Genomic DNA, 144179 nt, shown 5'->3' on the forward strand with positions numbered 1-144179 from the left:
TCTGTGCAAGGATAATGAGCAGGTTCGCTCAAGTTTGTTGCAAGTAGTTAACTTGCCCCAATAAAAAGACAGTTTGCTGAGTGCGCCAACCCTGACCAAGCATGGTTTTAATGTAAATTTGAATCACAACAAATATGCAGTTGCCAAAGATGGTGTTTTGCATGCACAAGATTTTGAAAATAATGGATCTGTTGTGGGGTGGAGGCTTGTGTGCTTTGCTCTGGAATCAGGATTATAGCAGACCTGCTAAAAATGGTTTGCTGAGAGGAAAGAAATTGAAACCTTGTAAAGTTGACCTGAATAGTGAATTATGGGATGGCTTGGGAACTAGGTGTGTGATGCCTCAGCTGGAGTATGCTCAGGTGAGGGTCAGATGCCTCATAAAGTTTGTAAAGCCCAGAGTATATAACAGGAAGACCGTCCTGGCCGTGCAAACACCACATTTCCAGGTAGGCCAAAAATGAGCCCTTGGCACCCTGACCCGTGGGGTCACGGATTTCGCCAAAAACCCGACGTCTTCCAATTCACTGGAAAATGGTGCCAAACATGTGTAAAATGCCCCCTGAAATGTTTGGTAGTGTAAGCCCCATGTTTATCGGTAGGCCATAAAAGGAGCCTTTGCTCCCTAACCCAGAAGCATTATTTCCTCAAACTGGGGGGTGGTCAGAGCATATCTCTCACGGCTATTGGCCCATAAGAAGGGTTAGGACATTGCAGAACAAGCCCTCTCTTGAGGATTCAAAATATTCCTACTCTGCCCACACATGACAAGCTGGACCCAGACTGCACTGCAGAGGTGTATATGTTGTTGTTGTTTAGTCGTTTAGTCGTGTCCGACTCTTTGTGACCCCATGGACCAGAGCACGCCAGGCACTCCTGTCTTCCACAGCCTCCCACAGTTTGGTCAAACTCATGCTGGTAGCTTCGAGAACACTATCCAACCATCTCGTCCTCTGTCATCCCCTTCTCCTTGTGCCCTCCATCTTTCCCAACATCAGGGTCTTTTCAGGATCTGTCCTTCTAGTGAGCACTTAGGGCTGATTTCCTTAAGAATGGATAGGTTTGATCTTTTTGCACTCCATGGGACTCTCAAGAGTCTCCTCCAGCACCATAATTCAAAAGCATCAATTCTTCGGCAATCAGCCTTCTTTATGGTCCAGCTCTCAGTTCCATACATCACTACTGGGAAAACTATAGCTTTAACTATACGGCAAGGTGATGTCTCTGCTTTTTAAGATGCTGTCTAGGTTTGTCATTGCTTTTCTCCCAAGAAGCAGGCATCTTTTAATTTTGTGACTGCTGTCACCATCTGCAGTGATCATGGAGCCCAAGAAAGTAAAATATCCCACTGCCTCCATTTCTTCCCCTTCTATTTGCCAGGAAGTGATGGGCCCAGTGGCCATGATTTAGAATATACTGGACCCCATTACGTTTGTGTGTTTTTTTTTAAAAAAAGGTCTAAGTAAGGTATCTAACTGTTGGAGATGCAGTAGGGATAATGCTTCTCTAAAACATATGTGTTTTTTCATTGTCCTATATTGAAAGATTTCTGGCAGAAGGTAACTGAAACTGTCAACAGAACTGTATGGAACAACCTTACATTTACAGAGCAAAAATATCCTCTTGAATTATATACCCAGCACATGGAACCTTGCAAAAGGACAGTACGAGTGGACTCTCTGTGCCCTTACCACAGCAAAAAGACTGATGCTGATGAATTGAAAAAATAAAAAGGCGGCTCCCTTTTACGATTAGATTGAAGACTTCAACAAACTCGCAACACAGGAACAACTAGCATATAAACACAGATTTGCCATGCACAAATTCCTTAATATTTGGAATCCATTCTTACAAATACTGCACTAGGTTAAGATCGGGTGAAGTACAATAACAACCTTGTAAAATAATAATAATAAAAAAACAGAATTTGCTCCCGCAAGAGGCAGTGACAGTCATCCACTTCCACTTTAAAATGGGGTAGGCCATTACACGGAGGGGGAGAGGCTATCAATGGGTGCTAACCACAATGGCCATACTCTGTCTCCACTGTTGGAGGCAGGGGACTCAGGTTCTGTTTGTGTTTTTCCCACTGGAGCAGCCTTTCTCAACCTGTGGGTCTCCAGATGTTGTTCAACTACAACTCCCATCACCCCTAGCTAGCAAGGCCAGAGCTCAGGGATGATGGGAGTTGTAGTCCAACAACATCTGGGGACCCACAGGTTGAGAACCCCTGCACTGGAGCATCTAGTTGGCCACAATGAGAACAGAATACTGGACTACATGTGTGTTTGTCTGTAACCAGCTAAGTTTCTCCTATATTCCTGTTGTACATCTTACTACCAGGGAGGACGCAGGTGGCGCTGTGGTCTAAACCACTGAGCCTCTTGGGCTTGCCGATCAGAGGTTTGGCGGTTTGAATCCCCACAACAGGGTGAGCTCCCGTTGCTCTGTCCCAGCTCCTGCCAACCTAGCAGTTCAACAGCATGCCAGTGCAAGTAGATAAATAGGTACCGCTGTGGCAGGAAGGTAAACGGTGTTTCTGTGTGGTCTGGTTTCTGTCATGGTTTTTTGTTGTGCCAGAAGTCGTTTAGTCAGCTCCCTCAGCCTGAAAGCGAGAAGAGCGCCGCAACCCAATAGTCACCTTTGACTGGACTAGGTAAAGGTAAAGGGACCCCTGACCATTAGGTCCAGTCGTGGGCAACTCCGCGGTTGCGGCACTCATCTCGCTTTATTGGCAGAGGGAGCCAGCGTACAGCTTCCGGGTCATGTGGCCAGCATGACTAAGCCGCTTCTGGCAAACCAGAGCAGCACATGGAAACAGCGTTTACCTTCCCGGCGGAGCAGTACCTATTTATCTACTTGCACTTTGACATGCTTTCAAACTGCTAGGTTGGCAGGAGTTACCTTTACCTACTGATGAGTAAATTTATACACTTTCAGGCTGACTCTGTCACACATATGGCCTCTCTGTGTCTTTCTCTCACTCAAACATGCACACCCATCCGCTCCACTTAACTTTGAAAAACTCATCTCCAAGTCCTTCGCACTGGTTATCCCTTCAATGGGCAATTTATGCAGAGAAATGCAGAGTCCTTAAATCTTAACGTGTCTGCAATTTAGCTGGCACTTCTCCTCTCTCTCTCTCTCACTCTCTCTCTGCCATGATAGCAATGGATGTCGGTGTGCATGAATTTCTGATGGGTGTAATTGCACGTACGCACACACACACATACACAGCAAAGCTTATACTGACATTGGGTTACCCACACACACCCCACCGTGCTGTTTTTCTAGAAAAAGTGGTGCAGGAACTCACCATGAATGCTTCCCTTGTTCTTTTATAAAGGTAAAGGGACCCCTGACCATTAGGTCCAGTTGTGGCTGACTTTGGGGTTGCGGCACTCATCTCGCTTTATTAGCCGAGGGAGCCGACGTACAGCTTCCGGGTCATGTGGCCAGCATGACTAAGCCGCTTCTGGCGAACCAGAGCAGCGCACGGAAACGCCGTTTACCTTCCCGCTGGAACGGTACCTATTTATCTACTTGCACTTTGATGTGCTTTCGAACTGCTAGATGGGCAGGAGCAGGGACCAAGCAATGGGAGCTCATCCTGGGGATTCGAACTGCTGACCTTCTGATTCTGAGGTTTAATGACTCTCTCAAGGGAAATCTAAAAATAAAAGTAGTATAAACACTGGCAACTGGGAAACACTGGCCTGCAAGCACTCCAACTGGAGAACAACCTTTACCAAAGGTGTTGTGGGCTTTGAAGACGCTGGAACTCAGGACGCAAGGGAGAAACGTGCTAAGAGGAAGGCACGCTTGGCAAACCCTCACCATGATCAACTCCCGCCTGGAAACCTACGTCCCCACTGTGGAAAGATGTGTGGATCCAGAATTGGGCTCCACAGTCACTTAAGGACTCACTGTTAAAACCGTGCTTTTGGAAAACAATCTTACTCGGCTGCAAGTGATCGCCAAAGAAGAAGGTGTTGGGAAATCTGCAAATAAGCAGGTGTGTGTGTGTGTGTGTGTGTGTGTGTGTGTGTGTGAGAGAGAGAGAGAGAGAGAGAGAGAGAGAGAGAGAGAGAGAGAGAGAGAGAGAGAAATAGGTCATAATTTATTTACAGCTAGGGAATGTTCTTTTCTGTTTCAAAGCTGCTAATAGATTTTTTCTTCTTCTCCCCGCCTGGCTTCTGCAGAAGCAGGTGGCGAAGGGAAGGCAGCACTTGTTTCCTGAGGTCGTGTCTCAAGAAAGCCCTCGCTGTACCTGTGAAATTCCGCAGGTTCCTAAATTTGGAGCCAACCCTGCTAGCGGAGAACGCCCGGCAAAAAGGACAGCTTCTGAACTGCTCAAAAGGCAAGGAAGGGGGAGGGGAGAGAAGACTGTATTGGGAACTGATTATGGCCCCGGTACACAAGACGGTTGTTTTAAGAGCATCAGATGAGTCCCGCAGGATCAGGCCAGTGACCCAACTGGTCCACCACCCTTCAGGGCTTCCCAGTGTGAGGTTGGACAAATTGAGCTTGGAGGCTGAACTGAGCTTGGTGGGCTCTTCCTAGTTCCCTGTGTCATAAGGGACGGGACCTTAGCTTAGTGGTTAGAGCATCTCCTTTGTGTGCAGAAGTCCCCATGTTCAGTCCCTAAGGTAGAGCAGGGATAGAGGCTCCACATCTGAAAAATTGGATGACACCTGCCAATCAGTGTAGACAATCCAGAGCTAGATGGACACAGCTTTCTGTGATCCTATGTTCCCCTATTTTGTCTTCACAACAACCCTTTGAGGTAGGCTAAGCTGAGAGGTGGTGGCTGGGCCTTAGGTTCCCCAGTGAGCGTTATGATTGAGGAGAAAGAGAGAGAGAATAATTAGATATTCTGCTGCTGCTGCTCAGGTATATCTAATTGGTCATAATATAGACATGGAAGCATGGGAATGATTGTGGAATAGGGATATAAAATCTACAGCGTGCTATGGTCTAAGAGAAAATTAAATGAAAATGATATATCGATGGTACCTAATACTGAGTAAACTGGCAAAAATGTATAAAACTAAATCAAATAAGTGTTGTCAGTGTAGAGAGAAAGAAGGTGCTTTTTATCATATGTGGTGGTCTTGTAGTAAGGTTAAGGCATACTGGAAAATGATATATAATGAAATAAAAAGGATGTTTAAAATAACCTTTGTAAAAACCAAAACAAAACAACAACAATCCCCAAACAGAAGCTTTTCTTTTGGGAATTATAGGGGTAGAACTACCCAAACGGTATAGAAACTTATTCATGTATGCTACTACAGTGGCAAGAATGTTACTTGCCCAAAAATGGAAAGAAGCAGAAGTCCCAGCAAAGGAAGAATGGATGCAAAAACATATGGAGTATGCAGAAATGGAAGAATTACCGGAAGAATAGGAAATCAAGATAACAAACTTTTTTATATATAAAAGAGTGGAAATGGTTTATTGAATATTATAAATCATTTCCCAATACTCTCTTACTTTTTTACATGTCCACCACATATGAAAGAATGTTCCTTCCACCTCTTTGCATCTCCAGCACTTCTCTGAATCAGTCTTAATACATCTTAGCAAACCTACTCAGAGTTAAATACCATCTGTAAATCATTTTCAAGTAGTTCTCCTTCAAAGAATAACATGCTGTGAACTTCAAGTCACCATTCCAGAGTTTTCCCTAGAGCTTAAAATCTATATTGTGACCTATAGCTCAGGATTGTCTACACTGATAGGCAGGTGTCATCCAGTTCTTCAAATGGGAACCTCTCTCCCAGCCCTCCCTGGGGATGCCCTTAGGGACTGAACATGGGGACTTCTGCACACAAAACAGATGCTCTAACCACTAAGCTAAGGTCCCCTCCCTTATGACACAAGGAACTAGGAAGAGCCCACCTAGCTGGTTTTAAACATTTGAATTGAATTGAATTGAATTGAAATTGAAATACTTTATTGTCACTTGTACAACTTGTATACAGTGAGATTACAAGAGCACCCCCCACTCAGCTCCCTTAGTCTTAATTCCCCTTGTTTACTGACGCACACCCACCAAACCCGAAAGTCAGTTGCCCTGCCATTCAGCAGCCTAACAGCCCACGGATAGAAACTGTTCTGTTGGTGCGACTAATCATGCTTCTATATCTTCTGCCTGAGGGCAGGAAATCAAGAAAGTGCCGGCCAGGGTGTGAATCATCCCTGAGAATTTTCCTCACCCTCCTGAGGCAACGTTCTTCTGCTATTTCATCCAGCGCATTCATGGGACAGCCCATAATATCTTGTGCTGTATTCACCACCCTCTGTAGGCACTTCCTATCAGATGACATTTCTGGATCAAATCAGAAACTGTGATGGCTTCTGTATATCAGGAACTGTCCCTGGAAAATAGGGGCACTTGGAGGGTCTGCAGTTGGTTTTGGGCCTTAGCCTCATGAATCTTTGGGGGGTGGGCATAAATCTTGCCTGGGTGCAGATCAGGTCCATATATCAGGATTTAACCAAGGGGGCGGGAGAGACTTTCCTAGTTCCACAGCTAAAAATGGCTGGAGTATAAATGAAAGAAAACAATGTAATTTTCTTCCCATTGTTCAACAACAACCGCCCCACTGTTGTTGTTACTGAATGGATGGTGCAATAAATCAAGCTATTTCTTTTGTTTCCCTTTTTTTGCTGCTGGCACATTTTCAAGCCTACGAAAGTAACCGATGCAGGGGGGGGCTGCCCACCCCCCAGTTGCGATGCAGAAACATGGATCAGGTTAAGGACAGGGTTTTTCCAGGAGAATCTTGCTATTGAGTTTATCTGCACGGGTGTGCTTTTGCTGTTGCAATTTCTGTCTCGCTCCTTCATTGTATGCCACCCTATATGTGGAAACAAGGCAAGCTGAGTTTATGATGGGAAAATGAGAAACCCTTATATATTTATTTATGTTCACCTCTTGGCATACTGCTTCATCGCCGGAGTTTCTAAGCTGTGTGCATGAAGATTTCAAAAAGCATAGGTAAAGGTAAAGGGACCCCTGAGCATCAGGTCCAGTCATGGCCAGCTCTGGGGTTGCGGCGCTCATCTCACTTTACTGGCTGAGGGAGGCGACATACAGCTTCTGGGTCATGTGGCCAGCATGACTAAGCCGCTTCTGGCGAACCAGAGCAGTGCACGGAAACACCGTTTACCTTCCCGCCAGAGTGGTACCTATTTATCTACTTGCACTTTGATGTGCTTTCGAACTGCTAGGTTGGCAGGAGCAGGGACCGAGCAATAGGAGCTTACCCCGTCGCGGGGATTCGAACCACCGACCTTCTGATCAGCAAGTCCTAGGCTCTGTGGTTTAACCCATAGCACAACCCGCGTCCCTTCAAAAAGCATACCGTGGATCAAAAAATATTAAAATGAATTGTAAAAAACCCAGAAAACCTCCTTAAAATGCCATTTTGATTGCTGGTTTGTTAACAAGACGGCATTTTAAGGAGGTTTTCCCCCTCCTAAGGGTTTCTCCTAAGGGTTTTTTGTTTGTTTTGTTTTCTCATAATGGATAATTATTATTACAATTTATTATCCACACTTTATCCTAAGGTCCCAGGATGGGCTGCATCAATAAATACACAATATTTAAAACAGTATAAGGCAAGCTGAATTTGCCAAAATGAGATAGGTCTTAAAAACACACATATTAAATAAGGCATTGATCAAATGCCTGAAGTTACTTGAGAAATCTCTAAAGATGGATATCTATTCTGTATTGTTATAACTTTGCACTTGTAAAATCAAATAAAAGTTATTTCCAAAAAAGAAGAAGTTCTGAAGTGGTGGGTGCAATGCAAAATGGATAGATTGATCCTTCCTCATTCCAAAGTTGGGAGCTGGCCTTGAAAACAGAGTCTGAGGTTCAGACCCCAGCACCCCTCCACCCTTCCCAGCATAAATTAAGGCTTGTAATTTTGCCTCCAAATAGAATATTTTCCAACCAGATGTGTACAGCTGTCCCAATCAGCTGGATTATAACAAATGAGGTTTCCAAATGGAACGTTGCTTTTCTGTGAGGGCATAATACATCTTTTCCCTATCTGCTGGAGCCCTTTGATGGATGAGGTTAGGTCTTCTCGCCCCTCCTCTCCTTCCCTCCCATGGTTGCATAGCAAAAGCCAAACAGAGCTGGAAGATGTTCCTGAATTTGAAGCAATAGTCAAGCGTTCCGTCTCAAGCCATCTTTGATCGGCACTTTTTCCAAATCGGTTCTTAGCGGGGGCAATTAGAATAAGATCTACTATTGGATTATTGATATACCCCCCCCCCAAAAAAATGTATTTTCTATAGTTAAGTTTTTGCCTCTGTCTTCAGCACATTTTTTCCCTTTCTTTTTCTTCTTTTTTCTTCTTTTTTCCCATGGCTAGTGGCTGATGCAAATAAAGATTCTTCTTCACTTTTGCCAGATGTGAGCCGAGCGACCCATTTGCCGGCGTTTCCCTCTCAGGATCGCTGCCAAGGTGGCAATTCTTGTCATCTGAAGTCACTAGACCTTCCTTACAAATTGTGTACACCTCTGCTTCAGCACAGCTTTTTAATTAATTAATTAATTAGTCTGCTGCTGCCTGAGGGCTTTCTGTGACATCATGGAATGTTTCAACCAATCAACCAACCAACTCAAATGAGCACGGGGACAAGCAAAGGAGGGCAACTTCGCTGCAGAGTGTGGCTCCCCTTTATCACATCCGCTGCACAACAAGACAATAGCCTATCCACACACCCCACACCCCAACAGCATACAAATTGATATGGCTAATCTGACTCAACAACAACAAACAGACCTATGGTCACGTAAAGCATACTCAATAAACACACAAGACATAACCGGCTGTGTTCTTAGATAAATAAGGTATACTATTCATTGTATCAAATCATAAATTTCAACAGAAGTGACTCATAAAGTTTAACAAATGAACAAAGCAGAAGACCCAATGGATCAGACAAGGCCAATATTCCAGAAATCCTTGTGTTTAGACTTTGCGAAAGGATTCTGTGGAACTGTAACAACCTTTCATGTGGATTGTGTGGACCTTATGAACAGACAGGTGGAATAGACACTATTACACGGATGGACCTTATGCATGAACTGACTAGAGAATGATCTGATTCACTGCTCACATAGGGGGCCTAGGAATGGTGTTTCTATTGGCCAGAGGAAGGACATGAAGCAGGGAAGTGAGTTGGAATGAGGAGATCAGGATCCCAGATGTTGGATGACGAAGAAAGAGGAGCGTCTGGTCTTTCAAATCCTGCAATTGTCTGGCTGCCAACTGCTCTAGCATTTCACTCGTATGGTGGTTGACATTTCGGTGTTGCCAAGGAGCACACGCTCCCATCTGCATCTTTCCAGAGCATCATCAGCCAAAGCAGCCCTCTCGTTGCAAAACAAACAAATAACAATAAGTAAAAATTGAGACTGCTTCTAATTCTATCCAACCCCAGAGGAGGATGAGCCACAAGGAAGCTAAGCTGGGTACAGGGTATTTAACCCCAAACTGCTGTCACCTCCCAAGTCAATCATTTGTTAGAGTTGCCTTATATAAAACCTCTTTTGAATTCTGGTGCTGGAGGAGACTCTTGAGAGTCCCATGGACTGCAGGAAGATCAAACCTCTCCAATCTGAAGGAAATCAGCCCTGAGTGCTCACTGGAAGGACAGATCCTGAAGCTGAGGCTCCAATACTTTGGCCACCTCATGAGAAGAGAAGACTCCCTGGAAAAGACCCTGATGTTGGGAAAGATTGAGGGCACAGATAGAAGAGGACGACAGAGGACGAGATGGTTGGACAGTGTTCTCGAAGCTACCAGCATGAGTTTGACCAACCTGCGGGAGGCAGTGGAAGACAGGAGTGCCTGGCATGCTCTGGTTCATGAGGTCACGAAGAGTCAGCACGACTAAACAACTAAACAACAAAAAATATTATAAATATTATTTTTTATTGTGTGAGCCTCAATTTAAGATCCAGAGTGTTATAGCACCTAAAACAGTTTCTCACTGTGTGGTCGAAACTGAGATCTCCAATTCTTTTTTCCAATCCTCCCTCAATACCTGTATATCAAATTGGTTTGCTAATAATAAAGATTCTGTAATTTAACTATGTGATGTGTGAAGATGGATCCCCCCCCTACATAAACTCACTGAAATGAGTGAGCAGGACTAGCACGTGTCCATTAATTTTATCAGCTATACTCTCAAGTATAACGCTTGGACCAGATTCGGAAGGACTTTCCTTAAGTCACCAAACCTTCAATGTGCGACCAGCCGTTGAAAGTCCAGCAAAACAGGTGGAAACAAATTGGCTCAAAAGGGCTCCAAGACAGGCAAATGTCAAAACCTTTATTTATTTACAACAGTCTCAAAAAAATTAAAAATCAACAACATAGGAATGTCGGGGGAAAATCAGAAGTTAAGAGAGAAAGAATGAACACAAAAGTTAAGAACAGGTACATTACATGAGAAAATTGTGCTATGTAACCTTCTTGGGTGGAGAGGGGATAGGAGACCAACACTATAAAATAAATCCACATGCAAGGAGGAGATTCCCCCCCATTCCTACCCTCCCCCCAGCATCTCACAATAGTCCTCATTTAAGCCAGAGATCTTCAGCTTTTCAGTACCTTCCTGGTGTCTCACCCAATGCCTCCCCCCTTTTACCTTTTTATATTTTTTTGCATAGCTCTATCTTTAGATGCAAGTCAAACCTGGCCCAGAACATTCACATGGAAAAATCTCGACTTACTGCAACATTGAAAACTGCAGCTGAAAACTGGATATTCAGTTATAACCCAAGAAGTACCAACTGGGCCAGCTCACCTAAAGCTGCAGTCCAAAAGAGAGACAGCATGGCCTAGTGGTTAGAGTGTTGGGACTAGGACCTGAGCGACCAGGGTTCAAATCCCCTCCCCCACTTGGTTGTGAAGCTCATGGAGTGCAACCTTGGGCCAGTCACTGCTTCTCAGTCTAACCTGCCTCCCAAGGTTGTTGTGGGGGATAAATGAGTAGTGGGGAAGCCAGGAGTGCCACCTTCAGCTCCTCGGATGGGGAAAAAGATGGGATATAAATGCAACAAAATAGATAAGTAAATCAATCAATACATTCTCCGAGCACAATTCAAAGTGTTGGTGCTGACCTTTAAAGCCCTAAACGGCCTCAGTCCTGTATTCCTGAAGGAGCGTCTCCACCCCCTTCATCCAGCCCATACACTGAGGTCCAGTGCTGAGGGCCTTCTGGTGGTTCCCTCCCTGTGAGAAGTGAGGTTACAGGGAACCAGGCAGAGGGCCTTCTTGGTAGTGGCGCCCGCCCTGTGGAACGCCCTCCCATCAGATGTCAAGGAAATAAGCAGCTGTCTTATTTTTAAAAGACATCTGAAGGCAGCCCTGTTTAGGGAAGTTTTTAATATTTAATGCTGTATTGTTTTTAACACTTGATTGGGAGCTGCCCAGAGTGGCTGGGGAAACTCAGCCAGATGGGCGGGGTATTAATAATAATAATAATAATAAAATAAATAAATAAACCACAAGGATGGAGAACTTTTCTGCCCCACCCCACCACCCTGGGGAAAGCTTCCCAATGGGCAAGGATATCAACCTGTCAATTGCCTGACCCATGTTTGCCTGCACAGCTGATTGCCAGGGTTCGAAAGTGTAAACCCCCTTGCAGCTCAGCCTTGTGGGCCAAACAGGAAGGACTGGTGGGCCAAATTAGGACCGGAGGTTCCCCACCCCTGTCTGAGCAAGTTGTGCTTCTAAAAACACCCTACAAGGGAGCAAACCCCATTGAGCAATACCCGAGCAATAGATTGCACTGCCTAAGTTTCCGGGGGGATGACTGAGAAGAAATATCCAGGCAATTCTGAGTGTGTAAAAGTGATCTGTGACTTCAGGTTTCATCAGGGGTGGCTGGGATAGGTGATGAAAAACTGGACCCGATATTCAAAGCTCTGGTTGTTGAATCATTTGGGGATCTCATCCGTCAGTGAGCAACCATAGGACTTTTTTTGTTTTGTTTTAATGGCAGAGTCTAACTAGCTTACTTGACGGCAGGGGACCATTTCTTTTCATTTTAATGGTGATTTTTATTGATTTCTCATTGTGTTCCAGTGGAACAGATATAACATCAGGAAAGGTTCTTGTTTCTAGAGAGGGAATCGTTGCTTCTGGGACCTATTTTAAAGCAGAAGAACAGCACAGATAAATCACTCTTCCTGCGGCCTCCTCTTTGGTTAGAATATGCTGAAATCTGGGGTTTTAATTTTGCTCCCCAAAGCATCGCAACTATGCTCCTGTAGGAAGGTTTCGTTTGAATAATAATAATGGGGGAAATGGATTGGGGATATATATTTAATCTAAGCGTCAATGTGGATTTAAATACACCACTGGGAATGCAGAAGTCCCACCAATTCCAGTCTCCATGGGAATTCAGTAAGCATTCCTGCCACAGTGGATCCGCAGGACCTCCAAGGAGGCAAATTCCACGAGTCTCCCTTGCTTGAAATGCTCTCTGCAGCAACAATGATTTACAAAAGCAACAAGCAGAGGCCCCTGCCTGCCTCGAGTTTTCCCAGTTTGTCTGTAAATCAGTCCGTGCCATCTCTGCTGGTGGAGACCATCAGAGGATTTATATCAGTCAGCGTGGTAAATAACGGGCACTTTATTACCTTCCCGGGAGAAGCAGCTTCTCTCATAAGGAAAATTCATGGCACACAAATTATGATCAAAAGATTGAGGAAGCTGTGCCTTCCTTCAACCAAGAAAAATGAGAGAGGATTTCAACCAAGGGCTAAATAAAGCTTCAGCCAGGTCCAGACCAGTGCTGAAGCAACAGCCCTAGCCTAGCTCCTTACTGCCTAGGACCACTTGTTCTGCAAGGAACTCTCTGTGGTCCTGACCTTCCACCATCTGATCTGGGCTTCATCATACATTCTTTCAGTACCTCCATGGGTCCAGACCAGTGCTGGAGCAACAGTCTTTGTCTAACTCCCTATTTTCTATTATCTCGCCAGATCCTGAACCTTGTCTCCTGCAGAGAGCTCTCCGTGGTGCTGACCTTCCACTGTCTGATCTGCAGTTTGCCATGCTTTGCTCCAGTAAACTCCATGGGTTCCAGCCAGGGAAAGGAAACTACCTTCAAGAAGACTGCCAAAGAGCCAGCACTTAAGAGGAGCTCAGGGTTGGACCAGGTAGGTTTCCAGAGAACCCCCATACTTCCTTTCTTAGGGCAGAAGAGCATTTCAAAAATCAGACAAACAGTTCCTATCGTTACATAGAGCTGTTTTCCAGCAAAGAACACACGTATCCAAGCATGTAGAACATCACAAAAGATGCCTCATTCTTGGACCAAGAGCCACAATGACCTCTGAGATTTTGCCATGCCCACAAGGGCTAGAAACACCAGTTTAGAATTCAGAATTGAAAAGGGTTAAGACAAATGACTGTCACAGGACTAGGGTGGGTCCTGGAAACAGATATCTCGGGTGGCAAAAGCCAGAGTAAAGAAATCTGATATGCTCCTGGCCTCCCCACGCCCCCTCCCCATGTTCATCCTATTAGTGGGGTGGTAAGACCCACACATCTATCTATCTATGAGAATTTTAGGTCCCTCTTACATTTGGCCTTAAGCTGGTTATTCCTGTCTTCATTCGTACTCCTACCACCTCTCGATGTTTTCATATGGGGAATTTAATCAATGAATCAATTGCATTTATATCCCACTCTTTTCTCCAAGGAGTTGGAAGAGTCGAGAAGGGTCATGCAATTCAACGCTCTGCAATGCCGGAATCACAGCTGCTTGTCATTTCTGTTCCTGCTTTGTTAAATCACTTTGAGACACCTTGGTGTCTCGTTTTGTCAGAAGTCTTTTTTATTTGTTTATTTAAGTATTAATTAGGAAGGTTAAGCTTTTTATTTGGAATTAAATCTGCTTTTTCTTCTTTTTCTGTATTTTCTTCTTTCCTTTTTTCTTAATTGTTTTTTCTTTAATTTTCTACAATGAGATTGAAAATTCTTTGTAAATTCTTTGTGTATAAGTGTAATTTAAATTAATAAATATTATTTTTAGAGAGAGAGAGAGAGAGAGAGAGAGAGAGAGAGAGAGAGAGAGAGAGACCTCGGTGTCAATAAGCAATGAATAAACAAAGCAAGCAATTAAAAAAAAACACAACCTAAACTGTGTGGGACAAAGGCTCTGTATGCCCACACAACCATATCAGAACAGGGTCAGTTCTCAGCCTGCCTAAGCAAAGCTAGAATCCATGTATGGGTGCACTCCCCTGCTGTCTGCATCCCTGTTACCGTAAGTAAAATGTTTTAAGAAGCATTGCAAGGAGTTGGACTGGACGCTCCTTTGGGTCCTCTCAACTCCACAGTTCTGTGATTCTAAGCAGCCCTTAATGAGAAATTCCTCACCTTTTTTTTTTTAGTAAAACAAGCTGCTATGCATACCAAGTCCGCTGCTTAGTTATGCCATCCGTAAGACTGATGGGAATCAGCGATGCTTCAAATGTGCTTGTTAATGGAGTCGGTTTGTGGTTTCATTTGGGGCTTAATGCAAACTGTCTGCTCGGAACAGGCAGCCCGCGGGGGGCTGTAGGGCAGGGCAGAGGGGCGGGAGGGCAGAGGAAAAATCTTTTTGTTTGGCATTTTTAAGGTATCCGACTCTATGTCTCCCAAGATGATATGGGAACTGAAAACGCAGCTGCGCTTTTGAAACCCGCACCCCTCCATCTTCAGCGGGGGGGGGGGGGGAGGAGTTTGGATTTGATATCCCGCTTTATCCGACTACCCGAAGGAGTCTCAAAGCAGCTAACATTCTCCTTTCCCTTCCTTCCCCACAACAAACACTCTGTGAGGTGAGTGAGGCTGAGAGACTTCAGAGAAGTGTGACTGGCCCAAGGTTACCCAGCAGCTGCATGTGGAGGAGCAGGGAATCGAACCCAGTTCACCAGATTACGAGTCCACCGCTCTGAACCACTACACCACACTGGCTCTCTGGGGGTCCTCCTCCAACAACATTAATAGGAGGAAGCGTGTGCAACCTCCCCCACAAATTTGCACACTCTGCCATACAAAGATGCACCCTATTAGGGGAACAAAAATTGCCCGCAAAAATGTCTATGCAGGGAAACACATGCCTTGCACACAAAACCAGTGCATTTTATTATCTTAGTTATTTACTGCACCTATATCCCAGCTGCTTTCTCCAATGACCTGGTACTCCCCACTCCTCCTTTAATTCCCACAACATCCCTGTGAGGTAGGTTTAGCTGAGAGTGCCAGTGACTGGCTGAAGGTCACCAAGCCAGCTTCATGGCCAGGTTGGAATTTGAACCCAGGTCTTCCAGGTCTGAGTCAGACACTCTAACCACTGGGCCACACTGGATCTTAGGAGAACTGAGCATGAAAATAATGACCTTTTTTGGAGAGGGTCTTTAAAAAGAAAGAAGCAAGCTGCTGTGGCAGGTGTGGAGTAGTGGTTAGAGCGTCAAACCTGGGAAACCATGGTTCAAATCCTCACTCGGTCACTGGGTGTGACTTTGGGGCCAGTCACTGCTTCCCGGGCCAAAACTACCTCACAGGGTTGTTGAGGAGGGGGAGAATCAGATACACTGCCTTGAGATCTTTGGAGAAAAAGGTGAGCTATAAATGCAATTCAATTAAAAAGAGCGATCGCTTCCATATGTTTGAAGTGAGCATTCCATGACATCACAGAAGACAAGCCATGTGGTTAAGAGTGTCAGACTAGGACCTGGGAGAGACCAACTCTATGAACCTATGAATTGGGAAATGTATGGGTGACCAAACTGGTGGGATCATCTGCAGGGTACCAGAATACTTCTTCCCACCTTGGCTGGCTCCTGACTGTCTTCCACAGTAAGAGTTTAAAAAGCTTCCCATTCAGGTTGGACAAATATAGCCATCCCTGCGTATGGCTTTCTCTGACTATTCGCTTGATTCTGAGCTCTGTCTCCCACCACCAACCTCCACCCAAAGCAATGGATTCTATCCGCCCAGAAGTCAAAATGTCAAAATGTAAGGGTGTCTGTTCTGCTTTGCACTCAATGCTCGATTGTGCTCCAAGATCCTACCCCTGCCTCCGGTTTGTAATATTTATATATTACATCTGGGACGTGGGTGGCGCTGTGGTCTAACCCACCGAGCCCCTTGGGCTTGCCAATCAGCAAGTCGACGGTTTGAATCCCCGTGATTGGGTGAGCTCTCATTGCTCTGTCCCAGTTCCTGTCAACCGAGCAGTTCAAAAGCACACCAGTGCAAGTAGATAAATAGGTATCGCTGTGGCGGGGAGGTAAACAGCATTTCTGTGCGCTTTGGCTTCTGTCACGGTGTTCTGTTGCACCAGAAGCGGTTTAGTCCTGCTGGTCACATAAACCGGAAAGCTGTCTGTTGACAAACGCCGGCTCCCTCGGCCTGAAAGCAAGATGAGCGCCGCAACCCCATAGTTGTCTTTGACTGGACTTAAGCGTCCAGGGGTCCTTTATCTTTTTGACCTACATTACATTTATACCACCAACCTAGGAGGTTCTCACGTTGGTAATGACTACCTATGGCTTGAATATATCATGAGGACTAGAAACTCTGTGGCGTGAGGGAGGGAATGCACACGTAGATTCCATGTGAGCCGGAGACAGCCAACAGCCAACTGGGGTCCACATTCAACCTCAGCTTCTGTCCCCATAGGCAGAGCCTAGCTTCCAGGTTTTCACATCATGAGGATTTTGTGAAGGGTGTGCATTGGCAGTTGGTGCCCATTGAGACTGGCACCAACAGCAGGCAGAGCCAGAGACTGGCCGAGACAGAGCCAATGAGAGGCAGAACCAATTCATTCCAGGTATGCCCCCATCCTCTGCCCTCTGCTGAGTTCTACAAAGGGCAGCTCTGGGTCTAAAGCTGGCAGGGCCACTCCCTGGACTGGGTGGCAGACAAACCCAGACTGGAAAAGGGCAGGTGGGCAGGGCACAGCTCCTTTTGCCCTAATGGGCCAGCCTCTGCTGTGTGCCTGAGGGGAACCAGAGGCAGCAAAAATAAGAAACTATGCACATCTTCCTTCAACTATGGCCACATTCACACTATGACTCCACTTTAGTCAGTCAGGACTGCTTCCTACAGAAAATCCTGGGAACTGTAGTTTGTTCCGGGTGCTGAGAGTCGTTAGGAGACACCAGTTCTGTCGTTCTTACAGCGGTTTAGCATAAGGTTACCAGATGTCCCCATTTCCCAGTCCCCGGATTTACAAATCAGTCCCCATACAAAATCCACTGAAGTTGAAAAGTGTCCCTGGAATCATTGAAAAAAAATCTTGTAACCTTAGTTTAACAGCTGATCCCTTCTCCCAACGAGCTTTGGGAACTGTAGGTCTGGGAGGGGAATCGTGGGATCTTCCTAACAACTCTGAAACCCCCTTTTTAAAAAAAAAACTACAGCTCCCAGGATTCTTTGGGGGGAAACCATTGCTGTTTATAGATGTGGCCAGCATGGTGTGGATGTGGCCAAGGGCACCCCCAAACTGGCAATTCTCCCACCACCAGACACCGCGTACGACTCTCCCACATCCTTCCCGATAAAATTAAAACACAAGCAGGTTCAGAGCAAAGGTAAGAGCAGGTAAAGCGCAGCTCAAATTTGGGAGCAGGGGGAGAGCAAGGAGAGGAAAGTGGAATCGATTTTCTTCCGGACATACAAAAAAATATTCTTATAAAACTAGACACAGAAATCCAGCAAGTCGGGCTGGAGTACAAAACTGGTTCAGAGCTGGAAAAGGAGACCCCTGCCCCCTAAACCCCACAGGAAAAGGGATCGGCATCATTTCATCCCCTGCCTCTCCGACCCCCATATCCATGGGGGAAGACCTATCCTGCTGGGGTCTGTCACAGGATAGGACTGGCTTGGTGGCCTTCAGATGTTTCAGACTACAAGAGGTGGCTGCTGGGAGTTGCAATTTCATGGCCCTCACTCACCATTTCCTGGGTGTCATTTGTGTACTCAGAGTCCTGCCCTTAGACAGAATCATAGAAGCGTAGTGCCGGAAGGGGTCATGAGGGTCATCTAGCCCAGCCCCCTGTAATGGAGGAATCTTTCACCCAAATGTGGGCTTCGAACCCACAACCCTGGGGTTAAGAGTCCCATGCTTTACTGACTCTGCTATCAAGGTGATGACAGGCAAGACGCAGAGCAGCCTCCTCCAATCTCATACCCTGTGGCTGTTCCTGGACTCCGAATTCCATCAGTTCCAGCGATGGCTTGGTCCAATGGTCGGGGCTGATAGGATTGGGAGTCCCCAAAATCTGGAGGGTGCTAACTTGGGGAAGGTTGAGCCAGCGCTTCAGATCACCTTCCTTTTGTAACTCTGGCAGGTGAGAGGGGAGAGCTGTACCTTACACTCCTAGCCATCCTTCCCCAACCTCAATATGCCATCAGACTTGAGAGTGGTGAAGTGGTTAGAGTGTCGGACTAAGACCTGGGAGACCTGGGTTCAAGTTCCACTCAGCTATACAACACAACCATCCTTTTCAAGGCAACCCTCTTCCCAAGCCTAGCAAACCCAGAATTGGACTTCATAATCAGATAATGCTGATTATCTGAATACAGTGGTACTTCGGGTTAAGAACTTAATTTGTTCTGGAGGTCCGTTCTTAACCTGAGGTATCACTTTAGCTAATGGGGCCTGCTGCTGCTCCTGCGCCACCGCCGCACGATTTCTGTTCTCATCCTGAAGCAAAGTTCTTAACCTGAAGTACTATTTCTGGGTTCTGTAACCTGAAGCGTCTGTAACCCGAGGTGCCACTTTATTTGGAGTTGTTATTTAAACCCTTGTACAACTGTACTCATCCTACGTGTTTGTTTCATAGATTCGCTTTTCGTCCTTTGATTCCCACCTGTTGTTGCAGCTGCTCTCTCTGTTTTATATACATTATAAAATGAAATTTGTGGTCATCCACCCAACTCCTCGGCTATGAAGCTCGCTGGGTGGCCTTGGGCCAGTTGCTCCCTCTTGGCCTAACCTCCCTCCCTCGCAGGGTCACTGTGAAGATTAAATGATTAAATGAAAAGGAGGAGAACTGTGTATGCTGCCCTGAGCTTCTTGGACAAAAGGTGGGGCACAAATGCCACAATTCGAAGCAAACCCCCATCAGCCCTGGCTGTCAGGGAAGCCATCGCTGGTGCTGATGGGAGTCAGAGTCCTGCAGGGTTGGAGAAATTTGAACCCGGGTTCTGCCCGCCATCCCCGCACCCTTAACCCACAGTAAGAGCAAGACTCTTGGGGGCACAAGAGACATCCTGGAAGCGGCAAGTGAGGACTGTAATTGAAAGCATCCCTGGACATCTTCCAGGACTTCTGTGGGAAAATCCAGTTTGGGGGGAGAAGAAGAAGAAACGATATACAAAGAGGCCATTGGGGAAACATGGAACTATAGGACTGTCCCATTGGGCAGGGGGATCTTGAATCCGCTTCTGAGCAGCACCAGGCAAAGGCACAGCCCCACCCCGATGGCCACCAGCACCCCTGACAGGGCCTTCAGGAAGGAAGTCCGGCTGCGGGTGAAAGAGGGAGGCCCCATGATGCTCAACAGGGCGGTGCTCACAGTCAGCGTGTAGACGATGGAGACCCCCGTGTTGAGGGCCACGATCTTGCCGAACTTGGCAAATGGGGCGATGATGCAGAAGAAGAGAGGGACGGTGGCCATGACGGTGGTGATGGCGCTGGAAACGATAGCTACGCCCACGTGGCTGACCGCCTCAATCGTCCTCCACTGGCGGCTGGAGTTGGGGTCCTGAAAGGAGGAAACACAAGGGGGGTGGGGAGAGAAGGGTGTTACAAAAGAAGATAAAAGTGTCAACATTGAGATAAAGCTAAAACAACGGCAGACCAAAGCCAGATTTAAACATGCCATCAAATTGCAACGACGACAATGACAACAATTTATTATTTATACCCCACCCATCTGGCTGGGTTTCCCCAGCCACTCTGGGCAGCTCCCAACAGAATACTAAAAACACGATAAAACATCAAATATTACAAACTTCCCTAAACAGGGCTGCCTTCAGATGTCTTCTAAAAGTCAGATAGTTGTTTGTTTCCTTGACATCTGATGGGAGGACGTTCCACAGCGCAGGCGCCACTACCAAGAAGGCCCTCTGCCTGCTTCCCTGTAACTTGGCTTCTCGCAACGAGGGAACTGCCAGAAGGCCCTCGGAGCTGGACCTCAGCGTCTGGGCAGAACGATGGGGGTGGAGACGCTCCTTCAGGTATTCTGGGCCGAGGCCGTTTAGGGCTTTAAAGATCAGCAACAACAATTCGAATTGTGCTCGGAAATGTACTGGTCTTTCAGGACTGGTGTTATGTGGTCTCGGCAGCCACTCCCAGTCACCATTCTAGCTGCCTCATTCTGTATTAGTTTCTGGGTCACTTTCAAAGGTAGCCCCATGTAGAGCACATTGCAGTAGTCCAAGCTAAACATCTGGATAGGTTTGTCCAAACAATAACTTTTTTTTAGAGCAGGTACCTGCTCGTGTATCAAGGGGTAGGGAGTTCCAAAGTTTAAAACTCCATTTTCTTACAAATGTGGAATAGGCAGTGCTGTTCTTCTAGGAAAAAAAGAGATGCTGGAGCTCACCACGAACCTATCCCTTGTTCTCTTAGAATGGCAATTGTGCCCACCTGAGCTGAGCTCTGGCTGGGGGGAAAAAGCCCTGGGAATAGGTATTACATGGCACCTGCAACAAAGCGGTTGAGTGGGCACTTATGGGGTAAAAAGGTAAAAGTAAAGGACTCCTGTGTCAGAGCTGTGGGCTTCCTCTCTTCACAACAATCACCACGGGGAGCCTCTTGATGTTTTTATAGTCTTTATTTACAGTACAGTGGACACTTGGGTTGTGAATGTGATCCATGCAGGAGGCACGTTCGCAACCAGCAGCATTCGCAACCCACAGCACCGCATCTCTGCATGCGCAGGTTGTGATTCGGCGCTTCTGCGCATGCACAAAGTGCGATTTAGCACTTCTGTGCATGGGCAACCACCGAAACCTGGAAGTTCCCCGTTCCGGTACTTCTGGGTTTCGGCGGGTCCATAACCCAAAAAACTGCAACCTGAAGCATCTGTAACCCGAGGTATGACTGTATCATACCAAAGTGAGATGAGCGCCACAGCCCCAGAGTCGGCCATGACTGGACCTAATGGTCAGGGGTCCCTTTAAATTTACCTTATACTAATAGCCAAACCTTGAATTTGTCCCAGTAGTGAACCAGAGCAAGAGGGTCTCACTCCTTCAGCATTTTGCACCAACTGCAGCTTCTGGACCAAGTGCGAGGGAAGCCCACACAGAGCACGTTGGAGTAACCTATAGTCTTGAGACTTGCGCCATTTGTTGTCATCAAATCAAGAAAAAGTATTTATTTAGGTTTTTTTAAAAAAAGGACAGCTGTCCTACCTCTGCCAGGTGAAGCGGCAGGTTCTCTCCTGCCAGAAGGAACCCTTCCACAAGATGGACGCAATAGTCCACAGAGGAGCCGACGAGGATGGAGAGGGAGATGGCCTCCACTGCGCCCATTTCCCAGCCGGACAAATACATGATGGTCACTACTAAGCATACGACCCCTGCAGGGAGGGGACACACACACACAGAGGTAAGGAAATGAAAGTTCACTATGAACATTAGGAAGGTCTAGCTGGAGAGATGCTTCCAGTCAGAGCAGACAATACTGGGTCAAATGGACAGATAGTCCAATCAGGCAGGTTCCCGCGTTCTCAGGAATCCAAATGTTCAAAATCACAACTAGGTACCTACCTAAAATGGTGAGCAGCACAGAAAGCAGGAGGAGGACGTGCGTGGTAAAGATCGCAACAGCGGCGACACAAATCACGAGGGAGAGGATGAGACCATATAGGGCACTCTGCACACCTGGAAAAGGGGGGAAGAGATTTTATTTATTATGTTTAAAACATGCACACAAACTGTTTGCCCAAAGAATGCAGGGAGGGCTGTAACTCAAGTGGCAGAGCACCTGCTTAATAATAATAATAATAATAATAATAATTTATTATTTATACCCCACCCATCTGGCTGGGTTTAACCAGCCACTTTGGGCGACTTCCAACAAAGTATTAAAATACAGTGGTCTGTTAAACATTAAAAGCTTCCCTAAACAGGGCTGCCTTCAGATGTCTTCTAAAAGTTTGGTAGTTATTTTTCTCTTTGACATCTGGTGGGAGGGCGTCCCACAGGGCGGGCGCCACTACCAAGAAGGCCCTCTGCCTGGTTCCCTGTAACTTGGTTTCTTGCAGCGAGGGAACCACCAGAAGGCCCTCGGCGCTGGACCTCAGTGTCCGGGCAGAACGATGGGGGTGGAGACGCTCCTTCAGGTATACTGGACCAAGGCCGTTTAGGGCTTTAAAGGCCAGCACCAACACTTTGAATTGTGCTCGGAAACGTACTGGGACATGCAAATCACTCTCAATTCACAGTGTCTGCAGTGAATGGATGCTCCCAATTTGCTGCCATTGACCCCATTCACAGCCATCCCTGGTTCTCTGAGTGGTTCCTTGAACAGGAGACGGAGGGGGGGAAAGCCAATTACCTATGATCTCCATGAAGATCTGTTTCCAGTGCTCACAGGTCTGGAAGCCCCGGCGCAGAGCTGAGCCCTCGGGGAACTGCTGGAGCTGATCCTGGAGGAAAGTTTCCCACTTGAGATAGTCAGAGTAGGTTTGAAAGGACGACTTCCCTTTGTAGGTTGTCTGAGAGAGACAGAAAGAGGTTCCCACTTCAGTCCTCAGGGTCCGCCTTCTTAGACTCCAAACTGAGATCGATCCAGCAGAAATCAACATTTCAAATATACTGGACAACGTTTTTAAAGGAGTCACTGTCCAATGATGCTGAGGACACCCCATTGAGGTACATGCTGTGAGCCTGCAATATATTCTTTTTGGTCTGAAGTTGCATCAATTTTGCATCTGTGAACTCCTTCCTAATGGACGCCAGTTTCCTGTGGGGATCTATTTGGACATCTGAAGGGCTTAGATGTTTGGCTTAAGATGCATGCACTGTTGGTGACTGTATCTGCAATAATGATGGAGGGGTTTTTTGTTACATATTTTGTGCTGTTCATATAGTCTTCCTACCTTTTATTTATTCAAGGCACCTGCTGACTATGTCTCCCTTACACAATGAGGGCTAGAAACTTTACTTGTAGAACTCAAAAGATGAAGCGGGTGGGGATAACTTTCTTAGTGCAGAAAGTATTGATCTGATGTGTAGAGCTCTTTCCTATTCGACCTAATTCAAGACGGTTCTGAAAGGTTCCTTATGTTTGGGTTATTTAAAGAGACTGATTACAGCTGGCTTAAACTGATTCTCTTATCTCTTCTGTCAAAGTCATGCTGACTATAAAAGTAAGGCCAGAAGGCGCCTGGGTTTCACTTTCTCTTTCTATCTCTCTTCCTTCTGATGTGGTGTTCTGTACATAGCATACTTAGTGTTAAGGTTTAGACTTCTTATAAGTTATTGTAAGTTTAAGCCTGCTGCAACTGGATTTTTTATGGATAGTGTCAACCCTGAATGTACAATGGTACCTCGGGTTAAATACTTAATTCGTTCCGGAGGTTCGTTCTTAACCTGAAATTGTTCTTAACCTGAAGCACCACTTTAGCTAATGGGGCCTCCCGCTGCTACCGCGCCGTCGGAGCACGATTTCTGTTCTCATCCTGAAGCAAAGTTCTTAACCCGAGGTACTATTTCTGGGAGATGACCTAGTATTGACCTTGCAACAGCCAGACACTAGTACCAAAAGAGTATTAGAACTAATTGAGATATTTGGTCAAGTGGCAGGATTTAAACTGAACAAACAGAAAACGAAAGTGCTGGAGAAAAATCTAACAATGGCTGAAAAAGAGAAGTTTCAGAGTGAAACAGGTTTGGTGATAACGAAAAAAGTGAAGTACCTGGGGGTAAACTTAACATCTAAGAATGTGAACTTAATTAAGGACAATTATGATAAATGTTGGACAGAGGTAAAGAAAGATCTAGAAATATGGTCAAGGTTGAGACTTTCCTTGTTAGGCCGAATTGCTGTTATTAAGATGAATGTGTTGCCTAGAATGTTGTTTTTATTCCAAACATTGCAGATTTTGGACAAGATGGACTGTTTCAAGAAGTGGCAGAAAGATATATCTAAATTTGTCTGGCAGGGCAAAAAGCCCAGAATAAAATTTAAGATTTTAACTGATGCAAAAGATAGAGGGGGGTTTGCCCTGCCGGACTTAAGACTCTACTATGAATCGGCAGCTTTTTGCTGGTTGAAACATTGGCTGCTTCTTGAGAATACAGACATTTTGGATCTGGAAGGGTTCGATAACAGATTTGGTTGGCATGCATATATATGGTATGACAAGGTAAAAGTGCATAAGGGTTTTAAAAACCATATTGTCAGGAAAGCATTATATAATGTTTGGATGCGGTATAAAGATTTGCTAGAAAGTAAAACTCCCAGGTGGTTGTCACCAATGGAAGCTAAAGAGGTGAAAAAACTTAATATGGAGTCTAAATGGCCAAAATACTGTGAAATTTTAGAACAAGATGGTGAAAAAGTTAAATTACAGAGTTATGAGAAATTAAAGTCCAAAGTACGAGACTGGTTGCATTACCATCAGATAAATGAGGCATTTAAACAGGACAGGAAAATAGGCTTCCAGAAGGAGAGGTCAAAACTAGAAACAGAATTGCTAGAACCCAATACTAAGAACCTGTCAAGAATGTATAATTTGCTGTTGAAATGGAATACACAGGATGAAACGGTGAAATCAGCTATGATTAAATGGGCACAAGACATCGGTCATGACATTATGTTTGCTGACTGGGAACAGTTATGGACCACCGGTGTTAAATTTACGGCATGTAATGCCTTAAGAGAAAACATAATGAAAATGATTTATAGGTGGTACATGACCCCAGCCAAGCTTGCAAAAATTTACCATTTGCCCAATAATAAATGTTGGAAGTGTAATGAGACTGAAGGTACTTTCTACCACCTTTGGTGGACCTGCCCGAAGATTAAAGCCTTTTGGGAAATGATCTATAATGAAATTAAGAAAGTCCTTAAGTGGACTTTTCCTAAGAAACCTGAGGCTTTTCTCCTGGGCATGGTTGGCCAATTGGTGCCAAGGAAGGACAGGACGTTTTTCATGTACGCCACCACAGCAGCAAGAATCCTCCTGGCAAAGTATTGGAAGACACAAGAACTACCTACTCTGGAAGAATGGCAGACGAAGATGATCGACTACATGGGACTGGCAGAGATGACGGGCAGAATCCGTGACCAGGGGAAAGAGACAGTGGAAGAAGATTGGAAGAAATTTAAGATATATCTTAAAAATTGTTGTAAAATTGAGGAGTGTTAAGATGCCAGGGAATAAGAAATAGAGAATTGCAGCTGTAATTAATAAGTTAAAGAAAAAGGAATGTAATGAAAGTGAATTAAATAATTAATTAATTGGAGGAGTTGCTAAAGAAATGTAAAACAAGGATGCAGCAAAAGGGAGGTATGGGGAAGTCGGAGAAGTAAGGTGTACGAAAATAAGATTATGAAATTATACATGTTTATATGTTTGTATGTTTTTGTTTTGTCTATTGTTTGTTTTGATTATGTGTTTGGAAAACAAATAAAAATTTATTTTTTAAAAAAAAAGAGGTACTATTTCTGGGTTAGCAGAGTCTGTAACCTGAAGCGTATGTAACCCGAGGTACCACTGTATTGGATTTGTGACCATTATGCTCATTTGCCTTCTGTAGCAGTAAAGCTCTGCTGGGTGAAATACAATTGCCCCTGGTCTATTTTGGGAGAATCCTGCATTGTGTTTAAGTTTTTACTTGGCTAACCATACATTGCAATTCTGGCTCTGGCTCGATATTAAGTAGAATTTCAATGACAACAACACACACAAAGGAGAACACAAAAGAACAGAAGGTTGTCATCAGTGCTTGTCCTGCTCTAGAGTAGACCCAACTGAAGTTTACAGACAGGGTGAATTCAGGTCCATTTATTTCAAGGAGTCTACTCTGAGTATATAGCTCAGCTGGCTCAAAATCCAAAGCAGCTGCAATGGGGGTGACAGAATTCAGGTGGGGAGTCCTCACCGACTCGAAGGCCATGGAGATCCATAGGACTTTGCCTTCCTTCACCCCCACCGCCCCGTGGGAGAGCTGTCCAGGAAGGAGGTTTGGCTCGGGAAGATTCTTGCATTCTGGGTGCAGCATCTGAAGGACAGTGGAGATACTGTATCCTAGAAAGACAGGGGGATAGATAGATGTACGGTTCCTTTTTGTGCAACCCAGAATACATAACCATCATGGTAAGGCTAAAATCCATTAACTTGAGCTCTGAGTCAATGTATAAACAAAAACCCGGCTGTATAGACAAGTGCTCAGAGCCCTCTCCTTTATCAGTTTGTGACAGCAAGGATGGCCTTGACTGTACCAGTAGAACAGGGAAGACACTTCTGTGCCTTATCTCAGTGTTTCCCAACCTTGGGCCTCCAGCTGTTTTTGGACTACAACTCCCATCATCCCTAGCTAGCAAGACCAGTGGTAAGGGATGATGGGAATTGTAGTTCAAAAACAGCTGGAGGCCCAAGGTTGGGAAACACTGCCTTATCTTATATCCTGACCACAAAGACGCACAGACCTAGTCTGGGAACAGCGCCAGAGGGTGTTCTTGGAGATGGTGACCTCTTGCTCCAAGATAAGAGTAGAAACAGGAAGATCCTTTTATGGTCAGAAGTACAGGAAGGAATATCCCTTTATGGTCAGAAGTATAGGAAGGAATACCCTTTTATGATTAAGAGTGCCGGAGCAGGAACATCTGTGATGTCAACCTGTGTGTACAAGCTGACGTGGTTGGATTCCTGGGGAAGGGGGAGAGGGTGCCTGGAGGATATATATACTGCATGAAATTTCTCATTTCTTTGGACTTGCTGTGGACTGACCACGCAGGTGCCTTTCTGCTGTTCCGGAGAGCAGAAATAAAGAACTCTTTCTCTGAACCAACCCTCAGTGTCACTTGACTTCCTTCCTTCCGTCTGGGAGCAACGCAGAGCCCACCAATCGGTAAAGTCTAATAAGTCTACACTAACCCTGTTTGGCTGTGTTCTAACTTGAACACTGGAGGCAGTAAATACCAGTTCCTGGAAACTGCAGGAGTGGAGAGTTGCTCTTGTGTTCGAATCCTGCTTGTGGGTTTCCCACAGGCATCTAGTTGGCCACTGTGAGAACAGGATGCCGGAACTAGATGGATCATTGGCCTGACCCAGAAGGCTTTTCTTTCTTTTTTTATCATTTTAATTAAATTTTCTGTTTTACAATTTAGAACACTCATTTAAACATCCTTAAAATATCGGTGACTTCCCTTTCCATGGTTCATTTTGCATAGCATAAATCCCCCCATATTTTACATAAACTAAACCATTCAGTATTTCATTATTAAATCCATCAAAACTTATTTGCACTGTTGAATTTATCTTAATGCTGCCAACGTTTTCAAGTGTACACAATTTCCCCCCATATATTCAAGAAACATTTTCCAGTCTTCTCTAAATGTGTGTTCTTCTTCTTCTCTTATTCTATATGTTAAGTCTGCAAGCTGCGCATATTCCATCAGCTTAAGTTGCCATTCTTCTTAGGACCTCATTCGTTTTCCATTTTGGGGCTAATAAAACACGGGCCGCAGTAGTGGCATACATAAATAACCTTTTCTGACGCCTGGGAATTTCAGTCTGAATTATCCCCAACAGAAAGGACTCTGGGTTTTTTGGGAAAGTACTTTTAAACATTTTCCCAAGACTCTTTTACCCTTTTACAGGTCCACCACATATGAAAGAACGTTTCCTTAACCTCATTGCATCCAGCAGGCTGTTCTTAGGTTCTTATCTTACCCTCTCCTGAACTCCAGCTTAAGACTGTGACTAAATGAGTATTGTTTGGCTTGTACATTCCTTGGTTTAAAAGTTCTTCTTCACACAAAGCATATTTAAACTATGGAACTCCCTGCCACCAGAGGCGGCAATAGCCACCGACTTGGAAAGCTCTAGAAGAGGAATGTAAAAATTCATGGAGGAGAGGGCTTTTGAAGGCTACGAGTCACGGTGGCTGTTGGAGGCAGCAATGCTTCTTGTGAGAATGTTCAGAGATGCAGGAGAGGATATATTGTTTGACTATATCCTTTTCCAACTTGTGTCAACAAGTTCCACAATTTAGCAGAGTAACATTCCCCCTTTTAAACTTGCAGCGGATGCATTTGCTCAGGCTCACTAAAGCCTCTATAATAACCGTTCTGATATTTTCCCCTTATTCCCTCATAAAGGTAAGACATGACACAGTCTTCTATAAAAGTATAAAAAAGAGTTTACTCACATTCTGTTCACAATCAGATCCCAGAACCTGGAAACTATCTCATAAGGAGACAGTCCCTTTGTCCTCTCTTGGCTGGAAGCCAAGAGAGCATCTTTGGCCAAGCAGATGTTGCTTCTTCAATGCATGTAGTCAATAGTCAGAGAGAGAGAGATGGCTGCCCTGCCCTGTGCTTTTGTCGTTACCTGCACAGGTGAGGCCACGCCCACCTCTAGTCACATGCAGAGGAAGTCTGTCCCAGCCCAGAAGGAAACAGGAAGTTTACCTGCTGGCTGGACAAACATTCCTCCCCATGTGTAAACATGTTCACTCTAGGAATGTTGTACTTGACTGCTCTTGTGTTTCACATCCCACACTTCTGAGTGGTTATCACAGGAGAATCTTGGCATTCAGGTCTTGTATGTGGGCTTTCCATTAATGACACCTGGGTGGGCAATATGAGGACACGATGCCAGACCAGATGGGCCCCCTTCGGCCTGATCCATGTATATATAACCCACATTTCGGCCATCAGAATAGGATCCACTATTTGACTATTCATTCAAAACCCTAAAATGTATTTTACATAATGGACTTTTTATTTCTATTCTTTTTGTATCGTATTTTTGTTTTATTGCTATGGCTGACGGCTGACGCAAAGAAAGATTCATTCATTCATTCATAACCCACATTGTGCGTATCAACTTGGTTGGATTCGCAGGGTGTTTCCGCTTATGAAAACCTATGGATCTGATGGCGCATAGTAAGTGGCGATTGTGCTGTCAAAGCGCACAGGGAGTTGGAAATACTCTGAGATGCCTGGTTCATGGCATGTTAGCAAGGCGCTACTCAGAATTGTGCATGCACTGAGCATTATAAATATCTGTCTATCTATCATCTATCATCTATCTATCATCTATCATCTATCTATCTATCATCTATCTATCAATCATCTATCTATCATCTATATCTATCTATCTATCTATCTATCTATCTATCTATCTATCTATCTATCTATCTATCATCTATCTATCTATCATCTATCATCTATCTATCTATATCTATCTATCTCTTTTATCTATCTATCATCTATCTATCTATCTATCTATCTATCTATCTATCTATCTATCTATCTATATCTATCATCTATCATCTATCTATCTATCTATCATCTATCTATCTATCTATCTATCTATCTATCTATCATCTATCTATCTATCTATCTATCTATCTATCTATCTATCTATCTATCTATCTATCATCTATCTATCTATCATCTATCATCTATCTATCTATCATCTATCTATCTATCTATCATCTATCTATCTATCTATCTATCTATCTATCTATCTATCTATCTATCTATCATCTATCTATCTATCTCTATCTATCGATCTATCATCTATCTATCTATCATCTATCTATCTAGGAATAAACATTTGGAAATAAAAATGATACATATGTGTTAGGTTTCCAAGGGGTTGCTCGAGAGCAAGCAGGCAAATGCCTCCCTGCTCGGCTGTGAAGCCTTCCTTTTGATGCCAAAATAAACTTTATCTGTCCAGAGCGCCACTCTCCCGTGGCAGGCTCATTCATTGGCAGAATCCGTGAGTGGGCGGTCCTTAAAGCTTCCCCGGCAGAGTAGTTTCTTGACGCCCAGTCTGCGCCTCCCCTCTTGGCGCAGAAGGAGGAGCTGCTTCCCACGATCTTTGGGGGCTCTCTGTAATCCATCGGCTTTTCCCCTCTCCCCCCTGAGCCGATGGCAGTTCCCTGACAGTATGCATTATTATTTTCTTTGAAATTCACTGATTTTACAATGGATGTCACAAGCAATTGGGCAAACGATCATAGAATCGTAGAATTGGAAGGGACCACAAGGGTCTAAATTTAGTCCATGAAATGCATGAATTTTTTTGCTCAACGTGGGGCTCAAACCCACAACCCCGAGTTTAAGAGTTTCCTGCTCTACTGACTGAGCTATCCTCACTTGAGACTACCAAGAAGGACAGAAGCATAGGCAAGGTAGCCAGACCCTGGACCCCAGTAGTTTCCACTGGCTCCCTCCCCTTTCCTGTCGGTCCTGCATACCTCTGTGATAACAAAGACCTCCCTACTCCAAATGGTGGACCACAGTACTGGAAGAGGAGTCAACATACCCGAGGGCAGGCACTGGGCTCCTCCCGGCTTGACCAGCTCCACGTTGCCGGCAATAGCTTTGCAGATCCTGCACAGGTTGCCAATCTCTTTGAAGAGGTCGAAGCCGTCATCATAGATGACGCTGCCCTTTCACAAGGAGACACAAACAGAAAGAGACAAACACATGAGGCAATGGGATCAAGTCGGGAAAACAGAGACGCTACTGGAAAGGGCACCCCGGGGGGTGCATGTCATCTAGACTGACCCTCAGCCCTGTACGGGATCTGCAGTGCGGGAAAGGGTACGATGGCAGCATTCCATGCAAAATGGCTGGTGAGCTCAGGGGCAAAGAATCTGGGTATTTTTTTGTAGTGTTTTTTGACAAAGTAATAACCATAAATAAATAATGAAGGAATGGGTTTCCCAAACCCAAAACTGACTGTGCAGGCAGTTTGAAAGTGCACCAAAATCCCTATTTTTCCTTAGCTAAAATCCATTAACTTGAGCTCTGAGTCAATGTATAAACAAAAACCCGGCTGTGCTCAGAGCTCTCTCCTTTATCAGTTTGTGACGGCAGGAATGGCCCTGACTGTACCAGGAGAACAGAGAAAACACACCTGTGCCTTATCTTATGTGCTGACCACAAAAGACACACAGACCTAAATCCGGAACAAGGCCAAAGCGTGTTCTCGGAGATGACGACCTCTTCCTCCAAGATAAGAGTAGGAAGAGGAAGATCCTTTTATGGTCAGAAGTACAGGAAGGAATTTCCTTTTATGGTTAAGAATACCAGAGCAAGAACATATGTGATGTCAACCTGCGTACATAGACTGACATGGTTGGATTTATATGAGAAGGAGGGAGAGGGTACCTGGAGGATATATATACTGCATGGAACTTGTCATTTCTTTGGACTTGCTGTGGACTTGACCACGCAAGTGCCTTCTGCTATCCGGAGAGCAGAATAAACTCTTTCTTTGACTCAACCCCGGTGTCATTTGACTTCCTTCCTCCTGTTCCGGACCCAATCGGTGAACTCCAATAAGGCTACAATAAGAATCAAAATGTGCACCCCACCACCAAGACCATTCTATTGGAACTATCCAACCACCCAAAATGTCGACATCGCTTGCGATGGTTTGACCCCCTTCTTCAAACACCCTCCCTATCTCCTCAAAATCATTCCTCCTGCATATTCCCCATCTTACCTTAATGGCACATGTTAATTTATCATTCATAGCTATATCTCCCACCTCTTTATACGATCCTTCCATTTTATATTCTGTTTGCCCCTTCCATTTCCTGGCTATCATAATTCATGCAGCCGTCAATAAATTTGCGAGCAAGTCCTTCCTAGCCTGCGAATCTTACATCCCATTGTAAATTGATAATAATGTTACCCTCTGGACTTTTGGTCAGTTTTAACCCAGTGATTTCTGTTAAGTCCTTAAACATCCTATGCAAAATAATAATAATAATAATAATAATAATAATAATAATAATAATAATAATTGTACATATTTACACCCCCACCACATGTGAATGTAATTCCCTGTTTCCCGGCACCCCCTCCAACATAACACCGAATATTCCTTGTTTATTTGACTGGCGTTAAATACCACCTCCAAATTAATTTATAATAATTTTCTTTTATTCTTATAGACAACATTTTCAACGTATGTTTCTCCCTTATTTCCCCTCAGTTTTGATCTATTTGCCCTGCTGCCTCCTTTTCCCATATCTCTTTTAACTGATCTTCTTGATCCTCCTTTTCTAATAATATTTTAGAAATTTCACTGGTTTCCCCTTTTATACAGTGGTACCTCAGGTTACATACGCTTCAGGTTACATACACTTCAGGTTACACACTCCACTAACTCAGAAATAGTGCTTCAGGTTAAGAACTTTGCTTCAGGATGAGAACAGAAATCGTGCTCTGGCCGCATGGCGGCAGTGGGAGGCCCCATTAGCTAAAGTGGTGCTTCAGGTTAAGAACAGTTTCAGGTTAAGAACGGACCTCCGGAACGAATTAAGTTCTTAACCTGAGGTACCACTATAACTGTATTTTCTTCTTTAAGAGTATCTGTTCTGCATGCAGAAGTTCCCAGTTTCCATTCCCTGCTGTGTCTCCACACAGCTTCAGATGCTCTGCAGGCATATTAGACTGCGATTCTCACCATCCCTCGCTGTCTTGTTTCGTCTTCTTCTCTGCATTTGCACCCCACTTGTTCTAGCCTGGTCCCTTGCAGCAGCAGAGAACTAATCTGGGGAGAGCAGAGAAGGTATTGCATCCCTCCAAACCGTCCCACCCTGAGCAAGAAGGCAGGTGTACCATGTCTCCGATGACGTGGTTGTCCATGCGCCGGGAGCGGTTTACCCCTAGGATCCCGAACACCACAAAGACCATGGCTCCCGTGTCCACTAGGGGGCGCACCGCCGGTTTCCCACAGCTAGCGTTCCCACAAGGGTTGAATCCAGAAGTGACGGATAACTTGACTTTAGGGGAGGCTGGAGGAGAAGATGTACAGGAGAAAGGATGTGATTAGGATCTTGTTGAGGATCGTTTGCTAGCATCCTCTGGTCTAGCATCCTAATAATAATAATAATAATAATAATAATAATAATAATAATAATAATTTGTTATTTATACCCTGCCCATCTGGCTGGGTTTCCCCAGCCACTCTGGGCAGCTCCTAACAGAATATTAAAAACAAGATAAAATATCAAACATTAAAAACTTCCCTGAACAGGGATGCCTTCAGATGTTTTCTAAAAGTCAGAGAGTTGTTTTATTTCCTTGACATCAGACAGGAGGGCGTTCCACAGGGCGGGTGCCACTACCGAGAAGGCCCTCTGCCTGGTTCCCTGTAACTTTGCTTCTTGCAGTGAAGGAACCGCCAGAAGGTCCTCGGTGCTGGGCTTCAGTGCCTGGGCTGAATGATGGGGGTGGAGACGCTCCTTCATGTATACTTGGCCAAGGCCATTTAGGGCTTTCAAGGTCAGCACCAACACTTTGAATTTTGCTCGGAAACGTACTTGGAGCCAATGTAGGTCTTTCAAGACCGGTGTTATGTGGTCTCGGCAGCCACTCCCAGTCACCAGTCTAGCTGCCGCATTCTGGATTAGTTGCAATTTCTGGGTCACCTTCAAAGCTAGCCTCCCGTAGCCTGTTCTCACAGTTGCCAACCAGATGCCTGTTTGCAGGATCCAAGCACAAGACACCCCCCTCCTGCAGTTTCCAGCAACGAATAAAGTGGTACCTTGGTTTACGAACTTAATCTGTTCCGGAAGTCCGTTCTTAAACCAAAGCATTTTAAAACCAAAACGTGCTTTCCCATAGCAGCGGGGGACTGAAGTTACAAATGGAACACACTCAACAGGAAGCGAAACATGTTCTGCTTCCAAGGCAAAGTTCACCAACCAAAACACCTACTTCTGGGTTTGCAGTGTTCTTAATCCAAGTTGTTCATAAACTAAGCTCAGGTAGGTAGTCGTGTTGGTCTGACACAGTCAAAATAAATAAATAAATAAGAATTATTCAGTGGCACCTTATAGACCAGGGGTCAGCAAGGTTCACCTCACCTGGGCCAGTTCACTCCAGCGGAGATCCCTTCATGGGCTGGATTGCACACGCGTGGCCGTGATTTCTGGCATCTGTGTCTGCGCAGATGCAATTTTCGGCACTGTGGAAGCAAGTCCCTGCGCCGCACTGCATTGGTTTAGCACAGGACGTGGGGACTCACCGAGCAGGTAGCTTGGTTCAGGGTGCCTCAGGGGCCGGTTAAACGACCCCTGTGGGCCGCTTGTGGCCCATGGGCCCTAGGTTGCCTACCCCTGTTATATACCGACTAAGTTTGTTCTGGTATAAGCTTCCGTGTGCATCTGAAGAAGTTTGCATGCACACGAAAGCTTATACCAGAACAAACTTACCGTATTTTTCGCTCTATAGGACGCGCCCGACCATAGGACGCACCTTGTTTTAGAGGGGGAGAACAAGGGGAAAAAATTTCTCCCCCTCTCTGCTCAGCGCCCCTTCAGCGAAGCGGCAGGAGAAACGGAGCCTCTTCCATTTCTCCTCCCGCTTGGCTGAAGGGGCGTTGCGCAGCTCTCCCTCTCTGCTGAAGCTAGGAGAGTCTTGCTCTCCCCGCTTCAGCAAAAGGAACCTGAAGCCTCCGGAGCACAGCGGGACCTCCCGTTGTGTTGCGGAGGCTTCCGGCAGCTGTCCCTGAAGCCTTCGGAGCACACTGACCCCTCTCGCTCTCCAGGCTTCAGCGAAAGCAACGTGAAGCCTCTGGAGCGAGGAGGGAGCGCTCCCTCTGTGCTCCAGAGGCTTTGCATTGCTATCGCTGAAGCCAAGGAGCCTACATTCACTCCATAGGATGCACACACATTTCCCCTTAATTTTTGGAGGGGAAAAAGTGCGTCCTATAGAGCGAAAAATACGTTAGTTGGTCTATAAGGTGCTAATAAACTAAGCTGTTCTTAAACCAAGGTACCACTGTATTCAGAAGCATTTCCTGCCTCCCACAGTGGACAGCCGTCAGGATTCGAAGCCAATGACAGCTTCACTGCAAGGGTTATTTGTCCTGAGTCGAATGAAAACAAACTCTTTATCTGTCTCTCTTTCCAGGGTGCAGTTTCTCCACCATCCTTCGAATGCTGCACAACAGAGATAAGTAGAACTGGTGGTAGTGGAAATCTCAGCCTCCATCCTGGCAGGTGAGATGCTACTGCCAGGGGTTCTCTCACGGAGGGTAGCCAGCGGAAAGCCCCTCAATATGCAGAAGCAGGGTTTTGCTGGGTGCAATGTTTTGAGGCTCCCCTGAGGGGCCCGATCCTCAGCTCCCTCACTTGCAACAGCATGGATCTGATGCAGCAAAAAGAGGAAATAAAATACACCTTCCAACTTCTTTCTGAGGTAGGAGTCAGCAAGACTATGGAGGTGCCAGTGAATCTGAGACTCCACCAATCCCTTGTTAGGTTTGCCCTGGAAGCAAGTGAATCTGCGGGGCCCGTTAAAAAACATCCACAGCAGCAGCGACATGAAGCAGATCCCATGGGAGGGAATTCCACCGGCATGGGGGCCACCCCCAAAAAGACCAGTCTGGTATCTATCAGTCTGATGCTTTTGCAAAACATGATGGGAGGAAAAGGGCACAACTCCCGGGACCAATCTGAAGGTCTACACAGGTTTACAGGAACATAGGTGTTCCTTCGGGTAACCAAGTCCCAAACCACTTAGTGCTTTCGAAAGGTCAGGAGCAACACTTTGAAATGTGGCCTTTGCAGCCGTGAGATTGGGCTTCAGAAAAATAACCAGGTGATGTCTTTTATAAAGAGACAGAGTTAGTTCTTTTTCATTTCTGAGTCAATCCAATGTGGCTCGACACATTTTTTATTTATGATTTTCAGTTTTATACATTTCAATAATTTCCCAATCATTTTAACATTTCAAAATGTGACTTCCTTCCCCCTCTTTCTGCGGTTCCTTAAATTTATTTTTAATATTTTCCCCCTATCCAAATTAACTTAATTTGCTCATTTATCCACCTGCTTTAAATATATACTCTTATGAAACTGCAGGTTATTACGGTAATCTAATGTGGCTCGACTCTGGCAACAAACTGAGGCTGTGTCAATTGCACAAATGTGATTTAAGGCATTGAATTGCCCTTGATGGATCATGGTCCTGCTACTCCTTGCCTGCTCAAGATGGGAAGCAGGAGTCAGGAAAGAGGGAAGGGGAGGTTTTGTAGCTGGTTGAAAAGCCAGAGCTGTGACCAAGAAACATGCTGATGCTTTGAGGGAACTGATGCTACCAGTGTAAAAGGTAAAGAGACCCCCGACCATTAGGTCCAGTCATGGTCGATTCTGGGGTTGCGGTGCTCATCACACTTTATTGGCCGAGGGAGCCGGCGTACAGCTTCCGGGTCATGTGGCCAGCATGACTAAGCCGCTTCTGGCGAACCAGAGCAGCGCACGGAAATGCCATTTAGCTTCCCGTTGGAGTGGTACCTATTTATCTACTTGCACTCTGACGTGCTTTCAAACTGCTAGGTTGGCAGGAGCAAGGACCGAGCAATGGGAGCTCACCCCGTCACAGGGATCGGCAAGTCCTAAGCTCTGTGGTTTAACCCACAGCGCCACCCGCGTCCCCATGCTACCAGTGTAGATGGCATTAAAATAGGATTAATTAAATCTATAGGAAGAGGAGACTATTTTACACATCACTTGGGAAGACAGACAAACTAATGGAATTGGAAGAAGCAAAGTTCCCCAGTGTCGAAGCGATGATTCTTCAACATCAACTTTGTTGGACTGGTCATGTTGTGTGGGTGCCTGATTATCATCTTCCAAAACAACTACTCTGTTCTGAACTTAAAAATGGAAAGCGTAATACTGGTGGTCAACAAAAGAAGTTTAACGACTGTCTCAAGGCAAATCTATATATATATAAAAGTAGTATAAACACTGACAACTGGGAAACACTTGCCTGTGAGCCCTCCAGTTGGAGAACAGCCTTTACCCAAAGTGTCATGGACTTTGAAGACACTCAAACTCAGGACGCAAGGGAGAAATGTGCTAAGAGGAAGGCACGCTTGGCAAACCCTCACCGTGATCAACTCCCACCCAGAAACCTATGTCCCCACTGTGGAAGGACATGTGGGTCCAGAATTGGCCTCCACAGTCACTTACGGACTCACTGTTAAGACCATGTTTAGGGAAGACAATCCCAGTACGCTTCCAAGCACAATTCAAAGTGTTGGTGCTGACCTTTAAAGCCCTAAACGGCCTCAGCCCAGTATACCTGAAGGAGCATCTCCACCCCCATCGTTCTGCCCGGATGCTGAGGTCCAGCGCTGAGGGCCTTCTGGCGGTTCCCTCACTGCAAGAAGCAAAGTTACAGGGAACCAGGCAGAAGGCTTTCTCGGTAGTGGCACCCGCCCTGTGGAACGCCCTCCCATGTCAAAGAGATAAACAACTACCTGACATTTAGAAGACATGTGAAGGCAGCCCTGTTCAGGGAAGTTTTTAATGTGTGACATTTTAATGCATTTTTCATCTTTCTTGGAAGCCGCCCAGAGTGGCTGGGGAAACCAGCCAGATGGGTGGGGTACAAATAATAAATTATTATTATTTTTACTCGGCTACGTGGGACCACCAAAGGAGGAAGAAAAAGAAGCTCTGCCTCCAGGGTCAGAGGGGGAGAGGGCTCATGTGCATGTATTCCGCTTGCAGTTTCCCCACAGACATCTGAGAAGATGCTAGACTAGATGACCCACTGACCTGCTCCAATGGGGCTTTTTCTGACGTTCTTATTGGAGCCACACAAATCCCACTTCATCTCACCTTTCTCGCTCGGCACGTACAAGAAGCCTTTGTTTGGTCCATCGGGGCTGGAGCTGAGGAGGCATCCGGGTGGAGCCAGGCAGACTCGGCCGTGGTAAGGGGGCTTGTGGGACTGGGCAAAGTAGAGCTTCCTAGAAGAAGGAAAGAGGAGAGTAATGAAGCTGGACGATCAATACGAACACTACAGAACATCACACTCATCCCTTGAGGCTTCAGGGACGTGGCAGAACAGTTTCAATGTCTGGATCTCCTCCTCCAATCCACAGAGTTGACCCAGATTTTGCAACTTTGACCGCAAAGGCCAACACGTAAATCGTCTGCCGATAGGGCAACAAAGGATGGTGAATGTCCTGACTTGTCAATATTTTGCCACTCATATAGAAGCTTTTCTATGGGATTATACAGTGGTACCCTGGTTCTCAAATGTCTTGGAACTCAAACAACTTGGAACCCAAACACTGCAAACCCGGAAGTAAGTGTTCCGGTTTCCGAACATTTTCCGGAAGCCGAACGTGCTCCATTTTGAGTGTTATGCTTCCAATTTGAGTGGCACACTTCTGTTTTGAGTGTTACGCTGAGGTCTGTCTGTTTTTGCGGCTTTTTTCTTTTGTTTTTGTGACTGTGTGGAATTCAGTTCACCTACTGATTGATTGATTGTGTGACTGCAGTACGTTGTTTATTCCTTTCATTTTACGGATCAATAGTCTCGTTAAATAGCAAAATTCATGTTAAATTGCTGTTTTAGGGGTTGTTTTTAAAAGTCTGGAATGGATTAATCCATTTTGCATTACTTTCTATGGGAAAGCGCACCTTGGTTTTGGAACGCTTTGGTTTTGGAACAGACTTCCGGAACGCATTAAGTTTGAGAACCAAGATACCACTGTATAGGGATTTTCTATGGGATTATATAGACTGTACCTTCAGGGTCCAGGGCAAGGTACCACTTAAAAAAAAATGCATACACACACCCAACTGGTATTTCTATTACTACTTCTATTATTTCTATTATACTTCTATTATACTTCTATACTTCTATTATTACTTTTACTAGTAAAATATATTTATTACCTGCCATTCACCCTAAGGTCCCAGGGCAGGTTACAGCATTATAACACAATATGGAAACATCATCTTATCGTTTGTGGCATTGCTTTTCTCCCTCTACAAAAGCCATTTATCTGCTCTGCGTTGGTTAATTTTTTTAAGTCATGCGCCACATGATGCCAAACAGGCACGCCACAGTAAGCTTCTGTATCTCTCAAACATTTGCACAGTTATATGTAATAAAATGAAATAATTAAAATCAAGGGGGGGTGAGAGAAGAGTGAGATGTCACTACTTCAGCACCCGATAATAAAAAGAATAATCCTTTGCCCAGGGACTGTGAACAAAACAACCCAAATTATGTCTAATTTTAATTCAGTTGCCCTGTCTTTCTTTATATCTGTGTGCATATGCTTTCTTAAATTAAAGAAACAAACAATTAAGAAGAACTTCCAAACACACACAAAAATACACCGCAGATGTAAAGAAGGACACCTTCAGCATCTGCCAGAAGCTGTGAATTGAAGGCACCTTCTGCACCTCTGTGGGAGAGAGTTCTGCAGATTCGGGGCCACCACAGAAAAGACTCTCGTCCAGGAACGGCCAAGAGAGCCCCCTCTGTCAATCTCAGCACCCAAAAAGGTTGGTGGGGAAGAAGGTAATCTTCCAGGTATATCAGGCCTGAGACATTTAAGGCTTTATGCTCCTTGAACTGGGTTTGGAAATGAACTGCCAGTGCAGTTGCTTTAAAACAGGGGTTATATGAGGTGTAAAGGGGACCCCAGCCAAGAATGCGGCTGCTGTAAAGTAAAGGTAAAGGGACCCCTGACCATTAGGTCCAGTCGTGGCCGACTCTGGGGTTGTGGCTCTCATCTCGCTTTATTGGCCGAGGGAGCTGGAGTACAGCTTCCGGGTCATGTAGCCAGCATGACTAAGCCGCTTCTGGCGAACCAGAGCAGTGCATGGAAACACCATTTACCTTCCCGCTGGAGCGGTACCTATTTATCTACTTGCACTTTGATGTGCTTTTGGCTGCTGTTGTTAAAGTTGCAAAGCAACGAAGCATGGGATGGTGCGATGGAGAAATTTTGAAACAACAATGGGATATCAGCTCTGCCCAAGGCATGATGGAGAACAGCAACAATTGGGGAAAGATAGATATAACATTTTATAAGGACAGGAAGAAACTCAGCGGACAGAATAATTGTCACACACAGGAAGAACAAGGATATAGTTTGAGTGCCTCACTTGTAGTTCTATAAATCACTTAATGTGTCAGCATGAATGGTAGTTATTAATACAGTGGTACCTCTAGTTAGGGGACTCGATCTGTTCCTGGGTGCCATTCGCACCCTGAAAAGTCTGCAAGTAGAGTGCCACTTCTGCGCATGCGCAAGGCGCGCTGAGCACTTCTGCGCATGTGCATGAGGCGAAATCTGGAAGCATACACTTCCAGGTTTGCCGCATTCGTATTCTGAAAAAACACAACCGGAGACTGAAATAAAAAGAGGTACGACTGTATTGCAGTTGTTGTATAAGGGATTATTATTTTGATTAGAAAGCAATTGAAATTAATAAGATTTTGGAACGCAGAAATAAAGAAAAGATCAAACCATCAATTCTAGCATGCGGGGGGGGGGGGCACCTAAATCATATAATTCGGAATTTGGATGATTGGTATTAGCAGTGCTTTTTTTCTAAAATAATGTTTAGGCGTACTCTCGTTTTGACTCAAGAAAATCACCAGTAAATGGACCAGTAAACACAGTAAATGGACAAAAGTACAAAGATTCACAAAATGTTTAGGGGTATCCATCCCCCTACGTCCCCCCCCAGAAAAAAAGCACTGGGTATTAGTAGTTATATTATTATTTGGTATTGTTATAATGAGGTTATTATTGGATTGTAATTGAAAAATTAATAAAAAAAATAGGGGTCAGCAATTTTTTTCAGCAGAAGGCTGGTCCACTGTCCTTCAGACCTTGTGGGGGGCCGGACTATATTTTTTGGGGAAAATATGAACGAATTCCTATGCCCCACAAATAACCCAGAGATGCATTTTAAATAAAAGGACACAATCTACTCATGTAAAAACACACGGATTCCTGGACTGTCCGTGGGCTGGATTTAGAATGGGCTGTATCTGGCCCCCGGGTCTCAGTTTGCCTACCCATGGACTAGATGACACTCCTGGTCTCTTCTAACCCATGTCAGAGTTTAGTCACCGGGCGTTTACCTCGTGCGCTGCTGTTCCTTTGCAGCCACGTAGAAACTGAAGTCGAATTTCCACCCTCTCTTAGCGTCACACGACAAGGTAGTCACCATCCACTTCTTGGGGCCCGTCTGTTGGACATGCCCTACTGTGGACATACAAGCGGTCAGCCTCTTGGTGAAGTTACCGTAAGGAACTCTATACACCTAAGCAATGGATTAATGAAAACAGAAGACTTCACTAACACATGTCTCGGAGCCGAGGAAAATGGGACGTAAAAAAAAGAAGAGAGAGATATTAGCATCGCACACTTTCCCCTGCATGAAGTGGCAACTAGATGATAATAATAAGTAAATAAATAAATAAATAAATAATAACAATAATAATAAAAAATTTATTTATACCCGACCCTCCCCGGCCAGAGCTGGGCTCAGGGCAGCTAACATCATTAAAATTACAGTAATAAAATAATAATAATAATAATAATAATAATAATAATATAAAAACCAATTTAAAATACAGGTTAAAATGCAATTTAAATTGCAGCCTTATTTTTAAAATAGCCCATAGATCAAAATCATAAGGGGAGGGAAACATAAGGGTCAGACTGTCTTGCAGGCCCTGAGGAAAGATGTCAAGTCTTGATCTCTTGAGACAGAGTGTTCCACCAAGTCGGGGCCAGTACTGAAAAGGCCCTGGCCCTAGTTGAGACCAATCTAACCACCTTGCGACTTGGGACCGCCAAGGTGTTGTCATTTGTGGACCTTAAGGTCCTCCGCGGGGCATACCAGGAGATAAGGGCTTTCAGGTTTGCTGTGTACACACACGCACACCAGATTGTGTGCTAAAACTATTGCACAAGCCCAGTTCGCTCTAACCAGTAACCAGTGGATCCAAATGGCAAGGACTAGACATTAGGAATGACTTTCGGATGGCAAGAGCTATTCGACCATGGAACGGACTCCCTCGCAAAGGGATAGACTCCCTTTCCTTTTAAACAGAGGCTGGTCGGGCCATCTGTTGGAGATTCTTTTGCGGAGATTCCTGCATGACAGGGGGTTGGGCTAGATGACCCGCTGGGTCCCTTCCAACTCTACAATTCAAATAATAATAATAATAATAATAATAATAATAATAATAATAATAATAATAAAATATTTATACCCCACCTATCTGGCTGGGTTTCCCCCGCCACTCTGGGCGACTCCCAACAGAATATTAAATATTAAATAATAATAATAATAATAATAATAATAATAATAATAATAATAATAAAACTTCCCTAAACAGGGAAAAAATCACTGCAAATTCCATAAGATAGCAGTGGGTGAGGCCAAGTGTAGTTTAGTGACATTGGGAGGGACAAATGTCCCCCTCTCCTGCGCTTAACATGGAACCTTGAGGGCTATCAGACAATTACTAATAATATACAAATAAAACCAGTTGCACATCTTGCAACAGGACTTGGGGGGAAGAAAATCTCAGGCGTTTACCCTAGAGACGTTCGCCATATCTCGGCTTTCCCTGCCCTGCATGGAGCTGCATTAATGAGAGCATTGCGTCTCAGCCACACAGGTAATTGATAAGTGCTCTAGAAACTCACCAGGAAAGAGGGGATGTCCCCGTCTCCTGCTGACACCGTCTGCCAGGGCGCTGGGACGGTGGAATTGAGAGAGAATCTGTAGACCACTGGCCGCCCTTTGCCTTTGGATTTGAAGATGTAGACTGTTCCTTGGGGGTCTGCTGCAGAACATGGTACAGTCAGCCTGAGGGAGCCCTGAAAAATCCACCCACCAGCCGGACTTCACCCTCAACATCACCCCAAACAATTGGGCTAGACGAGCCTTCCAGACCTTCCCAGACCTGGGGGCCAGCAGAGGACTAAGAGAAAATCATTGTTTTTTGGGGGGTTTAAGGTAAAGGTGAAGGGCCATTAGGTCCAGTTGTGGCTGACTCTGGGGCTGCAGCGCTCATCTCGCTTTACTGGCCGAGGGAGCCGGCCTACATCTTCTGGGTCATGTGGCCAGCATGACTAAGCCGCTTCTGGCGAACCAGAGCAGCACACGGAAACGCCGTTTACCTTCCCGCCGGAGTGGTACCTATTTATCTACTTGCACTTTGACGTGCTTTCAAACTGCAAGGTGGGCAGGAGCAGGGACTGAGCAACGGGAGCTCACCCCGTCGTGGGGATTCGAACTGCTGACCTTCTGATCGGCAAGTCCTAGGCTCTGCGGTTTAACCCAAAGCGCCACCTGCGTCCCTATGTTGGGGGGTTAAAGGTTCTCTAAAGGCAGCATATTCACTTCCATTTCTCTGTATGAGTCACTGCTATTGATCACATTCTGCCACTGGGGGGGGATGGATTGTCAGATCCGTTCCTTTTCCATGTGGAATATCCTAGCCACGCCATGAATCCAAAATGCATTTAAATCACATGGCTTCCCCACTGCCACCCCCAAGAATCCTAGAAACTGTATTTTGTTAAGTTGCAGCTCTGAGGGGTTGACTACAATTCCCATCAGTCTTTGGAGGAAGCATCATGCTTTAAATGTATGTGTGGATGTGACGTGCGACTGAATGGTTCAAATCATTCCACATGCAGAGGTGCGACACCGGCAAGAGAAAGAGGCAGCCTGTCCCATCTCTGTATGAATATTTGTTCTGAGATTGCCTTCACCCAAGCCTAAAACAGTGACACATGCAGAAAAATAGAAGGCTTATACAGTGGTACCTCGGGTTACATACACTGCAGGTTACAGACGCTTCAGGTTACAGACTCCGCAAACCCAGAAATAGTACCTCGGGTTAAGAACTTTGCTTCAGGATGAGAACAGAAATTGTGCTGTGGCGGCAGGGCGGCAGAGGGAGGCCCCATTAGCTAAAGTGGTACCTCAGGTTAAGAACAGTTTCAGGTTGCTTCAGGGAGGCCCCATTAGCTAAAGTGGTACCTCAGGTTAAGAGCAGTTTCAAGTTAAGAACGGACCTTCAGAACGAATTAAGTTCTTAACCCGAGGTACCACTGTACAGTGGTACCTCGGGTTACATACACTTCAGGTTACATATGCTTCAGGTTACAGACTCTGCTACCCCAGAAATAGTACCTTGGATTAAGAACAAAAATCGTGCTCTGGCGGCATGGCGGCAGTGGGAGGCCCCAGTTTCAGGTTAAGAACAGACCTCCAGAACGAATGAAGTACTTAACCCGAGGTACCGCTGTACTACATTTCTCAATCCAAGATGTACCCAGCAAGAGAACAACATGAGATACAGTAATGGTGTCTATGTTTGCATATTTTTCCTCTTCCCTCCTCCCCTCTCTTTCCTTTTGTGTGGTGACTTTTAGATTGCCCTGTTTCTATTAATCTTATGTGAGCTGCTTTGGGCACTTTTGCAGCCGAAGAGCAGGATTAACTCACCTTGTACGATTCCATCCCCTGCAGCACTTCTTCGGCTACCCCACACAAGGCCAGATCCCCGCTTCTTCTTCTCCAGAGAGGTGCGGATGTTATTCTGCAAATTACGGGGTTTTTCCTGAAACAAGCCTGTCGCACAATCTTAGTCAGGGACAAAAGGATCTCCAGCATCAAGAGGAGGACAACTAGGCTGGCCAGCCCTCCCACCATCTTGAACTCCTACCCCAATCCCACCTGGAAGTCACAGGGATCAAACCTGGCGCCATTTGCATGTGTACCTTGTACTCTGCCACTGAGTGACAGCCCTTCCCTTAAGACACAGGAACATCTGAAGCTGCCCTATACTGGCCCATCAGTATTGTCTACTCTGACTGGCAGCAACCCTTTGGGGCTTCAGACAGGGAGCCTTATCCCAATTCTGGAGACACTGGGCTTTAAACTTCTGCATGCAGAGCATATGTTCTAACCACTGAGCTATTTATTTACTTATTATTATTATTTTTAATTTGTATACCGCCTTTCTATCTTACAATACTCAAGGCGGTTTACGAGCTGAAGAAACAAAAAAGGTACATCTCATAACAATCTAATGCAATACAAAAATGTGATAGTAAAACATAACTTTAAAATAGGCAACCTACATCAAAAAAGTAACATTTAACAATCATTAGAATAGTATAAAATAATATCAACGTATAAAAGTTAAACAGAAACCCACTCAACAGTTACAAAAATATCTAAACTGTAATCAATAAAACGGCAAGCCACAGTACATAAAACAATACAATACACATTGAGAAGCAGAGGGTAGCTATGGCCCTTCCCCTTCTTATGTACTGTATTTTTCGCTCTATAAGATGCACTAGACCATAAGACGCACCTAGTTTTTGGAGGAGGAAAACAAGAAGAAAAATAATTCTGAATCTCAGAAGCCAGAACAACAAGAGGGATCACTGTGCAGTGAAAGCAGCAATCCCTCGTGCTGTTCTGGCTTCTGGGATAGCTGCGCAGCCTGCATTCACCCCATAAAACGCACACACATTTCCCCTTACTTTTTAGGAGGGAAAAAGTGAGTCTTAAAGAGCAAAGAATACGGTACTTATTTATTTCTCCAAGGAGCTCAAGGTGGCTCTCCCCAACTTATTTAATCAACCCTGTTGGGCTGAGAGGCGATGACTGGTCCAAGGTCACCCAGGCAGCTTCACGAGTGAGCATGAATTCGAACCTTGGTCTCCCACTCCTTTGCCTGACACTCGAACCCAGTGGGAGTTGTAGTCCAAAAACAGCCAGAGATCCCAGTTTGGGAAACACTGCTCTAACCATTACACCACACTGGGGAGGAGTTTCTTTCACCCTTTGGTCATGATCTTGGGAGAGGCTGATAGGAGCCTAAGTCATAGTGACTTCTCTCACAACCAGCTCCAAAACACAACCTTGCCCCATAAAATCCAGCTTCGGGTGCAAGGCTGTGCTCTCCAACCCATGCAGTCCCCCTTCCCACCCAAGCCCCCTTAAAAACACTGAATGGAATAAAAAATAAACCGAAAATTGAATTTGTATCAAAATGGGAGGCCTTCAGAATATGTCTTAAGCAAAATTATGCCATGTTAAAATCTGTAGCAGCTTTTGAGTGATCCCAGCGCTTTTTACTAATTGCTTATATAAATATAAACATTTATAAATTGTGAAAATATTAATATAAAAAATAGTATTTTGATATGGCAGTAAATTTTTGTAAAAAGAATTAAGGAATAAATGGGAAGTCGGGTATAGAAGATAACGAGATTTTTTATTTTTATTGTAACATGAAATTGTAATCACATTTTTTTGTCATAATTTTGTCTTAATAACAGATTGTGTAAATTTCATTTTCTTTCTTTTTTCCTCCCCTCTTAAGTTGTACCCTCTTCTCAGTATTCTTCCCCTTCTTTTGTATGTAATAAGCATGGAAATAAAAAATGGGAAAACTTATAAATAAAATAAAATAAAAACACTGAATGGAAAAGCAGGGTGGTACTATTTTGAATCAACATGGAAGCAGCCCTCCTGGAATCTCCAGGAAGGATGGCTCTCTGTTGACCAGCAATCTCCAAACACAGCTGGGTCTCTAGCTAAGAGGCCCAACTCACCTGAGCAGGTGACACAGGAGATGCCCTCAGCGCTCAGGTTGTACTTTAGGTCCAGCAGGACCTGGATGTTGGTGTCAGGCCTGAAGAGAAGGGGAGCCCGGCTTGCTGGGCGGAGGCGGCTGGCGAAGAAGACGGACAGAAGGAGAACGGAGAGGAAGAGCCCTGTAGGAAGAAAGGGGGAGAGAATCATAGAATCATAGAGTTGGAAGAGACCACAAGGGCCATCGAGTCCAACCCCCTGCCAAGCAGGAGAGGGTCCAAGATGGACTGTGGAAGCATCTTCTCACTTCACATTCCACTTCTGCACAGGAACAATGTCAGCCTTATAGTTGCTTTTTGTGAATGTGTACTAATGTTTATATGTAGAACACCTGAGCATGGGCTAAATTTATTTCACCTCTGTGGGCCAAGTGGCTTACTTTGCAAAACAAATTTTGTATCTGTGAACTGCTATTCCTTTAGATCTGAAAATAGATTATATTTATGAGTTTACATGTATTAGGTGGGACGCGGGTGGCGCTGTGGGTTAAACCACAGAGCCTAGGGCTTGCCGATCAGAAGGTTGGCGGTTCGAATCCCTGCGATGGGGTGAGCTCCCGTTGCTCAGTCCTTGCTCCTGCCAACCTAGCAGTTCGAAAGCACATCAAATTGCAAGTAGAGGGGGGCGAGTTAAAGGTGGGTTAGTTACTTTAATCTCAACAAGGCTAAGGGCCATATTTAAAAAACTAGACCCACTAGACCATCTGGCCACAGCTGTGCAAGTACAGTGGAGAACCCACAGCTTGCTGCTGATTAACGTATACCTACCCCCACAAAGAGAGAAAAGACTGATAAGAAATACTTGGGCTCAGTTAGAACAGTATCTTGACAAACTATCAAATCAATTTTTCCTGATGCCTCTGTAGTGGTGGCAGGCGACCTAAATGCCAGAACTGGACAATCTGATGAGGCTTTGCATGCCCATTTCCATGAAACAGCCCCCATTATAGAGGAAGCCCACTCAATACCAGCTAGAATCTCAAAGGATAAAGGCTGCAATTATGCCGGCTTATGCCTATTACACTTGGTCAACAAGTTGGACTTGGTTATACTAAATGGCCGTACAGAGGGGGAGAAGGTCGGAGAATTCACATTTATATCTAACAATGGTGCCTCCACAATTGATTATATAATCGTGTCGTATGATCTTCAAAACAAAGTTCTGGAATGCAAAGTGGAGGAGCGCTTAGACAGTGACCATCTGCCATTAAGTGCACTCGTAGCTGCGGGAAAGGATTTATCCTGCGCTGAGAAAATCGAACATTCGAGCCCTACAGCTTTGGAGCTCAGATATTCTCGTATCAGATGGACAGATGAACTGCATAAGGAAATTTCAAGTAGGCTATGCTCAAAGGAATTCCTCACTAAGAGAGAAAACCTTATAACTTCCTCAAGCCATGAATTAAAGATAAATTTATTTCAGGAGTTAATTTCACTCCTTCAAGATTCCCTGAAGGAAAAAAGGAACAGGTCAAGTAGGCAATCCTCAGTATATAAAAACTCCAAACCCTGGTTTGATCAAGAATGTCAGGACATGAAGCTAAACTTACTGAAAAAATACAAGAATTATAGATCTGCCAATTTACCCCAACTCCCCACGGTCTGGTTTGAAGATAAACGAAATTATAAAATCTTGATCAAAAACAAAAAAATCCTGGCACAGAAAAGAGAATGGAAATGCCTAATAGATGCATCCAGAGAGAGAGATTCGGCCACCTTCTGGAGACTGGTAGCAAATGGAGTGCGATCTACCTCCTCAGAAGTGGAGTATACTATACCTGCAGGGACTTGGGAGGCATTTTTCCAATCTTCATATTCAGCTCTGCCTTTGACACAGCCACTAATACAGTGTGCGGCAGGTGATGAGTGGCCTCCGGTGTCGGTTGCGGAGATCAGGAGACTTATTCAGGCACTCAAACACAGAAAAGCCCCGGGAGCAGATAATATCGCTCCTGAGCTTCTCAAAGCCAATATTGACTGGTGGGCCCCAGTCCTTGCCACCCTATTCACCAGCATAGATCAAACAGCAATAATACCAGAGGACTGGGGATTGGCAATCATCGTTCCCATATTCAAGAAAGGCTGTAAACTTGATCCAGCCAATTACAGACCAATCAGTCTCTTAAGCATCATTAGCAAACTTTATGCAACTCACTTACGTGAAAAGTTTGCGGACTGGCTGGAACAGGAGCACATCCTAAAGGAAGCCCAGGCTGGTTTCAGGGCACATAGATCAACTCTAGACCAAGGACTGGTATTGCAACATCTAGTGGAGAAATACACCTCAAAGAAAGGAGGCTCCCTCTATGTAGCCTTTATAGATTTCAAATCAGCTTTCGATTTGATACCCCGGCACAGACTTTGGGAAAAATTAAATGCCACAAACATCGATAGACGTCTTTTGCTTCTTATCCGTAGACTACATGAAAATACTCGGATCCGTGTTAGATGCGACCGTTATGGGAACCTATCAAAGGAAATCCAAAGTTTCCATGGTGTCAAGCAAGGCTGTGTTCTTGCCCCTATTCTATTTAACTTCTATATAAACTCCTTAGTCGGAAAGATGGAGGAAGCAAGTACTCATCCCCCAAACCTAAATAATATACCAATCCCAGTCCTTTTGTACGCAGATGATGCGGCACTTATTTCCTTCTCTTGTGTGGGTCTAAGAAAACTTTTACGAGCTCTTACAGAGTATTGCGAAGCTGAACACCTAATAATAAATTACACTAAATCAAAAATTATGGTGTTCTCCAAGAGAAAACTCCGACATAAATGGAAAATTAATAACCAACCTATTGAGCAAGTAACATCTTTTAGATATCTTGGAATAATTTTTGATGAGAAGGGATCTTGGTGCCATCAGATTAAGAACTCCATTGTAAATGCGCAAAGATCTTCCAGAGCTATCATAAGATTCTTTTACAGAAAAGGAGGTCAATATGTTCCTGCTGCCTCCCAGGTCTTTGTTGCAAAAATACTTCCACAATTGATGTATGGCACCCAGATATTTAATTGTCAAAAACTCAAGTCCCTGGAATCTGTACAAACTAAATTTTACCGCTCCCTACTAGGGTTACCTACCTGTGTCCCCAACACAGCCATCAGGCTGGAGGTAGGTCAACTCCCTATTAATGCCAGGATATGGATCCTGAAGATTCACTTCTGGCTAAAACTCATATTTTTCCCAGTGGGAGTGGCTCCATTGACTCTACTAGACCCGTTCCAGTCTAAATGGAGATTGTCGCTTTATGAAAAATTGAAGGGCCTGGGGCTTTCCCCACAAGAACTTATAGCCTCAGGTTTTGAAAAGGCTAAAAGGATGGTGAGCCAGCGAATAGGAGATGTAGAGCTTCAGGACCATATGAGCAAGATAGATAAATATCCAGCTATCCAAGATTATGGAAAAGGGTTTAATCTAACACCATATTTGCTGGATCTACAAATCGCAAAATACAGGCGGGCGTTTACCCTTACCAGATTTGATGTACTGCCATCTGCCTTACTAAAGGGCAGATACGAGGGCACACCCTATGCTGAACGAGTTTGCCCATGTGGTCTGAAAGAGGTGGAAACGGCTTCACATGTGTTGTTACACTGCGACCTTTACGGGGATATTAGGTCACTGTTTATCTCCCCTATCGTTCAGAAATTTCCAGGTCGATCTGAATCTCAGCGGCTGAAAATCCTACTAGGAGATAAAAACCCAGAAGTAACACTGAAAGTGGCCAAATTTTCTGCGGCTGCGATCAAGCGGAGGGCATTAGCTGTAAAAAAGTAAAAGACTTGACCCCTGGACAAGCCCCCCCCCCATTTTTTTAAGTCTATACATATACTGTAGTGCATATATGTGTGTGTGTGGGTGTGGGTGTGGGTGTGTGTGCATATGTGTATTGCTTTTATGTATAATTTTACAATTTTTAATTGACACCGTTATTCCCTTTGTAAACTATTGTTGCTTTTTATGTTTTTTCTGGTCTATGACCGTAATAAATTCATTCATTCATTCATAAACCACAGAGCCTAGGGCTTGCCGATCAGAAGGTTGGCGGTTCGAATCCCTGCGATGGGGTGAGCTCCCGTTGCTCAGTCCTTGCTCCTGCCAACCTAGCAGTTCGAAAGCACATCAAATTGCAAGTAGATAAATAGGTACCACTCCGGCGGGAAGGTAAACGGCGTTTCCGTGCGCTGCTCTGGTTCGCCAGAAGCGGCTAAGTCATGCTGGCCACATGACCCGGAAGCTGTACGCCGGCTCCCTTGGCCAATAAAGCGAAATGAGCGCCGCAACCCCAGAGTCGGCCACGATTGGACCTAACAGTCAGGGGTCCCTTTACCTTTATCTTACATGTATTACATCTGAGCATGGATTGCTTTACCTCTGTTGTGCTATATGGGTCACTTTAAGAAAGAAATGTTGTGTCTGTGGATTGCCAACACCTGTTACTTAAACCAATATTGTGCTTGTCCGTATAATCCTGCTTTGTAACAGTCGTTTCTTACTGCGACCAATACTATGCTATAAGATCCACTATCCGGTAATATTTCATATGGTATGTACAGTTGTTCATGGTTTTTTATATTAATTTCGCTGTAAAAATGTGAGAGATTACGATATTGTATTTATTTGCATTACCTAGAGCCTGTTCTACTGATGAAGCCTAGGATGGCGAAACAAGGCTAATACTCTGGAAATCCTTGTCTTAGCCTCTGTGAAAGCATTATGTAGAACTGTAACAACCCTTCATGTGGATTATTGGACTCTTTGAACAGACAGGTGGAATAGATACTTATACAGTGGTACCTCGGGTTACATATGCTTCAGGTTACATACGCTTCAGTTTACAGACTCCGCTAACCCAGAAATAGTGCTTCAGGTTAAGAACTTTGCTTCAGGATGAGAACAGAAATTGTGCTCCGGCAGCGTGGTGGCAGCAGGAGGCCCATTAGCTAAAGTGGTGCTTCAGGTTAAGAACAGTTTCAGGTTAGGTACGGATCTTCGGAACGAATTCAGTACTTAACCTGAGGTACCACCCACTGCACATGTATGGACCTTATGCATGAACTGACTAGAGAATGAACTGACCCACTGGGTCTTCTGCTTTCTTCGTTGAACTTTATGAGACTACCGTCGAAATCTATAATTTGATACAATGAATAGTATATCTTATTTATTCAAAAGTACAGCTGGTTACGTCTTGTGTGTTTATTGAGCATTGTGGACCCAGCAGGGAATAAGGAGATGAGGCACAGCAGGTTGGATCCCAACTAACGTGTTAGACATGACTAACTTTGGCCCCATTTATTTTGATGGCTCTGCTCTGCACTGGATCCAACCCCAGCTGCTCAGGTTAATCATGACTCGCTTGATGCAAGGAAGGGAAAGAGTTTCCACCCTGAGGGCAAACCATTCACACCCTGGACAGGCTTCTGGGGGGCCACATGCCAGTGGGGTGGAGATAGCCAGATGGAAGAGCTGGCAGGGAAACAGCTAGGGCTCTCAATTTTGTTCCAATCTTGCAAAACAGAGGAGGTTTCTATGCACACGGGACACACAAGTGAGAGCTTTCCATTCTCCTTCCAAGCAAGGAAGAGGCATTATCACAGTTCACAGTCCTGCCAGAGGGGTGTGGCTGGGTGTGTGTGGCTTAGGGGAGGTGGGTGTGGTCTGGGGTGCATAGGCGTGGCCTAAGGGTGGGGGCGTGGTCTGCGGAGATTCCTGAAGCCAAGTCAGAGAGACCTGCCAGGTCCCATGTGGCCATCAGGTCTGGAGTCCCTCACCTCTGATATTATCCAAGCTTTGAGTAATTAAGTGATTTCTGTTTTGGAAAACCACATAAGCCACTTTTGGCAGGTGGAGGGAGGGCAGCTGGGCCGAATAGCATACCTGAGTCTCTTGTTACAAATTGTAATAACAGAAGTTTACATTTGAACCTTTCAATGGAATTGCTCTTATCTGCAGTCCAATAGATTTGCTTTTTATATTGCTTAAATTTTATTAGCGTTTAATTACTTTTTAATAATTATCTTTTACATGCTTTCAGCTCTTTGTATTTTATCTGTGTAGTTTTAAGCTGCCTCAAGTCCTGGTTTGGGGAAAAGCCAGGATATGAATACACTGATGATGATTAATAATAATATAGTTTATTTTGTGCATTTTGATTATATTAATAATAATATAGTTTCCTTTGTGCATTTTGATTATATTAATAATAATATAGTTTCCTTTGTGCATTTTGATTATATTAATAGCAATATAGTTTCCTTTGTGCATTTTGATCATATTTCATTGGATTTTAAATATAGAAGTCCTTCTTCTAAATTTCAGTGGTTGTGTAACTGGTTTCTACAGTTTGCAAACTGCTTTGGAACCCAATTGGGCATCGAGCAGAATATAAACTAATAGGTAATCATATAGCAATAAATATTGGATCTCCACAAAACAGACCCAGGAATGCTTACCGACAATCACCCATCTGCTCTTCACGGCTGACCACAAAACCCAGACCTGGAGGAGCTCTTGAAGGTGAGCGATGAGATGCCCCTGGCTGTTATTCATGGTGGGGAGTTGGAGACTCTCAGGCAGCACTGAGACCAAGGGAACATCTCCCATTTCCAGAGTCACTAGCAGAGGAGCAAAGAACACTTTTAAGGACAAAGGCTCCTTTCCCTTCCTTTCCACCTGTCCCAAATCTTCCAGCATTCACCTTCACTGGGTTAACCTCTGATAATGAGAGGAAGGAAAGTCCTCCTTCACATAGTGAATAAGTTAGACGGCGGAACTCTCTCCCACAGGAGCCAGTGAGGGCCACCAACCCAGATGGCTTTAAAAGAAGGTTGGGCAAGTTCATTGAGACGGAGAGGTTTGCTGTCAGTGCCGACTAGCCACCAATATTTATCATTCATTCCTTTTCTTCACATCCCACCTGTTCCTCTAAGAAGCTCATGGGGGTGCACAGAGTTCTCCTCTTTCCCTTTTTATTCTCACAACAATCCTGTGAGGTAGGTTGTGCTCACTGCCACTGGCCCACGGTCAGACCCAGTGAGCTTCATGTCTGAGTGGGGAGATTTGAACCCGGGTCTCTGACCACTACACCAAACTGACTCTATCTTTTTGAAGCACCCAGACCCGTACACAAAATGCCCACTGCAGTTGCACCCTAGATTTGCACCAATGGGCCATATCATATCTGCAGCTTTATTTTCAATCTCTCTCTCTCCTACCAATCTTAGGGTTGAAATTTGCAAAGCTTTACGATAATCCTCTTCATCCACCCCCAAAATTCTGAAATGATAACCCCTCCATTTAGCACCTCCCTATTGTTAGTCTTGTTACACCCCCCCCCCCGAAAAAAAAATCCTGAAAGCATGGGTGTAGCCAGGGGGGGTCGGGGGGTCAGCTGCTCCCCCCAAAAACAAGTAAATAAATAAAAAATACTTAGCTAAAAGTAGAAATTGTCAGTATCAATGTCACAACTAAAGGTCCCAACCAAAGAAGAATGGCCACTTAAATTGACAGAATATGTACAACTTGCAGCTTCACATATAGAATAAGAGAACAAGAAGAACATACGTTTTAAAGAAGATTGGAAAGCGTTTGTTGAATATATGGGGAATAATTGTGTACAGCTGAAAATGCTGGCAGCATTAAGATAAATTCAACAGTGTAAATAAGTTTTGATGGATGCAGTAATGGAATACCGAATGGTAGTTTTTGTAAAATATGCAGGGATTTTATGATATGTAAAATGAACCATGGAAAGAGATGAAGGGAAGTCATAGATATCTTAAGGATGTACCATATTTTTCGCTCTATAAGACGCACCAGACCACAAGACGCACCTAGTTTTTGGAGGAGGAAAACAAGAAAAAAAAATATTCTGAATCTCAAAAGCCAGAACAGCAAGAGGGATTGCTGTGCAGTGAAAGCAGCAATCCCTGTTGCTGTTCTGGCTTCTGGGATAGCTGCGCAGCCTGCATTCGCTCCATAAGACGCACACACATTTCCCCTTACTTTTTAGGAGGGAAAAAGTGAGTCTTATAGAGCAAAAAATACGGTAAAATGTTTATCTTAAAATGTAACACAGAAAATTATATATATATGCGCATGGAAATGGTAGAAAAATTCTGACAGATTTTTCTGAGCACTTGGGGTCAAAAGAAGGTAATTAAAACAACTGGCAGAAATGACTGGCAGAATCCGAGACCAGGGAAGAGAGACGGCGGAAGGACACAGGGAATTGTGGTCGGAGAGAAACAATATAAACTGAAAGCTTTTGCAGATGACTTGGTATTAACATTACAGGAGCCAGCCTCTAGTACTAAAAGAGCGTTAGAATTAATTTCTGACTTTGGTCGGGTGGCGGGATTCAAGCTGAATAAACAAAAAACTAAAGTTTTAGCAAAAAACTTGACAACTACTGAAATAGAGGAGTTCAGAAAAGAAACAGAACTAAATGTGGTTAAAAAAGTAAAGTACTTAGGGGTGCACCTGACCTCCAAAAATTTGAATTTGTTTAAGGACAATTATGAGAAATGTTGGTCAGAGATCAAAAGAGACTTGGAAACATGGTCAAGACTGAAACTTTCCTTGTTGGGCAGAATAGCTGCTATAAAGATGAATGTTTTGCCGAAAATGCTATTTTTGTTTCAGGCCCTCCAGATCGTGGATAAGGTGGAATGTTTTGGAAAATGGCAGAGGGATATATCTAAATTTGTCTGGCAGGGCAAAAAGCCCCGAATAAAGTTTAAAATACTAACAGATGCGAAAGAAAGAGGGGGGTTTGCCCTGCCGGACTTGAAGTTATATTATGAATCTGCAGCCCTCTGCTGGTTGAAGGATTGGATTTTGTTGGTGAACACCGATGTCCTCGACCTGGAGGGATTTGATAATGCTTTTGGGTGGCATGCATATTTGTGGTACGACAAGGTTAAAGTTCATAAATCGTTCAAAAACCATATTGTCAGAAGGGCAATTTTTATGGTCTGGTCAAAATATAAAGACTTATTGGAGAGTAAAACTCCGAGGTGGCTCTCACCGATGGAGGCCAAAGCACGTAAAAGACTCAATATGGAGGCCCATTGGCCTAAATATTGGGAAATAATTGAAAAAATTGGAGATAAATGGAGGTTGCAGAGTATGGAAAAGTTAAAAAACAAGGTGCGAGATTGGTTGCATTATGCTCAAATCCAGGAAGTTTTTAAAGCGGACAAAAAAGTGGGTTTCCAGGAGGAAAAATCGAAACTAGAGACAGAGTTGCTTGAGCCAAAATCTAAGTTAATTTCGAGAATGTACAACTTGCTGCTTAAATGGAATACACAGGATGAGATTGTTAAATCCTCCATGATAAAGTGGGCGCAGGACTTGGGGCACAACATTATGTTTGAAGACTGGGAAAGGTTATGGAACACCGGAATGAAATTCACGGCATGTAGTGCCTTGAAGGAAAATATTATGAAAATGACATACCGGTGGTACATGACCCCAGTCAAGCTTGCAAAGATATATCACCTGTCTGATAATAAATGTTGGAAATGTAAAGAGGAGGAAGGGACATTTCTACACCTCTGGTGGACCTGCCCGAAGGTGAAGGCCTTCTGGGAGATGATACATAATGAACTAAAAAAGGTGCTTAGACTCACCTTACCCAAGAAACCGGAGGCCTTCCTCCTGGGCATGGTAGACCAGAGGGTGGCTAAGAAAGATAGAACTTTCTTTATGTACGCTACTACAGCAGCAAGGATCTTGATGGCAAAGCACTGGAAGACACAAAATCTACCCACACTGGAAGAATGGCAGACGCAGCTGATGGATTATATGGAACTGGCTGAAATGACTGGCAGAATTCGAGACTCGGGAGAAGAAGAAACGGAGGAAGTTTGGGAAAAATTTAAGGACTATTTGAAAAAGCATTATAAGTTGTATGAATGTTAAAAAATGCTTCTCTCTAGGAAATTATAGCTTCAGTATCGGTAAATCTTTGAATTGGTAAATAAGGCACAACAAGACAGAAGTGGTGTAATGAAATAATTTTATTGTGTTGAAACTAAAAATTAATGGATTCGGATTGAAATGTTTAGAGACCAGATATCACGATAAAATGGAAGATATATTATTATGTTTAAAATAAGTCAACAAATTGCTGAGGTTTTGGTTTTACAGAGAATGCAGTGTCCGGAAGATGGGGGGAGTCCACTAGATTTATGGAAACATGTATTTGGAATTTGAATTTTGTATATTATAAATCTAATAAAAATTATATATAAAAAAAAAGAGAGACGGCGGAAGAAGATTGGAAGAAATTTAAGGAAATCTTAGGAAATATTGCAAAATTAATGAATGTTAGAATGATGTTGGTTTAGAAATTAAGTGGTTTTCAGCTGTAATGATTAAGTAAAAAGAAAAGAAAGGTTAAAAATTAAATGAAAATTAAGGGAGAGGATTTGCTGAATTAATAATTAGAAATTGGAATACAGAAAGGGGAGGTACGAGGAGGTCTGGGAAGTAAGTTATAAGAAAATAAGGGAACGAAACTTTATTTGTTTTTAAATAGTTTTTAGTTTTGTATTTAGTCTTTTTATATCTGTTATTTTCTGTGTTTGTGTTTTGTTTTTGCTATTTTTTTTCCTTTTTCTGTATAACCTTTAAAACTTCAATAAATATCTTTAAAAAAAACAAACAACTGTTGTGGAGACATTTCATTCAGAATCTGCTAGACAGAGGATGATGAGAGGTGGGTATTCTGGCTCCCCAAAAAACATAAATCCTGGCTATGCCCATGCCTCAAAGTATGGTTCCTCCTCGGTTTAGCATGTTGAAGAGGAACACTCTCTTCCTTCATTATAATGGCAGCCTCATGCATGCATACACTGAACTACCTTCCCTGCCCTGTTGACCTGAGGGGGTCCCCGGAGGAAATTGCCCTCCTGTCTCATATTATTCCAGAAACTGCTGCAAAGAAGCCATTTCCATAAATTACCATGCAGGGCAGGGATGGCATAGCAACGAGGTGAAGCGCCTGACGAAGCAGGAATTTCGAAGCACCCGGGGCTGTTTCCTGAGAGGCACCTGACCCTGGATTGCAAAGGAGCGCTTTGCGGGAGGAAAGATTTGTGCAGAAAAACAAACTCTCCATCTGAGCAAATGCTCTCGCTGAGGAAACAGGTATCCCAAGTTGGCTCTGAGGGTTTCCACGGCTGGTGGGTGGGGAGATCATAGGAATAAAAACATAAGGAGAGCCCGGCTGGATGGGGCCACTGGCCTGTCTAGTCCAGCATCCCATTCTCTGGGTTAAAGGTAGAATCGTAGAATTGCAGAGATGGAAGGGACCCCGAGGGTCATTTAGTCCAACCCCCTGCAATGCAGGAATGTTTTTGCCCCATAAGGGTCACAAACCCACAACCCCAAGTCTCATCCTCTACCGACTGAGCTATTGGGATGGAAGAATCTGACACTCCCAATTCTCTGCATCTCCAGCCTTAAATTCAGTTTTCCACTCTTTTCTCCAGCAAAAGAGAATAAATTCTTATGCAAATTCTTCAGCATTTTAGTGCTGGTTTCTCCTCATACTCCGTATACTCCTCATCTTTTTCTACACACTTTTGACTTTTGTAATACTTGCAGACCCCTCCAAGTGTCCCTATTTTCCAGGGACGGTATTGGATTTACAGAAGTACCGGTGAGGCATCTAATGATAAGCCTGCATTTTTATCAAAGCTTATATATTTTATTAAGGCTTGCTTGTATTTAAAAATGAGCTTTAAAAAAAAAGGATTTTCAAATGTTCCATGCCAGGCAGAGAAAAAACCTTGGCTTTTCTCCTAAGACAAGAGGGCCCCATTGATTTATAGTAGAAAAACAATTCTCAAAGTCATAAAAAGGGGAAATTACATATGCTGCCCTTACAGGCTGAAAAAACACAATTAGGAATGAGTAAATAGTAAAATAATACCAATGTGCCTCCCAGTAAAATGAGCCATATCTTCTTCCTAAGGTTGAAAGGCCAAGAGCAGTGAAAAAGACAACTGACTTGGCTGGAAGAATGAGAGTATTTTTTGGGAAATCTTTTAAAACATTTAGCTGACAGAAAAGAGAGCATTTTTGAAAAGTCTTTTCTAAAGCTGTTTCTTTCTTAAACTGAGAGAGTTAAAAAGGGCAATAAATGTTGGGGAAAGGCAACTGGCTTGGCTGGAGAAGAAGCTTCTTTCTACTTTATTTTTAGGCTGGAAAGGGGGGTGAAAGGAGGGGTGTAAACTAAAGAGGCTTCTTTTAAAAGCTGTGTTTTACTGAGTTCCTTCCTTTCTACTTTGAGAAGCTTTATTCTTTTAAGAGGCTACCTATGATAATGTATGAAATATAATAGCTTAAATATATTGGCTTAAATGTAATTATGCAAAGGATTTAAGGAATGCTAGATTCTTATTTCATATGGTTGTAAGAGTTGTATTTATCCTGAAATTAAGTCAGCCACCAGCCTAGCCCCCCTGCCAGACAGAGGACGCCATCCAAGCACTCTTGATATATAGTTGTCAGGCATTTGTTTAGAAACCTTAAATGAAGGAAATCTTTCAATGTTGATGTGAACTCAAGATCCTTGACATCTGTTGAACATAAAAATGTAAGATTAAACATTTGTTTTAGAAGGCAATAGGGCAAGGAGGGCAAGAGGTGAGCTGGTAATTAAGATTCCATGTAAGATATATTATTACTTATTTGTCATATATATAGCTCTTTGTCTCCCTTATAAGGGCAAGGAAATGGGTGTATCTTTTGTGGGTGTATCTTTTGTGATTGGTTCTACCAAACAGCCAATAGGAATTCCAACCAGGCTGATTGGACAGAGGCAGCCACAGGAGGAGCAAAGGGGGCTGGATTAAGGGAATATAAGTGCTGGCCAGGATGGCAGGAGGCCAGGCCAGAGCTTGGTAACCATATACCACTGTGCCTCTCATTTATTTGTCTGACAAATAAATTATTATTTTAATTTCTCTATTGCTGCGTTGAATATTTCATTCCAGCTAAGCGTTAACCACAAGCAGAGGTGCTACACCGGTAACTATCCCTCTTCTTCTTAGGACGTCCCTATTTTCACCAGAGAAATGTCAGAGGGTATGTGTTTGAGCATGGTTTTGCTTTGGAAAGACAGAAGACAAATGAATTGAATGACTGATTGATATAACTTTTCCCAAAACGTTTCCCCTAATTATAACACATTTCTGCATGTCATTTTCACAAATCTGCAAGGACCTTATGATGGGAGGATGGGTAATAAATAAAATAATTACTGTAGCAACAATGGCATGAGAAGAGCTTGCTGGATTAGGATAGTGATCTATATAGCTCAGCATTTTGGAATCAGAATTGTAGAATTGAAAGGGACACTGAGAGTCATTTAGTTAACCCCCCTGCAATCTCAGCCCCAAATCCTTTTCAAATGTCCTTCTGTCAAGCCAGGTATTTATTGTGCATGTGAATTCTCTCTCTTTCAACAAAAAAAATACAATAGAGTCTCCACAGAGAAAAGAACATAGCAATAAGATTATTATTATTAATAATTCAATTTATATACCGCCCTATACCCAGGGGTCTCAGGGTGGTTTGCAGAACAAAATAAAGATATAAAACCCCAAAATACCTAATAAAAAGAAAAACAACAACCCAATAGCCCCCCCCCCAAATACATTTCAATAGGGAATAGGATGTAAATCAAATCAACCAAAGGCCTGGTTAAAAACGAATGCTTTTGACTGGCACCTGAAGGCGCCAGGAGAACTTCACTGGGGCGAGAATTCCACAGATGGGGAGCCACTGCAGAGAAGGCCCCGTTCTCATGTTGCCACTCTCCGGACCTCTCAAGGAGGAGGCACATGAAGGAGGGCCTCAGAAGATGACCTCAGGGTCTGGGTAGGTTCATATGGAAAGATGCGGTCCTTAAGGTATTGCGGTCCTGAGCTGTTTATGGCATCATGAATTTTCTCTTTTAACTTGAAGCCGCCTGAGAAACAGTTTCTATTCAAATTCTATTCAAATTTTGGTTTTAAACGCAGTGTAAGGTAGTCTCTATGGGAGTATATTGTATTTAATTATGGGGTATCAGAGTTTTTTGGGGGCTAACCAGCCTGGGATAGCTGATATAGCAGGCTTGTTGGTTTCTGAATGTCTGATGTAGATTTTCAATTTTGTTGTTCTGTATGGGACAATGAGTAGGGACGTGGGAAGTGCTGTGGGTAAAACCACAGAGCCTAGGGCTTGCCGATCAAAATGTGTCAAGTAATTGTTGGAGATGCGGAGACTCAGGAACATTCTACCATATGTGGTGGACATGTAGGAAAATACAGGTATTCTGGGAGAGTATACATGCAGAACTGCAAAAAATGCTAAAGATCTCTTTCAATAAAAAACCAGAGGCCTACCTCCTGGGAATAACAGATTTGGATATTCCACAAAAGAGGAAGGGTATCTTTTTATATGCGACGATGGCAGCAAGAGTTTTGATCGCAGCAAAATGGAAGAGTAATGAAATCCCCTCTATATAAGATTGGATCCAAAAGCTGACAGAATATGCCGAATTAGATGGTTTATCAGAAAAAATAAAGAATAAATCAAAACAGGAATTTGTTTCTAAATGGGAGGTTTTCAAAGAATATCTGAAAAATAAATATAGTAGTTTAAATTCTGTTGCAGCATTCGAGGAACTTCAGTAATAGTTGCAAGGTAGATATAAGAAATTAGATTTATTGAGAATGAGTTTAATTATGAAAAAAATGTGTATTGGCAATAAGTAATATGAATTTGAAATATGGAATGGACGGGAGGTTGGGTCTTTAGTGTTAAGACCAATAGATGTTTTATTGTTTGCTAAGAAAATTATGTGTCTATGGTTACTTTTGTAATTTGTGTGTAATTCGGTATTTGGGTTTTTTGCTGTTGTTTTTTTCTTGTTGTATAAATAAAAAACTTTTTTTAAAAAAGAAGGTCGGCGTTTCGAATCCCCGTGACGGGGTGAGCTCCCATTGCTCGGTCCCTGCTCCTGCCAACCTAACAGTTCAAAAGCACCTCAAAGTGCAAGTAGATAAATAGGTACCGCTCTGGCGGGAAGGTAAACGACGTTTCCGTGCGCTGCTCTGGTTCGCCAGAAGCGGCTTAGTCATGCTGGCCACATGACCCAGAAGCTGTCTGCAGACAAACGCCGGCTCCCTCAGCCAATAAAGCGAGATGAGCGCCACAACCCCAGAGTCGGTCACGACTGGACCTAATGGTCAGGGGTCCCTTTACCTTTATGGGACAATGACAATAAACATTATTGTATCATAAGGAAACCGTTCGTTGTTATGGTTATGCTACAGCTCTTTTGTATGATCATGTATTGTATGGATTTTTTATTTATTTTTTAAAAAGGACACTGAGCTCAGCCCTGGCTTCCAGGGACTGCCTACCTGGCTCGTCTTCCACACTGAGCAAGGGGATGTCGTCGTCCAGGTAAGGAAGGCCGCCTGGCCCTGGACCACCTGCAGCCTCCGAGGAGATGAACAGCCCATCTGAAACATGCAGGGCATTCGGCTTCACGCATTTCTGGCTGCAGCTGTGGGAGAGGGAGGGATGGGTGCCAAGTGAGCATCTCAGAGCACTTTGCCCCTTGCAAAGCACCTGCGGCTCATCATTGTCGACAGAGCCAAGGGCAAATCGAGCAGATTGAGAAAGGGCTGTGCTCAGAGATGGGCATCAGGTGCACTTGGTGTGCAAGCAATTTCCCCTGCTGTTGCGCCAGAGGGTTTGAGAAAGAGACATGCAAAAACTCACACATTCTTGCTGGATCATTGCAGCACCAATGGGGAATCTGTGATGCTCTTGAGATGTTGCTGGACTCCAGCTTCTTTCAAGTCACCCCCCCCCCCCAGCCTGCAGCCAGCCTGGCCAAGAGCCAAGGGGGATGGGGGAAGGTTGTAGTCTAGCAACACCTGAAGTGGCACAGGGTCCCTGGCCGGGGCTAATTGGAGTTGGAGTCCAGCCAGTTGGAAGGCAGGGATCGAGAACCCGCAGCCTTCCTCATAGAATCATAGAATCATAGAGTTGGAAGAGACCACAAGGGCCATCGAGTCTAACCCCCTGCCAAGCAGGAAACACCATCAGAGCACTCCTGACATATGGTTGTCAAGCCTCTGCTTAAAGACCTCCAAAGAAGGAGACTCCACCACACTCCTTGGCAGCAAATTCCACTGTCGAACAGCTCTTACTGTCAGGAAGTTCTTCCTAATGTTTAGGTGGAATCTTCTTTCTTGTAGTTTGGATCCATTGCTCCGTGTCCGCTTCTCTGGAGCAGCAGAAAACAACCTTTCTCCCTCCTCTATGTGACATCCTTTTATATATTTGAACATGGCTATCATATCACCCCTTACCCTCCTCTTCTCCAGGCTGAACATGCCCAGCTCCCTTAGCCGTTCCTCATAAGGCATCGTTTCCAGGCCTTTGACCATTTTGGTTGCCCTCCTCTGGACACGTTCCAGTTTGTCAGTGTCCTTCTTGAACTGTGGTGCCCAGAACTGGACACGGTATACTCCAGGTGAGGTCTGACCAGAGCAGAATACAGTGGCACTATTACCTCCCTTGATCTAGATGCTATACTCCTATTGATGCAGCCCAGAATTGCATCCTCATGTTGTTAGACTCCAACTAAGAGCATAAGAAGTCCTGAATGAGGCCAATCGCCCATCTAGTCCAGCATCCTGTTCTCACGGCAGCCAACCTGTGGGAAACCTGCAAGCAGGATTCGAACACAAGAGCACCCTCCCCTCCTGAGGGTACCAACAACTGGTAGTCAGAAGCATCATTGCCTCTGACTGTGGGGGTCTCATCAACCCCAGCTGACAGTGCCAATATACAGGGATAAAAGGAGTTGCAGTCCAGCAACAGTTGTCTGGCGTGAGCTGGCAGCAAATCACACTGTGCAAGTTGGAGTTAACTCTTTATTAGAAAGAACACGGTCTGCACCGACTTGGTGGAGTGTCAGGCCTAATGAGCACAGCCTGGTAGGTCATGCCCCATGGATCGGTTGCCGAGATTAAAAATCCCTGCCTCCCTGCAGCCCTCTAAGTCCCCTTCTCTCCAGGGCTTTCCCCAAGCAATTGAAGACTACACCAGCAAGCAGCCAACCTCTGCTCTGCAGTTTTCATGCCTCTTCTGGTTCTGGGAGACAAGGAGGGAAGGGAGCTCATTGCTGCCTGTTGACCTCCCACCTCCCCTGCTACAGCTTCCACCTCTGATCCTGAACTTTTCCTGCTACAGACTCTCCCAGCTCACTAAGCTCTGCCACCTCTTCAACTTCCGACATGTCCTCTCCCCAGTCTTCTCCATTTGACCACTCAGCATCCTCCCAGTACCACTCCCCGGCTTCTGAGCCTCTTTTCCTTGGTGGTTCCCCATCTGGTTTCTCCCACCATTCGTCTGTGTCCAACCAATCCGTGACAAACAAAAGGAATGCCACAAACTCCCAACCCTTGCCTTACAACAACCTTCCAGGGAAGGCCAATATTATTACATCCTCTTTTTCAGACAGGTTTTTGAGGCTGAATAGGTGTGCTTTCCTTAGACAATAATAATAATAATAATAATAATAATAATAATAATAATAATAATAATAATAATTTATTTATACCCCGCCCACCTGGCTGGGTTTCCCCAGACACTCTGGGCAGCTCCCAACAGAATCTTAAAAACGCAATAAAACATCAAACATTAAAACCTCCCTAAACAGGGCTGCCTTCAAATGTCTTCTAAAAGTCAGATAGCTGTTTATTTCCTTGACATCTGACGGGAGGGCGTACCACAGGGTGGGCGCCACTACTGAGAAGACCCTCTGCCTGGTTCCTTGTAACCTCACTTCTCGCAGTGAGGGAACCGCCAGAAGACCCTCAGAGCTGGACCTCAGTGTCCGGGCTGGACGATAGGGGTGGAGGTACTCCTTTAACTCTACTGGGCTGAGGCCGTTTAGGGCTTTCAAGGTCAGCACCAACACTTTGAATTGTACTTGGAAACGTACTGGGAGCCAATGTAGGTCTTTCAGGAACGGTGTTAGATGGTCTCGGTGAAAACCAACCTGGGGTCCCTTTTGTCACCATGCCTCTTCCACAGGGTTAAGCTGAGAGGTGGCAAATGGCTCCCAGTAGCCCACTGAGCTCCCCTCCAGAGTGGGGATCTGAACCCTGGTCTCCCAAGTCCTAGTCCAACACCCTAACCACTATGCCATACTGGCTCTCAGATATCACAATTGTTCAGCCATTAGACCATGCGACCAGCTGTCCTCTGCAAGCTCCCCTCCGACAGCTCAGTCAACAAACCTCACCTCGCTTGGCAGGCATTCTCGAAGGGTGACAAGTAGAGGGACCAGACCCCGAGAGCTGCAGGCATGATGAAGAGGACTGCCACCCAGCAGCAGGAAATGATCAGGGACATGAAGAGGCCAAAATCGTGGACAGCGGGGATCTGCAGAAAAAAGGAGAGGTGGAGGCGGATTTCAATTCTGTTTGCAGTTAGGGGTGAGTCTAACTAATTGGGGTCGCGGGTGGTGCTGTGATCTAAACCACTGAGCCTAGGGCTTGCCGATAGGAAGGTCAGCGGTTTGAACCTCCGCGGCGGGTGAGCGCCCGTTGCTCGGTCCCTGCTCCTGCCAACCAAGCAGTTCGGAAGCACGTCAAAGTGCAAGTAGATAAATAGGTACTGCTCTGGTGGGAAGGGAAACGACGTTTCCGTGTGCTGCTCTGGTTTTGCCAGAAGCGGCTTAGTCATGCTGGCCACATGACCTGGAAAAACTGTCTGTGGACAAACACCGGCTCCCTTGGCCTATAGAGCAAGATGAGTGCCAGAGTCATTCGCGTCTGGACTTAACTGTCAGGGGTCCCTTTACCTTTTTTACCTAATTAATTGACAGGAGCGAGATCTTCCCAAGAGTCATAGTTTCTTAAAGGTTGCTCCTCTCTCTTTCTCTCTCTTAACACAAGAAGGAGTCACTCATTTCCTTTGCGTCCTCTCTCTCTCTCTCTTACACACACACACACACACACACACACACACACACAGAGAGAGAGAGAGAGAGAGAGAGAGATCATCTCACACAGAAGCTGGGAAGAAAGGGAGGGGAGGGGAAATAGAAGGGATGGTTGTTGTTGTTGTTTGGAAAAAGGACACAGAAGGACAAAGAAGGACAGAACATTCTTTATGTACAGCAAGAATACTCATTGCAAAGTATTGGAAGACACAATATCTACCCACTCTGGAAGAATGTCAGATGAAGGTGATAGATTATATGGGACTGGCAGAAATGACTGGCAGAATCCGAGACCAGGGAAGAGAGACGGCGGAAGAAGATTGGAAGAAATTTAAGGACTATCTTGGGAAATACTACAAATTTAATGAATGTTAGAATGATGTTGGATAGAAATTAAGTGGTTTTCATCTGTAATGACTAAGATAATTGGGGGGGGGAAGAAAGAAAGGTTGAAAATTAAGTGAAAATCAATGTTGAGGATTTGCTGAATTAATAATTTGAATTGGAATACAAAAAGGGGAGGTATGAGGAGGTCTGGGAAGTAAGTTAAAAGAAAATAAGTGAATGGAATTTTATGTGTTTTTAAATGTTTTCAGTTTTGTATTTTTGTATTTTTGTTATTTTTTTGTTTGTGTTTTTTATTATTGTTTTTGTATAACCTCTGAAATGTTAATAAATATCTTATTAAAAAAAAAGGAAAAAGGACACTGTAAAGGTTGGATCTAGTGGTGAGGGAAAGGGGAAAGGCTCAATGCAAAGGATCTGGAAAGGGAAAAGGGGGTTGAGGAGAAGAGCCAAAACACAGGGGTCAGCAAACGTATCGCGTCTTGGGCCGGTGTCTCTAGCGTCGATTGCGCAGCGGGCCGGATGGTGGGGGAGTGCGTGCTCATACGTGTGCGCACATGCTATTTTCGGCGCACTTCCGTGTCGGAGGAGCACCAGAAATAGCTTGTGCGCATGTGCACGGGCCTCCTCCGACCCGGATGTGCACCAGAAATAACACTTGCACATGCGTACAAGCTATTTCCGGTGCTCCTCCGACCTGGAAGTGGGCAGCTGTGCAGCGCTGCACCGGTAAGAGCAGGTGGCAGTTGCCACGGGCCAGATAAACAAGTCCCTTGGGCCTTACCGTATTTTCTGCTCTATAAGACGCACCAGACTACAAGGCGCACCTAGTTTTTGGAGGAGGAAAACAAGAGCAAAAAAATTCTGAATCTCAGAAGCCAGAACAGCAAGAGGGATCGCTGCGCAGTGAAAGCAGCAATCCCTCTTGCTGTTCTGGCTTCTGGGATAGCTGCGCAGCCTGCATTCGCTCCATAAGACGTGCACACATTTCTCCTTACTTTTTAGGAGGGAAAAAGTGAGTCTTATAGAGCAAAAAATGTGGTAGTTTGGGGACCCCTGGACAAAAGTTAAGGAAGAAAGAGATTAGAAGGATCTGGCGAGGGAAAGCAGGTGGGCAGAGGAGAGGGAAAGGAAAGGCAGAACTGGAGGATCTGGAGATGAAAAGGGGGCGGTGGAGAACGAAGCTCATTTTAAATGTGCCAGAACTGGAGAGGCAGACCAATGCCTCAGTGCAATCGCAGGAGAGCGAGATGAAGAAAAGAAGGGAAAGAAAGCAGCCGTCTGAGCAAAACACAGGCTGTTGACTTCAGACTAAAAGTCGATTCCTTAAACCTTTATGATACGATACAATATGATAATCTTTATTGTCATTGTGCCATACAGAACAACAAAATTGAAAAAATCTACATCAGACAAGCCTGCTATCCTAGCCAGTGGCGTAGCGTGAGTTGTCAGCGCCCGGGACAAGGCAAGTAATTTGCGCCCCCTAACTTGTGGATTTGCGCCACCTAGCCCTAACCCACAGATGTTGCGCCCGGTGCAGCCGGCCCCCCCTGCACCCCCCATGCTATGCCACTGATCCTAGCTATTCCAGCCTGGTTAACCTCCTAAAAACTCTGATACCCCATAATTAAATACAATATACTCCCACAGAGATTACCTTACACTGCGTTTAAAACCAAAATCGCATTTGGATAAAAACTGTTTCTCAGGTGGCTAGTCCTAGTCTTTATAACCCTGTACCTTCTTCCAGAAGGAAGAAGCTGAAAGAGATCATTTCCGAGATGCGTACTATCCTGCACTATCTCTGCAGCTTTCTTATGGCACCTGGAAGCATAGATTTGATCCAACGTGGGAAGAGCGCACCCAGTTATTCTCTCCGCAGTCTTTACAACCCTGGACAGCATTGTGTTATCCTTTATGTGAGGGGCGGTGAAGCTTATTTCCTCACTGTGGCAATGCCACGGGCAAGCGCCACACCCTTCGAAGTTTTATTATAAGCAAAGCTCTCCTGGAAATGCTTACCTGGGAGAAAATGTTGGCTGCGTATGCCGCAGCTGTGGTCAAGGAGGTAAAGAAGGTGGCTTTGCCAGCTGTCTGGATGGTGTGGACCATGCGGAGGTGGAGATCTTTCAAGTGTGTGGCCTGCCGGTAGGTGTTTATGAAGACAAACACGTCATCCACACCTGAGATCACACAGAGAAGAAGGGATCAATCAGAACCTGCTCAGAATCAACCAGCAGGGTCTTCTGTTGATGTCAGGCTCCACAATATTAAAACCTACCCCGCTATGAATGTCTATCTCCCAAGTGAGCTGTTGCCCAGGTCAGTTCCAAGATAAGGTTTTCTGTGTATTGACGGTTGAGTGACCTGATGCCAAGTTAGACCCTTGGGTCCATCTAGTTCAGTACTGTCCACACTGACTGGCAGCAGCTCTTCTGGCAGGGGTCTTTCCCAACCCTAACTGAAGATGCTGGGGATTGAACATGGGACCTTCTGCATGCAAAGCAGGTGCTCTGCCAGTGACCTACAGCCATCCTCTTAAGACACTGGGACATATGAAGCTGCCTTATCCTGAGTCAGGCCAATTGGTCCATCTAACTCAGTATGTTCTGCACCAGGGGTCAGCAAACTTTTTCAGCAGGTGTCCCTCAGACTTTGTGGGGGGCCAGACTATATTTTTTGGGGGGAAATGAACCAAATCCTATGCCCCACAAATTACCCAGAGATGCATTTTAAATAAAAGGACACATTCTACTCATGTAAGAACATGCTGATTCTCGGACCGTCTGTGGGCCAGATTTAGAAGGTGATTGGGCTGGATCCGGCCCCCAGGCCTTAGTTTGCCTACCCATGGCAGCAGCTCTCTAGGGTTTGAGGCAAGGGGATCCCTGGAGATCCTGAGGATTGAACCCAGGACCTTCTCCATGCAATGAAAATTCTCCGCCACTGAGCCACAGCCTGATTTTTGATATCTGGGTAGGGTTAGGCCACTTACCAATCCCCACAATCACAAAAGCAGCCACTCCATTCAGGATTCCTAGGTACTGGATTCCAAAGACGACGTGGTAGAGGAAGAGCGCCACAAGGCAACTGAGCCCAATGCTAGCAATCCCAAAGAATGAGAGGAACACTGGAAGAGGAGGAAGAGACAGCGAAAGATCAAGCAAACCACTTTGCACAGAGAACGCCTCAAAAGCGTATTCGCACATGCATGCCCACAAGTGTCACAGTTGGTTTTGTGAACAGACACACAACTGGAAAGCCTTGTGTCTGAGGTGATGGGGAAGTATATTGTTACAGCTGCTGGCCAAGTGTTTCTCTGTCTTCCCAGTTGCTGGTTAACAGTCCAGAGATTGCCGGCTTCATCTACAGAAGGTAATGTTAGGAGATGGTCTCCTGATTGCTGTCTTGCCAAATGCAAGGTGGTTCCTTTGAAATTGGATTCAGAAGCAATGCAAAACACAAGTGAGTGAGATTAAAGATTTTATTCTAAAGAGCAAGCAATATATACTGTCAGGGAACTGCCATCGGAGCTAGAGGCGGAGGCAAGGCTCCCAAGCGATGCCGGAGAAGGGCCCAGCAGGGAGAGAGGCGGCTCATCGGCTGGGGAAGGAATTCAGCATAACACCAGGGATAAAGGGGGGCAGATGGGGGAATCGGCGAGAGGGCTCCAGGACTCCTCGCCGGAGACCAGTGGGGAGAGCACGGGTCCTCCGCTACCCACACCCACCCTGCGCAGAAGACTTCCACGCAGGGAAAGTAGGCGTAGACTTGGCGTCAAAGAACTTCTTTGCTGGAAGAGGTTCAAGAAACGCCCACTGACGGATTCTGCTAGCGACTGAAACAGCCAAGAAGTGAAGGGCTGTCCAGACAGAAAAGGTTTAACCAGGCAACCTAGCCAGGAGTGACGGCAACTTACGCACGAGCAACCCCTATAACCATTACATATACATACCAAGCAAGCACTTGGGAGCCCTCAAGAAGTGGCAAAGTGACTCCCCCAGGTAGCCTTTTGTTTGCATGGTCCCATGGCCAATCAGTCCATGCAAAAGCTTCTCAGAAACTGTGCCCAAACCATTATAGATAGCTAGATAGCCTGTGGCTTGCCTGACTGGCTATGCACAGATCATTCTTACTGGCTACTTGCAGATTATTGCAAGTATTATTACCAATGCCTCACTTTCTCAAAACAATGTCCAACATCAAAGAAGGTACTCATCACTATCTCTTCCTCTTAACTGATTAGGACATTGTAGGCTGTTCTCACACCATCAAAGAACTTAAGAGACAAGGAGAGAGGGAAGGAACAGGGGCAGGAAGGGCAACCAGTGTCAGATCACTAACACTTCAATATACAATTTATCTTCTGGATAGATTGACCATACAATTGCTGAGGTTCTCTCTGGGTTTTAGAATGTGTCACGGCACTGTGGGTTAAACTACAGGGCCTAGGACTTGCCGATGAGAAGGTCGGCGGTTCAAATCCCTGTGACGGGGTGAGCTCCCATTGCTCGGTCCCTGCTCCTGCCAACCTAGCAGTTCGAAAGCATGTCAAAGTGCAAGTAGATAAATAGGTACCACTCTGGCGGGAAGGTAGACGGTGTTTCCGTGGGCTGCTCTGGTTTGCCAGAAGCGGCTTAGTCATGCTGGCCACATGACCCGGAAGCTGTACGCCGGGTCCCTCGGCCAATAAAGTGAGATGAGCGCCACAACCCCAGAGTCGGTCATGACTGGACCTAATGGTCAGGGGTCTCTTTACCTTGACCTTGACCTTTACCACCCATCAGAACTTGGAGCAACGGACACACCACCAGCTCAACAGAGGAGACAGCTGTGTTAAGTCAAAGCTACAAACCCCATCATCTCTGACCATTGGCTATGCTGACCATTGTTCCACGGTGTTGTTTTGGGACTGGGCAAATTCATGCAGGAGAGAGCCAGTTTGGTGTAGTGGTTAAGAGCAGCAGACTCGTAATCTGGTGAACCGGGTTCGCATCTCCGCTCCTCCACATGCAGCTGCTGGATGACCTTGGGCTAGTCACACTTCTCTGAAGTCTCTCAGCCCCACTCACCTCACAGTGTTTGTTGTTGGGGAGGAAGGGAAAGGGGAATGTTAGCCGCTTTGAGACTCCTTTGGGTAGTGATAAAGAGGGATATCAAATCCAAACTCTTCTTCTTCTACTGATGCCTACTAGGCATGCTGGCTATGCCACAGGAAGGGAAAAAGTGCTCTGGAGCCCCAGGGTCCTGTCTGTGGATGAGGTGAGTCATTGGCTTAATCCAGCAGGGCTCTCCTTGTGTTCTAGGTTATCCTTGCTCCCGACATAGCTTACCTGAGCAGGAAGCCAGGATGTAGACCAACACTGCAATGCAGCTGCTGCTGATGAAAGCCAGCAACATGTCATTGTTGAATGTCTTCCTCACTTCGTAGTCAAACAAATCCGTCCCACCGTACAGCACTTGGACTTTGCTAGGAAGAAACCGGGGGGGGGGAGAGAGTTATGATTACCATCTTCACTTTTGAATACTTAAGAATTTAAGGTTCCAAATACAGAATAAATATTCATAAATGCACACATATCTAAATATATGAACCATGTGTCTGAAATAGGACGGGAGAGCAATTCTGAAACCATTTTAACTCTCCCAATGACCTCAGATATTTCTCTGCAGTAAGGGAGGCAAATGGGGAAAGCCTTCCCATTGCCTTTTTGCTTGCAAATCCTGTCTCAAGGGCGCATTTGTGTATGAATAGGGTGAGCCTGTGACCTGGAGTCAGGAACAAAAGTATTGAAGAGGTAAAGAGACCCCTGACCATTAGGTCCAGTTGTGACCGACTCTGGGGTTGTGGCACTCATCTAACTTTATTGGCCGAGGGAGACGGCGTACAGCTTCCGGGTCATGTGGCCAGCATGACTAAGCCACTTCTGGCGAACCAGAGCAGCACACGGAAACGCCGTTTACCTTCCCGCTGGAGCGTTAGCTATTTATCTACTTGCACTTTGATGTGCTTTCGAACTGCTAGGTTGGCAGGAACAAAAGTATTAACCCATCACAAAAGAAGAGCCAGACTGCCCAGGTAATGTATCAGTGATCCTGAAAGGCAGGATTTCTGCTGGAGACTGCCTCCTTCTGTGATGTATGTATGTTTTTGGGGGGGAAAGGTGTGTGTTGGGCTACAGGGTGGGCAATTTCAAATGTGCGCATAGGGGCTTGCACACCATTGTTCAGGGTTCTCCTTCTTCCTGCGTGTGGTGAGTGGGGACCCTGTTGCAACAGTTCCTTGAATAAAGATCAGGCTTATTAGCCACTTTGCTTCTCAAATATACTCTGGTTGGCCTCTGTTGTTTCCCCCTACCGAGAGGGAACCCTCAAGGACTCTATACGGGCTCTGGAATACCCCATAAGGGAAAGGGAGCAGCTTTTTCTTATAACAATACCAACCCCACGTCTTCATCTCTAGTCAGCCTACAAGTGCTAAAAATAGGGGTTGTGTTGCTCTCGTCGCCCATTTCTCTACCTCCCACAGCTAACCCTGGCTCAACTCTTGACTGGTGGGTCAGAGGAAGATGTCAGTTAGCAAGAGAAAACCTGTGGGAGGTTGCCCCCCCCCCTTTGTGGCAAATACAGCACTGCCTTTCCCATCTCACGTCTGCCTTCAGCCAACCCACTAAAATAAAAAAAATTAAGGTCATATATATAATAAATGTTCGTAAATGTACCAAGCAAACACATACATAAATATATAAACCACATGTCTGAAGCAGCACAGGAAAACAGCCCGGAAACCATTTTGACTCCCAAACTTACCAAATGATTTCTCTGCAAGGTCAAGGAAAATGGAAAAGCCTTCCCATTGTCTTTTCATTCACAAATCCTGTCTTAAGGGTATGTCTGTGTATGAATAGGGTGAGCCTGTGACCTGGCTCAGGAACTAAATATTTATCATTACAAAAGACTGGCCAGGCCTCCCCAGGGTATCCAATCAAGTAAGCATTAACAGGTAACCTGCCAGACAGGAGGTAAACAACAGATTTCTGGTATTTATCATTACAAAAGACTGGCCAGGCCTCCCCATGGTATCCAATCAAGTAAGCATTAACAGGTAACCTGCCAGACAGGAGGTAAACAACAGATTTCTGGTAAACAATGCACTCAGATTTCTGTTGTAGACCACCCCTTTCTGTGATGTTGGTATGATGTGTCTGGGGGTGGTTTTGGACTCCAAGGTGGGCAATTTAAAATGTCTATATAAGAGCGGGCACACCTTGGTTTGGGGTCCTCCTCCTTCTCCTGTGTGTGAAGGGGGCACCCTGTTGCTGCAGTTCAATAAAGATCAGGCTTACTAGCTGCTTTGCTTCTCAATATTCTTTGGTTGGCTTCTGTTATTTTCTCCGTCCGATGGAGAACCTACAAAGGACTCTATAAGGGCTCTTGTGTACCCCATAAGGGAATAAGGGCAGATTTTCGTTTATTACACCACCAACCTAGTCTATTTATTTATTAAAAACTGCTTCACCAACCTCAGCTGGATCTCAGCTGGCCCCCATCTGCATGTCTTCCTGCTTACACCCAGCCCAGTGTGGTTGCCTTCCTCGTCTTCCTCTCTCTCCTCAGTCCCAAGGTTGCCCTTGGAGAACACAGCAAGGAGTCCTGTTGACGGCTCTATCTCCGCTCCCTGACGGCCCTCTCTGCCTTCCGCCCCCATTGCAGAGAGCATCCCTTCCCAGCTGAGAGCAGCAGGATTACGCTCTCAAGAGAGCGATTGCTGAGAGCAAGAGAAGAGTCTTATTGCTTCTTTCCCCCACTTCCCTCTGGAGCTTAGCTTACTGACTCCCAAAGCCATGGATCCCACCTGGAATCCTAATCGGTATTTTCATTATATTAAACCGCACGGGGGAGGGAAATGAGTGAGAGGATTCAGGAGATGGAGTGGCCGACATGGAGAGCTGTGATACACACACACCCCAATTGCCCAGCTCGCCTGCAAAAAGAGTCTTCAAGCAAAGCTAATCCCAGATAATTAAAATGAGAGAGCTGATAAAGTCTGAACCGCAGGAGAGCAGGAGAGAGAAAAGAGCCTGTTCCCTCGCCTGTTCCCTTGCCAGATCTGCCTCAAGCACTGTGCCCAGCCTCAATCCTCTTTCCTCCATCCCTCTCGATCCTCCATTCGTTCAAGGAAGAAGAATTAGCAGAGTTCAAGAGTGCATCCCAGCCACCCAAAAACCCTCCAGGAAGGGCCAAAACAGGACCAGTGAGAGGTATCGCTGGGGAGAGTCCTGCGGGAGAGACATAGAAGAAGAAGAGTTTGGATTTGATATCCCGCTTTATCACTACCCGAAGGAGTCTCAAAGCGGCTAACATTCTCCGTTCCCTTCCTCCCCCACAACAAACACTCTGTGAGGTGAGTGAGGCTGAGAGACTTCAAAGAAGTGTGACTGGCCCAAGGTTACCCAGCAGCTGCGTGTGGAGGAGCGGGGAATCGAACCCAGTTCCCCAGATTACAAGTCTATTGCTCTTAACCACTACACCACATTGGAGGACCACACTAGGCCAGCAGGTTTGAGGTTATCTGCCTCTCAACTGTTGCGTCCTTTCCCACTGCCCTCCCTGGCTATCACGAAGCAGGAGGCTCTCCGGGGCTGCTACCCATGGTGACATTGCTCTTCCTCCCTAGTCAGAGGCAACTGTCAAAGGCATTCCCCAGCCGAATGCCCACGACAGATAGTTAGCTGTTCATTGTCAAAAGCAGACACTTTGGAGTTCTACGGCTCCGAATAACCACACACAGAACAGCTATTCCCAGGGCTGAGCTCTATGCTGCAGTTGCAGCGACAGGGAGCTGCTCCCTCTCCCCCTGTTTATGTACCTCCCCCCCCAAACAGGCTGCATGGACCCAGGTGGAGACTGCACCCCTGTGGAAGCTGCCTCTGCTCTTCTCTCTTCACTCCCCTGCTGGTTCTGGAAGACAGTGGTGCAGGAGAGGCTGGGGGAGTCCCTGACCATTCATTTCCTAGCCCTGCCTCTTCCTCCTCTTCTTCCGACCCTTCCTGCACTCCGTCCTCCACTCCCTGTCTCCAATTCTTGTCTTGGCTGGTACAGGTCCCCCCAAATCACTGCCCCACCTCTCCCAAGTCAGACTGCAGCCCCCATCCCCTTACCCCAATGCACACTCTTCTGTGTCCTGCCAGTCCCTGCCAGTACCAATGCTTCTGAATACCAGCTGCTGGAAATCAAATCTCCTTGCCCACCAAGGGCAGTGGGTCAGTCTAGGGTCATGCCACAAGAAAAACACCCACGTCCTTAAATTTGGAGTCTGTATGTCTCCATGAGGACTAGACACTTCACTTTTTGAAATCGGAAGACTTAATGGACCCTCCTCTACCAGACAAAGGGCTGCATCATCATCACCATCATTTATTATTTATACCCTGCCCATCTGGCTGGGTTTCCCCAGCCACTCTGGGCGGCTCCCAACAGAATATTAAAAACACGATGAAACATCAAACATTAAAACCTCCCCAAACAGGGCTGCCTTCAGATGTCTTCTAAAAGTCAGATAGCTGTTTATTTCCTTGACATCTGGTGGGAGGGCGTTCCACAGGGTGGGCGCCACTACCGAGAAGGCCCTCTGCCTGGTTCCCTGTAACCTCACTTCTCACAAGGAGGGAACCACCAGAGCTGGACCTCAGTGTCCGGGCTGAATGATGGGGGTGTAGACGCTCTTTCAGGCATTATGGTTCCTTCCAGCAAAAAAGCAGAGTGGGTGGGGGCAAGCTTGTAAGTGCTTTGCACCCACGAGCGAAATACCTTCCTTGCTCACCTGGTGGATTGTTTGGCCAGCAAAGCCACATAGGTGACCACGAAGCTCTGGAACTTCCTCCGTTGTTCTTCCCACCGGTCCTCCACTGAGTAGTAGCTGGGCAGCGGAGCACCAAAGAGGATCTCACTGCGTAGGAGGGAACTCTTCCGGTTCTCCACCGACAGACCCTCATCCACATACCAGTAGAACTCTGGGTGGGTCATGGCAAGCTCCAGCGAACCTTGGGGCAGGTAGAGAGAGACCAGAGGTTTTCATAGGGATGAAGGAATGGGTTTCCAAAACCCAAAAACTGACTGTGCAGGCAGTTTTTAAACTGCACCAAAATCCCCATTTCTCCTTAGCTAAAATGCATAAACTTCAGCCACTGAGCAAATGCAAAACAAGAACACAGCTCTCTCCCTTATCAGTTTGATGGCAAGACTGGCCTTGACTCTACCAGTAGAACAGACACAGACATATCTTATGTTCTGACCACAAATGATGCAGAGACCCAAGTCTGGGACTAACGCCAGAGCATGTTCTCGGAAGTAGTGACCTCTTGCTCCAAGATAGGAGTGGGAACAGGAATATCCTTTTATGGTCAGGAGTGCAGGAAGGAAATCCCTTTTAAGGTTAAGAGTGCCAGAGCAGGAACATATGTGATGTCAACCCGCGTACATAGGCTGATGTGGTTGGGCTCTGAGGGGAGGAGAGAGAGGGTGCCTGGAGGATATAAATACTGCATGGAACTTGTCATTTCTTTGGACTTGCTGTGGACTTGACCACGCAAGTGCCTTCTGCTATCCGGAGAGCAGAATAAACTCTTTCTTTGAACCAACTCTGTGTCATTTTGACTTCCTTCCTCCTGTCCCGGAGCAACGCAGACCCAATCGGTGAACTCCAATAAGGCTACAGGGAGACCATGGCTCAGTGTTAGAGCACCAGCTTTGCATGCTGGAGGGTCCTGGGTTCAACCCCTGCCATGTCCAGTTAAAAGGACCAAGTGGCAAGAGATGGAGGAGGCCTCTGTATGAGACCCTGGCTCAGGGGTAGAACAGAAAGTGTCAGCTGCGTCCCATTGCTGACAGAGAGGGAGAGCATGGAGAGACAGGAGGAGGTAATTAGGCAGGAATGTTGAATGAGGGAGGAGCAGCCTAGTTAATAATAATAATAATAATATAATAATAATAATTTATTATTTATACCCCACCCATCTGGCTGGGTTTCCCCAGCCACTCTGGACGGCTTCCAACAGAATATTAAAATACAATAGTCTATTAAAGATTAAAAGCTTCCCTAAACAGGGCTGCCTTCAGATGTCTTCTAAAAGTCTGGTAGTTGTTTTTCTCTTTGACATCTGGTGGGAGGGCGTTCCACAGGGCAGGCGCCACTACCGAAAAGGCCCTCTGCCTGGTTCCCTGTAGCTTTGCTTCTCGCAGAGAGGGAAAGGCCAGAAGGCCCTCGGCACTGGAACTCAGTGTCCGGGCAGAACGATGGGGGTGGAGACGCTCCTTCAGGTATAATGGACTGAGGCTGTTTAGGGGTTTAAAGGACAGCACCAACACTTTGAATTGTGCTTGGAAACTTTGGGAGCCAATGTAGGTCTTTCAAGACCGGTGTTATGTGGTCTTGGCGGCCACTCCCAGTCACCAGTCTTGCTGCCACATTCTAGATTAGCTGTAGTTCCCGGGTCACCTTGAAAGGTAGCCCCACACAGAGTGCATTGCAGTAGAAGTCTGAGCTCTGAGAACATGGAGAAGGAAGGGGGGAGTTCAAGGGGGAAGACGCAGACTGACAGTTTAAGCTTGGACTCAGAGGGAGGGCCACTGGAAATAGCCCATCCCATGATGCGTAGGAGTGCAAGAATTAATAAGAGGCATGAACAGGAAAGGAAACGAAAGTGGGGCTTTAAATGTGGGAAGAGGAAGGGGCAGAGCTCAGACTCGGCAACAGCTAATTTGGAAGCAGATGATGAGTGACTGAGCTCCAGAGTGATTTGTGTGTTTTGAGCAATAAACCTGAGTTGATTACTGCCGGAGTTGTCTCGCTTCTGTGGGAGAGACCCAACTATTACAGAAGATCTCTGGCAACTCCAGGTAGGGTTGGAAAAGAGACCTGCCCCCAGAGCCACTGCCAGTCAGTGTGGACAATACTGAACCAATGCTCTAGTTTGGTCTAGGGTAGCTTCCAGGGGGCTTATGGTGCCAGGCAAACATTTCTGAGGGGGCACAAACAGGCGCCCCCACAACAGGCTCCCTCATTGAGGGATAGAGTCCAACAACATCTGGAAGACCACAGATGTTCCCCCACCCCCTGCTGTGAAGATTAGGGCAAAAATCCAGCCCTTGTGTCTGTAGGCAGCAAGAGAGATATGCTAGCTGTGCCAAGTACATTATAGCGACACCTAGTGGCAGAACGAAGTCACTTGGAGTACCACAGTTTCCTCACCAGGAAAGATTTTAATCAGGGCATAAACACAGCAGGAACCGATAGCCTGGCAAGCTTTTATGAACTTATTTGCAAGGCCATATGAGATCCCAAGAGCACCAACAACTGGCCGGATATCTCAAAGCAAAGCATTTTGTCCGCCCAATGGTTGGGCCGGTGCCGTGACCCAACAATTCTCACCTTGAATGTCAGCCAGATCCTGCCCTAGGCCATCGTAGTAGATCTTCCCACCCCTCTCTGTGGGGAAGAAGTAAGTCAGGAGAGAGCTAGGAGGGGAACAGTAGGAGTAGGAACCCAGCGGGAGATCCTTAAGGACCTCATGGGGCTTCCAACAAAAGTCCCGGAAGTGAGGGTGGTCCATGATTTTGCGCTCAATCTCGTGGATGGTGACCAGGCGCTCGGAGGTGAAGATGTTGTTCTCAGCATCTCCACGGGCCAGGAAAATGAGCTCGATGCGCCAGTGTGCATGGGTTTGTGTGTTGGTGCTCACGACCGCATTTGAGTATTCCCAGTGGGACAGGGCGCTCCGTGGCTGGCGGGAGGTTTGGTTGGCCAAACCGGATTGACTCTGGAGTGAGGGGCTAGTCCTCTCTTGGTTTAGGCTTCTGCGCTTCCGCTTGGCAGTGCCAGCCGGCCGTGAGGCATTGCGGTGAAGGTGCTGCAGCTGCTCGAAGATCAGCTTCTGCAAAGTCTCCGAGTTGAAGTCCGTCAGGTCCCGGCGGTTGCGGCCCCAGGATCCAAACTGGGACTTGAGGGCCGAGGCCAGGGCATCAAAGCGCTGGGAGGACTCATGGTTGCGGATCTCGAAGGCGTTGTACGAGATGTCGATGTCCAGAGCTGGATAGTGCAGGAACATGACAATGGCTAGGGTGGTTGGGATGGCACAGCCCAAGAAGAGGATGAGGCTGGCCGAGTAGGGGTTGGTGAAGATCCAACCCACGGCATTCCAGAAACTAGAGGTAGGCACAGCTGTGGCCGGAGTCCGTGGCCTGGGATTCCACTGGCACTTCCCACAGAGCTGCAGCCCTTCCGTTCTCTTGCGGGGGCCGGTGGTTACCTCCTCTTCCTCATTCACCCAAGCATCTTGCAACAACGGGTCATCCTCAGCATCCATCCTTGACACCTGGAGGCCAACAGGAAAGAGAAGAGGGAGTGAGCTTAATAGGTTGGCATTCCTATCTGGATGGGATTAAAAGGTAAAGGGACCCCTGACCATTAGGTCCAGTCGTGGCTGACTCTGGGGTTGCGGCGCCCATCTTGCTTTTTTGGCCGAGGGAGCCGGCGTACAGCTTCCAGGTCATGTGGCCAGCATGGCTAAGCCACTTCTGGCGAACCAGAGCAGCGCACAGAAACACCGTTTACCTTTCTGCTGGAGTGGTACCTATTTATCTACTTGCACTTTGAAGTGCTTTTGAACTGCTAGGTTGGCAGGAGCAGGGACTGAGCAACGGGAGCTCACCCCTTTGCGGGGATTTGGACCGCCAACCTTCTGATCAGCAAGCCCTAGGCTCTGTGGTTTAACCCACAGCGCCACTCATGCTAATAGTTTTCCATCTGCTTCCTTCCCCACAGGTGTGACATTGCTAGAGGCACTAATTGTTTTTGCTGTTCAGGACAAGTCTGGGCACATCCTAGTGTTTTGCATAACCATTTATCTCAGGCTTGAGCCCACATCCTTGCTGATAGCATGTGTGAATAAAATGTGTGCTCTTCCTTATCACTGTCCTGCGGGTAGTTATTTTGTCTCCCGTGAGTAGCCCTTACAACAGAAACAATGTTAAGGAGTACAGGCATGGCTATAGAACACTTTAGAATCTATGGATTTGATTCCCTGCAATAAAATAGGACCTTGGACCATAGTGCAACTGTTCTTCTGGTGGCATAACTGAATATTACCATACATAATTCTAAAAGGTCAAACCGCACCCCCTCTGTTTAGAACACACATAACTGGATAGCTGAGTTGGTTAGAGCGAGGGACTGATAGCTCCAAGGTTGCACAGGACAACTGCATATTCCTGCAATGTAGGGCGTTGAACTAGATAATCTTTTTACAAACACACACACACATTTAAATTTTCTGTTTTACAATTTAAAATACTCATTTAAGCAATCTTAAAATATCAATGACTTCCCTTCTTCTCTTTCCATGTTTCATTTTACATATCATAAATCCCTGCATATTTTACATAAACTAAACCATTCAGTATTCCAATATTACAGCCATCAAAACTTGTTGACACGGTTGAATTTATCTTGATGCTGCCAATGTTTTCAAGTGTGCACAATTCCCCCACAAATATTCAATAAATGTTTTCCAATCTTCTTTAAACGTATGTTCTCCCCTTCTCTTATTCTATATGTTAGGTTCACAAGCTGCACATATTCCATCAGTTTAAGTTGCTCATTTTCCATTTTGGGGCTAACAAAACACGGGCCGCCATAGTGGAATACATAAAAAAACTTTTTTGACACCTGGGAATTTCCAACTGAATTATCCCCCACAGAAAGGACTCAGGGTTTTTTGGGGGAAGTACAGTGGTACCTCAGTTTAAGAACAGCCCTGCTTACTAGCTATTAAGTTTATGAACTCCACAAAACCAGAAGTAGTGTCCCGGTTTGCAAACTTTACGTTGGTCTGCAAACGGAAACCAAATGGTGGAAGGGCACTGCCAGCGGGAGGCCTCATTAGGGAAAGCGTGCCTCGGCTTAAGAACGGCTTTGGTCTAAGAATAGACTTCCAGAACCGATTAAGTTCATAAACCGAGGTACCACTGTACTTTTAAAACATTTTTTCAGTTCATTATGGATTACAGTGGTACCTCTGGTTAAGAACTTAATTTGTTCTGGAGGTCCATTCTTAACCTGAAACTGTTCTTAATCTGAGGTACCACTTTAGCTAATGGGGCCTCCTGCTGCTGTTGCGCTACCGCCACACAATTTCTGTTCTCATCCTGAGGTAAAGTTCTTAACCTGAAGTACTACTTCCGGGTTAGCAGAGTCTGTAACCTGAAGCGTTTGTGACCCTAAGCGTTTGTAACCCGAGGTACCGCTGTATTTCCCAATATTCTTTTACCCTTTTTCAGGTCCACCACCTATGAAAGAATGTTCCCTTCCGCTCTTTGAATCTCCAGCACTTATCTGATTCAGTCTTCTACATCTCAGCAAGCCTACTCGGAGTTAAATACCATCTGTAAATCATTTTCAAGTAGTTCTCCTTGACTAGGTGATCCTGAGGGTCGCTTCCAACTCGGCAGTTCTATTATTCTAATGCATGACCATAGCTTATTAAACCGTGCTGCATTCAAATGTAGCTTAGCATTATGTGTGAGCATTGCCCAGCAGCTTAAGCAAGGGTTGTTTCCTGCTGACAAACAACAATCTGAAACCATGGTTTGTTTCTGGTTTATGAGCCTTGGGTTATAATAATAATAATAATATTAATAATTTACTATTTGTACCCCACCTATCTGGCTGGGTTTCCCCAGCCACTCTGGGCGGCTTCCAACAAAGATGAAAGATACACTAAAATGTCACATATTAAAAACTTCCCTGAACAGGGCTGCCTTCAGATGTCTTCTGAATGTCAGGTAGATGTTTATCACTTTGACATCTGATGGGAGGGTGTTCCACAGGGCGGGCGACACTACTGAGAAGGCCCTCTGCCTGGTTCCCTGTAACTTGGCCTCTCGCAGTGAGGGAACCGCCAGAAGGCCCTCGGAGCTGGACCTCAGTGTCCGGGCAGAACGATGGGGGAGGAGACGCTCCTTCAGATATACTGGACCGAGCCGTTTAGGGCTTTAAAGGTCAGCACCAACACTTTGAATTGTGCTCGGAAACATACTGGGAGCCAATGTAGGTCTTTCAAGACCGGTGTTATATGGTCTCGGCGGCCGCTCCCAGTCACCAGTCTAGCTGCCGCATTCTGGATTAGTTGTAGTTTCCGGGTCACCTTCAAAGGTAGCCCCACATAGAGCGCATTGCAGTAGTCCAAGCAGGAAATAACCAGAGCATGCACCAGTCTGGCGAGACAGTCTGCAGGCAGATAGGGTCTCAGCCTATGTACCACCTTACTTTAATCATGACTCATGTGAACCTAATACCCATTCTTAACTGTGGTGTGCCTGAGCATCCCGCCTCAGACACTAAACTAGTAAGGAGTGAGTCAAGAACAGCTGGAAAACAAAGCAAACTTTGGAGAAACAAGCCATGGTTTGTTTCATAGTCTGGCGGACAAACCATGTTTTAAACAGGGATGCAGAAACAGCGGCCTTCCAGATGTTGTCGGACTACAACTCCCATCAATCCCAGGACTAGAACTTCAAATCTTTGATGTCTCTCAGGTACGGTATCCTCAGTAAAGGTAAAGGTAAAGGGAGCCCTGACCATTAGGTCCAGTCGTGGCTGACTCTGGGGTTGCGGCGCACATCTTGCTTTATTGGCCGAGGGAGCCGGCGTACGGCATCTAGGTCGTGTGGCCAGCATGACTAAGCTGCTTCTGGAGAACCAGAGCAGCGTACGGAAACGCCGTTTACCTTCCCGCCAGAGTGGTACCTATTTATCTACTTGCACTTTGACATGCTTTCGAACTGCTAGGTTGGCAGGAGCAGTGACCAAACAGGAGCTCACCCCGTTGCGGGGATTCGAACCACCGACCTTCTGATCGGCAAGCCCTAGGCTCTGTGGTTTGACCCACAACGCCACCCGTGTCCCTTCGGTAGAACCCAATAAAAACCCTACTGAGGGCAATGGCAATATATAATAGATTATAGCCTTAATAACCTCATCACCAGTAAAAAATATTACTCAGCTATAGAAATAGCACAAGGAGAGGAGAGGGTGTCGTGTCAAAAGCTGTGCGTTATACATAAATAACTCTACAAAAGTGTCCAAAATTGTCTTCTTAATTGAGTCTTCAAATTGCAGTTGGCGCATCTCCCACGGCCAAATGTGATATGATTCTAAATCTGCAATCATGCTTTTATCTGTTGCTTTCGGGGGTATATTTCTGTATCATTGTCAAACAGTTCTTTTTCCATTTGTGTAAACCACCTTGAAGTTCCAATTTGGTGTGGGTGGTAGACCAATTTGAAACAAGAGCAACAAATAAACAAAACCTGGGAGCTTTTCTGAAAGTTGCTGGACCATAGCGCACATTTGATTTTACTATTGCCCATGCTGGCTGGGGGTCAAGGCAGCTGGGGGGGGGGGTCAAACAATATCTGGAGGGACAGAGGTTTCCCATCCCTGAATCAAACGGAATGAATATCAAAGACTGCAACTGCCATCATCAGTTATATGATCGCAGAAGAAGAAGAAGAAGAAGAAGAAGAAGGAGGAGGAGGAGGAGGAGGAGGAGGAGGAGGAGGAGGAGGAGGTGGTGGTGGAGGTGGTAATGCTGGCTTGTGCTGATGGGAGTTGGGGCTCCATCAACAACTTAGGGCCCCAGATCTCCGAAATAAACAAACTGATCCTCAAAGGCAATACTCATATGTCAGAACCTCCAAGTCTCTCTATTTTCCAGGGACAGTCCTGAATTTACAGAAGCCCTCCTGGTTTCTGATTTGATCCCAGAATGTCCCGCTTTTCCTTAGGACATCCCTATTTTCATTGGAGAAATGTTGGCATGTATGGAGTTAAGCGACCCCCGAGCCAAGGAGATAAGTAGCTATACAACCTTTAGAAGACATCTGTATAGGGAGCGTTTTTTGTTTTTTGTTTTATTACGTTTTATATATGTTAGAAGCCGCCCATTGAGGCTGAGATGACCCAGTCAGATGGGCAGGGTATTATTTTTATTATTAATATGTATATATATATATTATTAATAATAATATTTTCATTGGAAAAATGTTGGGTGGTATGCTATACTGTTTTTTTTTTTATTTTATTTATGATTTTCAGTTTTACACACTTCAATAAATTTACAGTCATTTTAACATTTCGAAATTCGACTTCCTTCCCCCTCTTTCTGCGGCTCTGTAAATTTTTAATATTTTCTGCATATCCAAATTAACTTACTCATTTATTTAACTATTTTAAATATATACTCTTATAAAACTGCAGTTCAACAAGTTTTTCTATCCATTCTTCTTTTGCTTGGGGCAAGTAACATTCTTGCCGCTATAGTCACATACAGTCATACCTCGGGTTGCGAATGTGATCTGTGCGGGAGGCACGTTCACAACCTGAGCACATGTGTGACGCGATCCGGAGCTTCTGCGCATGCGCGTGATGTCATTTTGTGCTTCTGTGCATGCGCAAGTGCCAAAACCCGGAAGTAACCTGTTCTGGTACTTCCAGGTTTGGCATGGTCCACAACCCAAAAACCTGCAACCCGCAGCATTCGTAACCCGAGGTATGACTGTACATGAATAAATTTCTGTACAGTTTGGGTAGTCCTGTCCCAAAAGGAAAGCTTCTTGTCAGGGAGGCAAGGCTCGCAAGCGATGCTGGAGAAGGGCCCAGCAGGGAGAGAGGCAGCTCATCGGCTGGGGAAGGAAATCAGCGAAACACCAGGGATAAAGGGGGGCAGATGGGGGAATCAGCGAGGGGGCTCCAGGACTCCTCGCTGGAGACCAGCAGGGAGAGCATGGGTCCTCCGCTGCCCACACCCACCCTGCGCAGAAGACTTCCACGCAGGGAGAGTAGGCGGAGACCTGGTGTCAAAGAACTTCTTTGCTGGAAGAGGTTCAAGAAACGCCCACTGACGGATTCTGCTAGCGACTGAAACAGCCACGAAGTGGAGGGCTGTCCAGACAGAAAAGGTTTAACCAGGCAACCTAGCCAGCAGTGGCGGCAACTTACGCACGAGCAACCCCATATAACCATTACACTTCTGGTTGTTGTTTTTTACAAACATTATTTTAAACATCCTTTTCAATTCAATATACAGTGGTACCTTTGGTTACGTACTTAATTCGTTCCGGAGGTCCGTTCTTAACCTGAAACTGTTCTTAACCTGAAGCACCACTTTAGCTAATGGGGCCTCCCGCTGCCAGCGCGCCAGCGCCGCACAATTTCTGTTCTCATCCTGAAGCAAAGTTCTTAACCCGAAGTACTATTTCTGAGTTAGCGGAGTCTGTAACCTGAAGCGTCTGTAACCTGAGGTACCACTGTATATATCATTTCCCAGTAAGTATCAACCTTACCTCAAGACCACCAGTTATGATTAAAAAAAACCTTTTTCTTTACATTTCCAACACTTACTGTAAACCACTGTGATCCTTGGATGAAGGGTTGTATATACCTAATTATTATAAGGGTTGTATATACCTAAATTAAATAAATAATTTGATTTAATTTGATTTTAAAAAGGTACCCTCGCTATGCTCCTCTACAAACTGTCTCAGTACCACAAAGAGGCGAGCTGCCAGATTGAGACAGCAGCCTCGACTCTTCTGTTCTCTGTCCCCTTTTTTAATTTGATTCCTTTTCCCAGCCCTTTCCAGAGGGAGCCCTCAATCATTCACTCGACCATCCCTACAGGCACCGAAGTGAATCCCTTCTCCCCTCCGCTTCTCATCTTGGATCACTATCCCATCGAGGCATCTAGTTTAGTGGCCTTGTCCGAACTGTCTGGCACGGAAGACATTTTTTTAATTTATTTTTTACGCTGCAGGATGAAATATATCAAGGCTCCTTTCTCCCTCTCATTAAGGCTGAGAGAAGATCTTTCTCTCCTCATCCCCTCCCCTCCAGTATTTATAACCTTGTTATTTATTCTCCATGCTGGAACAAACACACACAGACAAAGTCCACAGCTTTCTCCTTCCTCCACCAGCTGCCCCGCCATGGCTTGTCACGGGGTGGAGAGAAATGCTCTTGACAGACGGCAAGGGATGGGTCTCGCCTGTTAAAACCAGGAATGGGGTGGGTGTTTAACGACGCCCCCCCAAAATCCCAAGTCCCCACCACAGCCTCTAACTAAGGCCAGGACAATGACCGTTGACACAGGCACCATACATACACAATAGCAAAGAGGCTAGGAAAGCAGTCCATAAAATTGTAGCAATAAGCAGATACCATTATTATAAGGGGGGGGGGACTGCTCCCATTTCCCTTATGTGGGATGTGGGTGGTGCTGTGGGTTAAACCGCAGAGCCTAGGACTTGCCGATCAGAAGCTTGGTGGTTCGAATCCCCGCGATGGGGTGAGCTCCTGTTGCTCGGTCCTTGCTCCTGCCAACCTAGCAGTTCAAAAGTACGTCAAAGTAGATAAGTAGATAAATAGGTACCGCTCTGGCGGGAAGGTAAATGGCGTTTCCGTGTGCTGCTCTGGTTCGCCAGAAGCGGCTTAGTCATGCTGGCCACATGACTTGGAAGCTGCACGCAGGCTCCCTCAGCCAATAAAGCGAGATGAGCGCCACAACTCAGAGTCGGTCACAACTGGACCTAATGGTCAGGGGTCCCTTTCCATTTCCCTTATGGGGTATCCAAGAACCTGTACAGAGTCCTTAAGCAGGTTCCCTATCGAAAGGAGAAAATAACAGAGGCCAACCAGAGAATATTGAGAAGCTAAGCAGCTAGTAAGCCTGATTTTTATTAAAGTGTTGCAACAGGGTCACCCACTCCCCCCACGAAGAGAGGAACCCAGAACAATGGTGCTCAAGCTCTTATATAGACTTTTGAAACTGTCTGCCCTGTAGCCAGAGACCACCTCCCAAAACATCATACATACATCACAGAAGGGGGAAATCTCCAACAAAAATCCTGTTTGTTAGGATACCTCTTTTGTAAACAAAATCTGCCCTTTTTCCCTTATGGGGTATCCAAGATCCTGTATAGAGTCCTTATGTAGGTTCCCTATTGGTAGGAGAAAATAACAGAAGCCAATCAGAGAATATTGAGAAGCAAAGTGGCTAGTAAGTAATCATGCCTTATCTTTATTGATCTGTTGCAACAGGGTGCTCCCCTCACACGCAGGAAAGGAGGAGGACCCAGAACAAAGGTATGCCTGCCCTTATATAGACATTTTAAATTCCCTGCCCTGGAGCTCAAGACCACCCCTCCATACATCATACATACATCACAGAAGGGGTGTAACCCAAGACCACCCCCAAAAAACATCAAAACTACATCACAGAAAAGGTGGTCTACAACAGAAATTTGAATGTTTTTGTTTTTCCTGTCTGTCAGGTTATCTGATAAGGACTTATCTGATTGCCTTTCCTGGTAGTCTGCCCATTCCTTTGAGATGGTGATTTCTAAATTCCTGTAACAAGGAAGGTTTTTTTCCACCTCCTCCCTCCTTGCAGAGAAACATTTGGTCAGCTTGGGAGTCAAAATGGTTTCAGGTCGGTCTTCCTGTGCTGATCTATGTAGGTGCTTGGTTGGTACATTTATGAACATTGATTATATATAGAAGACCTTAAATTTTATTATTACACCTGATAATGGCCAGTGATTGCTCTACCTGGGCAGCCTGCCCGTTCTTTTGCGATAGTAAATGCTTTAATTCCTGAATCCAGGTCAGAGGCGCACCCTATTCATACACACATATGCCCTTAAGACAGGATCTGCAAGCAAAAGACAACAGAGAGGCTTTCCCATTTCCATGCTCCTTGCAGAGAAATATTTGAGGTCAATTTGGGAGAGTCAAAATGGTTTCAGGATTGCTCTCCTATACGATTTCAGACACATGGTTTATATACTTATGCATGTGTTTGCCTTGTAAATTTATGAACATATGATTTATATATATATGAGACCTGAGAATTCCTATAACACTATGTATCATACTGTTTCCTCTGACTATCCAATATAGAAAACTGTAGAAACTTCAACTGTCCCATCCTTTCTGCTGTAAAGGTAAAGGGACCCCTGACCATTAGGTCCAGTCGTGACCGATTCTGGGATTGCGGTGCTCATCTCGCTTTATTAGCCGAGGGAGCCGGCGTACAGCTTCCAGGTCATGTGGCCAGCATGACTAAGTTATACATAAATAAATTTCTATTCAATTTAGGTAGTTCTGTCCCTATAGTTCCCAAAATGAAAGCTTCTGGTTGGTTTGTTTTTTACAAAAGTTATTTTGAACATCCTTTTCAATTCATTGCATATCATTTCCCAGTAAGAGAGACTCCTGCCTCAAAGCATGTCTGCCAGGCATACGGCAGGTTGGTGCAAGATTAGAGGCTCCCCACCCCTTCTCTAAACAAACAGCTCAGGACTCCCAGCACTTTATTAAAGTCATACCTTGGGTTACAGACACTTCAGGTTGCGCATTTTTGGGTTATGGATGCGCCAAAACCCGGAAGTACCAGAACGGGTCACTTCTGGATTTTGGTCTCACGCATGCGCAGAAACGGTAAATTGTGCTTTGCGCATGCACAGAAGCGCCGAATCGCAACTCGCGCCTGCACAGACGCGGTGTTGGGGTTGCGGGCGCTGTGGGTTGCACACGTGCCTCCTGCACGGATCATGTTCGCAACCCGAGCATCCAGTGTATTCTCCTGCAATTGTAGACCAGACCGACAGACAGCACTCTAACCCCTGTGCCACCCTGTGCTCTTCCTCCATGCACCTGCCTTTGCAGAAATCCAGCTCTGCAAGCCTATGACCACATATTCTGAGTCCTGCAGCCTCCGTCCCTCCAAGCTTGAAAAGGGAAGAACTTCTTCCACCCTCCGAGAGCCTTCCTTTCCCCCGAGCAAAATCCTTTATCTGTTCCCACCCCCGACAATTTCCGTGCCGGAGAAACCTGCTTTGTAGCTTGACCCTGAAAGTCACAAGCAATTTCGAAACACAGCCAAGAAGCAATTTGGAGTTTCACCTCTTTTTTTACCCCCTCTGCAGAGGTGCCTGTGCATGTAGGCGTTGGGGGAGGAGGAGGGGGGAGCCTCCAGTTTGGATGAGACTCAAAAAAGGAAAAGCTTCCGCCAGATCCTGCTCAAGGGCAGTGGACTGAGCACTTCCAAGAGGCAGGCTTAGCAAAACTAAAACACAATAGAACGCTCCAATTTTCTCCTTGGAGCCCTTCATTGGATTCATCAAATCTTGGAATCAGAACTGGAGTGTTGGAAGGGACCTTGAGGGTCCATTGTCAACTCTAGGAAACTCGCAAGCAGGATTCAAGAGCACTCTCTGCTCCCTTCCAGCAGCTGGAATGCATGAACCTGGCTGCCTCTGAACATGGAGGCAGAGATGGTGATTGCAGCTAGGAGCCATTGATCGCTTTATCCTCCACAGTGTTTCTCTCTCTGATCTAGTGAGGCTCCTCTTAAAATTATTAGGAATGCTTAAGAACACAAATAAATTAGAAGAGCTGGGCTGGATCAGCCCAAAGACCCATCTAGTCCAGCATTCTGTTTTCCCAGTGCCTATGAGAAGCCTGCCAGCAGGATCCAAGCACAAGAGCAGGTCCCTATAGCCTTTAGCAAAGGTGTCACGGGCTTTGAAGACGCTCGAGCTCAGGACGAAAGTGGGAAACGTGCTGAGAGGAAGGCACACTTGGCAAGCCCTCACCATGATCAACTCCCACCCAGAAACCTATGTCCCCACTGTGGAAGGATGTGTGGATCCAGAACTGGCCTCCACAGTCACTTACTGACTCACTGTTAAGACCATGTTCATGGAAGGCAATCTTACTCGGCTATGAGGGATCATCGAAGAAGCAGCAGCATGAAGAAGTCCTTTCTTTCATCTGCCTTGAATCTGCTGACATTCAGACTACCACTCCCATAATCTCTGACCCTGCTGGGACCAATTGGAGTTGGAGTCCAGCTATGTTGAGAGTGATGAACATTTAGAGCACAGCCTCCTTCAACTTTGGGTCCCCGCAAGCGCGCCAGCTCTAGGGAGCAGAGGTGTTGTCAGCTCCCAGTCACAGACAACTCTGGGGTTGCGGCGCTCATCTCACTTTATTGGCCAAGGGAGCCGGTGTACAGCTTCCGGGTCATGTGGCTAGCATGACTAAGCCACTTCTGGCGGACCAGAGCAGCGCACGGAAACGCCGTTTACCTTCCCACTGGAGTGGTACGTATTTATCTACTTGCACTTTGACGTGCTTTCGAACTGCTAGGTTGGCAGGAGCAGGGACTGAGCAACAGGAGCTCATCCTGTCGCGGGGATTCGAACCGCCGACCTTCTGATCGGCAAGTCTTAGGCTCTGTGGTTTAACCCACAGCACCATAGGTAGGTGCTGTCAAATAGGTTTGGGAATGTCACAGCATGCTGATCCAGGCAATATAGTGGAGGCTAGTCCATTAGGATGAATGGGGCCCTGTGCTTCCGCCAAAACTCAGCCTGCCCTCAGTCAGCCCCCGCCTGCCTGCCTGCCTTCTTACTTACAGCCACCCCTGGGGGAATGGGGGTGGCCCTGCCTATCAGAATCCTCCTCCTCATTCTCAATGTTGCCCCTCATAGAACTCAGCCAGGAGAAAGGAAGAATGTGCTCTGCTTGTCACCTGCTCTGGTTTCACCTCCTGCTGGCCTCTCTGCCTTCCGTCCTACTGGTCTCACTGCATATACATCACTGTATATACATATCCGCCTATATACATAAAAAGGTAAGACTGTCGTCATGCTGCAGATTATGCAGCTGCCAATAGCGTGACCAGCTTCCTCCTCCTGTTGCCCCTTGTAGAACTTGGCAGGGTGAAGTATGGGGACAAAAAACAAGAATGAGTTATCTCTGCTTATCATTGGGCTCTGGCTCAGTCAATTCTGCCCCACCAGTCCGAGCTACCACCATAACTACAGGACCGCCTCTCCTGGTATGCCCCATGGAAGACCTTACAGTCCGCAAATAATAACATCTTGGAGGTCCCAGGCCTCCAGGAGATTAGACTGGCCTTGGCCCTGACCTGGTGGAATGCTCTGCCACAAGAGACCAGGATCCTGCAGGATCTGATATCTTTCCGCAGGGCCTGCAAGACGGAGCTGTTACGCCAAACCCTTTGGTCAGGGCTCAGCCTGACTTCCCCTCTCTCCTTATAAGAACTTGTATGAAAGTGGCCCTCCGACTTTTCTCACAGGCTCACATAAGATCAGTACAAACAGTTAGGCTGGTGAGCATTTAAGGTCCCAGCCCTAATCTGTGGGTTGCCATCTGATTGGATTTCACTTTGATTCTGATCTGATTTTAGGATGTATTTTAATTGATCGCCTGATTTTATGTTAATATGTTATATATTTGATGTTAGCCGCTCTGAGCCCGGTTTTGGCCGGGGAGGGCGGGGTATAAATAAAATTATTATTATTATTATTATTATTATTATTATTATTATTATTATTATTATTAGTGGCCTGGATAAACACCTCCCCCATCTCTACCCGAAATGCAGCACCATGACTGTTCACAACCCCTCCTGGCCTTGCAGGCGTCTGAGTCCTTGGAGACTTTAAATAAACCCACCCACTCACCCACCCCTCCTCCTCCTCCTCTTCGCTGGCAAAATTGACTAAGTCATCATCTCTGCAGCCTTGTTGCAATTTCCCAGACTGATTGGAATAATTGCTTCATTAGTTGTTTTTAAGGCTCTGCAGAGCCAGGGAAAAGCATCTTACACGTGCGAGCACACACTAAGAGAAATTATTTGTGCAGACCTGGAAGGCAACTGGGTCTGAGGAGGGGGTGGCACACCAGCTGTAGAAAATCCAGAAGATTGAGCTTTCACTGCTCCCACCCCCCCCCACCTCTACAGCATAACCACCCAGGGAAAAGAAAGCCACACAGAGAGAAAAATGCCACCCTTTCCCCCCCTTCTCTGTCCCCTCCACCTCTTTCCCCATTTTCTCAGTTGTCCTTTATCCTATATACCCTATCTACATCCATTATTACTAATAACTATTGTTATTATCAATGCTGCCTGAAAGATCGTATATCCCTCTGCAAATCTGTCCGAGTGCTAAGATCCTCAGGTGAGCATGAGAGGCATTGTTGGTGAGGGAGAGAGGGAGAGAGGGGGGGGAGGGAGGGAGGGAGGGAGGGAGGAAGGAAGGAAGGAAGGAAGGAAGGAAGGAAGGAAGGAAGGAAGGAAAAGAAAGAAAGAAAGAGAGAGAGAGAGAGAGAGAGAGAGAGAGAGAGAGAGAGAGAGAGAGAGAGAGGAAGGAAAGGAAGGAAGGAAGGAAAGAAAAGAAAAGGAGAGAGAGAGAGAGAGAGACTCTTCTGTGGCTACACCCATATCCTGAGAGGTTACATTGAATCACTTTTTGCTATCTTTCCATGGACGGGCAGAGACCTTCCCACCCAGAAAGGCCTTTAATTTTGCTAGTTCTAAATGTGCTCCAATATATTTTAATTGATTGATTCTAACCAGTTAATTTTTATTCTTATTCTGTATTTTACAATTGTGCATTTGCTAACGTCAACGTGCTTCTGGCCAGTTCTGAGCTCTCCAACCCTGCTCCAGAGACACTCGCTTCAGATTCAGATGCTGCAATTCCTGCATTGCAGGGGGGCTGGACTAGATGACTCTCGGGGTCCCTTTCCAATTCTACATTGCTACGATTCGAATGCAATCAGTCAATATTTTTTTTTCCAAGTGAATTTTTATTGTTTTCCTTACATATTCTTTCCCAACAAATTGTAATAGCACCATACGCAATAGAATTGCAGGGGTCTAACAAAATGTGTCCATGTTCTCTTCATCTGTTTAGAAATTCTCATTATATAGGCATCTTTCTGGAACGTTTGTGAGTGTAATAGAGCTCCATCACTCCCTAGAGAAAGTGTCTTTCGGATTACCGTATTTTTCACTCTATAAGACGCAGCAGACCACAAGACGCACCTAGTTTTTGGAGGAGGAAAACAAGAAAAAAAATATTCTGAATCCCAGAAGCCAGAATAGCAAGATGGATCGCTGCACAGTGAAAGCAGCGATCCCTCTTGCTGTTCTGGCCTCTGGGATAGCTGCACAGCCTGCATTCGCTTCATAGGACGCACACACATTTCCCCTTACTTTTTAGGAGGGAAAAAGTGAGTCTTATAGAGCAAAAAATACGGTAATTCTCTTCTAAAGCCAGTCAAGTTGTTCACTGCTGGATCAGGCCAATGGCCCATCTAGTCCAGCACCCTGTTCTCGCAGTGGCCAACCAGATGCCCCAATGGGAAACCCGCAAAGAGCACCCAAGCACAAGAGCCATCTCCCCTCCTGTGGTTTCCAGCAAAGGATATTCAGAAGCATTATTGCTTCCAACCATGGATACAGAGCATAGCCAGGCTACTATCCCTTGATAGGCTTCTGCCTATGAATTTGTCTAATCCACATTTCATAGAATCATAGCATGTAGAGTTGGAAGGGATCCTGAGGATCATCTAGTCCACCCCCCACAAAGTGCATGAATCTTTTGCCCAACATGAGGCTCAAACCCCTGATCCTGAGATGAAAAGTCTCATGCTCTACCAATGGATCTACCTGCCAAGGCAGATTTATTTCTTCATCATCATATATATATATATATATATATATATATATATATATATATATATACACACAATTTCAACATATCAGAACATCTCATATTCATTATTCCCCCCCAATTTCCCCCCACCTCCCATCAAACCCTCCCTCCCCACCCCAAGACTTCCCTCAGCTCCTCTCGCTGATTTCTCAACTCATATTGTTCTCTGCATACTGTAAAATTGTATAAATGCTTATATCATCCATCTACTATGTTAACAGGGATGCGGGTGGCGCTGTGGGTTAAACCACAGTCTAGAAGGTTGGCGGTTTGAATCCCCACGACAGTGTGAGCTCCCGATGCTCGGTCCCTGCTCCTGCCAACCTAGCAGTTCGAAAGCATGTCAAAGTCCAAGTAGATAAATAGTTACCGCTCCGGCGGGAAGGTAAACAGCTTTTCCGTTTGCGCTGCTCTGGTTCACCGGAAGCGGCTTAGTCATGCTGGCCACATGACCTGGAAGCTGTACGCCGGCTCCCTTGGCCAATAAAGCGAGATGAGCGCCGCAACCCCAGAGTCAGTCACGACTGGACCTAATGGTCAGGGGTCCCTTTACCTTTACTATGTTAACAATCAATAAATTTGTGTATGTTTAATCAAAACCTGCCAAGGAGTCCAATTCATTTTGTTGTCGCCAAGGCGGATTTCAAGTCATCCGAAACAGTGGCCGTCATTGCCACTGTTCCATAGATTAAATATGATGTTTTGTGGGTGTTTTACATATAAAAATATTTTTAATTGGGTTTCTTAGCAGAAAAGTTAGGATTGTTTTTCTTACATGTAATTGTTCCCTCTCCCCCCGTGGCTGATGCGTTTATTGCGAAATTGCTTTTGAAATACCGTATTTTTCACTCTATAAGATGCACCAGACCACAAGACGCACCTAGTTTTTGGAGGAGGAAAACAAGAAAAAAAATATTCTGAATCTCAGAAGCCAGAACAGCAAGAGGGATCGCTGTGCAGTGAAAGCAGCAATCCCTCTTGCTGTTCTGGCTTCAGCGATAGCTGCACAGCCTGCATTCGCTCCATAAGACGCACACACATTTCCCCTTACTTTTTAGGAGGGAAAAAGTGAGTCTTATAGAGCAAAAAATACGGTACTTTACCAGAAGAGATTTCTAAATGGCTTTAAATAAACAACAACAACTCTTCCATTCCAGCTGGTAACGAAGATGGATGGCTCCTTGCCAGACAGGGAGAAGCATCTGCCAGCCTTCTTGGGATGGAGACATACATCTGATAGGGTTTGTGTAATCTTTCTAGAAGCAGCGGCAGCACCATGCCCTACCTAGCTCAAGTGTTTACTACTGAAGAGGATCCTTCTGTTTTGTAAAATCACAAGTGCGGCATCCAAGTTCAGCAGCTGAATGCTGCTGGCCAAGCGAGACTTCTGAAAGAATCATGCTCAAGAAACTTCTTGGACATTTGCTCAAGACCCAGCTGATGCATGGCAAGGGATCATTGCCAGGTCTTCTGATGGACCTCCAGGCAAACAACCTCATAAGAACCTAAAAAGAGCCTCGCTCTTGCTATGATGTACAAGACTGAATCAAATATGTACTGGAGATGCAAAGAGGTTGAGGGAACGTTCTTTCATATGTGGTGGACCTGTAAGAGGGTAAAAGAGTATTGGGAAATGATCCATAATGAATAAAAAAAAAAATGTTTAAAAGTACTCCCCCCTCCCAAACCCCAAGTCCTTTCTGTTGGGGAAATTCAGACTGAAATTCTCAGGTGTCAAAAAATGTTATTTCTGTATGCAACATCTGCGGCCCGTGTTTTGTTAGCCCCAAAATGGAAAACAAGCGAGGTCCCAACCAAAGAAGAATGGCAACTTAAGCTGACAGAATATGTACAACTTGCAGACTTAACATATAGAGTAAGAGAGCAAGAAGAACATATGTTAAAAAGATGATTGGAAAACATTTACTGAATATATGAGAAATAATTGTGTACGGCTGAAAACGCTGGCAGCATTAAGATAAATAAATTTTGATGGATGCAATAATGGAATACTGATTGGTACAGTTTTTGTAAAATATGCAGGCATTCATATGTAAAATGAACCATGGAAAGAGAAGGGGAGTCAGTGATACCTTAAGCATGTAAAGTGTTTATCTGAAATTGTAGAATGGAAAATTGAATAAAAATCATATTTAAAAGAAAGAGAAGAAAAGGGAGAAGAAGAAAACCCCATAAGAACATAAGAAGAGCCTGCTGGATCCGGCCAATGCCCCATCTAGTCCAGCATCCTGTTCTTACAGTGGCCAAGCAGATGACCATTATGGGATATCTGCAAGCAGGACCTGAGTTCAAGAGCACTCTTCCTTTCCTGTGGTTTCCAGCAACTGGTACCCAGAAGCATAGAGGATCGCAATCCTGGCTAGTAGCTATCAACAGCCCTTTCCTCCATTAGTTCACCCAATCTTAAGGATGTAAAATGAGTATTTTAAATTGTAAAACGGAAAAATTAATTTTTAAAAAAGTGTGTATGAAGAACCCTGCTAGATCAGACCAAAGGCCCACCTGGTCCAATAACCTTTTCTCACAGTCGACGACCAGACATATAATAGGAAACTGGCAAGAAGGACCAGAGCAGGATAATAGCATGATCACTTCCTGTGGTTTCCAGCAACTGGTGACCTCATTGGGGCAGGGGGAATTATTTCAAAGCTTGAGGTTCCAACCCTACTTAGAGCAGACCCATTGAAATTAACATACACAGCTAGGGATGAGTGAATCTGTCCATTTCAGTTTCTCGTTCCCCAAATCATGAATTCAGCTCCCTGTATTTCCACATCATAGAATCCTAGAATTGTACAGCTGGAAGGGACCCTGTGGATCATCAGATCCAATCCCCTGCAATGCAGGAATATGCAGTTGTTCCATACAGGCATTGAACCTGCAGCCTTGACATTATCAGCACCATGCTCTAACCAACTGAGCTATCCAGGCCTTTTGCTGAAATCTTTGTGAAATTTTTATTTCAAAATCCTTATGGAAATCCACCATATACACATTCATATGCAATTTTTGCCTAAGACACTTTTTTTCTTTCCTTTTTCTTTTAGCAAACTAATTGCATTAAAAGAGCACATATTTGCATGTTCATTTCACTAATATATGCATTTTAACAGACACTTTGCCCCCAAAGATATTCAGTTTTGTAGACATTGCTTCGTTGGAGAACTGCGCTGCAAAATTCAGAAATGTGTGGATTTTGAAGGATGGCTATTCTGGATCTCATATCATTTTGGAAAGTGCGGACTGGATTTGGTTTGCCTTTAAATGCGCACCAAATCAAATTCGCCCCCATCCCTTGACATAACTATGGTCCATGAATTTCAGTGGGTCTACCCTGAGCAAGGCCAACACAGCATACAAGCCTGAAGATCCCAATGTCAAATGGGTTTCTCTCTCTCATTCTCTCTCTCTCTCTCTCTCTCTCTCTCTCTCTCTCTCTCTCTCTCTCCCCCTGATGCCCAGCTCATTCCTTGAGCTCAATGAGAAGTGAGTTATGTATTTATTTCAACTCTGAATTGCTTCCTATAGAGAGCATCTCAAAGCAATTTCACAATACAATAAAAACACACAGGTAGGGGTGTGGGTGTATATATAACAATTATATAGATAAAAACAATTTCCACCAGTTCCACTGAAAATATGACCAATTCTCACACATTATCTGAATCATTGCCTGCATTGGCAGTGCACACAGCCATGTAAAAACACCTATGCATTAATATTTATAAAATTATGCTGCAGAAATATGGCGTTCTACAGAGCTTGACTCTTTATAGGCTTTCCCCCCCCTTTTTGCTTGTAATTTTGTTAGTAGGGCTTTCCAGAAGAAAAAAGGCACAGTAGCTCAGACAGAAGAAAGAAATGGTTCAATGTGGGCAAACATCAATTGCGTCAGAACCACCAAATTCCATGTATACACTAAATCCTTTTTAAAAAAAATGGATTTCTCCTCCGTCATAGGGACAACCCTGCTGGGTCATTTAGTCCAGTGGCCGATCAGAAAAGTCGTTCCCCCTCAGAAGCCCACATGCAGGGTATGAAGGCAATAGACCTCCCTCTCTGATACTCATAAGATTGTAAGAGGAGGGCTGCAGCTGGTCAAAGACCCATCTAGTCCAGTATCCTATTTTAACAGTGACCAGCCACAAGCCCCTGAATGGAGAGCCTGAAATCAGGACCTAAGTGCAGCAGCAGCAGCTCTCTCAACTTCTGATTCCTCCCAGGACCAGACCACCCCAGACAGCTGAGGTAGAACATGTTGTTGTTTAGTCGTTTAGTTGTGTCTGACTCTTCATGACCCCATGGACCAGAGCACGCCAGGCACTCCTGTCTTCAAGGTAGAACATAAAGGTAAAGGGACCCCTGACCATTAGGTTCAGTCATGGCCAACTCTGGGGTTGCGGCGCACATCTCGCTTTATTGGCCAAGGGAGCCGGCATACAGCTTCCAGGTCATGTGGCCAGCATGACTAAGCCACTTCTGGCGAACCAGAGCAGTGCACGCAAATGCCGTTTACCTTCCTGCCGGAGTGGTACCTATTTATCTACTTGCACTTTTGACGTGCTTTCGAACTACTACAGGAGCAGGGACCGAGCAACGGGAGCAGTGGCGTAGGGTGGGTTGTCAGCACCCGGGGCAAGGCAAGTAATTTGCGCCCCCTAACCCATGGATTTGCGCCCCCTAACCCCCATATGTTGCGCCCGGTGCGGCCGGCCCCCCCTGCACTCCCCACGCTACGCCACTGAACGGGAGCTCACCTCCTCGCGGGGATTTGAACCACCGACCTTCTGATTGGCAAGTCCTAGGCTCTGTGGTTTAACCCACAGCGCCACCTGCATCTAGGTAGAACATAGAATCAAATAATTGTAGTGTTGGAAGGGACCCATATGACCATCTGGTAAGGTAAAGGTAAAGGACCCCTGGATGGTTAAGTCCAGTCAAAGGAGACTATGGGTTTGCAGTGCTCATTTTGCTTTCAGGTCAAGGATAGCCAGAGTTTGTCCACAGACAGCTTTCTGGGTCAAGTGGCCAGCAGAACTAAACCGCTTCTGGTGCAACGGGACACCGTGACGGAAACCAGAGCACATGAAAACACCGTTTGCCTTCCCGCCACAATGATACCTATTTTTCTACTTGCAGTGGTGTGCTTTCGAACTGCTAGGTTGGCAGGAGCTGGGACAGAGCAAAGGGAGCTCACCCCATCATGGGGATTCTAATTGCCAACCTTCTGATCGGCAAGCCCAAGGCTCGGTGGTTTAGACTACAGCGCCGCCTGCGTCCCTACCATCTAGTCTAACCCCCTGCAATGCAGGGAATATGCAGCTGTCCTGTATGGGGTTCGAACTTACCTTGGCGTTAAGTAGACTGCTGAAAAATTAAGTCTTTTTTTTTTAATGCCTTGGAAGCAAACCAGGGACCTTCTGCATGCAAAGCAGCTGTTCTCCAGCTGAGCCATCCCCCTTCCCCGGTCTCAGCCATGGTTTTCCCAGTAGTGATGTATAGAAGTGAGAGCTGGACCATAAAGAAGGCTGACTGCCGAAGAATTGATGCTGTTGAATTATGGTGCTGCAGGAGACTCTTGAGAGTCCCATGGACTGCAAGAAGATCAAACCTATCCATTCTTAAGGAAATCAGCTCTGAGTGCTCACTGGAAGGACAGATCCTGAAGCTGAGGCTCCAATACTTTGGCCACCTCATAAGAAGACAAGACTCCCTGGAAAAGACCCTGATGCTGGGAAAGATGGAGGGCACAAGGAGAAGGGGACGAGAGAGGACGAGATGGTTGGACAGTATTCTTGAAGCTACCAGCATGAGTTTGAACAAACTACGGGAGGCAGTGGAAGACAGGAGTGCCTGGCGTGCTCTGGTCCATGGGGTCACGAAGAGTCGGACACAACTAAACGACTAAACGACAATAATACCTGAGCTCTGGAATGGATCAGGGGGAAAACCCAAAGAGAAAGAGGAGGTTTTGAGGCTGCTACGTCTCCTGAGGAAGAATCAGGAAAGCAAATGGATGGATTTCCTCTTCTCTCTCTCTTATACCCAAAACAGTCAAGGAGGTTAGGCAGGTGTGGGTTTTAGGGGAAGGAGAGAAAAATAAGTTGGAAGATGAGAATGTCGTCTGATCTAAAGCGGAGGATTCTGGCGTCGTGCTTCTTGCTAGGGGCATCAGCCAAGCAAGAACAGGGGAAAAGCATTAAAACATTAGCTCGCCTCACTGAGCAAAAGCCTGCGCCATGCCAGGGAGGGGGAAAAAAGCAGGCATTAGGCTGGAAAAGGAGTAAAAAAAAAAAAGAAGCATTTCTGTTAGGGATTCTAGGACATGACCTGCCAAGAAAAAAATAAAGAACTTATTTATGCATGCTACAACAGTGGCAAGAGTCTTGATAGCACAAGGATGGAAGAATGAGGAAATCCCAACGAAAGAACAGTGGCAAGAAAAATTGATGAGTTACGCAGAACTGGCTAAATTGACATACAAACTGCGGGTCAAGGACAAATGTGACTTTAAGGAAGAATGGGAGCTTATTACAAATTATCTAAAAAGACAACAAAATGAACTGGACTGCTTGGCAAGGTTTGAATAAACATACACTAATTTATTGGTTTGATAACATGATAGATAGAGAACGTAAGGATATGTAAAATTTTATAATATGCAGAGAATAATATGTGCTGAGAAATCAGAGAGAGGAGCTGAGGGAAGTCTCGAGGAGGAGGGTTTGAAGGGGGGAAGGGAAAAAAAATAATGAATATTGTTAAGTTGTGGGCGAACATATCAGACGACACATCGATTCTCCCAAAGCAGCTCTTTATTTGTAAGCTGGAACAGAACTGAACTGAGGAGCTCAGTCAGTCTGCTTATATAGAGCTCCAGAACAATGTAACTGTTGCAACTTTCTAAAACTATCCAATCACTGAACGTCACTTTCGATCCTTCATTTGCATAACTAGCTACAGTATTCCCCTGCTGGCCCAGGGTGAGAACTTCAGTACATAACAAATATGATATGTTTTGATAGTTTGTATGTTGAAATTGTTAATAAAAATATTTTTTTAAAAAAAGGAAAAGGAGGGAGGAGGGGGAGGAGGATAGCTTCCCTGAGCAAAACACGCCTGATTGGAAAATTCAATTTTGTGGCTGAGGTCTTGGTGACCCCAGGCCTTCCCACTGGGTCAAGGTGCCAGTAAGCACCAGAAATCACACCATTGAAAGGGACCTTGGGGGACATTCAAGTCCACCTTCCCCCAACTTTATACCAAGTCAGACACTGGTCAAAGAATCATAGGATTGAAGAGTTTGACCCCCAAGGATCATCCAGTCCAACCCCTGCAATGCAGGAATCTGAGCATCTCCCATCTGTTTACATCAGGCATAGGCAAACTCGGCCCTCCAGATGTTTGGGGACTACAACTCCCATCATCCCTGACCACCGGTCCTGTTAGCTAGGGATCATGGGAGTTGTAGTCCCAAAACATCTGGAGGGCCGAGTTTGCCTATGCCTGGTTTACATATTGTCTATATTCTCTGGAGGCAACTATCCAGGATTCCAGATTGGATATATTCTCAGACTTATCTGAAGATGCCAGGGAAATGATATATAATGGAATGAAAAGGATGTTTAAAATAACCTTTGTTTACTTCCTGAAGAAACCAGAGGCCTTTCTCCTGGGCATGGTTGGCCAATTGGTGCCAAAGAAGGATATAACTTTCTTTATGTATGCAACAACAGCAGCAAGAGTACTCATCGCAAAGTATTGGAAGACACAAGATCTACCCACCCGGGAAGAATGGCAGATGAAGTTGATGGACTACATGGAACTGGCGGAAATGACAGGCAGAATCCGAGACCAGGGAGAAGAGTCGGTAGAAGAAGATTGGAAGAAATTTAAAGACTATTTACAGAAAACACTGTAAAATTAAGGAATGTTAGAAGGATGCTGGAATGAAGTTATGTGGTTTTAGCAATAATGTTACAAAGGGGCATGTAAAAATGGATTGTTAACAGGTGATAATGTAAAGTTACAATATATTAAGATAAAATATCAAGATAAAAGCAAAAATGGTAAGGACTTGCTGAAACAACTATTGAACTAGAATACAAAAAAGGGAGGTGTGAGGAGGTCAGGGAAACAAGCAAATGAAAGAGAAGATGTGGAAAGACTGATTTGTTTTTAATTGTTTTTATTTTTCTGTATTTTGTATTTTTTGTTTTTTTTCTTCTTTTCATTTTTGTAACTTCTTAGAAACTTTAATATTATTTTTTAAGAAATAAAATAAAATAACCTTTGTTTAAAAACAAACAAACCCCAGAAGCTTTTCTTTTGGGAATTATAGGGACAGAACTACCTAAACTGTATAGAAACTTATTCATGTATGCGACCACAGCAGCAAGAATGTTACTCACCCAAATATGGAAAGAAGCAGAAGTCCCAGCAAAGGAAGAAAGCATACAAAAACCTATGGGATATGCAGAAATGGCAAAACGTACCGGGAGAATAAGAAATCAAGATAACATTTTTTAAAATAAAAGAACGGAAATGGTTTATTGAATATTTACAGATAAATTGCAAACAGATAAAAACATTGGCAGGATTTTCGTAATAACCTGCGGCTTCAGAAGACTATATATTTAAAGAAGATGAATAAATGTGCGAGTTCATTTGGATATGCCGAAGATATTAAAAATAAATTTAAGGAACCGCAGAAAGAGGGGGAAGGATGTCAAGTTCGGAAATGTTAAAATGATCGTAAAATTAGTGAATTGCGGAAACTCAAAAAGTATAAAATAAATAAATAAATGGAGATGCCAGGGGTTAATCTTTTGCAGCTGTCCCTTGGTGGCTGAGTTGGTTAGAGCATGGTGCCGATAACAACAAGATTACTGGTTCGGTCCCCGTATGAGGCAAGTGCATATTCCTGCATCAGATGGGGGGTTGGAGATGATCCTCGAGGTCCCTCCCAACTTTACAATTCTAGGATTCCACTGAATCCTCAAAGGATTGTCTCCCCAAGGGTTTGTGGCCCCTGGGAGGGAAAAGCCACTCTTCCACCACCGCCTTCACACAACCCTCCACCATTCAAGATCAAAACGCTTGTGACAGACCTACTTCCACAGTACATAGTTGGGAGGAAGTGAGTTAACGAACTCCCAGGCTAACTGGCAGCTGGCTTAACTGAGGAATCGGTTCTGTACATGGAAGGCATCAAATTTCGGAGGAGCGAACATCTGATCTTTGCTCTAAGTGGATCGTCTGGGAATAAAGCGTTCACCTGCTGATGATCTTGCTCCTTAGCTGTCATTGAACGCTGCCAGGTCTGATACAGAGGAAAGTCTGTCTCCCTAAGCGTCCTGGGCAGGTTGTTGACAATTGGGGAGGCGGAAGTGGGGGGGGGAGAGGGAGGCAAAAAACACAACACATTAAAGATCGCGGCTCCCTTCAAAGAATGAAGGAAAGGCAGGGAAAGGACAGAGGAAAGGACAGAGGAGAAGCAGCCTTCAAGCTACCTGTTATGAAGGGTACACAAATGGAGAAAGGCAGGTAACAGATGCAGGTCCCATCTTGGCCCTGGAGGTGTGTGTGTGTGTGTGTGTGTGTGTGTGAGAGAGAGAGAGAGAGAGAGAGAGAGAGAGAGAGAGAGAGAGAGAGAGAGAGACCAATACCATAGACCATATGGGTCAGCAAACTTTTTCAGCAGGGGGCAGGTCCACCATCCCTCAGACCATGTGGTGGGCTGGACTAGGTAAAGGTAAAGGGACCACTGACCATTTGGTCCAGTCGTGGCTGACTCTGGGGTTGCAGCACTCACATGGAGGATGGAGCCAGTTTGTTTTCTCCTGCTCCAGAGGGTAGGACTCGAACTAATGGCTTCACGTTATGGGAAAGGAGATTCCGACTAAACCTCAGGAAGAACTCTGACAGTAAGAGCTGTTTGACAGTGGAGTGGGCTCCTTTGGGAGGTTGTGGGCTCTCCTTCCTTGGAGGTTTTCAAGCAGAGGTCTAGATGAGATTTCTGCATTGCAGGGGGTTGGACTAGATGACCCATGGGGTCCCAACTCTACTATTCTATGATTCTATGCTCTACGGACGGAGCTACTTGAGAGCCTCTGCCAGCCAGTGCAAACAGTACAGTACTGAGCCAGATGGACCAAAGAGCAGCTTCCTATTGCAGGATAGCCATTTTGAAAAGGTTTATGGTGGATTTTTTTTTTTAAAAAAAGACAAAACCAAACATGCTTCATTTTAAAGGGGGGTGGGCAGGAAACTCACTTTTTACTGAGTCTTTTTCCATCCTCTCCCGGGTCTGCCCGTCTTTCCGTTTCAATTCAGCTGTAAAAATTGGCTGTCAGATTCGACTTGGCGTGCTGAGCCAGGAGCTGAAGAGCAACGAGGAGTTGGAGGAAGTAAGGAGAGCATTTCAAGAGCACCACATTTTAGGCTGCTTTCCATTTCCCAGTATGGGCTTGGAGGGTTTCTTCCCACGCAGAGAGACCTTCCAGGTTCACCTTTCTAAAGCTACAGTTCTCTCTTGGTCAGGGAAGATATGGGACTTGTTTTTAAAAAGCACAGCGCACGCACACACACAAGAGCACATAGAGATATTCCTTTGATTGCAGGAGGCATCTTTGGTACTCGGAAAGACTGGAAATTGCCAGAGACTTTTCAGAAAAAAAGAAGGGGCTTAACTAAAAAGGAGGAGAGAGAATTTCTTTCAGAGGTGGGAAGGAGGCGAGACAATTGAATAACAGCCTCCTGATCTCTATCAGAGTCAATAAGGGGCTCCAATTGATGCTGCCTGCCTTTGAACAGAAAGCTCTTAATCCCCCTCCCAGTCTATCCAATTATACTTGAGTGACATGTGTTTTCCAGAAAGGAAGACCAGATCAACACACACACACACACAAACACACACAGCATTAGTGGCTACTGGTCATGATGGTTGTGCTCTGCCTCTACAGTTAGAGGCAGTAAACGGTTCTGAATACCAGTTGCTGGAAACCACAGGAAGGGAGAGGGCTGTTGAGTTGGAGGCTAACCATTGGGGCATCTGGTTAGCCACTGTGAAAACAGGATGCTAGACTAGCTGGGACACTGGCCTGATCCAAAAAGACTTTCATGTGTTTAAGTATTCATCGTCATCATCATTTATTATTTATACCGCACCCATCTGGCTGGGTTTCCTCAGCCACTCTGGGCGGCTCCTAACAGAATATTGAAAACACAACAAAACATCACACATTAAAAACTTCCCTAAACAGGGCTGCCTTCAAATGTCTTCTAAAAGTCAGGTACAGTGGTACCTTGGGTTACAGAGGCTTCAGGTTACAGACTCTGCTAATCCAGAAATAGTACCTCGGGTTAAGAACCTTGCTTCAGAATGAGAACATAAATTGTGAGGCGGCAGCAGGAGGCCCCATTAGCTAAAGTGGTGCTTCAGGTTAAGAACAGTTTCAGGTTAAGAATGGACCTCCAGAACGAATTAAGTTCTTAACCCAAGGTACCACTGTTGTTGTTTATTTCCTTGACATCTGATGGGAGAGCATTCCACAGAGAGGGCGCCACTACCGAGAAGGTCCTCTGCCTGGTTCTCTGTAACCTCACTTCTCACAGGGAGGGAACCACCAGAAGAGCTGGACCTCAGTGTCCAGGCTGAACAATGGGGGGGGGGAGACATTCCTTCAGATATATTGGGCTGAGGAGCCTCCATGGATCAGAAGGAGGATCAGTCAGAATAAAGCTATCAGTGGTTACTACTAGTGATGAGTGATGTCTGGTTTTTAACATTGTGATATATCACCAATGATACATCACGGGATAGTGATATATCACAATGCCTGAAACAAGGATGGAGCTATGTAATTTTGTTGTATCTATATGCAGGAGTTGGTAAAGGGACAGCTGAAGGATGAGTGATTTGCTAGGAAATGGATGGTAATTAGAGATAAATCTGCAAAATTAGCAGCATGCAAAATGGCATGAATTTGAATATTTGAGAATGGGATGCCAGTTTTTGAAGAAAATTTGTATTACGCTAATTTTGATCTGGTTTGGATGTGTTATAAATTTGAAAAATGAATAAAAATTAATTGGCAAAAGAAAAAAGGATGGCGCGATGGAGAGGCATTGTCTGGCTTCGTGGTTTTTCCCGCATCGTGATTTTTTTGCATAGCGTTCACACACACAACCACACACAAAATCATGCATGATTCACGATATATTGCCAGGTCAAAAGTTAAGAAACTGATATCATGTTATGGACTTCAAAATGGTTTTGCATGATATACTGATATATTGCCCAGCCCTACTAGTCATCCTGGCTATGGTTTGCCTCCACGGACGAAGACAGTAATGTTTCTGGATATCAGTTGCTGGAAGCTGCAGCACGGGAGAGGGCTCTTGGGCTTGAGGGTTTCCTACAGGTTTCCAGGTGGCCCCTGTGAAGAAGATGTTGGCCAGAGCACCTTACCAGCATCCCGTTCCCATAAGCGGCCAGCGAGTTTGTGATATCTAGTGGAACATTCAAAATGCTTCAGAGTTGGGAACCATGGAATTGGACAGTAGGTTGTAAATCTAGTAAGATGAAATAGAAATACTGCTTCTGATACTGCAAGTAGCATACATCTGTCACCACCAGAAGCCATTGACAGACTTGCCCTCTATGAATTTGCCTAGTGCGATTTATTTCTTTGTCAAATCTCTACACCCACCTTTCCTTCCAAAAGAGCCCAGGGCGGCAAACAACAAGCGATAAAATATTTGAAAAAGAATTCAGTACAGATGTCGACCAGGAAGATCTCAACTTAAAAGGGTTTTGTGTCCCCCACCCCAAATGAGGAAGGTCTTTGGTAGGTGCGGAAATGACAACAGACTGTCTCATATTTACCAGGAGGAGGGAAATTCAAAGGGTAGGCGCCACATATAAGGAGGGCCTCCTGGATCAAGCCAGTAGCCCATCTAGTCTGGCATCCTGTTCTCCCAGTGGGCCCCCAGATGGTTGTGGGAAACCCCTAGACCAGGGGTCAGCAAGGCTTACCGGCCATGGGCCAGATCATTCCCATGGAGATCGTCTGTGGGCCGGGCTGGTGCAGCGTGACACCGGAAATCGTGTCTGCACATGCCCAGATGCCAAAAATCGCGCCCGTGCAGGCATGATTTTCCACTTCTGGGCATGCCCAGAAGTGATTTTCAGTATCTGCGCGTGTGTAGACACAATTTCTGGCACCGCTTGGCAAGTCCCCATGCCGCGCTGCGCCGGTTTAGCACAGCATGTGGGGGTACTTGCCAAGCGGGCCTTTCGGTTTGGAGGCAACATATGGGCTGGTAAAACGGTCTTTGTGGGCCGCATCCAGCCCATGGGCTGCATGTTGCTGACCCCTGCCCTAGACAGAACCCAAGCACAAGAGCACTCTCCCCTTCTGTGGTTTCCAGTAACTGGTATTCAGAAGCCTAGCACCTCGGACAGCAGCCACTGATAGCTTTCTCCTCTGTGAATTTGTCTAATCCTCTTTTAAAGGCATTCAACCTGGTTGCCATCACTGCCTCCCGTGTGAGTTTGTTCCATAGTTTAACCAGGTGAAAGGTAAAGGACCCCTGGATGGTTAAGTCCAGTCAAAGGCGACTATAAGGTTGTGGTGTGCATCTCACTTTCAAACCAAGGGAGCCAGTGTTTGTCCACAGACAGCTTTCCAGGGCATGTGGCCAGCATGACAAAACCACTTGTGGCACAATGGAACACCGTGATGGAAACCAGAGTGCACGAAAATGCCATTTACCTTCCCGCCACAGAGGTACCTATTTATCTACTTGCACCAATGTACTTTCGAACTGCTAGGTTGACAGGAGCTGGGACAGAGCAACGGGAGCTCACTCTGTCATGGGGATTCGAACCGCTGACCTTCTGATCAGCAAGCCCGAGGCTTAGTGGTTTAGACCACAGTGCCAACCCGCATCTGCACCTCATGAAGAAGGACTTCCTTTTAACTATCCTGAATCTTCCAACGTTCAGCTTTATCGGATGTCCCCCAATACCTGCAGACAGCTGAACTAGCCTGAAAGCCTCTCTGGTTTTGCAGCCTAGATCTGCTTGAACTCACATCCTCAGCAGCTCGGCTCCCCTCCTCCTCGCCCTCAAGATCAGGTGTGTCAAACGCCAGCCTTGATGCCTTTGGAGCATCCAGATGGCCAGTGAACATTGCTCCTTCTCGCCCAGCCTCGGCACGCCTGCCGTCCTCTTCCAACAATGCTTAGGCAGAGAGAACAGCCCACCTTTTTGGCTGCGAGGAATGTTCTCCATTAACAAGACCTGGCAAAGTTTGAGGCTTTCATTGTGCCAGCTCACAGAGCGTGCGGCCCCTGGGCAGATGGCAAGGGAAAGGTGTGGAGCCACTGTGTGCTTAGCAAAGCGGTTTTGTTTTTAAAATGCACAAACACACACCACAAACCACATATGACCAGGTGTTCAAGGGGGAAGGCATAAGAACCTGAGAAGAGCCTGATGAATCCAGCCTATGGACTAGTCTAGCATCCTGTTCTCACAGTGGCCAACCAGATGCCTCTTCTGGGAAACCTGCAAGCAGGATTTGAGCTCTCTTTCCCCTCCTGAGGTTTCCAGCAACTGGTGTTCAGAGGCATTGCTACCTCTGACCGTGGAGGATGAGTGCAGCCATTTTAGCTAGTAGCCATCGAAAGCTTTGGTGTCCGTCACTGCCTCCTGTGGAAGCGAATTACACAGGAACTCAGCAACTTGGAGGAAGAAGTGGGATAGAAGTGCAATAGATATAGGACACAATATAGATTTTAACATCTGGGGAAAACTCTGGAATAGCGACTTGAAGTTTACTGCATGCTATTCTTTGAAGGTAAAATACCTGAAAATGATTCGCAGATGGTATTTAACTGCGAGTGGCTTTGTTAAGATGCATAAGACTGAATCAGATAAGTGCTGGAGATGCAAAGAGATGGAGGGAACGTTCCTTCACATGTGGTGGACTTGTAAAAGGGTAAAAGAGTACAGTGGTAACAACAACAACAACAATTTATACCCCGCCCATCTGGCTGGGCTTCCCCAGCCACTCTGGGCGGCTTCCAACAAAATATTAAAATATAATATTTCTGCTGCTCCAGAGAAGCGGACACAGAGCAATGGATCCAAACTACAAGAAAGAAGATTCCACCTAAACATTAGGAAGAACTTCCTGACAGTAAGAGCTGTTTGACAGTGGAATTTGCTGCCATGGAGTGTGGTGGAGTCTCCTTCTTTGGAGGTCTTTAAGCAGAGGCTTGACAACCATATGTCAGGAGTGCTTTGATGGTGTTTCCTGCTTGGCAGGGGGTTGGACTCGATGGCCCTTGTGGTCTCTTCCAACTCTATGATTCTATGATTCTATGATTCAATAATGCATCAAATATTAAAAGCTTCCCTAAACAGGGCTGCCTTCAGATGGTACCTCCAGTTACGAACTTAATTCGTTCCGGAGGTCCGTTCTTAACCCAAAACCGTTCTTAACATGAGGCGCGCTTTAGCTAATGGGGCCTTCTGGTGCTGCCGCACCACCGGCCCACGATTTCCATTCTCATCCTGGGGCAAAGTTCGCAACTAGGGGCATCTACTTCCGGGTTAGCGGAGCTTGCTACCCGAAGCATTTGTAAGGAGGACAGTATGTAACCCAAGGTTCCACTGTATTGGGAAATGATCCATAACGAGTTGAAAACTGTTTAAAAGTACCCCCCCAAAAAAGAGTACTTTCTGTTGGGGATAATTCAAACTGAAATTTTCAGGTGTCAAAAAAGGTTATTTATGTTTGCCACTGCTGCGTCCCGTGTTTTGTTAGCCCCAAAATGGAAAACAAGCGAAGTCCCAACCAAAGAAGAATGGCAACTTAAGCTGACAGAATATGCACAACCTGTAGACTTCACATATAAAATAAGAGAACAAGAAGAATATACATTTAAAGAAGACTGGAAAGTGTTTATTGAATAAATGGGAAATAATTGTGTACAGCTGAGAATGGTGGTAGCATTAAGATAAATTCAAGAGTGTAAATAAGTTTTGATGGATGCAATAATGGAATACCGACTGGTATAGTTTTTGTAAAATATGCAGGGATTTGTGAAAGGAAGTCGATGTTTTAAGGATGAGTAAAATGAGTATTTTAGATTGCAAAATAGAAAATTTAATAAAAATTATATGTGTGTGTGTGTGTGTGTGTGAGAGAGAGAGAGAGAGAGAGAGAGAGAGAGAGAGAGAAATATTAGATGCTGTGTATAATGCTAGTAAACCCACTGATGCTAGCAAACACGACAAGCCTAGGTTCATTAAGTTAAAGGGGTCTACTCTGAGTAGGACTTCAGCCTCTGCCAGTGTGACCATGTCCCAGTGAGGGGTAGTCGGTTTTTAATATTTCATTGTACGTCACCCAGGGAATGTTTATGGATGGGCTGGCCGTATCAGTCTGAATAATAATAATGCAGCGAGCAGTGCCTCATATTCGGAGAGGAGGATGAAGACCTTTGCTCTTCACAAGGCTCTTACTGAGTAAAAGCCAGGTAAGGGGTGCATCAGGTGAAAAAAAGCCATATGATTAACTATTCATGGGCAGTGGATGCCAGGGCCGCTGTTCAACATTAATTGGCTTGCCGGACCCCAAACAAACGTCTATCAAAACCCATTATTCAGCGTCCAACAGAGCAGGGGTCGAAAAACAGTGCCCCCCCTGGGTCTCCCCATCTGGCCCATGGCCTCCCTGGCTCGCCCGCTCCTACTCATTATCTAGCACCGGAACAAGTCTTGGAAGAAAACCTTCCATCGCAAACAAAAGGAGCTTCCACCAGCCTAATTGAAATATGTGAAGATTTGGGGGGCTGTTTATGGTCGAGGAGGGAAAGGTTAACACCCCCACTCAAAACCAGACCCATTTAGGCTCCCCCCCAACACATACACATTCAGACACGCCTTCTACTCTTTCAATGGAAGGCTATTTCTAAGCCTTATTTACTCCCCAATGTCAAAAGTGTGGCATTTACTGAAACTGTGGGGCAATGTATCCAATTAATGGTAGATCCAGTGCTTTTTTTCTGGGGGGGGGTGGGGACACAGGGGTACACATACCCCTAAACATTTTGTGAACGTTTTGTCCATTTACTGTATTTATTTTCCCCGATTTGAACTATAAAATGGTGATTTTCTTGAGTCAAAATGGGAGTACAGTGGTACCTCGGGTTACAGACGCTTCAGGTTACAGACTCCGCTAACCCAGAAATAGTACCTCAGGTTAAGAACTTTGCTTCAGGATGAGAACAGAAATCACACGCCGGTGGCGTTGCGGCAGGGGGAGGCCCCATTAGCTAAAGCGGTACCTCAGGTTAAGAACAGTTTCAGGTTAAGAATGGACCTCCGGAACGAATTAAGTTCTTAACCCGAAGTACCACTGTACCCCTAAACATTTTTATTTTTATTTTAGAAAAAAAAAGCACTGGGTAGATCAGGCTTCCTCAACCTTGGCCCTCCAGATGTTTTGAGACTACAGTTCCCATCATCCCTCGCCACTGGTCCTGCTAGCTAAGGATCATGGGAGTTGAAGGCCAAAAACATCTGGAGGGCTGAGGTTGCCTGGGGTAGATCCATGGAAATTAAACTATGGAACTCACTGCCACAAGAGGCAGTGGCGACCACTGCCAACGGCTTTAAAAGAGACAAATTCATGGAGGAAAGGGCTATCAATGGAAACTAGCCATGATGACCATTGCTCTGTCTCCACAGTTGGAGGCAGTGATGCTTCTGCATAACTATTGCTGGAAGCCACAGGAGGGGAAAGGGTTTTTGTGCTGATGTCCCGCTTGTGGGCTTCCCACAGGCATCTGCATGGCCCCTGTGAGAGCAGTATGCTGGACTAGATGGGATGCCAATTAACTTCAATGGGTCTTGTTATAGGGGAAACTGCTCCCTTTCCCTTATGGGGTTTTCTGGAGCACGTATAGAGTCCTTAAGTGGGTTCCCTATCGGTAGGAAGAAACAGAGGCCAACCAGAGTATATTGAGAAGCAAAGCGGCTAGTAAGCCTGATTTATATTCAAGGAACTGCTGCAACAGGGTCCTCACTCACCACATGCAGGAGGGAGGAGAACCCTGAACAATGGTACGCAAGCCCTTATATACACTTTTGAAATTGCCCACCCTGTAGCCCGAACACCCCCATAAAAATCATACATACATCACAGAAGGAAGAAGTCTCCAGCAGAAATCCTGCCTGCCAGGATACCTGACAATGGTCACTGATTTCCTGGGCAGTCTGCAGGGGCGGAGAAAGGGATGTGTGGTAAGGGGGGGTTACCCCAGGTGTCACCAGTGAGGGGGTGACAAAATGGCAGGTGGCACTCACCGTGGGGCCTGCAACACGCCCGAGCCACAAGTCTCTCCTGGGAGTGACGCGGTAGCTGGGGCACCTGCAGGCTCTGTGATGCCCCAAATGGTCCACCCACTGCCTCCCCCCCAGCTGTAGGGTGGCTGAGTAGGAGGAGGCAGGCAGACTCCTTGGAGGCCCCACGGGCCATGCTGCCCCAGGCACCCAGTACGCTTGCTCTGCCACTGGCAGTCTGGCCATTCTTTTGTGATGGTTAATACTTTAGTTCAGGGGTCAACAAACTTTTTCAACAGGGGGCCGGTCCACTGTCCCTCAGACCTTGTGGGGGGCCGGACTATGTTTGGGGGGAGGGGAAATGAACGAAGTCCTATGCTCCACAAATACCCCAGAGATGCATTTTAAATAAAAGGACACATTCTTCTCTTTACATGAGTAGACACACTGATTCCCAGACCGTCCGCGGGCAGGATTTAGAAGGCGATTGGGCCGGATCCGGCCCCCAGGCCTTAGTTTGCCTACCCATACTTTAGTTCCTGATTCCAGGTCACAGGCTCACCCTATTCATACACAAATACACCCTTAAGACAGGATTTGCAAGCAAAAAGGCAATGGGAAGGCTTTCCCCATTTGCTTCCCTTACTGCAGAGGGAGAGTCAAAATGGCTTCAGGATTGCTCCTCTGTCCTATTTCAGACACATGGTTCATATATTTAGGTATTTGTGCATCTATGACTATTTATTCTATATTTGAGACTTTAAAATTCTTATAACCATCTACTGTGAGCATTACAACCTGTAGTACATGAAACCAGGTGTGTGGGTGGGCTTGTGGGAAATAATTTCATAGGCTAAATCAGGGTCTCTCACTCCTAACTAGACCCATGGCCTTGTGTTCTCCACCACCGGTGTAGGAGTTTGAGAGATCCCACGTTCAGATCTCGCACTGAGCCACAAAGCTCACTGGGCAGCCATTGGCCAATCTGTCTCTGTTTACCTCCTAGAGTTGTTGTGAGGACAAAACAGAGAGGAGGAGAACGACTCAAGCTGCCTTCAGCTCCAAACTGGCATTCCACAGTTCTACAAAAGCCAGGAAAATAAATATGTAGATACCACTTCATTTCTCCCCAAAGAACAGCTCCGATTGTTCCCTAGCATTTTAGGCACATGGATAATTAATCTGAAAGGGACAATTCTCTCTCTGTTTTTTAAGATGCTGGCAGTGAAATCTATTTGATCTCATTTGCTGTCGATACATCCTACATTCGCTGAAACACTTCAGGGAAGCTTCCACAGTAAAAGCCACTTCTATTTTCAGTACTTAATTTAGCCTTGCCTATGCATTTCTAAAAAGGGGGAATTTTTTGCTTTCTTGAAAAAGCAGCCCTTACCCACAGATCCTTCCTAATAAAAGCAGCCAAATAAAAGAAATTACATGCTTCTTGTTTTGACAGAATGAATCTATCATTAATATTTTCTAGCAAAGAATTCCAAGCTACAAGTTTTTAAAATTACTGAACGCACTGGCTGGCAGCAAGTCCTCTGGGTTTCAAGCAGGGAATGTCTCCTAGCCTTACCTGGAAATGCAGGCAGGCAGCCATCCAATCTATGTTTAAAAGCCCCCAATGGAGAGTCCCCCACCTTGATCCAGAGTCCTGCGGGATCAAGCCAAAGGCCCATCTAGTCCAGCTTCCTGGTCTTTCAGTGGTCAACCAGCTGCCCCAATGGGAAGCCCACAAGCAAGACCTTAGTGCCACAGTTGGAGCTCACCCAGACTTCAATTTGTGTCACATTCCTAGGCAGAGGTCTGCACTTCAAAGCTCTCTGTCTGAACGTTCAGTTGAAACATTTTTCGCTCTTGCGTTTCCCCTGCCAAAATCCACTCTTTGCTGCTGAATCGGAGCAAACAGCAATCCCTGAATCGTCATTTGCTCCAATTTGGCAGCGGAGAGTAGGTTTTCACAGGGAAAGCACTAGGGCAAAAAAAGAAGTGCTCGGAAAGGGCGCTTTAAAGGGCAGACCTGTACCTAGAAAGCAGGGGGCAAAAGGCAAGTAAACCCCACCTCTGGTTTTCAGCAACCGGCATTCAGAAGTCCACTGTCTCCGATGGTAGACGGGCAACACAGCCCTTGTGGCTGGTAGACACTGATAGCCTTACCCTCTTCCATGATTTTTAAAGCCATCCACGTTTGTGCCCCTCGATGCCTCTTGTATTGCTATCTACCTGGATAATATCTTACAGAAACTCCCTGTGGATTGGGCAGACTCTGCAAGGATGGTTTCATTTAACAGCTCGCAACTAACAGCCTCGTGGAACCTCCACCTTGAAGGCAGCCTCCCCCCGAAGGCCAGATCCTGCACGGACAAAGGAGAGAAAACTATCCTCATCTTGCTTTCCTTCAAAGCCTCCTGGAATCATCCATTGGAAATTAGATGCTGGTCCTGGATCGGCAGCGGGGAAACGAAGCGTGTTTGATCTAGGAAGGTTCTTCTTTTATGTTCCTAAATTTGTACTCTGGACATGTCTTCAAAAGCAAAGGAGATTGTTCCAAGCCTTGCTTTGTTCTTTCCCCTCTGCAGCTCAGAGTTATCTGAAGTCAAGCTTCTTCCTAGCTCACCCTCCACCTTCTGGTCAAATGCCAATAGAGAGACACAAACTCTGCTTTCCAAAACTCCATGCATATTTTAAGGGTCATTCTGGATATCTTAAGGACCACCTGATCCCTTATATCCTTGAACCATCAGTGAGATCTTTGAATGAGGCCAGATTCACACCACACATTTTAAGTGTGACGATACTACTTCAAACAGTCATGCCTTACCCCCAAATAATTCTGGATGCTGACATTTGTTAAGGGGGCTGAGAGCTGCTAGGAGGAACCCCTCCCACTCCCTAAGCTAGAATTCCCAGAACAGTTTAACAATTAATCCATCTTCCCAGGGATCTCTGGGAACTGTAGCTCTGGGAGAGGAATAAGGTAAAGGTAAAGGGACCCCTGACCATTAGGTCCAGTCGTGGCCGACTCTGGGGTTGTGGAGCTCATCTCGCTTTATTGGCCGAGGGAGCCGGCGTACAGCTTCCAGGTCATGTGGCCAGCATGACTAAGCCGCTTCTGGCGAACCAGAGCAGTGCATGGAAATGCCGTTTACCTTCCTGCCAGAGCGGTACCTATTTATCTGCTTGCACTTTGACGTGCTTTCAAACTGCTAAATTGGCAGGAGCAGGGACCGAGCAATGGGAGTTCACCCGTGGGGATTCAAACCGCCGACCTTCTGATTGGCAAGTCCTAGGCTCTGTGGTTTAACCCACAGCGCCACCCATGTCCCTCGGGAGAGGAATAGATGCCTCCTAACAACCCTCAGGACCCTTTACAAACTATAGTTCCCAGGGTGGTTTGGAGGGGTGGGGAGAAGTCATGACTGTTTAAAGTGGTATGATAGTGATTTAAATGCATGGTGCAGACAGGGCCTTATAAACAACATTCTGGATGGGATTGTTCGTTAAACTGGTCTGGGAATTGTAGCTCAGGGGAGGGAACAGGGAGTCTCCTAACAAGTCTCAGCACCCCTAACAAACAACAGTTCCCAGAATGCTTTTTGGGGAGACATGCCTGTTTAAAGTGTCATCATAGCATTTTAAATGTATGGTGTAATGTATCTGGGGTCTCCATTTCTGCCCCCCCCTCCCCGTGGGTCAGCCGCATGACTTGCAACTACCAGAAGCTGTGCATTCGGTGTATTGTGCTTAAGCCTGTGGAACTCCCTCCCACTTGAGATTAGACAGGCACGCTCTTCTGCTTAGCTTTCGGCGCACAACAAAGGCTTTCTCATTCCAGCAGGCATTTTAAAGTAGTGTCTGGTTTTACCGTGACTTTTTATTTCCTTTATTCTCTGCGGGGTTCATATTTACGGGCGCAGCTGAGACATGCTGATGATTACGCCCTATTTAAATAAATAATAGCACAAACCTAGATGGAAGCCTAGCAACTGAAGTCACTATTGCCTAGAAAAGGCCGGGAGAAACAGAATGAGAGTGAGAAAAGGGAGATTGATTTTCTTTGTCTTTTATCATACCGGGAAGCTTGTCATCAAATCTGGCTTTCTGCCTCGGAAGCGGAGGAATACAAATGGATGGACTGAAAAACTAGAATTCTTACCGGGGGGGGGGGGCAGAGAAGGGTTGACAGAGGCAGTGAGAGAAGACAGCACTGAAGTCCTGATGTGCGCTCCTTTCCACATAGCCAAGAAAAAACAAGTTACACATATTTCGCTTTAAGTAGGGCAACCTCTCAACCAGCAAATTCCGCCCCAGAGTCAGTGATACAGGGAATTTTCTAGGGAATTTCCTCCCCCAGAATTTCCTTCCCAATCCCCGTGGAATTTTATTTCCACTTATGAACTATTTATAGTCCATAGTTTATAGTTATGAACTATAAATAAATACATAAATTTCTAAATAAACCCTCCAGGAATTTGTCTAATCCTCTCTTAAAGCCAGCCAAGTTGGCAGCTATCCCTGCTTCTCGTGGGAGCAAGTGCCACAGTTTAAATATCTGTTGTGTGAAGGAGGACTTTCTCTTATCCGTCCCGAGTCTTCCAACATTAGCAGAGGTGATCACTTTTTAATCACAGGTATTTGCCGTATAATTTATGCAGGCTCGTAACAGGGAGGTGGGCAAGGTGAGTAATTAAGCACAGGTTTCGGGAGGAAAAACCAGACGGGAGAATTTTCATAATGAAGAAAGGGGATATTGGGAAGAGTTGGGGGCTGATCCTATGGTCACAGCTTTTAGGAAGCTCAGGAACATACATGGGTAGGTGTTGTGGGTGAAGGACCTGTGGTTAGATTTGCAATGCTGAGCTCATTAGGATAACTGAGAAGAACACACACACCACCTTTCCTTTCAAGAAGGAATACCAAGTGGGTCGTGGAACCGATAAAAGCTGGCAGCAAGATAACAAGAATAAAAATCAAGTTGCAAAAATAGAAGTGCTTATAATTGAAAGAGATCTTATTAAACATAAACAGCTGCATTGCAACACCAGTAATTAAAAGATGTAATAGGCGAGCCTATGAACACAGAATAACAAAACAGCAATCAGAGCAGGAGACTCAAGCCAGATCAGAGAAAGGTTCGTCAAAGCAGGTGTATCCTTGCAGCATGCCAGCACTGATGGGGCCGCTCATATTTCAACGGAGAGGGCATTCCACAACACTGGCACTACCAGGGAAAAAGCCCGCTTTCAAGTTACCGCAAGCTGATAATCACCAGGCACTGGCAAACGTAACTGGGTTGCATTTCTTGATCTTAATGCCTTTATGGGCCAGACGGTCAATTCTTGTTGCACACAAACACACACTCCTGCAAGCTAGCCGAGTTTGATTCCGATGGCAGGGAAGATAAGGGGAGACACAACACTAGCTTTCAAATGGGTGAATGGCTGCCACACAGAGCATGGGAAGCTTATACCGAAATGAAACCACTGTCCCACCTAGCTCAGTACTGTCCACACTGATTGGCAGCAGCACTCCAAGGTTCCGACAGGGGCTTCCCCAGCCCTAGTGAAGGACGGAACCTACGAGCTTTTGCGTGCAAAGCAGGTGATCTACTGCTGAGATCCCCACCGGAAAGAAAATAAGATTCCAGTCATCATGGTTCTGACTGGGATGACTCAGACGGGGACAAATGAAGCTAGCTGCCCGATACAGAATCAGACCACTGGTCCAAAGAGCTTCGTATTGTTTACACTGACTGGCAACAGCTCTCCAAGGGTTTAAGGCAGCTTTCTGTGTTTGTACAACTTCCACATCGCCTGCCACTCCACTTTCTCTGTGGGAAACCACAAACATAGCCAGACACCCAAGCAGGACGATGTCTGGAGGGAGCTGGCGGGGGGGAGGGAAACCACAACTAATCCCACTGTCACCCAAGAGATGCTGCCTTATCTCAAGTCAAGACAATTAGCCCATCTAGTAAGAGGTGTTCGACAGTGGAAAGGACTCCCTCAGGAGACGGTGGACTCTCCTTCCTTGGAGGTTTTTAAGCAGAGGTTGGATGGCCACCTGTCATGGATGCTTTAGCTGAGATCCCTGCATTTCAGAGCGTTGGAGTAGATGGCCCTTGGGGTCCCTTCCAACAGTCCTATGATTCTAGTTCCATACTGTCAATACTGACTAGCAGAAGCTCTCCAGCCTTTTTTTAATCTCCCCAGCCCTGCGCAGAACCTGAATCTGGGGCCTCCCCCCCCACATGCAAAACGTGTTTTCCTAACACTGAGCTCAGACCCTTTCCCTTCAAAATAACACAAGGTTCTAGTCCTCATCAACTCAGAAACAAAGGAGGCTGCCTTATGTACTCTTGGCATATCAGTGGTATACAAAATAATAGTAATGATAATAATAATAATAATAATAATAATAATAATAATAATAATAATAATAATTGAATGTGACCCAATGGTCCATCAAGCTCTGCACTGCTCACTCCAGGACCAATTTCAAACAGTTTTCTCCAGAACTAACTGGAGATGCCAGGGATCAAACCTGGGGACATCCTGCATGCAGAGCAGTTCCTCTCCCACTGAGCCATGGCTGGATCAGGCTAGCTTGCCACCTATCTCTTTATATCCTCCCCGCTTTCCACAGCTACCAACCAGACACTTCTGGGAAGACTATAAGCAGAAGGTGAAGGCAACAGCGATCTGCTAGGCAGGCTCCACATCATCAAACACATGCCAGTGAAATATCCACACTTCATAAAACATATTTGCTCGGTTCAGAGTCTTTAAATAAAGCAAGCAGGTGAGAGCTTTTACCCGGCGTCGGCACATAGGAAGTACAACAGATCAGACCACTGGTCATTTAGCTCAGGACTGTCTGCCCTGACTGGCCATGGCTCTCCAGGTTTTCAGAGAGGGGACAATCTCAGCACTAACCTGGAGATTCCAGGGATTGAACCTGCAACCTTCTGCATGCAAAGCAGATGCTCTACCACTGAGCTATGGTCTTCTTCTGCAGGAGAGCCGTATTGGGAACTGGGGAAGTGACCCCCCCCCCATTTAGTGAGCTTCTAATTGAGGAGTGCCGTTCTTCATGTTACTGAAAGCTTTGAATTAGTGGTCCTTTGCCTCCCTTGGGATACCCTCTCTCCACCAGTGCTGTTTCACACATCTTCATTTTTCCTCCACCTCTCGCTTTACTCCATAAAGTTGTTGTTTTTTAAATATCAAGTTTGATTCCTACCTCTTGGTTGGACACAGGATCACTTTTGTTTAGCTGAAGCCGGCAGAAGATGGCAAGGGGGAAACTTCTCTTCTCAGCAGAAGCTGGGGTGGTGGTGGTGGGGTGCCGCAAACAACCTCCCACAAAGCACACACGCCACAACACTCTTTTGAGCCAGGATCAGGGCACCAGCCTCCTCCCTCCCTCTAGAGCAAAGGTGCCAGAGAAATTTAATCTCTAGGCAGATATGAAGGGGATCCCAGAAGGCACACCCCACTAATAAACAAACAAAACCCTTAGCAAGCAAAACACTCCTTTTTAAAGTATGGGTACACTTAGAATCACAGAAAGCAGGATAACCTTAATGCCTCACAAGCATTAGGCTATAATTCTCCACTCCCACCATAGCTACAGTGTAGAAAACACATTGACCCCCCCCCCCAAAAAACCCATAGATAATGACAAAAAAAAAACCCCTTGGGCACAGATTTGAGGCCAACCTCTGATTTTATATTATGCTTTTGAATTTTTGTAAGTCGCTTAAAGGTTCTTTATATTGCATTGCGAGTAAGAATTCAAAATAATAATAACCTCCAATGCAGACTCAGGATAAACCACCCGCCCTCCAGCTACGAAGACTTAGGAATGCCAGTTAGCACTTGGGAATCAATGGATACCACTAATGGGCACACACAAACACCCCTTCTCTCTCTCCAGTTAAAATACAGAAAGCTTGCTCACTCTCTAGGAACAGGTATATAGCCTAGCCTCCGCCCCCCTTCCCCCAAAAATACATAGGGCATAAATTCAACCAGGGAAATCTGCCTCTCCGTCCCGACCAGCAAAGCGATCTCCACTACAATCGCTGGCTCAGAAGCGGGCAACAAATAAGGCACCCACCTCCCACAAAATAATTATAATAAATCTGAAGGCACTCCGTTGCAGAGCACGACCAGAGACCGCTACCTCTTTAGTGCTGGTGTGAGGGCGCTCAAGGGACCACTCCCTCAAGCAAAGGAGAGGTGGGGAGACACCACGGGACAAAGGCGCCTTCCCCCAGCACGGCCAGGGCGCGCGTAGGCAAGTCAGGCAGACACCCACCCGCGCTCCTCTCTCCAAGCGCCACGCCGGGAAGTAGCGCCCAGCTCACAAGCTTCCACCGGCTCCTGCCGCAGCTTTTTATACTCCGCCTCGGCTGTTCGGCTTCCGAGAATCCTGGCCTCTACCAACGCCTCGCCTGCAGGAGGGGAGGCAGAAGGGGCGCCGAATCCTTTCCCGGATTGTGCGCCTCCTGCGTCCGGCTCGCCTCCGGCTTCTCCAAACTGGAGAGCTTCGCGCGCAAGTGGGATGGAGGTGGGAGTGTATTTCATTTACGCACGACCCTCGCCTCCCCCTGCGAGGACGGGCGCGATGGTATGGCCTTTTGAGTGGCAGGGAGGAGGAGGAGCCCTCGGCGTGGAGGGGGAAAGGGAGATTTTAAGCAGGGGGGAGAAGAAGGGGGGAAAGTGGGGGGGGGACGGGTCTTTGTATAGTAGGGGTAAAATGCTTTTCGACAGTGGCTGTGGGCATACAGATGTTGCCGAACTACAATTCCCATCATCCTTTACTGGGCTGATTCATTATTTTATTTATTGCTTTTCTATCCCAGCTTTTTTTTTCGAAGGAGCTCGGGGCAGTTGAACAATCCTTCCCCCCACATTTAATCTCCGCAACAACCCTGTGACGTACTTTAGGCTGAGAGACAGGGACTGGCCCAAAGTCACCTAGTGAGCCTCATGGCCGAGTGGGGATTTGAACTCTGGTCTCCCAGGTCGGGTTCTAGTCTGGCATTCTAACCACTACATCACACGCGCCTTCTATAGAAGTTAAGAGTTCAACCTGGAGGGCCACGAATGCCTGCACGACCCTGTTCTGTGTTCGGTAGTTCGAGTTTCAGTACCTAGGACAGCTCCGAGCACGTCACTTTTCCTAGTCCTTTCTGGATATGGCGATTGAACCTGGGACCTTCTGCGTGCAAAGTAGAGGCTCTGCCACTCATGCTAGACCTCCTATGATCTTCAGAAGAATATCTTTTTCCTGTGCTGGGGAGCCTGTGGCCTTCCAGATGCCGCTGGACTCCAACCCCCATCCTCCTTGGCTATTGGGACCGATGGGAGTTGGAGTCCAATGACACCATTCTGGAGGACCACACAGGTTCTCAACCTCTGCTCTGCATGCTTCTTTAGAATCCCTATGGATCTCTAAGGCTTGCATCCAAGTAGGCATGCTTAGGGCTCAACCTGCAAGTTTATGCATTGCAGAGTTAGATTTTGTATGAGTCAGGGAAAGCTATGCAACGAATATGCTAGACAAGCAGCTTAGTGGCTGCCACAGAGAGAGCCCTTTCCCAGACAACCGTAGCCCGCCCTTCTGAGGATGGCAGAATAGGAGTCCTCTCTGCTGATATTAACACACTAATGCAGCCTTTCTCAACCTTAGATCTGCAGGTGTTGTTGGACAGCAACACCCATCATCCCTAGCTAGCAGTGGTCAGGGATGATGGGAGTTGTAGTACAACAAAATCTGGGGATCCATGGTTGAGAAAGGCTGCTCCAGAGGTTCTGTAGGCATAGAGGTAGGAGAGGAATATTCCAGGTTTGAAACCCTGGAGAGTGACTGCTGCCAGTGGGCATTGATGGCGGTGTAAGTATTTCTCCCACCCCTCACTTAATCCCCACAACAACCTTGTGAGGTAGGTTAGGTTGAGAGCCACAATGAATCAATGGGCCTTACAAACTTAGGCTCATAAATTTGAATGTGCCTACTCTCTTGATACAACCCTTTGTCAATGGCAGCTGCAATAAGGCTTAAAAACAGCCTCCTATTCGAACAGGGGTGTGTGAGTGTGACAGGGGATGTTAAGCCCATATGCAGCAGATGGAGCTGTTTTTGGCTGGAGCTTTAACCCTTTCCTCCCCATATGTAAAGACCCCTGAAACACACAAAAGACCGAGCATGCTTGTCCTGGTCTGACACTCTAACCACTACACTATACTGTTCCTGTGGAAGTCTGGCCAGAGAACTGTCTGCAGCCATGGGCCTTGGAAACTTAGAAAACTCTGGGTTGCCACCCACAAACTTTTACTTGGCATCGACCCATTGAAATAAGTAAAGCTAAGTGAGAGCCATCAATTTCAGCATGCTTACTCTGAGTAGGGCAAGCATTGGAGGCAGCCTTCCCTTCTCTTGCCTGCTGGTTTGGGAGGTGGGGGTGCATTCCCTGGGGAAGTCAGTGGAGAGATGCCTGCAGTCTATAATCGCCTGATGTATCAGGGCTGCGCAGTGTCAAATGCTGAGTAATGAGAAATTTAATGAAGAGAGATGAGACGAGGATGAGTTTTAAGCTGCAGCGGAGGAGGGTGAGAGAGCGAGAGCAGCCCCCACCCCACCCCCAGCATCCTTGCATCATTTAGTCCTCCTGGTAAACCAGCCGGCATGCAGCCTGTCCTCTGACTCAGACGCCACTTGCTCCGGCTCTGGAAATCATGTGAATCTTGAGTCATATGTTTGATTGAATATATAGAGACAAGTGGCAAGGCGAAAAAAGGCTGGAAGGTGATTGTGGGAAACATTCCCCGGGGCCTAGGGACATGAAGGTGTGGGGAGTGAATAAGGGGCAGTGGGCTTTAGCAAGGAGTAAGGGGAAAGAAGGACACAGGTGGTGCTGTGCGTTAAACCACAGAGCCTAGGACTTGCTGATCCGAAGGTCGGTAGTTCGAATCCCCGTGATGGGGTGAGCTCCCATTGCTTGGTCCCTGCTCCTGCCAACCTAGCAGTTCGAAAGCACGTCAAAGTGCAAGTAGATAAATAGATACCACTCTAGTGGGAAGGTAAATGGTGTTTCCGTGTGCTGCTCTGGTTCGCCAGAAGTGGCTTAGTCATGCTGGCCACATGACCCGGAAGCTGTACGCTGGCTCCCTCGGCCAATAAAGCGAGATGAGCGCTGCAACCCCAGAGTCGGTCACGACTGGACCTAATGGTCAGGGGTCCCTTTACCTTTACCTTAAGGGGAAAGAGAGTCTTCAGGAAGGGGGTTGTTGAGCAAAATGAGGAGGGGCATCAGCCTCATGTATGTCCAAGAGACAGGAAGCAGTTGGGACAAAATCTCACATAGGACTAGCAACATTAGAGGCCCTACAGAACCTCCCAGGTGCCAAGATAAGCAGAGAGAACCCTCTTGGCAGTTCCTCTGCCCTCAAAGGCTCGGGGAAGGGAATGGCCTTCTCTGGGGTAGCCCCTAATCTGTGGAACACTTGGGGTAGCCCCTAATCTGTGGAACACTCTCCCAACAGAGAAGCATCTGGCACCATCATTATACAGCTTCTGGCAAATGCTGAAGACACACCTTTTCATCCTGGCTTTATGACACTTGAGGTTATGTTTTTGAGACCCACTTAATTTTAATGTTGTTTTAAATTGTTTTTAATATTGTGTTTTAATTGTGTAACCCATCCTGGTATCTTAGTGCAAAGGGTAAAGGTAAAAGTAAAGGTACCCCTGCCCGTACGGGCCAGTCGTGTCTGACTCTAGGGTTGTGTGTCCATCTCACTTAAGAGGCCGGGGGCCAGCGCTGTCCAGAGACACTTCCGGGTCACGTGGCCAGCGTGACATCACTACTCTGGTGAGCCAGAGCCGCACACGGAAACGCCGTTTACCTTCCCGCTGGTAAGCGGTCCCTATTTATCTACTTGCACCCAGGGGTGCTTTCGAACTGCTAGGTTGGCAGGCGCTGGGACCGAGCAGTGGGAGCGCACTCCGCCGTGGGGATTCGAACCGCCGACCTTTCGATCGGCAAGTCCTAGGCACTGAGGCTTTTACCCACAGCGCCACCCACGTCCCAGTGCGAAGGGTAGATGATAAATAAATAAACATAATGATATAATTGAGCTAAAGAAAGTCTAAGCAAGACCCCCAACCACCAAAATACAGTCTTTTTTGTTGCTAAACAGAACATGAATTTGTGAATTCGGAGTCAAGTGCAAGATTCAAAGACAGGGAAGGGTTGGGGCAGAACCTCACTCAGGACTAGCGACATGAGAGGCACAGCACTGTAATAGGTATCTATCCCCTTGAACACCCCTAGGACCTGACTGGCCTCAGTGCAGGGATCATGTGAATATTTAGCTGATAAAATATTGAATGATAAAATATACATACAACAGAGGCAAATAGGAAAGGAGGGGCAGACATAATCTGCACACGTGTGATGCAGCAAGGACCTGGGGGCCGCTGTTGCCGAAGGCAAGGGGCTGCTCCCACTTGCAACCCTCACTTTCCCCAGAATTTATCTTTCAGTTGTAAAGAGAATTACATGTCACCTTCAGGGCAGCGTTTGGGTGCACATCCTTGGATACTGAGATGTTGGCTCAGTGGTATCTACTTTGCATGCAAAAGATCTCTGGTTCAGTCTCCTGCATCTCCAGACCCAGGGCTTTGATGTGAGTACCACCATATCTCTCTCTCTCTCTCTCTCTCTCTCTCTCTCTCTCTCTCTCTCTCTCTCTCTCTCTCTCCAAGGTGCTGAATCCTAGTAGCTAGAAACCAGAAGAGGGGGAGAATGCTCTTGTGCTTAGGTCCTACATGCAGGATTCCCATAAGGGACATCTGGCTGGCCACTGTGGGAACAGGACGCTGGGTGTGATGGGTCGCTTTGGGCCTGATCCTGTTCAACTCCACATGGGGAATATAGAGAGCATTTAGGGGCCAAATGGAGAATGCGGCAGTGCAGTCAAGCGAGTGGAACCCCTGTGGGTGTGAGGGACAGTGATCAATCAATCAAACAGAGAGGCCAGTAAACAATCTTAAATTAGCATGCACCACAATGCCCCCATACTCCACTTGCAATGCAGCTGTTGGTAATGACTCCAGCAAAAAGCCTCAGGCAGCCTCACAGATGTCCCAAACTCGCCCCAGGAAGGACATCTCCTCACCTGTGGCCCTGCAATCTTCTACCACGTTCCAGTTATGAATACCTCAGTTTTCATCCCTGGACCATTTCCTTGGGATTTGGCGTTCTGGATTAAGCAAGACAATACAAAGAATGTGTGATTTGTCGCATCGTTTTAGTCCACAATTGTAGATTTATATTATTTGAGCCCAATTGTTCACTGATCTGTTGGAATCCTGTGTAATAAAACACACACACACCCAAAAACCCACCACCACATTGCATGAACATAGGAAACTCTGCCTTATATTGATTCTGATCATTGGTCCATCTAGCTCAGTATTGTCCACACTGACCAGCAGCAGCTCTCCAGTATTTCAGGCAGGGAGTCTTTTCCCATCCCTGCCTGGAGATTGAATCTGGTACATTCTGCATGCAGAGAAGATGCTCTACTCTACTGCAAAGTGACATTCCTGGTCTGAGTCCAGTCTGAGGTCGATGGTGCAGTATGGAGGCTGTCCATCAAGGCTGTAGCTGGATCCAAGGCGGGGGGTCGGGTGGGGTCAGGAACTCTGGCAGACGAGCAGGACAGGGTGCAGGCAGGAACAGGCTAGCAACAACGTTGCTCCCACAACCTGGGACTGGGGCTGACTGGCTTTTATCTGCCCCAAGGCATCAGGCAGCCCCGGTCCACAAGTGACTCGCCTCTCCTGGCCTGGAGGCAAGCACTCCTCCTGCAGGAACTTAGTTCCCTCTGCGTCTCTGCCCAGAGCCTCTGCAGATCAGGAGAGGCTAGAGGGTTACCAGACCCAGAGGCAACCTCACCTTCCCCTGACGGAGCTGGGAGTGGAGCACCTGCAGGCAATGGGTCCTCCATCACCTCCAGAGCATATTCAGCTAGTGTCTGCTCCTGAGGATCCGGCACAGGTGAGGACCCTTCAGGCTCAAGCCCCAGCCTTGGCTCAGCTGGTCCTGGAGGCAGGGACTCCTGTGCAGGTTGGGATTCCTCAGGTTCAGCCTCCGAGTCCCAGGCCATCACATTTCCAAGCATCCTTTTGACAGTGGTGGGCAGAGCCTGAGAGAAAAGTGGGTGAAGCAAGGGATGTGACTCTTCCCTTTACACAGTAGACTCCGTTTCAGACTCAGAAAAAGCAGAGATCTTCATGCATGCAGGATGAGGGGCACATTCCAGCCTGGCCAATGGATTAGGATGGGCCTAGAACAAGGCTGGCAAGAGGTGTGCCCAGGGGATGGGACGTGGTTTAGGGAGAGGTCCAAGGGCTGGATTGGGAGGCTGAGAAAGCCCGAGGTTCTCAATTCCTAATGAATATCTAAAAAAGGAAATGCCCTAGGATTTTGGATAGGAAGGAAAAAAAACATTTATTAATCTATAGCTGAGAACTCAGGATAAAACAGCTAGAACAGTAGCTACCAAACTGGGGAGTACCACCCCCTGAGGGGAAGTGGGATTCCCAGGGGAGGCACTAAGAGGCAAGGGGGCTGCAGGTACCCCTGGAGCTGCAAAAGACTACGTATCAGACTTTGAAAAGCTGGCATCACTGGACCAAGTTCATCAATTAATGAAACTTATTGGATTTTGAATAAACGTGCAATTAACTTACTGTTTTGAATTATATTGTGTTATTATCTTCCTTAGTGAGTTGTGCAAAGCACTATTCTGAATAATGCTTTTTACAGGGTAGGGAGCACTGGGGATGAGTTTAAGGAACTAAGGGGGTTTGGGAACCACTGAGCTGCAAAGATGTACTTTGCCTCCCCCCCCCATGTCCCTTTCCCCCCAATCTTTCTTGCCGCCAGTAAAGGATGGGTGATCCTGCACCCATCCCAATTTTATAATTGTTGCTCTCTGTCACCAACTTCCTCCATTTCCCATGATCCCCGGCCAACTTCTTCATCATCATCCTCACAATGGCCTTCACCTTCATCTTTCCTGACAGAATGAAATCTGGTTGGCCACCTAGCCCGGTGGTTTTTTAAATTTATGGTTCCATTTGGAGCTCCTGGTGGTTTGTCTAGGCTGTGTGACACCGCCTGAGCAATCTTCCCCGTTCAGGTCCTCATTACCAGGGTGTTAAATAACACCAAGGAGACTCTCTCGAGCCCTGTAAATTCTGTCTGGGGGACAGCCAGCCTCCGCGAGGTCTATTATTCCCTGATTGTCTGAAAGGCTTTGGAGTTCTTGGCCCGCTGTCACCAGCCAGCGAAGCAGAACGAAGAGCAAAAGGCAAATACCAAACTCCAAATGCATATTTTGAATTATGGAGATCTTGAGTAGACTGGCACTTGAGCGATGCTTTCGTTCAAGGGAATGACTCTGGCTGCTAGCTTCCTCCTCCTCAATCTCAGTACAGTGGTACCTCCGATTAATAACTTAATTCATTCTGGAGGTTCATTCTTAACCTGAAACTGTTCTTAACTGGAGGTACCACTTTAGCTAATGGGGCCTCCCGGTGCTGCTGCACAATTTCTGTTCTCATCCTGAAGCAAAGTTCTTAACCTGAGGTACTATTGCTGGGTTAGCGGAGACTGTAACCTGAAGCGTCTGTAACCCGAGGTACCATTGTTTTGCCCTTGTAGAACTCAGCAGGGAGGAGGAGGACAGAGACAAAACTAGAATGTGTAAGCTCTGCTTGTAAATAGCTCTGACGCAATGGAAAGAAGAATGAGTTCAGGACTTCAGGTAGGGTCTGACCAAGGCAGAATAGAGAGGTTTTCATGTTTTTGAAGATCAACTCTAGAGTTGCAACATGTTCAGAAAAGGACCTGGGTGTGTGTGTGTGTCGTGTTCCCTACCATTTTTACACAGACACATGCACACACAAATAGAAATCATTTGGAAAGATTGAAATACAGGCAATAAGTACTTATCAAACTAAAATTTAGTTCACTGCTTTAATGGCATAGGCGCAACCTTCATAACTTAATATAGAAATAAATATACATTTGGCCATGAAGCCCCCTGGGGCAGTCAGGTTAAAAATACAGCAAGTTGAGGATACTTGATTCTAGTGTCTCCAAACTTGATCAAAGGCCAGCACAAGAAGGCAACAGCAGTGTAGAGATGAGAAGACCTAGTGTCAGGGAATGGTCTGAAGACGAGGACTGGGGAGTGCATTCTATGGCAGACCAGCTTCTCTCTGATGGAGAGCTGGAGGGGGAAGAGTCTCCTCCCCCCCTCTTGTCCACAACATGTTCAGAAGCAGAGAGAGAGAGGCAGAAACTGAACAGCTTAGGGAGGAGTTGCACAGCTATGAGATAATGACAAGGGAACCAGAAAGGAGGGGGCAACTAGTTGAGATGCCACTTGAGAGTGTGGGGCACCACCACCACCATGGACTTGGAGGTCCGAATGTATCAGAGAGCAAAGGAGTCAGAGGGAGGGAGGAACTTCATGTTGGCGTCTAAAATGCTGCAGAAATCAGAAGGAGGATTTGGTGTAGCCAACTGCCCTCCTTGCGGAGAGCTGTGTATTTGTGCTTGCAACATGATGCTGTGATAAATAGATCAACTGCTCGTTAATTCTTATCTGTGAAGTTACTGAAGGGAGAGAAGGACTCTCCACGCCTGACACCTAGGGGAGAGTCTCTGGTCCTCGTGATAAAAGTTGTCACCAAAGCTGAGCCATAGGCAGCCATTGGGCTCTGGCTCCCCCTACTGTTGACCTCCTTGCCTTCCTCCCCACCAGTTCCTATGGGCCCCAGTCACCACTGCATTCAAGGTCCCTTCCAGCATTACAGCTCTAATTCACAATTCTTGCAAGAGATTCGAATGGGGATATAATATCCAGAAGCAATTATCCCCAACTGTTTCCTTTGCAAGCCACCTTTCTGCGACAAGATTATACACCTTTTGCCATGCATGCCTGCCTCCTCCCACTTAAGATATTTTTCTCCCTCCCTGCCTTGAAAAGGGATTCTGTCACCCAAGACTCATTTGCATTCCCCAAACACCCATTTCTGGCTCTTCTCCTATCGGAATCCTCCCCCTCGGCTTCTCTCTCCTCTGTTCTCAGAAAGGCACACTTGGCAAAATTGCACAGTGCTTATTGCTACATGTTGATGCTGTGAATACCGATTAACATTCCAGAGCCTTCACTTGTAAAAAAAAACACACAACACACCCTATAATAATAATAATAAATCAACAAGAGAAACCAGAATAATATGACAACCCAAATATTCACTGGCAACCTGAATATGGGGATGGATAAAAGCAGGCAAGGGGTGTTTGTAGGATGAATACGACCCTGGTTGAGCAGGGGTAAGTAACCCAAGGCCCGGGGGCCAGATGTGGCCCAATCGCCTTCTAAATCCGGCCTGCGGATGGTCTGGGAATCAGCATGTTTTTGCATGAGTAGAATGTGTGTTTTTATTTAAAATGCATCTCTGGGTTATTTGTGGGGCATAGGAATTCGTTCATATTTTTTTCCAAAATATAGTCTGGCCCACCACATGGTCTGAGGGACAGTGGACCGGCCCATGGCTGGAAAAGTTTGATGACCCCTGCTGGTTGAGTTAGATTCCTTTAGGGGTTACCTGTGGATACTAATTGTGAAGGCCATGTTATACCTCCCTTGTTGGAGGCAGTGAGCTCCTAAAAAAAGAGAAAAAAGTAGCATGAACACCAACAACTGGGAATCACTGGCCTGTGAGCGCTCCATTTGGAGAACAATTGGAGTTTGCCTTTAGTAAAGGTGTCATGGGCTTTGAAGACTCTCGAACTCAGGACGAAAGGGAGAAATGTGCTAAGAGGAAGACACGCTTGGCAAACTCACCGTGATCAACTCCTGCCCAGAAATGTACGTCCCCACTGTGGAAGGACGTGTGGATCCAGAATTGGTCTCCACAGTCACCTATGGACTTACTGTTAAAACCGTGTTTATGGAAGACACTCGGCCACGAGGGATCGCCAAAGAAGAAGCAGCTCCTGAATGCTAGTTGCTGGGAATCACAACTAAGGAGATCTGTGGTTGAGCGCCAGTCCTTCTTGCAAGTGTCCCATGATTCATTTATTTCACAAAATTTATATACTGCTTATCAGAGAAAAGTCATTGTTAATCATAGAACTGTGCCGTTGAAAGTTCAACCCGCTGCAGTGCAGGAATCACAAACCTTGCCAGATGGCCTACCAAAAAATGTCACTTTCCTTAAACTACTAGAAACATAAGAGGACCTGCTCAATCAGCCCAATGGCCTATCTAGTCCAGCATGCTGCCCTCATAGTAGCCAACCAGATCTCCCTGTTGGGAAGATTGCATTCGGGATCTGAGCAAAACAACAACAACAACAATTTATTATTTATACCCCACCCATCTAGCTGGGTTTCCCCAGCCACTCTGGGCGGCTCCCAACAGAATATTAAAAACACGATAAAACATCAAACATTAAAAACTTCCCTAAACAGGGCTGCCTTCAGGTGTCTTCTAAAAGTCAGATACAGTGGTACCTCGGGTTACATATGCTTCAGGTTACATACGCTTCAGGTTACAGACTCCGCTAACCCAGAAATAGTACCTCGGGTTAAGAACTTTGTTTCAGGATGAGAACAGAAATTGAGCGGCGGCAGCGAGAGGCCCCATTAGCTAAAGTGGTACTTCAGGTTAAGAACAGTTTCAGGTTAAGAACAGACCTCCGGAATGAATTAAGTTCTTAACCCGAAGTACCACTGTAGTTGTTTATTTCCTTGACATCTGATGGGAGGGTGTTCCACAGGGCGGGTGCCACCACCGAGAAGGCCCTCTGCCTGGTTCCCTGTGACCTCACTTCTTGCAGTGAGGGAACCGCCAGAAGGCCCTTGGTGCTGAACGATGGGATGGAGATGCTCCTTTAGGTATTCTGGGCCGAGGCCGTTTAGGACTTTAAAGGTCAGCACCAACACTTTGAATTGTGCTCGGAAACATACTGGGAGCCAATGTAGGTTTTGGTCCAGTATATCTGAAGGAGTGTCTCCACCCCCATCATTCAGCCTAGACACTGAGATCCAGCACCAAGGGCCTTCTGGCGGTTCCCTCACTGTGAGAAGTCAAGTCACAGGGAACCAGGCAGAGGGCCTTCTCTGTAGTGGCACCTGCCCTGTGGAATAACCTCCCACCAGATGTCAAAGAGAACAACGACTACCAGACTTTTAGAAGACATCTGAAGGCAGCCCTGTTTAGGAAAGCTTTTAATGTTTGATGCATTACGGTATTTTAATATTTTGTTGGAAGCTGCCCAGAGTGGCTGGGGAAGCCCAGTCAGATGGGTAGGAATAAATAAATTATTATTATTATTATTATTATTATTATTATTATTATTATTATTATTTCAGGTTATATGGTCTCGGCAGCCACTCCCAGTCACCAGTCTGGCTGCCGCATTCTGGGCACTCTGCCCCCTTGCAGGATCTAGGAACTGGCTTTCAGAAGCATCACTGCCCCTGGCCATGGAGGCAGAGCTCAGCCAGCATGGCTAGCAGTCATTAATAGCCCTGTCCTCCTTGCATTTGTCCAGTTCTGTTTAAAGCCATCTAAGGGGGTGGTCCTCACTGCCTCCTGCTGGAGGGAGTTCCATAGCTTAGCTACGGGCTTAGATGATTTAATTAAGCAAAAGAGAAAGGAAATGTGAAATTGCGGAATGGCTTGCTTCAAAATGGTGATTCCACAGGCACCAATTAGCAATGGCCAATGTTAGGCAGGAACCCTTCATTACAGGAACATTTGCTGGAGGAGAAAAAATAAATACCAGTCACTGCGTAACTGCATTCTAGACACAAAAACACAGTGGAAGACATGACAACTAAACATTTCTCTCTCTCCGTCCCTGTCTCTCCGACTCTGCTCTGCAATACTTAAACACTTGGGGAGGATTTTTCTTTTCTTATTTTTTATGGCCACTGCAACAAATTGAATGTTTGTCAAACGGCAAGAGATATTTCTTTCATGTACTTGCATGTATAAATAATGCAGCTGTCATTCATTGTTAATAGCAGTCTGCGGACTGGGCAAATTATTTGCAAGAGGGGAGGAAAAATTAAAATCTAGTGCTGTTATTCTCCCCACCCACCCACCTGCTGGTAGGTTGACGATGGCTTGGCCACCTGCAGTGTCAGAGAAAACATGGCTCTCTTGCATAGAAAGGAGCAAATAGAAGTCTTAGGACCAAATTATTTTGGTGCAGCTGTTGTGGACATGCAGGTTGCTAGAGGGGAAAGTCTGCTGGAGCCTCAGGGGCACCAGCTATTCCACCTGCCTTGTCCCACCCTGCTTTCCTGGGACCTTTAAACAGAGGAGCTGCTGTTTAAGTACCGTATTTTTTGCTCTATAAGACTCACTTTTTCCCTCCTAAAAAGTAAGGGGAAATGTGTGTGCATCTTATGGAGCTAATGCAGGCTGTGCAGCTATCCCAGAAGCCAGAACAGCAAGAGGGATTGCTGCTTTCACTGCGCAGCGATCCCTCTTGCTGTTCTGGCTTCTGAGATTCAGAATATATTTTTTCTTGTTTTCCTCCTCCAAAAACTAGGTGCATCTTGTGATCCAGTGCGTCTTATAGAGCGAAAAATACGGTACTTAGTTTTGCTCTCTCTCGCTCTCCTTGTTTCATTATGGGGAACAATCTGCTGTCTTTTCGGCAGATAAATGAATCATCTGAACGCTTTGGAAACGTTAAGATTTTGTTTGATTTTCATTCCGTCGCATTTGCATTCGTACGCCGGCATTATTTTGTATTTGTTTTGCTGCATCTGTTTGTTCTCGCGGAGAGCCTTGGAAGCCTTTTTGGCTGAAAGGCACAGTATAAATAAACAGTCATATAACACAGCAGACAAATGGAAAACATCAGAAGAGCCCTGCTGGATCAGAGCAAAGGCATGCGGCAGAGATGAGGAAGCTTCGTGCCTCTTTGTGGCCCTCAGGAAATGCCCTAGGCCACGCCCCTCAACAGGCCACACCCTCTTTCTACAGACCACACTCTCACCTTACCTGCTCTGTGCCTTCCTCAATTTTTATCTGCCTGTAATACACTTGTTTCCCCCAAGGATTTTTTATTCCATTTTCAAACTCAATAGACCACCAGTCCTGGGATGGGTTACCTGAGGCCCTCTAAACAGTTGGCTCCTTACCTCTCTCGCCCTGACCTAGCCACTGTGATCCACGCGACGGTCACCTCCAGACTGGATTATTGTAACTCGCTCTATGTGGGGCTGCCCTTGAGACTGACCCAGAAACTCCAGCAGGTGCAGAATGCCGTGGCGAGACTCCTTACGGGGTCCTCGCTGAGAGATCACATTCACCCGATGCTATACCAGCTGCACTGGCTCCTGGTAGAGTACAGGATAGCTTTAAGGTGCTGGTTTTAACCTTTAAAGCCCTAGATGGCCTAGGACCCTCGTACCTACGGGACCGCCTCTCCTGGTATGCCCCACAGAGGAACTTACGGTCTTCAAACAAAAACATCTTGAAGGTCCCAGGCCACAGAGAGTTTAAGTTGCCCTCAACCAGAGCCAGGGCTTTTTCGGCTGTGGCTCCAATCTGGTGGAACGCTCTGTCACAAGAGACTAGGGCCCTGCGGGACTTGACATCTTTCCGCAGGGCCTGCTGGACAGAGCTGTTTCACCAGGCCTTTGGCCAGGGCGCAGCTTGACTCCCTCCTTTGGCAATCTTCACAGAACTCTAGCCCAATGGTTGCCATCAATTTGATTTGAATTCATTATATAATGAAATGATTTTAGAATGTTGTATTATCTTATTGTTGTTAGCCGCCCTGAGCCCGGCTTCGGCTGGGGAGGGCGGGATATAATTTTTTATTATTGTTGTTGTTGTTGTTGTTTGCCCCAAGGATTTTTTATTCCATTTTCAAACTCAGACCACCAGTCCTGGGATGGGCTCCCTGAGGCCCTCTAAATTGTTGCAAGGGGCTACAATGCCCATCATCCCTGACCATTGGGCATGCTGGCTGGGGCTGATGGGAGTTGTAGTTCAGCAACAACTGGAGGGATGTAGTGCTACAGCTCACCAATGTTGCACGATGTTTCTGAGCCGTGAAAAAAGAAACAGGTGTCAGTTCAACCAAAGCCGACTGCCTATTCTGAGGACAAAACCCTGGAGTTTGAGAAACCATCAATTTCCGAGGTTGTTCCAGTGGAATGGTACTCAATTATCTCTCTCCAGGAAGTGAGGCTGAATTTGTTTGCAGGTAGGAAACCAGCCCTCACCTCCCCCCCCCCCCACTGCTGTTCAAAGTATTTTAATAAAACAGTCAGGGCTTCAAGAACACAGGATGAGTTCCTGTTGTTCCCCACCTGCTGTGAGCTGCCAGTCAAAACATGACTTCTGCCCTGTCTCCACTGCAGGCCTGCAGCTTCCCTGCCAAGCCCTACTAGGGTGGGGGAGCCAGGGGTCGAGAGATTTAAAATAAAGGGCTTTCCTCCCAGAACTTGCTTCACATCTGATATTCGGGCAAAATAAATACAGGCAACTCCCCTTCTGCATGCGTTCAAATAATGTGCAACTGTGCAGGCTGTTTTCGGACCCAGAAGTGGGTGAGGTGGGGGTGTGATGTGGGGTGGGGGCAGGGCTATGCATGCTATGCTGATACACATGATGGCCTGGAATGACCTGCGCAAAATGGGTTGCCTGTACACAATGTCATTCAACACATGGCAAAAGATCCACGCTATTCTCGTTGACCCCCGCTCTGCTCAAACTCTGCTTTATGCTGCAAAGTAGCAGACCCTCCAAGTGTCCCCTTTTTCCCAGGGTCAACCCCAAATTTTACAGAAGCCGTCCTGGGGCATGGTGTCATGTGACACCCGAGCCAAGAAGGTCAGTAACTATGCAACCTTTAGAAGACATCTGAAGTCAGACCTGGATAGGGAAGGCTTGTTCTTTTAAAAAAAGTTTAATGTTGTATTATGTTTTTATATATGTTGGCAGCTGCTAGGAGTGCCAACTTGGCCTCACGACCATGGGTGCCCGGGACCATGCATGGCCCTGGCACCACAATTTGTGGGTGTCCGGCCCATTCAAAAGGAATTGTGTGGGTGCCCCAGGGAGTTGGCACCTATGGAAGCCACCCAGAGTGGCTAGGTCAAAATAATAATAATAATAATAATAATAATAATAATAATAATAATAATAATATATTATTTATACCCTGCCCATCTGGCTGGGTTTCCCCAGCCACTCTGGTCGGCTTCCAACAAAACACTAAAATACAATAACCTATTAAACATTAAAAGCTTCCCTAAACAGGGCTGCCTTCAGATGTCTTCTAAAAGTTTGGTAGTTATTTTTCTCTTTGACATCTGGTGGGAGGGTGTTCCAAGAAGGCCCTTTGCCTGGTTCCCTGTAACTTGGCTTCTCGTAGTGAGGGAACCGCCAGAAGGCCCTCGGCGCTGGACCTCAGTGTCCGGGCAGAATGATGGAGGTGGAGACGCTCCTTCAGGTATACTGGACTGAGGCCGTTTAGGGCTTTAAAGGTCAGCACCAACACTTTGAATTGTGCTCGGAAATGGGTTGTTGTTGTTGTTGTTATGTCCCTATTTTCATCAGAGAAATGTTGGCGGGTATGAAGTAGTGACTTCTTTAGGGTTCTTCAATAGACTGGATGTTAAGCAAAGCAGGGAAGGGTAATGGTGTTAGAACATAATGGATCAGGCCAGTGGTCCATTTACTCCAGCATCCTGTTTTCATAGTGGCCAGCCAGATACCCATTGTGGGAAACCCGCAAGCAGACCCCAAGTGCACAAGAGCCCTCTACTCTCCTGAGGTTGCCCCACAGAAAGGCGTTCAGATGCAGTGGTGCCTCTAGCCATCTCCTCCTCCACCAATTTGTCCAATCATCTTTTAAAGCCATCCAAGTGAGTGGACATCATTGCCACCCATGGGAGCAAGTTCCATAATTTAACTACGTGCAGCACAAAGACTAACAACTGAGCCAAACCATGTTCCAGCCAAATAATCTGCCTTTTGTCTTAAACTGGAGTGTAGGAGAATATAGCATAGGACTAGGGATGCGGGTGGTGGTTTGGTCTAAACCACTGAGCCTTTTGGGCTTGCCGATCAGAAGACTGGCAGTTCGAATCCCCGCGGTGGAGTGAGCTCCCATTGCTCTGTCCCAGCTCCTGTCAACCTAGCAGTTCGAAAGCACACCAGTGCAGGTAGATAAATAGGCACCACTGTGGCAGGAAGGCAAACGGTATTTCTGTGCGCTCTGGTTTCCATCATGGTGTCCCGTTGCACCAGAGGTGGTTGAGTCCTGCTGGCCACATGACCCGGAAAGCTGTCTGTGGACAAACGCTGGCTCCTTTGGCCTGAAAACAAGATGAGCGCCGCAACCTCATAGTCGCCTTTGACTGGACTTAACCATCCAGAGGTCCTTTACCTTTTTATAGCATAGGAACATAAGTGCTGGGTCTGGCCAAAGCCCCATCTAGTCTAGCATCCTGTTCTCAGAGTGGCTGACCAGATACCTGTGGGAAGCCTGCACACAGGACCGCAGTGCAACAGTAAATCTTCCCAGTTGAGATTCTCAGAATCATGTTGCTTCTGACATGTTTAACTGCCTGGAAGCAGATCCAAGGAGCCCTGTTTCACTCCACCCTTAAGTGTTTTCACCAGGCTGGAACTTTCCTTGAACCTGCAGTATGCCTTTTGTGTTCCTGGATGGAGAAGGGAGAGGACGGGGTGTGGGCGTTTGGAAACAAGCTGACGCTACAACGGTAAAACTAACATTATCTGCTCTGCTACTTTTGAGAGCCAGTGTGGTGTAGTGGTTAAGAGCGGTGGGCTCGTAATCTGGTGGGTTCGATTCCCCACTTCTCCACATGCAGCTGCTGGGTGACCTTGGGCTAGTCACACTTCTCTGAAGTCTCTCAGCCCCACTCACCTCACAGAGTGTTTGTTGTGGGGGAGGAAGGGAAAGGAGAATGTTAGCCGCTTTGAGACTCCTGAAGGGGAGTGATAAAGTGGGATATCAAATCTAAACTCTTCTTCTTCTTGCTCCACCCACCACTGGAATGCGGCCCCCAGAAGCTTTCTTCTGTGGCCCTTGGGCTGATCCCCACCCCTGATTGATTGATTGATTGATTGATTGATTGATTGATTCATTCATTCATTCATTCATTCATTCATTCATTCAAAAGAATTTATACACCTTTTTACTAAAAATAAATAAATGTGCAAATAGATCCCTAAGCCAGAACTGGGTGGGGGACTTTTTGCCCTCCAGTTGTTGCTGAACCATAACTCCCATGGGACCCAGCAAGCATGGCCAATGGCCGGGGATGATGGGAGTTGTAGTCTCACAATACCCTCCAGGGCCACAGGATACCCACCCTGATGTAACGCCAGAAACAGAATGGCACACTGCATAGACCAGAGATGGAGAGCCAAGGACAATAATTCCTTATGAGCTCAAGGTGTGGTATATGACAGCCATCTCTCAATATCTGAAGGACTATTACAAGGAAGATGAAGCAAGCTTCCTCCCCCCCAACCCCGCGGCTCCAGAAGGTACGACCTGCTTGAACCAATAGATTCGAGTTATAAGGAGGTTCAAAGTAAACATTAGTTTTACAAAAGTTGGGTACCTCCCCTCTTTCTGCCAAGTAGTGGCAAGAGCCTATGGGGCTCAAGGCACTCTTTTTTAAAATATAAAATTTATTTATTCGTTTTTTTCAGATTAATATTTTACTGTCACATATCCAACATACAACATAAGAAAAAGATTCAAAGGAATTGCTTGGACTCCCTTCCTCCCCTCTGTGGGTCCTATTGTTAATCATTTCCTCCTGCATCTTTTATGATACAGTGGTACCTCGGGTTACAGACGCTTCAGGTTACAGACCGCTAAGCCAGAAATAGTACCTCAGGTTAAGAACTTTGCTTCAGGATGAGAACAGAAATTGCATGGCAGCAGAGTGGCGGCGGTGGGAGGCCCCACTAGCTAAAGTGGTACCTCAGGTTAAGAACAGTTTCAGGTGAAGAACGGACCTCCAGAACGAATTAAGTTCTTAACCCAAGGTACCACTGTAATCCAAAATCTTTACCTCTCCATTGTGTCCAAAATTCACCATTGAACTACGAGTGATATTCCAATCCTACTAATGGTTTACAATGGTCTTTAAGATAAGTTATGAATTTCCCCCATTCCTTATTAAAAATTTGGTCTTCCTGATTTCTGATTCTTCCAGTCTTTTTAGCCATTTTGGCATCCAGGCACTCACCCAGGGTCTGTGGACCTTTGGAGAATTGAGACACAGCGAGAACTGTCATAGCTTTAAGAAATGTGGTTTATTCACCTATTTGCACCTTCAGTCTGCATAGAGGGAGTCCGGATCCCATAAGCCTAGTCATTTCAAGAAGGGTTTGTATGCCACAGCAGCCAGCCTTCCAAGACGGATCCCAATCTTCCTTCCTTCCTTCTTCTGCCCAGCAATCTTCGCTCAAGAGACTCTCTTTTCCTGTCACCTCACACCCAGTTACCCTGGCAACCTTCGAAATCTCAGGTCTCTGTTCACACCTCAGGGTAAGAGGGGGGAGGACAGTTCTTTTGCATGGCCAATGCCTCTATATTGTTTCTTAATGGCCCTAGGTCTTTTTTACTTTTTGTATAGGATAGCAGCTTGTATTTCTCCCTTCACACCTGAAATGATCAAAATCCTTGATGTTGTTGTTTAGTCGTTTAGTCGTGTCCGACTCTTCGTGACCCCATGGACCAGAGCACACCAGGCACTCCTGTCTTTCACTGCCTCCCGCAGTTTGGTCAGACTCATGTTGGTAGCTTCAATAACACTGTCCAACTATCTTGTCCTCTGTCATACCCTTCTTCTTGTGCCCTCCATCTTTCCCAACATCAGGGTCTTTTCCAGGGAGTCTTCTCTTCTCATGAGGTGGCCAAAGTATTGGAGCCTCAGCTTCACAATCTGTCCTTCCAGTGAGTACTCAGGGCTGATTTCCTTCAAAATGGATAGGTTGATCTTCTTGCAGTCCATGGGACTCTCAAGAGTCTCCTCCAGCACCAGAATTCAAAAGCATCAATTCTTTGGCGATCAGTCTTCTTTATGGTCCAGATCTCACTTCCATTCATCACTACTGGGAAAACCATAGCTTTAACTATGTGGACCTTTGTTGGCAAGGTGATGTCTCTGCCATGTCAGTACCGAGGAGGCAGGTTTAGTCGTTGTCTGAGGACTATCCCTGCCTCCAGGTCTGGTCCTGACCGGAAGGATACAGTAATCAGCAAGGGAAACCCACATGACCTGAAAGTGTTGCTGTGCAATGCCAGGTCAATGATGAATAAAACCACTGCCATCCACGACCTGATTGTGGATGGAGGATTTGACCTGGCATGTGTGACAGAGACCTGGTTGGATGAAGCAGATGGGCCTGTCCTTGCCGCTGCTTGCCCACCAGGTTTCTCTTACGCACAGCAACCCAGGTCATGTGGGCGGGGAGGGGGGGTTGCAGTGATTTTTAGGAAGTCATTAGTCTGCACCAGGCGTCCTATTGGGAAGACCCAGTTTTCTGAGTGCATGTTCTGGAAGTTGGGCAATAGGGGCAGTACAGGATTCCTACTGGTGTACCGACCTCCCCGCTGCACCAAGGATTCCCTGCCCGAGCTGCTTCAGGTCGTGGCGGATATGCTCCTGGAGACACCTAGCTTGGTTGTCCTGGGGGATTTTAACATCCATGCCGACACGACCTTACAAGGAGCCGCTTGGGACTTCGTGGAAAGCATGGCCTCCATGGGGCTGTCCCTGAATAAGTCTGGCCCAACTCATAGCCACGGACATGCCTTAGACTTGGTGTTTACCTCTACGGATGTTGGTGATCTGACATTAACTAAAAGCGAAACAAAAGAAGTGCCATGGTCAGATCACTTCCTGGTGCAACTGGACTTCTCCGCAACCCTTCCCCTCCGCAGGGAGGTGGGACCGATTCGGATGGTCCGCCCCCGCCACTTAATGGATCCAATCGGCTTCCAGAGAGTGGTAGGGGATGCTTTATCCCAAGTTGATGGCCTTTCAGCTGATTCCCTGGTGGCCCGCTGGAATGCGGAGTTAACCAGGGCAATTGACTGTCTGGCTCCGAAGCGCCCTCTCCGATTGCATGGAGCCCGGACAGCCCCGTGGTTTTCCCCGGAGCTGAGGGTGATGAAACAATCGTTGAGACGGCTAGAGCGCCGGTGGCGGAAAACTCATTCTGAATCAGACCGGACACGGGTTAGAGCTCAACGTCGAGCCTACCAAGTGGCAATGGCGACGGCGAAGAGGGCCTTCTTCGCCGCCTCCATTGCATCTGCAGAAAACAGCAGCAGGAGACTTTTTCAGGTGGTTCGCAGTTTATCGGAACCACCTGTACCACCGGGGCCTGGTAGGGACCCCAAGATCTCCTGCAATGCTTTTGCAAAGTTTTTTGCAGATAAAATCGCTCAGATTCAGAAGGAGGTAGACTCCACCGTGGGAGCAGGGCCAGGGCGGGAGAGTGCTAGAGTTCTGTCTGGTCCTCTTATATGGGATCAATTCCAATCTGTTACCTCCGAGGATGTGGACAGGCTGCTTGGACGAGTGAAACCGACCACCTGTCTCCTTGATCCTTGCCCATCCTGGCTGATAAAAGCGAGCCGGGAAGCGCTGGGCGATGGGCTCTGCGGGGTGGTGAATGCTTCCCTCTGTGAGGGAGCCTTCCCAGACCCGCTGAAAGAGGCGGTCATTAAACCGCTTCTTAAAAAAACATCTTTAGACCCGGCCAATTTGGCCAACTATCGCCCAGTCTCAAATCTGCCATTCTTGGGCAAGGTGATTGAGCGGGTGGTTGCTGAACAACTCCAAGCACGCCTGGAGGAAACGGACCATTTGGATCCCTTCCAATCGGGATTCAGGCCTCACCATGGGACTGAAACTGCCTTGGTCGCGCTGGTTGATGATCTCCGGCGGGCTAGGGACAAAGGTGAGAGCTGTTTCCTAGTTCTGCTGGATCTCTCAGCGGCCTTTGACACCATCGACCATAACATCCTTCTGGACCGTCTAGAGGGGCTGGGAGCTGGGGGCACTGTCATACAGTGGTTCCGCTCCTTCCTCCTGGGCCGTGTCCAGAAAGTGGTGGTGGGGGGTGAGTGTTCAGACCCCTGGGCTCTCACTTGTGGGGTGCCTCAGGGTTCTGTCCTCTCCCCCATGCTTTTTAATATCTATATGAAGCCGCTGGGAGAGATCATCAGGGGGTTTGGACTGGGTGTTCATCAATATGCAGATGACACCCAGCTCTACCTCTCCTTTAAATCAGAACCAGTGAAGGCGGTGAAGGTCCTGTGTGAGTGCCTGGAGGCGGTTGGAGGTTGGATGGCGGCTAACAGATTGAGGTTGAATCCTGACAAGACAGAAGTACTGTTTTTGGGGGACAGGAGGCGGGCAGGTGTGGAGGATTCCCTGGTCCTGAATGGGGTAACTGTGCCCCTGAAGGACCAGGTGCGCAGCCTGGGAGTCATTTTGGACTCACAGCTGTCCATGGAGGCGCAGGTTAACTCTGTGTCCAGGGCAGCTGTCTACCAGCTCCACCTGGTACGCAGGCTAAGACCCTACCTCCCCGCGGACTGTCTCGCCAGAGTGGTGCATGCTCTAGTTATCTCACGCTTGGACTACTGCAACGCGCTCTATGTGGGGCTACCTTTGAAGGTGACCCGGAAACTGCAATTAATCCAGAATGCGGCAGCTAGACTGGTGACTGGGAGTGGCCGCCGGGACCACATAACACCGGTTCTGAGAGATCTGCACTGGCTCCCAGTACGTTTCCGAGCACGATTCAAAGTGTTGGTGCTGACCTTTAAAGCCCTAAACGGCCTCGGTCCTGTATACCAGAAGGAGCGTCTCCACCCCCATCGTTCAGCCCGGACACTGAGATCCAGTGCCGAGGGCCTTCTGGCGGTTCCGTCATTGCGAGAAGTGAGGCTACAGGGAACCAGACAGAGGGCCTTCTCGGTAGTGGCGCCCGCCCTGTGGAACGCCCTCCCATCAGATGTCAAAGAGATAAAGAATTACCTGACATTCAGAAAACATCTTAAGGCAGCCCTGTTCAGGGAAGTTTTTAATACGTAATGCTGTACTGTTTTTAACACTGATTGGGAGCCGCCCAGAGTGGCTGGGGAAACTCAGCCAGATGGGCGGGGTATAAATAATAAATTATTATTATTATTATTATTATTATTATTATTATTATTATTATTATTTTTAAGTTGCTGTCTAGGTTTGTCATTGCTTTTCTCCCAAGAAGCAGGCGTCTTTTAATTTCGTGACTGCTGTCACCATCTGCAGTGATCATGGAGCCCAAGAAAGTAAAATCTCTCACTGCCTCCATCAAAATCCTACCCTTTATTAAATTCAAGGGTTTAAAGGGGGTGGGTCCCTCTCCCAAATCTAGAGCACCAGGAAGATGCTAGGAGCATCTTCCATGGTTGAAGGGATGCTTTTGGAGGGGGGTGGGCTCTCCTTCATCAGAGATTTTTAAACAGAGTTTGGATGGTAATCTGTCAGAGATCCCTTAGCTGTGATTCCTGCATTGCAGGGGGTTGGACTAGATGACCCTGTCAAGTTTGCATTTTCTTAGTGCAGAAAGTATTGCTCTGATGTGTAGAGATCTTTCCTATTCCACTTAATTCAAGAGGGTTCTGGGAGCTTCTCTGTGTGAAAGAAGGAAGAAGAAGGTTCCTGATGTTTGGGTTATTCCTTCAGAGTAACTGAGTACAGCTGGCTTAAACTGGTTCTCTTATCTCCTTTCAGTCAAGGACATGATGACTATAAAAGCAAGGCCAGAAGGAGCCAGGGTTTCACTTTCTCTACCTCTCTTCCATGTGGTGTGGTGCTCTGTACACAGTATGCTTAGTGCTAAGGTTTAGACTTACTGTAAGTTTAAGTTACGTCTGCTGCAACTGGATTTCTTATGGACAGTGCCAATCCTGAACTTATTTGATTTGTGACCATTATGCTCATTTGCCTTCAGTAGCACTAAAGCTCTAATGGATGAAATACAATTGCCTCTGGTCTATTTTTGGGGAATCCTGCAACATGTTTACATTTTTACTCTGCTAACTAAACATTGGAATCTGCTCTGGATCAATATTGAGTAGAAATTCAGGGACAGACCCTTGGGGTCACTTCCAACTTTCCAGTTCTGTGTTTCAACAACAACAACAACAGTGGGTGAGACCTGATATACCATATTTTTCGCACCATAGGACGCACCGGACAATAGGACGCACCTTGTTTTAGAGGGGGGAGAACAAGAAAAAAAAATTCTCTCCCTCTCTGCCCAGCGCCCCTTCAGCGAAGCGGCAGGAGGTGCTGCACAGAGAGGGGGAGAATTTCCCCCCTCTTGTTTTCCCCCTCTAAAACAAGGTGCTGTTTAAGGTGCGTTCAGACGCCTTCAGGCAGCTACCTTGGAAGCCTGGAGAGCGAGAGGGGTCAGTGCGCACCGACCCCTCTCACTCTCCAGGCTTCAGGTTCCTTTCGACCTGCTCTTTGGGGCTGGCGGGGGGAAGCCCACCACCAGCCCCAATGAGCAGGTCGGGGAGCAGCGGAAAGGCGCGCGGCTATAGAGGCTCCTGCCATAGCTGTGTGTCACCTCTCCAGCTGGGAAAGGGTTGCGGGGGGAGCCCCATGCGTGCTCTCCCAGCTGGAGAGATGGCGCGCAGCTAAAGAGGCTCCTGCCATAGCCGCATGTCACCTCTCCAGCCAGCAGAGGGTCGCGGGGCTATGCTGTCTTCGCTCCATAGGACGCACACACATTCCCCCTTCATTTTTGAAGGGGAAAAAGTGCGTCCTATGGTGCGAAAAAAACGGTAATTTAGCAACACCTGGAGGGTCAAATATTTCCCACCCCTGCCC

The 144179-nt window shown here is 46.1% G+C and overlaps 1 protein-coding gene across 5 annotated transcripts; it reads right to left on the reverse strand.

Annotated features, from left to right (window-relative positions):
• Positions 1-18846: 18846 nt before the first annotated feature.
• DISP3 (dispatched RND transporter family member 3) lies at positions 18847-120610 on the reverse strand. 5 transcript variants are annotated; one of them, XM_081923444.1, is made up of 21 exons: positions 120347-120610; positions 78557-79499; positions 75950-76169; positions 71460-71596; positions 69122-69256; positions 68149-68309; positions 65077-65216; positions 62174-62319; positions 53201-53362; positions 46703-46864; positions 44577-44702; positions 42764-42903; positions 41185-41366; positions 37905-38035; positions 32887-33062; positions 30575-30701; positions 26172-26317; positions 22618-22777; positions 21828-21941; positions 21471-21637; positions 18847-19813 (listed from the first exon to the last, which is right to left on the reverse strand). In XM_081923444.1, exons 2-21 carry the CDS (start codon positions 79488-79490, stop codon positions 19451-19453), a joined length of 4029 nt encoding a protein of 1342 aa, XP_081779570.1. In that variant the 5' UTR covers positions 79491-79499; positions 120347-120610; the 3' UTR covers positions 18847-19450. The 5 variants fall into 5 exon arrangements, with proteins under 5 accessions (XP_081779570.1, XP_081779571.1, XP_081779569.1 ...); XM_081923445.1 differs by lacking the exon at positions 120347-120610 and adding an exon at positions 119402-120338; XM_081923443.1 differs by lacking the exon at positions 120347-120610 and adding an exon at positions 103076-103158.
• Positions 120611-144179: the final 23569 nt, after the last annotated feature.

This window comes from Podarcis melisellensis (assembly GCF_964234715.1).
Source record: "Podarcis melisellensis genome assembly, chromosome: 8".
Lineage (NCBI taxonomy): Eukaryota > Metazoa > Chordata > Lepidosauria > Squamata > Lacertidae > Podarcis > Podarcis melisellensis.

Excerpts from the sequence above, each read along its gene's own strand:
- DISP3 (XM_081923441.1), bottom strand. The coding sequence starts at position 83,553 with ATGGGCAATAGTAAAATCAAATGTGCGCTATGGTCCAGCAACTTTCAG. Across the intron at positions 69,257-71,459 it reads CATCCTGGCTTCCTGCTCAG|TGTTCCTCTCATTCTTTGGG; the intron begins GTAAGCTATGTC and ends CTCCTCTTCCAG. Across the intron at positions 68,310-69,121 it reads TTTTGTGATTGTGGGGATTG|GTGTGGATGACGTGTTTGTC; the intron begins GTAAGTGGCCTA and ends GTGTGATCTCAG.